Raw genomic sequence first — 144,179 nt, forward strand, 5'->3', positions numbered from 1 at the left:
GGCTTTGGCGGGATTTCAATTTTTTGGTTGATTGATGGTAGATTTGTAATTAAAGTAAAGGATAAATTTGTCATTTCAGTATGAGTTGTCCACCAAGTTGTCTACGCGTTAGTTCGTGTAGCATTATCCCTATAAAAAAGAAGATTTTTTTTTATTCTTAATTGTTTTCAATTCTTGAGATCTTATCTCTTTCGAAAGAGTTAATAAGAAAATGAAGATATGTATTAACTTAAACTATCTAAATCTAAAAATAGAATCTTATAATTTTTGGTTCGTACTTACCTAAACTCTTATAAATCTATATAATAAGGGAGGATGGTTTTTGAAATTGAGAGACAAATGTGAGGGGGACATTTTTTGATAGTTGAGATGAGTTTTAATTTTTCATCTATGGCTGAGATTAGGTATGTTTCCCCCCCAAAACTATCACATTCCATTCTCTGCCTCTTATGTCTTGCCCCTCCTATTCTCTCTCTCTCAAAGCACCAAACCCATTGCTGACCCATCTGCCTCTATCCCTCCCCCTCTCATTCTCTCTCTTTCTCTATCTCCCCCATCCCTACGGCCGCTCGGACTGCCATCGCCTCCACCCAGCCACTGTCGTCGCCCCTACAACCGCTCACACCTGTTGTTGTCGCCACCCGACCACAGTGTAGCTCGCCTCGCCGTCCTCATCACCCTTGCCAACGCCACATATATGTGTATGTATTCTTGTGTATGTATGTAATGCCAAAAATGATGGTGTTCGTTGTTTACATATATATATAAATATATATTGTGTGTTTGTTGCTCATGATTAGATTGTGAAGGAAGTAGTCAAATTTTATATGTATGTACGCTATGTATGTATGTATGCCATTTGGAATCTAATGTTTGTAAATGTTTAATGTTTTTAGTTTGGAATCTAATGTTTTCTTATTCGAGTTACGTTTGGCTATATAATGTTTGTTGTTCTTTGTTTAATGTTTAATGTTTATGTATGCACATAAGCAATATAATGTTTCCTGTTTAATGTTTAATGTTTGTTGCTCATTCGAGTTACGTTTGGAATCTAATGTTTAATATTTGTTGCTCATTCCTGTTTAATGTTTACTTCTCTCTCTTTCTTTAATGTTTAATGTTTTCTGTCAAATGGTGTTTTGTCAAATGAACATTTCTGTTATATATATATGCAAGATCTTAATGAGCATTTCTCTTAATCGTTTCTATCAAATGGAGTTCATTTTTGTGCATTTTTGTGTATGTATTTCTATCAAATGGTTTGTGTTAAGATCTTAATGAGCATTTCTATCAAATGGTGTTTGTTTGTTGCTCCATTTATGTATATATTAATCATTTCTCACTTGAATATATGTAGACAATGAGCAGCAAACAAATACATGTTTGAGTTCTTTGCATTTCTGTGTATATATTTAAGTGAGCAACAAAAGATGCTCTATTGTTAATTAAGAATATAATTTATGTAGCATATGTATGTGTATGTAGCAAAAGATGTTGTGTATGTGTATGGGCGTCAAAAGATGCTCCATGGGCGACAATTTTTTAAAATTTTTAATTTTTTTAAAAATATTTTTGTGCATTTAATTATTATTAATTGCTTCTGTGCATACATAAACATTAAATGGTTTATAAGCAAACTAATGTGTATGTGTATGCACGTAAGCAAACTTATGTGTATATACATAATGTTTAGAAGCAATTAAAATATTATGGACTACACTACATGTTTATGTATACATAGATGCTCACGATTCAAATGTTTCTTAATTTTCAGTTTGGAATTTAATATTAAGTATTCTAAATATCAATTTTTAAAAAAATTATGGACTACAACATTTGAAATTTTTTAAATAAAAAAAAACCAGTAGAGTAAATCATCTAAAAAAGAATTCATTTATTTTTATTATTATTTTATTTTATTAATTCTATTTTTTATTTTATTATAATAATTTTTTTAATTAAAATAACATAAAAAAAACGTGTTCCCCGACCAAGAGTTCCTGACCCATGGGGGTCGAGGAACACAAGGGTTCCCAACCACTTGCTGTCGGGAACCCAAGGTTCTTCGACCCTGAATCAGGGTTCCCTCCATTGATAGCCGCGACCATGGCGGCTGGCAACGGGCGATGGCCGCAACCATGAGTGTTCGTATATATATATATAAATGTGTATGAAATAATTATTCATTATTATTTATAAAATGACTTTGTTATCTGTTGAAATTTATTTTTTGTGCCTAAATTTATGTTTGGACTTTCCAAGTGATAATTATTCATACCAGATTTTTTATTTTGGTTTTAATTTCATTTATATAAAAGTGAAGTTGGTGAGAAAAGATAAGAGTTCAAATTTGGACAATTGTTGTGCTCCAATTTTAATTTTATCATTTTATTGTGATTGTTAAAATACATCTTGATTATAACTTGTTAAGTATTTTTTATCCATGACAGTTATTTATTTAAATAAAATATTAAATTTTATTATTTGATTTGGTAGCAACTGATTTGAAAATAACATGACATTGCTAATTAAATCTATGTTAACTATTTAGTATTGCTAATTTTTTGTTTTTTGGTGTCTAAAATTAAATAACCAAACATTTTTAGGTTGATGTACAACAGTTATGGACAATATCACTATTTTTTGTCAAGTTTTTTTTTTCTTCATATAATTTTAAGTACCTCTCTTATAATGTAAGGCTTATTTTAAAAAAAAAAAAAACTTATCATATCTAATTTTCTTCTAATAGAATGTTTTTTTCCTCATACTTTATAGGTGGATGGAGACTTACACCGAACTGTAATATCAATTTCGTTTACTAATTTTTTATTTATGTGTATAAAATTTTATTTATCACTCTAACGTGTTTGTATGTATAGGTTCGATTTATTCAAGAAATAAATGTTAATGTTGTTATTCGTGATGAGCATGACCTTAATACTATTTGCATTCGTGAGGTAAAGTATATATTTTCTTATCATTTTAAAAATAATTTATAAATATATTTTACTTATTTTTTATTATAGGCAAAGTCAAAGGAAAAAGAAAAGGCTATCCTTCTAGCAAAAGAAAGAAAAATGCACATCATGTGATATGGTTTCTCAACAAGTTTTAAAAGTTTCTTTTTCGAATATTATCATATAATTTTTTTTAGGAAAAATGCACATCATGTGATATGGTTTCTGTGAATGTGAAATGTTTCTTTTTCGTGAGGTAAGTTTATTTTTATTGAATGTGAAATGTTTTTCTAAAGCATGTTAAAGTAAGCATTAATCTGAATTTTTAATATGTTTGTTTATTAAAAAGGGAAGAAAATATATAAGAGAAAAACATAAAAAAAAATGAAACTACATAATATAGTTTTTTTTTATTTTTTATTTTTCTTATAAGAAGTTTTTAAGGAAAGAACAAGAAGAATAAAAAGGAAAGTAGAAAACATCACACGCTAAAGAGATCGGTAGTGTCTTTAAACCAACAAATGCATACTCCTAAAATATTCTCGTTATAGGCACATAATGATAATGTATTATCAAAAGTCATATTCTACATACCAATTGGGACAACGCCTGCGATGAGAACGAAAAAGATCAAATGAATGTATTAACCCAAGACAATCTTCTTTAACACCAATTCGTCGCGATCGCACTTGCCTGGAGTGGGAAACAATAACTGAAGATTCTTATTCGGCACAAAAATGAATAATGGTTACCCATCATTCTACATGTTCGTTTTCTATGCCAATCACATCTTTAGCTCTGCAAAGGAATCGGTAAACTACTGTGTATAATCTTGAAATACATACTTTTACTCATACCATTTTGTTTTACAAATTTTTATTTATACACAAATATTCATAGGTCTACTCCTATAAATCAATTTCTTCAAAAAGATTTATGTACTGATGATGAATTAGAAGATATGCCTATGAGTATATCAATTGACATCCGAGTACACAAAGATTCTTGCCGCCATTATCTTGGCAAGATGGATGTATTATGTCCTTATTGTTCAGCCTTACATTGGATGGATGAAAAATTGACAAAATCATCTATGAAACGTCTCTTATTCGGAACTTGTTGTTTGAAAGGAAAGGTTATGCTACCTTTACTTATTACACCCCCTCCACCACTTTAGGCGTTGTATGATGGGAATAATGATCAATCAAAATCCTTTTGAAATTATACTCGAGTGTACAATGCAGCCAATGCTTTTACGAGTCTTGGTGCTATATTAGATCCTAGAGTACTCAGTGGAATGGGCCTTACATCATTCATAATTTATGGGGAATTGCGACATCGAATAGGATCACTACAACCACAACCAGGGCAGGATGCGAGTTATGCTCAACTGTATATCTATGACCTTGATTCAGCTTTAGAAATTTGTAATCGTAGAAATCCTATCTTGAGAAGGGATGTTCTCAAAACTATTCAGGATAGTTAGTTGCAAGTCAATGCATTTGTAGATAAATTTCGCCAGACTTATGTCATTTTACATCAATTAGACTCGGCATGACACAATCTATCTGCTCATTTTCATTACAATTCAAGAACTGATCGACGTCGGTATAACCTACCAACTGCAGATGAGATTACGATTGTAATACCGGGTGATGGAACAGAGGCAAGTGGAATGAGAGATATTATCTTACATTTTCGAGGAAATAGTAAGTCGATGCAAATTAATGAATGTCACCCAGCATATTTGCCATTACATTATGTTATATTATTTCCATATGGTGAGCTTGGATGGGAACCTGAATTGAAATTATGGAATGTTCAGTATGATCGACCTTCAACTGATCGATTTACTCAAATGGATTTTTATAGTTATCGTTTGTTTGAACGACCCATAGAGTATTCAACAATTTTGAGAGGTGGAAAACTATTTCAAGAGTTTTTGGTAGGTGCTTGGGATGCAAGTGAGCAAAATCAATTAACATACTACAAGCTTAATCAAGGGAAACTTCGGGCTGAGTTTTACCAAGAGTTGTCGGATATGGATCCAGATTATATGAGATCTATTCAAATTGGTCAAAGGTTTATTTTGCCATCTTCATTTATTGGTAGTCCAAGACATATGTTTGAAAATTTTCAAAATTCAATGGCTATCATGCGAAATAATTAACACCCAGATATTTTTCTGATCATGACTGCAAATCTCAATTAAACAGAAATTACTTCAGCATTATTACCACATCAAAAACCTATTGATCATCCTGATTTAATTACCCGTGTTTTTGAGTTGAAGAGAAAATGTTTGATAAAGGCGATAGAAATAAACAAGGTGTTTGGAAATAAAGTTGCATATATTTTTACAATTGAATTTAAAAAACGAGGCCTCCCTCATATGCATGCACTTTTATTTCTTAAGGGCCCAGACAAAATTTGGACATGTGCTTAAGTAGACAAATTAGTCCGTGCAGAATTTTCAAACTCAAAAGATGATCATGTGCTTTTTGAAACTATCAAATGTTGTATGGTACATGGACCGTGTGGCGCTCGAAATCCGCAAGCACCATGTATGGAAAATGGTAGATGCCCTCGAGTTTTTACAGAAACAACAACTATGGATCAAGATTGATACCCTATCTATCGTTGTCACAATAATGGTCAAGTACATACTGTGAGGGGGCAAGAAATTGATAACAGGGATGTCGTACCATACAATGCATATCTTTCTAACTTTTCAACTATCATATAAATGTGGAAGTTTGTGCCGGGATAAGATGTGTTAAGTATATACATAAGTACATTTATAAGGGTTATGATCGTACAATGATGGTGTTAAGAATGATAAATGAGATTCAACAATATCTTGATGCAAGGTATATTGGACCTCCAGAAGCTGCTTGGCGAATATTTGGTCATCATTTCCATGCAGAGATACCAATAGTTGTATGATTGGCACTTTATTTACCTGGAATGCATCACGTTGTTTTTAACCTATAAGAGTCATTAGAAATGATTCAATCTAGAGTTGGTCAACAAATGTCAACTCTTACTGGCTTCTTTGCATATTATGCTGGCAATGAAGATGAATGTCCATTCACTTATCAAGAATTTTCATAGCATTATGTTTGGTTCAAGTCGGAAAAGAGATGGAAATCAAGAGAAAGGGGAATTGCAATTGGTAGAATGTATTTTGTTAGCCCTAATTGTGGTGAAAGATTTTATCTGAAATTGTTACTAACCGTTGTCAAATGACCAAAGTCGTTTCGGTCTTTATACACGGTCGATAATGTTATGCATGATACATTTAAATTAACATGTGTTGCAAGAGGGCTTTTAGAAGATGATGAAGAATGGATACAGTGCTTGAAAGATGCTGCAGTTATGAAAACTAGATATCAATTGAGGAGATTGTTTAGTATTATTTTCACCCAGTGCTCTCCACTAAATCTATGTGCATTATGGAATCAATTCTCAACGCATATATGTGATGATCTTGCACATAAGATTCGTACATTGTTTGTCATTTCTAACCCAACTGAGGCTCAAATTAAAGATTATGGTCTCCATTTTTTGAATTAAATGCTTCATGAATTAGGCAAAAGTTTAATTGACTTCCCACCCATGCCACAACCTACTGAAAATTAGAGTGCAGTAGTTGGTAATCGATTGATATTCGAACATCGAAAATTGCAAAGTGAGGCACAATAGGCATATCCATAAATTTCTATTGATTGTCTCAACAATGGACAATGTAATGCTTATAACACAATCACTTCTTCAGTTTTTCAAAATAAATGAATTATTTTCTTTCTGAATGGGGGTGCTGGAACAGGAAAAATATTTTTTTACAATACGATAGCATTAAAATGTCGCAACCTTGGGCATATCATTATTATTGTGGCTTCATCTAGAATTGTATCATTGTTGCTAGTCGGAGGTCGCACTGCACATTCAACATTTTTCATCCCGTTAGATGTGTTAAAAAATTCAAATTGTGAGCTTAGCAAACAATCATTACAAGTTGAGTTATTTAGAGAAACAAAATTCATAATTTTGGATGAAGTTCCGATGCAACATAGACATTGTGTTGAGGCGGTTGATCGTACATTGAGGGATATTTGTGATAGTGAAAAGCCATTTGGGGGTATTATTGTTGTTCTTGGTGGAGACTTTCGACAAATCTTACCAGTTATATCCAAAGGAATTCGTGAGCAAATTGTGAATACATCATTAAGACACTATGTTCTATGGAAGTAAATACATATCTTAACTTTGGATTTGAATATGCTCTTGAATCATGAAGGCCGTGAAAATGCTAATTTTACAAATTTCTTGATGGAGGTATAACATTTGTGCCATATTATATAGATTATTTTAAATTAAGAAATTGTGTTTTCATTCTTATTTTTTTTATTGATTTCACTTTTTTTAGATTTGGACCAATGCTCAAGAAATCGTTAACATTCCATCAACAATACACAAATGTCAAGATTTGAATGAATTACTCTCTACAGTTTACCCATGGTTGAACATTATAGAGACGTCAACCCCAACATTTTTAACTGAACGGACAATTCTGTCTGCGCGTAACGATAATGTCAATGACATCAATGCCACTGTGTTGAATATCTTTCTAGGGAAATTATATATTTATCTTGCAGCAGATAAAATGTCTGAAGATGATGAAATCGATCATACCATTATAAATAGATATCCTAATGAATATTTAAATTCATTAGATCCTCTTGGGTTGCCACCTTTTAAGTTAGAGATGAAGGTGGGTTGTTCTATAATATTATTGAGAAACATTGCACCGAAAGATGGACTATGTAATGGTACAAGATTGATGGTTACTAGGTGCGACACTTGGATAATTTAAGCTCAAATTTTAACTGGAGAAAAGTTTGACAATTTGGCATTCACACCAAGGATATGTTTGGCACCATCTTCTTTAGAAATGTCTTTCCAAATGATAAGACGTCAATTTCCAGTCCGATTAGCATATGCCTTGATCTAGAGGTGTCAAAAGGGTCGGGCGGCCCGCGGGCCGCCCGGCCCCCATTGAGGGGCTGGGCTGGGCCAAAGAAATTGGGCCCACGGCCCGACCAGTGGCCAGTTGGGCCCTTATGGGCCGGGCCCATGAGGCCCTTATGGGCCAGTAAGGCCCTTACTCATTTTTTTTTTTAATTTTGTTATTCTTTAGTAATTATTGATATTGGATACTAAAAAATTTAATTTCGCAATATATATAAATAATAACTATCAATTAATTTATTTAAAATTTTTAAGTTAATTTTTTTATATATTTAAATTATAAATAAACATTCTCCTTTTTATATGTACATTATTTTTCATATCAATTCACAAGAAAAATTATAAGGCATATAGAATTTTAAAATATAAAATAATGAAATAATATTTAAAACTTAAGAATTAAGATAGAAAATATTTTTAAAAGAAACAAATTAATTTTTATATATGTATTATTTTGATATTTATATATGTATATATTATATGTATTATTTTTAAAAAAATTATTTAAAAAAAAGAAAAAAAAGGGCCGGGCCCGGCCCGCTAGGCCCTGTGGGCTAAGGGCTCGGCCCGGCCCTCTAGCCCACGGGCTGGCCCGGCCCGACCCCTTTGTAGGGGGGCCGTGGGCCGGGCCGAGCCCTATCAATGAAAAAGGGGCCCGGGCTCGGCCCGGCTCTTTTAAAAAGCCCGTGGGCCGACTCGGGCCGGGCTGGGCCCGCCCTTTTGACACCTATACCTTGATCATTGATAAATCTCAAGGGCAATCTGTAAAATTTGTTGGGGTTGATTTGCGCATACCAGTGTTTAGCCATGGACAATTATATGTGGCATTATCCAGATGTACATCATTTGATCGTATAAGTATTCTGCTCCTTAAAAATTGTTTGGATTCTACTACAAATATTGTTTATCCTGAAGTGTTGTTATAATGTTCAGAAGGTAACCATGTAGATTTATTATTTCTATTGATTATATAACTTTTAAAAAAATTAAATTTAATAATAATTTAAAATATAAACTTCTGTAGAATTGGATCAAAAAATATATAGAGCTTAAAAGGAGAAATACAACTATCTTGCTTCGATGAGGATGTAATAAGGTAATTTTAATCTTAAAGTATATTTTGATATGTATATTTACAACAAATGTACTAATCTATATTTTTTTTGTTTAACAAATTATCAGATTATTGTGCATGTTCCTCATTAGGGATACATACAAGTTGATACGAAGACTTTTTGGAAAGTAAGGAGGAGGAAGTTCGGGCAAATACATGTTTGAAGACATGTTATTAACACATTTTTTGTAAAGCATACATATTTTGTAAAACTTTAACCCACTTTTTGTAAAATTTTAATCCACTATTTTGGTAAATAACAATATAATGTTTATTTTTCTTATGTAATTATAATTTGATTGGCAACAATAGCACTAGTTGGTGTACATTTTAATTTTAATTTCTATTTGCAGCAGTAGCAGTAATATTTGATATTTATTTTTTTTATATTTGATTGGCAACAATAGCACTAACTGGTATGTATTGTTTGATATTTAATTTTTAATTTAATTTGTTTAAATTATAGAGTACTTTTTTTAATTTATTTATTTTTTATTATATAACGTTAATTTTTATTTTTTATTATACAACGTTATACAATAACTTTAATTTTTATTTTTATTCAAAATTTAGTTTTAATATTATTTATTCTTATATTTAAAGCACAACATTCCTACTTTCAATATTGAAGCATTAAAATTCAAGAATTGTAGGGTTAATATACATTTTATTTGTATTATTTAAGGTATAAGTAAGATAAAGTTATATGAAGATAATATTATAATACTTTATAAACTAAAATATAAAATGATCAATATAAGATGGAGAAATATTTTAAAATTTTTATTTATTTAATTTTTTAAAATATATCGAATGACATATATATAATTTTTTTTATTTATAAGATTCAAAATGAATTTATTTGTATTCCTATTTAAATGATATGTAACTTATTTTTTAAAAGTCATCACAAAAATTTAATAAAAAATATTTTTTATATTTTATTTTTTTAATCTATATCTTTTATTTAACAAACACTATCTAAACAAAAACAAAAACAAAAACAAAAACAAAAGACGTAATTTATTTGTCCCCAAGTTCCTCCACAGTTCCAAATCGTTCCATTCTCGCTTCTCTTTTCCTTCTCTCAAGTCTCGAGTCTGTATATATATATATATATATATATATCCAAAATTGAAGCTATATCGGGACTTGGTGAGAGAAGAAGATGATCTCCTGGCTGTTTCTGAAACTGGTAATCGGTGAAATGCTTCTGCTATTGTGCATTCTCTACAGAACCCCTCTTCGGGAGCCCCTCATGGTTGTGTTAGATTGCCCTGTTGTGATATCAACTCTCGGCGGGATTCTACTCGCTCTGTTGCTTTCCACAATTTATACCATCGGCAAGCTCCATCTCCGTTCAACTGATTCCGATGGCTCCGTTATTCTGATGGAGGACCAGGTTCTCATGGCAAACAAGGTGCTAGAAGCGTCTCTTATTGGTAAAGTCTTAGCCTCTTAGCTTCATCTTAAAATGCCTTTTTCTAGGGTCTTTATAGGGGTTCTTTCTTCCGCTCCTTTTGGATGCTGAGGAAGTTGATGAAACGGAAACAAATTTTGTCTCTGGGATGTGTTGATTAGTAGTTAGTGATCCGAAGAAGAACCCTATTCGAAAAGCTAAATGGTTGTGTTGATTTGTAGGAGTGTCGGGTTTTTTTTCATGTTTGGTACGTATCTTCTTTTTTTCTTTTGATTTTGCCGTGTTTTCTTACCCAACAGAGCATTACAGGACGCACTTAAGATTATTATTATTTTTTCTTTCATTATTAGTATGTTTTCTATTGCACTAAGTTGAAATTTTGAATTGGGACTTTTCTTCCTACGCCGAGGTGGTCGTGTAATGGACTATCTGTATCAAATTATGTGAATCTATAGAATTAGGATTTCGGTAGTTGCAGCCAACTTTGATCAAACTATGGGTCATCATTCACATCTTTTTTGGCTTCACTGGTAGATTCGTCCAAGTCTTTGATCTCTTGTATAAAATTTCAATGATTACAGAAAGGTTTGTAGTTAGCCTGGGCAGAAACATTCATTTTCTTTCACTTTTGGGTATTTTCCATACCATGTTAGTTTCTCAACTCCACTCAACACCTATGTATGTGTATTATGTATTGACATGCTTATTTCTTTTCACGCTTCAATACTGATGTATATGCATGTTTCTGCCTATGCATGTATGTATGCACGTATCATGTATGTACATTCCCATTGCCTTTAAGACATAGTTTAACAAAAACTATTTGGTTGTTCCCTTTTCAATATATAATGTTGTTTAGGATTTACTTGATTCTTTGTAGTTTCATATTTCTCCTCCCAGTGGGATTAAGACTAGTCATTATTGTCACATTTCTGTTGAACAAAGGTTCAAACAGATTTGAACTGCCAATTGGTGGAAAATTGTTTTATGATGTATGGATTCCATGTCAAGGACTTCATCAATTTTGGCATAGTCAATACTGGGGACAAAAGCTTACAAGGAATGTCTAATATGACTCTTTAACTATTGATAGTTTTACAAGTTCTGAAGATAGATTTTAGTTTAGTTAGTAGACTTCCTAGGGTAGTGACGCAGCTTGTAGCGTGGGTGTGAAAAAAGACACACCAAAATAAACCTTTGAAAGAACAAACTTCAATGACCAAAGTTTGGTTTTTAAGAAGACGCAAAAACAAGACTGTTTTGCTAAGAAAACCCAAATAGGTTGTTGAAATTTGTATTGAGAAAACTTGATTACAAATTCTAGATTCTAGGCATATTTATAGTATTTGGCTAATCCAAATCCATATAATATTTGTAAACAAAATCCAATTAAAATCTTAATAGAAATAAATCATAAGTAAAAGACAACTAGAATGCTAATAAAAATAAAACCCTAATCAAACATGAAGTAGAATCCTAAATCAAGTAAAAATATGAAGTAGAATCCTAAATCAAGTAGAAACATGAAGTAGAATCTTAAATCAAGTAGAATTATAAAACTTAAGAAGTATTAAAATATTGTTCCAGCGTGATCGGGTCTTGATCAGTGACCGCATCATTTACCTTCACTTGAGAAGAATTCGTCCTCGAATTATGATCTAGGTATGACAACTCATCATTCGGCAAATACAAAGAAAGATTAGCAACATTGAATGTTTTGGAAATACCCATATGATTAGGAAAATCCACAACATAAGGATTATCATTGATCTTCTTTGTAATCTTGTAAGGACCATACTTCTTTGGCTTGAGCTTGTTTTGCTGTTCTGTTGGAATCCGTTCATTCTTCAAGAATATCATGATTTCATCTCCAATCTCAAATACCTTGTGCTTCTTATGCTTGTCAGCTGTCGCCTTGTACTTTTTATTTGTGCAACTTTTGCTTGACATCTTCTTGAATTGCTTGAACTTTTCTGCTAAGGGAACATGAGCACAGACATTCCTTCCCCTCTTAGCCTTATCTTCGTTGGCATGGGTCCAACCATTACCATGTTTGTTGCCCTCTGCCTTCATTGTATTATTACTGTTAGATTGAGGACGTTGAACATTTCATCTTGAGTGCTTCTCTGCTCTGGTAAATCTTATCACATGTCCTTCTCCTTTCATTAGCTTTTTTGATTTTGACTCCTCAATAGCTTCTGAATTTATCCGTAGATTTTTCTTGCTTGGAGAAGCATTCTTTTGCAATTGTTTCGAATAGATGCTTATTCCATGACTACCAGTAGTTTCTCCATCACTTAAAATATTGATGCTTGAATCCTCCTTGGGTCTAAGCACTTGATCAGTTATAGTAGCAGCTGCTACAACATTTTTAGTTTCAGAATCTAATTTTAGATTAATACCGAAAGCAGTTGCACTACCCCAGTTAACTAGCTCGGGAGATCCAACTCCCATATCCACAAAGTGACCCTTGTGACCATCTTGTTTTTGCAATCGCAAAGGTGAATATGTTCCTATTGCCTTCGATTCAACCATGCCAGAACCTGAATAAACTGTAGAAGAATTTGTTACCATGGCCTCCATCTCCTTTATAGTCGCAAGCTGATAAGAAGAAACACCACCATCTTGGATTGCGAAGCAATTCTTGAGCCCTCGGGATTGGAAAATACCCTAATATGAGTCAATAACCTTGGAGTTTCTGTCATGTTAGCAGCATAAACCGGACCTGATTTTGTAAACGTTGAGGTTGTTGGGACAACATAATCTTTGAGATCAAGCTCCAAACTCACAAAAAACCATTCTTTAGTTTATACTCATCGTTTCCCCAATGGTTGTGTTGCTGCGCATTCCTCCTAACCCCTTTACCACTAGGGTTGGCTATCATACGACCAAGATCATCCTTATCGTCGCTATCATCCATCATTGGTCTTCTAGGATTAATGAGGACAGGATTAATGGCTGGTTTTCCTGGTTTAATGCAGTCGGCTTGATTCATGCCATTAGTCTGATTCCGATTATTATCCTTAACTCGTTGTAAAACGCTCAATTGGTTGTGGATTCGCTCAAATTGTTGCTGCATTGTACGAGTTATTTCTCGTTGTTCTTCGATTGCTCTCCAAGCCGCGGGCAGCCCCCGATCACCGTCACGAGACTGGTTGCTACCGTTACCTTCAAGATTGGCCATCTGATTGGTTGATGAACCGCTCTGATACCACCCGATGCAACGTGAAGCGTGGGTGTGAAAAAAGACACACCAAAATAAACCCTTGAAAGAACAAACTTCAATTACCAAAACTTGATTTTCAAGAAGACGCAAAAACAAGACTGTTTTGCTAAGAAAACCCAAATAGGTTGCTGAAATTTGTATTGAGAAAAATTGATTATAAACTCTAGATCCTAGGCATATTTATAGTATTTGGCTAATCCAAATCCATCTAATATTTGTAAACAAAATCCAACTAAAATCTTAATAGAAATAAATCCTAAGTAAAAGTTAACTAGAAATCTAATAAAAATAAAACCCTAATCAAACATGAAGTAGAATCCTAAATCAAGTAGAAACATGAAGTAGAATTCTAAATCAAGTAGAAACATGAAGTAGAATCCTAAATCAAGTAGAATTCTAAAACTTAAAAAGTATTAAAATATTGTTCCGGCGTGGTCGGGTCAGCTTTGTGCCGGGTCTTGATCAGTGATCGCATCAGACAACATAGTATTTTTTCATATTCATTTTCTAACATTTTGATTTTTTAAATGTTAATAGTTACATCAAAGTGGTGGAGGACAATTGATGGATATATTACTTAAGGAGAATAGGTAGTTGGAGGATAAACTGGTGTCACATTCCTAGGGTTACCTAGGGTTGAGACTGGAATTAGGGGAGAAATTGGAATGAGAGAATTGAAGGGAGGGAGAGAAATTAGAAGAACGGGGGGGGGGAGAAATCAAAGAGAACCAAGAGAGGGATAGAGATAATTAGAAGGAAATGATTTCAATCTTATTTTAGATCACATCCCATCCTCGTATAAGTAGCCCTTTTATAGGCATAACTGGTTGCTAACTAAATTCATAACAACACCCATGTACTTCTAACATATTACAAAATATCTCCTAACAAACTATTGTAACCCTATTATAATGTTTTCTTTCTATTTTTTCCCAGGGTTATGACAATTCCCCCCTACTTGAGAGGTTTATTGTCCCGAAGAAACTTATTACTGCTGGGCTGTTGTTTTTTCATCCAATTCCCATTCTTACTATCTGTTTAATCTCTCTTTCTCCTTCTAAGCCCATTCCTCTTTGCTTTTATGTTCATTCTTTTTTGCTATTCCTGCACTTGTAAAGTGTTGTCTTCACAGATCTCCATGCAAAGGCTCTCTTTTCCCATTGATCTGTAAGTCCCAGCAACGTCTTGGACACGAACTATGCCAGTGCATGGTAACAATAAGTAGTTCGACAACAACCTTTTCTTTCAACATCTTCCCAACTTCATGGTATTTCCTTTGTTCAACCCTAATGTTTTGCTCCCACAACTCAATGACTAATTCCATGCATTCTTCTAGTAAGCCAACTCCTCCTATAGAACAAACTAGTACACTAGTACTTCCATCATATCTAAATGGTCTGATATCCATAGGAGAATGCTGAATCATTATCTCCAGGGTAAGACTGACCCCAACAGTACCTGGAGGAATTGATTGGTAATCACTAGTCCATATTTGGTGAAGTAGGTAGTCATAGCGACCACCAATAGCAGGCATTGTCCCTTCCACAATTGATGTAGGATTATTCTCCTTCCTTGAATATATCTGAAAAAGCAAATCACTATGATATCCCTCAGTTGGTGGCATTAGGCCATCAACAAACACATGGTTCTCACTTTTCCACACTCTTAAATAGCTAAAGAGCTCTGACAATTTATCAAGTGCCTTGCGTGTAAGCCTGTTAGCAAGAAGGGCACTTTGTAGCCTAGGAAGGTCATGGTCAGCAACTACACAAGACCTTAGTCCAATTGCCTGCTACCTATTTACAGTTGCTTTTGTAAGATTGAGTTCTTGTCGAAGTTGTTGTCTTATTACCACCCTTTTTGACTTTCTTTCAGATGATGGAAGATGCAAAGAGCCCAGCCAAGACAAAAGCTCTACCACCTTCTGCCTATTCTCTACGTTTATTCCTGCCCTATAGCAAATTGCTCTCTGATAAACATATGATATTTCATAACGTTTGGAAGATGATTTTTGGTTTGCAACAACCCAATTCACATAGGGTAATTGCTGCTCATGGCGAAGCTCAATCTTGTCTCCCCTATGAATCAAAAGTTTGACAACACTCTTATTTAGCTATGGAAAGAAGACAACCCCTAAACTGCACCTGCCAGCCTTTTCATCAATCTTTGGCCACTCTTCATCAATTTCTAGTGCAGAGAAAAAGTAGGTACCAATTTGGCCAGTATGATCTAAAGAAACTCCAGCCATTTCTGTAGGATATCCTGGTTTATTTCATCTTTGGCCTGACTATTAGCCAGCATCACCAATGAATCAATGTTTTGGTCTCATGCTGCTTCATCATGATTTATTGGCCATCCTTCGAATTTCTTGGCTATTGTTACATGATTCATTTCAACAGATTTCTCTTGCATTGGAGCCTCAATAATTCCTCCAATAGCTGCCCTTCTTCCTTTGTCATCCTGAATGGCCTGCTCCATTTCTGGTCTTTCCTCACTTCTTGCACCAACCAGTCCTATAATCTTAGGGCCTTAACAGTCTTAGGAATACCTCCAATCTGCTGGCTGCTCTTAATATAACCGTTAGGCTGCCGCCTGTGCTTTCTACAAATGGCTTCCAGTGCTGTTTCATGCAGCCTCGCCCTCTTAGTCGCTTGTTCTACTGTGATAGGACAAATAATTTTCACAATAGGTCTCAACGCATCGTTAAGACCATTAATGAATTTCAACACAAAGTAAGATTCCTTTAAGGTCGGTTGAGAATTAAGCATTAGCGCTTTCAATTTCTCAAATTTGACCTTATAATCCATTATAGACGCTTATTGCATTGGGTTATTGAATTCATCTCTAACTTGATTTAAGAAAGTAGAGTACGCCTTAGAAAAACATTCAGCTGGAACACTAACTTGAAATTTATGTGAGAATAGAATCATCAAGTCGTCCCTCTTTCTATTGACGTCCTTGATTACTTTCCTCATTGCCTCACATTCTTCCTTGAATGTTTTCCTAAATGGTTGTGCACTTTCAAGAAGTCCTTCGGTCATCTCCACCGTTTAATTCCTTGAAAACTCACTGCTATAACAACCTAACTGCTTCCAGTACTCACCTAACCCTCAATTTAACAAAGACATTTGGATCGACCTCAAACCACTACTTCAAGAAGTCGCCCAGACTTAATCCACCTCAAACGTAATCTGCTGAGATTTGGGTTTGCTTTGCCTTCAATTCTGGACTCAATTAATTGGAGTAAAAGGAGTCGACAGGCAAGGAACTACTCTGTTGTGGCCTCTTGAGGAATCAAGAGAGTCGATTTTAGTCCAACTTCCTGCAAGAGCAATTTTTGGCAATATCTTGGCTCTAATCTAGCTTGCCAGAGATCGCTCAGCGTTGTTTCAATTAATAGCATAGGAACAACCTCGCAATAATTGATAGCCTCTAAGTCGACAACCTATAATCGGCTTTTGTCGCTTACAGCTAATGATCGCCTAGGTTGAACATCTGAGAATTCCTCCAGATTGAATCTTACTCGCTGATGTTCAACAATCGTTCTAGATCTGCTTTCGACCGTTCCTTCCTTCTCGCCTAAACCTGCTAATTGTGTTCACCTGACTTTGCTTCGCTTCTTAATTTCGAATCAAGAGTTGCTTTGCTCTCTTGGTTATGACCCTTCCTTTGATTCATCAGAATCTGATCGGAAATGCTACTCGCGCTCACTTGTCAATAGCCGAGAATCACCGGTTTAGACCATCGTCAGACTTTAGACATTCAAACCATATTCCTACGAGTTCGCTAGAATCATAGCCGACATTCCTAGGGTTACCTAGGGTTGAGATTGGAATTAGGGGAGAAATCGGAATGAGAGAATTGAAGGGAGGGAGAGAAATTAACAGAAAAGGGAGGAAGAAATCAGAGAGAACTGAGAGAGGGATAGAGAGAATTGGAAAGAAAGGATTTCAATCTTATTTCACATAACATCCCATTCTCTTACAAGTAGCCATTTTATAGGCATAGTTGGCTGCTAACTGAATTCATAACAGCACCCATGTGCTCCTAACAAATTGCAAAATATCTCCTAACAAACTATTGTTTTGAAAGGAAGTGTTACTTGAAGTTGTGTCTTTACTGCTTTATGTTGTATTTTCTCCTCTTTGTAATTATATTTATATTGTTCTGCCATATGTTGGTAGTCTTAACTAGCTTTATGTCTTACAATAGTGTTCTGTTTTGCGCGCTTTGTGTTTGCACGCCTTTCATCATTGGGTATATAATCATCGGCTCTTCTATTCTTTCATTATTCTTGATCATTCTAAATTCAAGATTCTAGTTCTCGAATTCCTCTCTCTTTTTGTTTGCCCTAGTTACTGCCTCTTTGTATACATTTTACATGGTATCAGAGCTATGACCAAGGTCAATGGCTAATACTGATCATAGAGTTTCTTCCTCCTCCTTTCCACCTCACTCCTCATCGTCACTGTCTTCTGCCTTGTAGTCAGATTTTGCTGCGATGGCCAAGGCATTTAGTTATATACCGATTTGCCTTGATTCTAATAACTATATCTTCTGGAAGGCACAAATATCGGCCACAATACGTGCCTTTGATCTCCAATCGTTTCTCAATAAAGGATCGGTTCTGGCAAAATTCATACCTGATCCAAATGTCGGCGATGATGGAGCAACAATGTTGAATCCAAAATACATGAGCTAGATGCGATTAGATCAACTGCTTCTCGGATGGCTATTCTCAACCATTGACAAGGAAGTTTTGACACAGGTGATTCATTGCGAATCATCTGCCGAGGTATGAATGTCTCTCGAAAGTTTGTATTCCCGTTAAACTATTGCTAAGTTATTCCAATTGAAGCAACAACTTAGATCTGTTAAAAATAATGCATTGTCAATTAATTATTACATCTTTAAGATCAAGATAATAGGACATTCACTGGCAGCCATGGGGGAGCCTCTTAGTGATAAGGATTTGCTTCTTGCAATCCTTAATGGTTTGGACAACAATATGAGACTGTAGTAAGTCTAATTACCTATCAGATGGATGAAATTGATCTTGAGAAGGTGCAATATCTCTTATTGATGCATGAACAGAGATTACACTCCAAAAAATTAGCACATATTGCTGTTAATGTTGAATCGGTTATGACATTGTCTATGCATGTTAACATGATTGCATTTACACCGAGGGGTACTAGAAATTCAGTGAATAATAGAGTTGGAGGTTTCAATTTTAATAGAGGTGGTGGTTTTGTCAATAGAGGAGGAAGAGGTAGAGATAGACAATCTAGAAAGAGAATTTATTGTCAACTTTGGGGTAAGCTAGGGCACTTTGTTGACAAGTGCCATCATCGGTTTGATAGCAGTTTTCAAAGGAATCCTGTGTCTAATCAAAATTTTGGACGGTCTCCAATAGTTTCCCGATCAGATACTCAGACTTATTTAGCCTCCCTGAATGGTTCTAATGAGGTCTACATGAATGAGCTAAGTTCTATTTCAAGAACTCCTTACAACCAATTTTCACATCCTGTTGTTTCTTACAATCAATTTTCATAGCCTATTGATAATACTTCTCTACCAAAGTCTTCTCTCACAGATTCTGCTTGGCTTGTTGACTCTGGAGTTACGAATCACATAACTTCTAATCTTGGAAATCTTTCACTTCATTCTCCTTACAATGGCAGTGATCGCGTTTCTGTTGGCAATGGTAAGCAATTGCCAATTTCTAATATAGGTCTTGGACGTTTGTACACTCAGACTAAACCTGTTTCTTCTATTTCCTTACCTAATGTCTTACATGTTCCTAACATGAAAAAGAATTTAATCAGTGTGTCACAACTAACTAGAGGCCATGACCTTGTTTCCGAGTTTAATTCTAGTTCTTGTTTGATTAAGGACAAGAGTACCGGGGAAGTGCTACTCCAAGGACATCTTAAGGATGGACTGTATTAGTTAAGTTCAGCACTTGCTCCTACTGCTTCATCTTCTCCAGCTTAGTCTATTGACTCTCAACCTATAGCTAGCAGTACATCTTCTGTGCAATGTGCTTTTTCTTTTGCAAATAAATGTAAGAGACAACTTCCATTTTGTCATGGACTGTCTCCTAGTGTTCAGTTAGCATGTAAAGAACAATTGTATCGTAGATTGCATGCCAAATTAGGGCATCCATCTTCCAATGTACTGCACTTGATTCTTAATAAGATACATTTTCCTTCTTCTTGTTCAAGAGCTATGTTTTGTGATTCCTATAAAATCGACAAAGTCAATTGCCCTTTGCTGACTGTCCAATTACAGTTACTAAGCCTCTTGAATTAGTCTATTATGATTTGTGAGGTCCATCTCCTATTTTTGTCCATTGAAGGATATCGTTATTATATGATATTTGTGGAAGCTTATTCACGATACACATGGCTATACCCATTGAAACTTAAATCAGATGCTTTTTTCATTTTTAAAATCTTTCATAAACTTGTTAAAGTTCAATTTCAAACCAAGCTTAAGGTCTTACAAATTGACAATGGGGGAGAGTATAAGGTATTTTTACCCTATCTTCATAGCTGTGGGATCCAATCTCGATTCGCATGTCCTTACACCCATAAGCAAAATGGGGTAGTAGAACGGAAACATAGGCATATTGTGGTGTTAGGAGCCGGGCAACCGTGAAGATTTGATTTTGCCTTGTTTGATCCATAGAGTCGCAAACACGAACTCCTCCAAGTCGGTTCACACGATCGACCGTTTCCACGAACGCCTCGAGTAATGCTAGTAACCCTAGGCGCCTTTGAGAGATCCGAAATTTTTCTTATTTTTCCAGCTTCTTAAGTGGCCTATTTATAGAGTAAAAACCCTAATTATGCCTTTGGAAAAACCCCGATTTAGGTTCGGCCCATAATCATATTGGGTCGAATCTCTCTTTTAAATTGTGGAACGGGCTCGACCTAAGTGTGTGACCCCTTAGGTCCACCATTGGGCTAGATGTAGGCCAACTTTATTGGGCTATATGAAGGCCCAACTCATTAGATTAATTAAACTCTTTAATTAAACTTATGGGCTTCTTAATTAAACTCTTTGATCAATAGTTTTAGAATTAATCAAATTAATTCTAAAACCATACATATCATGGTTAACGTCTAGTAACATACCATGAATACCTAGCCAATGATGAAAAACACGGACCTTTTCAATTGCAAATACCGTGTAGTGAAATCCTTTCATCAATCTATGTCTCGATTGAATTTAGGGTATGGTTTTATGACGAAACCCTAATCATTCAATAACTATGTATCCATTCCAGATTTATGACTTAATAGGTGAAATCAAAACACGTTTTGATTTCCACCTCACCTTGGCCAAGGATTTCCTCAGTCATGAAATCATCGGAATACATAGGACATCTTCTCATCTTATCAATAAGTGATGAATCCTATCTCGACATTCATAAGCCTTCATATGTGATAAGGTTACGCCTAGTGATAATTTGTTAATGACTCCATTGGAATCCAAAAAAGAACCAAAGCGTAACCAGTCAAATATAAGACTACCATGATGTCTCAAGTCTAAGGATCAATCTACACTATTGCAACACAGAAATTCCAATTCGACATTAAAATAACTATTAGAAATTCTGTAGCGGGTCAGTTCAGTGTACTTATTCTTATAATAAACACCCACATATATGCACTAGTGTCCCCACACCAATGTCCATGAAACGAGACATTCTCCTAATTGAGCATGCATCATATGTGCTAGTCTATCCGAGTTATTAGTGTCCAATCCTAATAACTCTATGACTAGGAACATTTAAGATCAAGGCTTGTAAGGAATATGTTTCATGATTGTCATATCAATACACGACCAAATTCCATGAGCCTATTTGATTTATGGACTTTGTCAAGAATGGATTACAATAAATAACGACAACCATTAATGACAAATAAAAACATAAATGCCTTGCAATAATAATTGATTTTTCCTAAAGAATCAAAATGTAAAGTACGATCAATTACATGTAAATATAATTGGCTTGTGGGGCATAACTCTAACATGTGAAAATGGGTTAACCTTGTTATCACACTCCCATATGCCACTCAAATTTTGGGTTGAAGCTTTCTAAACATCAGTATATATTATCAATTTATTGCCTTCTTCTGCTCTTTAAGTTCCAAATTCCATTTGAGCTTCTGTTTCACAAACAACCTAATTACCTAATGTTGCAACCCTTTGGCTGTGCTTGCTTTCCTTATTTGCGCCCTTACAACAAGCACAAATTTGAGTTTCATTCTACAAAATGCATTTTCATTAGGTATAGTCATGTCCAGGCAGGGTACAAATGTTTGCATCCATCTGGTCGAATTTATGTCTCTCGTCATGTTCAGTTTAATCTTGATGATTTTCCATTCACCTCTTTGTTTTTTTCTAGTTCTATTTCTAAGCCTTGTTCTCCTAGTTTTTCAACTTCCTATTTTGAGTCTATTCCTTTGTCAACCTCTCCTGAAGTAGCACAACCTGAGTCTTCCTCCTTGTCAAACTCAGTTTCCTCTCAGTCCACTCGATCTCTTTCCAATCAGGTCTCTGATTTTTCTATTAATCCTGTATCAATTTTACCTATACCTTAGTCTTGTTCTTAACTTATATCATGTGTATCTAAATACACAGCTCCACCTCTTCCTTCTATTCATCCTATGCTTACCAAGTCTAAGGCCAAACAACTTCAATTAAATTCTCCTCATGCCCTCACCAGTTCTTTAGTTCTGTACATGAGGCCTTTTTAGACCCAAGATGGGTTAAGGCTATGAAAGATGAATTTACAGCATTGAAATAGAATGGTACTTGGGAGTTGGTTTCATATTCTGACAGTATGAACCTCATTGGGTGTAAATGGGTGTATAGGGTTAAGTATAACCTTGATGGATCAGTCCTCAAATTCAAGGCTCGGTAAACGCACCTCCCAATTTGTCCTATTTGTCTTGATCTATGTTGATGACATTTTGGTGACTGGTTCAGATTCGCAAGCTCTTTCGGCTTTTATTCATGATTTGGATAAAAATTTTGCTCTCAAGACTTTGGGTTTAGTGCATTATTTTCTTGGATTTGAAGCTCATAGAACTAATGCTGGAATTTATCTTACCTAGTTAAAATATGCACTGGATTTGTTGGGAAAGGCTGGTATGATTGACTGTAAGCCCAGTGATACTCCTATGAGTTCATCTAATTCTTTGACTGATGAGGGTGAAGTGTTTGATAATTCCTCTCTTTATCGTACTATCATTGGTTCTCTTCAATATTTAACATATACTAGACCAGATTTATCATGCTGGTTGTAAAGTCAGCTGGAGATCTACAAGTGGGGTATGTGTTGGGAAATTTTATTTGCAACCACAATTTTTGCTCTCCGCAACCAGCGTAAGTAAAATTTTTGTTTTTGCTATTTGCAACTAGATTGATTACTTTTGGAAAATTCTATTTGCAACCACACTTTTGGCTCTTTGTAACCCACTTTTAATATTCCTAAAATACCCTGAGATTAAAACTCATATTTACCCTTCATTTAAATCTTTGAAGTTCAACCATCCACCATTACTCCTTAAGCGCATGCACCTACTTTCTCACCTACCATCGCCATAACCACTTCACTCACCCACAACTGAACATCGCGCAACTACTATTATTCAACACTGAGCATTGCGCAGCCACTATTATTCAACACCGAACATTGCTCAGCCCAGTTTTCCTCGCCATAGCCAATTACTAGTTACTGTCAGCCATGAAAGATTATTATACGCAAATGTTTATGTCAGACTTTGACGAAGGAGATAATAAGTATTCTTGTTTCGGCGAGAAACAACACAAATCGATTGAAGATGAAGTCTTTGAGGTATTTGAAATTTTTTTGTATCTCTGAATTTTATTTCCTAATCACACTGAATCAACCGACGAGGTAGGTTGAGTGTCGGGGTACTTTGAGTCCCCTAATCAAAGATTCGGGAGAGTCGATGTGCCCTTAACAGAAGGATTCGGGAGCGTAAGGGTCCCCTGAATCCTTGGATTGGGAGAGTTGATATGTCTCGAATCCAACGATTCAGGGACTCCTTGAGTCTTTGAACTGAAGGATTCGGGAACTTGAGGATCCCCCAAATCCTTCGGTTTGAGGGACTCAAGTAGTGCCCGAATCTAAAGATTCGGGGCTACTTTAAATTGGTTATTTATTTACATAATTTTTTTTTCATGATAATGAAACTCCTTTGCCATTTCAACAGTTATTTGATGCTATTGAATCGTTTACTACCAATCAGGTATGATACATTTTTATTAAACTTTCATTTAATTGTTGAACTCCTCAATGATATTCGACATGCTCCTTTCTCCGGACCTCTCACACAACCCTTTAGCGAACTCTCTCTAGGTATAGTTCTCTCTTACTTGCATCCACCCTTGAAACCACCATCATCGAAGTAGGTAGCCGCCAAGGCTACCCTTCTTTCCATTGGCACATCGTACCACTCAAACAATCGCTCGCATTTTCTAATCCACCATCTGGGATTAGTCCTTTAGAACACCGGTATTTCCATTCGGGGCATGGGAAACCCCTTATGTGGTGGAATTACCCAGTCCTCATGACCCCCTCCTATCAACGTCTCCGTGTCCTCACCTTGCTCGACCACAATTTCATGAGCTCTATTTTCTTGGTTCACTCTTTCATTCTGTAAAATGGGATCATTCCTATCTCTATGAGGAAAGTCGGGAGACAACCTTACTTGATTTTGCCGGGTGAACATCAACATAAATTGTTGAAGTTGATTGTCCATCTCCTCCCTCATCTGGTTGATATCGTCTCTCATTCTATTAAGTCCTCTTTCCATATTGCGATCAACTGTCATAATTGCCTTATGGTTTTTTGGTTGCTAACTTTCAATCGGTCCACCCGATCTTGGAATTCACCCACCGCCAAACTGAGCTGCTGGAGCTGAGACTCCATGTTCTTCATGCGCGTTCCATAGGCCATCTTTTACGCCCCTCACACTCCTTGTCGGCATCGACACTCTAATACCAACTGTCACAGTTGGGCTGTGACAACTTCCGTCTTTCTAATTCGGTGTGAATTAGAAGGAGTCGCTCTAACCCGTAAGAAGAAAAGAGAGGGATTGGAGGGAAAGGGAGAGTGAGAGAATAGAGAGTAAGAAGGAAAAGAGAGAATAGGAATCTGATTTTGGATAATTTGATTGATATTGTTGCTGGAGACTTACATAGTTTATATAGGAAACCCATAGGTGCTGCCACAACATATCATCTCTCCTCTAATAGACTATTTTGTCCTATTCTAGCCCCCTTTACACCTGGCACAACAACCTAACAAACTACCAGCTGGAAATTGTAAAGACTATAATTAATATTGGAAAGAAAATAGCCAAATCTACTTAATCTCTGGAGCAAAAATTTATCAAACTTCGGTTTTCCTCTTGTTTCATGTCAGTTTGTGATGGAGTTTGTGTTGAGTTGTGATATTTGCAAAAGGTGCAAATCAGAAACGGTGGCTACTCTGGGGTTGTTACAGCCATTAAATATACCAGGAGGACTTTGGGAAAGTATCTCAATGGATTTCATTGAGGGCTTACCCAAATCGGAAGGGCGCTATTGCATTATGGTGATAGTGGATAGATTTACCAAATATGCCTACTTCATAGGGCTGACCCACCCCTACACAGCTCAAGAGATAGCTAAAGTGTTCCTAGACCAAGTGGTGAAGTTACACGAAATTCCCAAGGCTGTAGTGTCGGACAAGGATAGAATTTTTACTAGCCTATTGTGGAAGGAATTGATGGGCTTATTGGGAATTCGACTCAACATGTCGACGGCCTATCATCCGGAATCTGATGGCCAGACCGAGGGAGTAAATCAATGTTTGGAGACATACTTAAGGTGTGCTTGTTTCCTACAATCAAAGTCTTAGCATAAGTGTCTCGCGTTGGCACAGTGGTGGTATAATTCCAGCTACCAAAACTCCATCAAAAGGTCTCCTTTTGAAGCCTTGTATGGGTACAAGCCGACCTTGCTGCCAGATCTAGGAAACTCCTTTACAGTGGCAGCCTTGGATACATACCTTTAACAGAGGCAGCAGGCTTTCCAGACAATCAAAATAGAATTGGCCAACGTTAGGAATTGTATGAAATAGTTTGCTGATAGAAGGAGAAGTGAAAGGGAATTCCAAGTGGGAGAGTGGGTATATTTGAAGCTCCAGCTGGGCCATCTAAAAACCCTACTCGGGAAGGCTAGTTCAAAGCTTAGTCCGAGGTTTTATAGACCCTTTTTGGTGCTAGCTCGAGTGGGAAGTGTGGCCTATCGATTACAGCTACCAGATAACTCCAATATACATCCGGTCTTCCATGTATTATTACTTAAAAAGGCAGTGGGGCAACAGGTCGTCAGTCCAAAGTTACCTCGTTTTCTAGATTCAGATGACAGTCCAAAGGAACCTATAACTATAATTGATAGGAGGGTAATCTACAAACAAGGGGCTCCCGACAACAATACTTGGGAATTCTTTCCGGATATTCTCAAGCAATTTCCTTAGGCAGCAGGTCTTCTTAGCATTTCTTGCGGACAAGAAGATTTTGAAGGGGAGGGTAATTGTCATGTGTTGCGGATAAGGAGGGGGTGCTAATATAATTGGGCTATACTAAGGGTAGTAAGTGGTATATTAGAAAGTTTGCTTTGAGGAGCTGTAATTTGTTTGTTGCTGCATTAAGGGGCTAGTACATTCCCAACAACGGTAATCTGCTATTGCACATGGGACGAGTGGATCGGCTATGTATATCAGCTGATCATTTCTCCATTCATCATGAATGAATATTCTCAAAAGTTTCTATTCTCTCTCTCTTATTTCTTCTCTCTCATTCTCTTTATTGCTTTCTCTCCCCCTCTACTCTTCTCGGTTAACATTCTCTATCGTTCAATCGATCAAATCAATCAGTCAGATCCTCGAGAGCTAATATAAATGCAATACATAAAGTGTTTCCAAACACGACCACCTTATTGTGTATGTGGCGTATATAAAAAAAATGTACTTGTTAATTGTAAGAAGTTCTTTGATAGAAAGGAGACATGGGAGAAGTTTATATTAGGTTGACAGCTTGTTATTTTTGCCTCAACTGAGAAAACGTCAGCTTCATGACTTAACAGTTGAGTACCATGCATATGACGATGGACTTGATTATGTCAGAAAGACATGGTTAAATAATTGTAAGGAAAAATTTGTTGTAGCGTGAACAAATAGGATAATGCATTTTGACAATGTTACTACTAACATGTACTCTTTATAAAACTCATATGTCATATATCCATACATATTATTTATATTATAATATCTTCAAAAACTACAATACAATATAATATATCAATATGCTTTTGTTCAAGGGCCGAGAGTGTGCATGCGAAGCTGAAGAGACATCTTGGATCATCTCAACGTGATTTTGAGTCATCATGGATAATCATCAACTCTCTTATTGAGTTACATCATACAGAGATCAAAGGGATCATCGTTGGAGAAGACCTTAACATTAGTGTAACATAATTTCAAGCTAAAAATTTTCAGAGAATTACGACGTATTATCTCTAGAAATGCAATGAATATGGTGCTAAAGCAAACGCAACTAGCTCAAAAAGTGGGGGTGAATAAGATTGTATGTGGATGTGTGATCAGAAGCACACATGGTTTGTCTTGTGCACACGAAATTGTAGAGTTCATGATTCAAGGACGACCAATTCCTTTGTCACTTGTGCATCCTCATTGGAGAAAGTTACATTTGATGCAGACTGTTTTTGATAATGATATGTCATCCCTACTCACGATTGAGCAAGAGATAGAGACCATATATACTAAGTTTCAGTCAAAACTAGAAGTAAGTAAACTAGTATTGAAACAGAAGTTGAGAGAATTAACCGATCCTGCTACGACTTCACTGATGCCGCCAAGTGTTAAAGCTCAAACAAAGGTAAGCCATCGGTAAAGAAAAAACATCAGTTTGATACTTCTACCAAACGTGATCCATTATACTTTGAAATAGTACAATCTTACCATGATAGTACATCTCCAGCAACACAGAGTTCAACTAAGATAGCCAAAGAATGTAAACTTTCAAAATGTCGTGTCAATGTCAAACATAGATTGTGAGGTTATGATGATTCTTTCCCACTAAAGATACAATATTTTATACACAATATTGTTAATGTGGATTTCGATGGACATTGCGGGTTCTGTGCCATTGCTGCATTGCTTGGTATGAGTGAGTACAATTGGGGGGATATTCGTCTCAATTTGATTGATGAGTCACATGCTTTTCGTGCTGAGTATTCAGAGTTATATGGATGTAATATGTGTATGGATGAGTTAATGCACACACTCTTTTGCTTCGAGTTCGTTGCACCTCACCAGCACTGGATGACCTTACCTGACACGGGCCATTTGATTACTTCAAAGTACAATGTCGTCTTGATCCATTTGTCTAGGCTTCAGTGTCTTACATACCTTCCGCTGAGATCCGTGCCTTCTCCAGCACTACAACACAAAATTATTACTATCGGTTTTGTCAATGATTGTCATTTTGTGCAGGTATTCTTATTTGAGAAGTTCTTTTGTATATTTGTATAATTATATGGTTATGAGACTGTTATTAACAATATTTTTCTATTATTATTTATCAGGTGTTTTTTAAACCAAATTCACCAATTCATCTCGTTGCATGCAACTGGCATAGATATCGAGCTGATACTGCACGAGAATGTGAAACACCATATATAGCTAGAATTTAGGCTTTTTTGTCTATTATTAACAAAAATACGGTAGCCAAATATGTTATTGATTTAACTGAACCATGAACCATGATGAAGTGAAGATAATTTGAATTTTTTTTAATAAAGTTTTACGTTTTTTTAATTTTTCTAGATGTAAATCTTACATGAACAAACAAACCCTAAACCATAAATAAAGGAGGAACATGGCTTCAGGGATGCTCGAACCACAGGGCTTGGGCCTCGAATCCCGAGGTTCGGGGATTCGCTGATGCTCTGAACCCCGGGTTTCGGGGGCATTCGGCTTTCCTGAAGCCCAGGGTTTGGGAGTATTTTATTTTTTATTTATTAATTAATAATAATGTGACGAAAATGATTTTCTTTTTTTTTAAAGTTCCATCAATTTATATTTCTTTAGTTTTAATTTTTCTTGAGTTAATGTTTCTTTAATTTTAGTTTTTCTTTCAGTTAAATGTAAATAGTAATAAAATTATGTTTATTTTTATTTCATCAAAATCTATATTAAATTTGTGACATTATATCATAAATTAAATAAAATGTAACCACAGATACTAATATGAAATATTATTACAAATAACTCAATCTACGTTCGAAAGTTATAATTTTAGTAATACAACAAATAACAACTATAAGTAATTCACGATGCTCCTGGTGGTTGAACCAGTCTTGGTGGTCGAACTGAACTTGAACTTGATTATGTCGGTGGTTGAGATGTACCAGATGTCGACGCTCTAACAATATCACACGGTGGCGATGGATTAAAGCCACTAAGAGAGGATATAATAGCATTTACCGCAAAACACTTCTCTCTCCATGTATCAGGAGATACAAGCTCTGCACTTCATATTTATATGGTACGATCGAGAGTATATAATGCTAGTCGATCATGTTGAAAAAAATAATTATATCAATTTTTTTTTCAACTTAAATAAACTATATTCAATAATAACTTAAATATCAACTTGAAATCTTACTGCTTCAGCAAGACTGACTATATCTTCGCCACCTCTATCAAACCTTAATCGACGTGTAAAATTTTGTATGAATCCATGCGTAATAAGTCCATACCACAAGAAATAATCATGTGTAAGCTGCCACGAAAATGCAGAATGTCTACCACGCAGATAAGGTGACAATAAATGAATATCCCATCGATTCAAACTATCAACAATAAATGTATAAATTACCTGATATGATGCCGTGCCCGCACCCCGCTTAGCTTCAACAGGCTATAACGAGGGTGGAGGAATAGTTTGCACATACCCAAACTATCGTAACACCCTCTCAGGATTATATGGTTCGATGACACTTCCACATTTCAGACAACCTGAGAAAAATGTAATCTCCAGTAATGGGTGATGTGCACGAGTCCTCCAATACGGCATCCAAGTGTTTTTTATTTTGAAATTTAATTTCAGAATATATTAATTAACTTGCAAAATCATAATATGCAAGATAAATACTTAGTCTGGTGATAAAGTATCAATCTGTTCCCTAACAGATTGCAAAATATCACAGGCATCCAACGGAGAGCCCGTGACTGCTAGTCACTGTATAATAAGTTGTATCTATTTCTACTAAATGGAAAATGTTCGTATACCTATGCATGTATACATTTGATATAAACAATTATTAATATGTGTTAAATATATGTAAATATATAGTATATGGTTATGAAATTGAAATAATTAGCTCAAGTAATGTAAGATATCCACCGATGCCCTTCACCTCTCGTCTACTCGTAATGCCAAGTTGTTTATACAAATATGCTAGGCAAGCAGCTCCCCATGCATAACTACCAGTCATATTCAAAACATCCAATAATGTCCGATACGCCATTGGAACTAATGTACTACTCTTATTTATAAATAAGGTACAGCCTAATAAAAATAACAAATAAGCTCTACTGACATGTTGGATCTTTTCATTCGAAATTGAATCTGATATAAGCATAAATGTTCTTCTCAATCAATCTAACTTCACAAATGGTTCTCGATTTTCTGCGATCTATTGTGCTGCTGTATCTACTGAAATCCCAAGTAAACTACACAATAAGTCATGAGCTTCAGTACCTGTCAAATGATGAGGGACATATACAAGCCTTCCAGTGATTGGGATCTTCAAAATAGCAGTCACATCATATAATGTTATAGTCATATATCCGAATGATAAATGAAATGTATTCGTCTCCGGCTGCCATCTCTCTGTAAATGCTGAAACGATAGTAGGATTTGTAAATCGATAAGTGCACTCTATCAAGGGTGACAAACTAGATCCTATAACCATATTACGAACACGTTGCTGTTTATCCAATGGCTATTCAAGAATTTTAAGCCCATGAGTTCTACATTTTAATATATATCTTTCTTGTTAAAAAATTAAAACACTTAATTATTTAAATTATAATAATAAATTTACAAAAAAAAATTAATATAACTTACAACTCCCGCCCATGTGGCAAAGACAACGTGATTTTTAAAACTTTTGAAAATTGATGGATCCTCAGGGCCTCCAAGTAATGGTCCAGAAATATGCTTAGAAATATTAGGAGATTATTGCTCTTGATCACTAGCGCGGTGCTCGGGAGGAACAGTAGATGGTGAGGCGTAATCTGACCCTGAAATGGATGCATCTACTGGTTGACTAACACTCTCAAGCCTTCCCCTTCTCAAGAATACAGTGGGACGCTCTGAAATGGATGCATTTACTAGTTGACTGCGAATGTTGGCGGTCGAACGCCTTCCTCTTCGAACGTTGGCGGTCGAATGCCTCTACTATTATCAAATTAAATCTTCAAATTTACTTACCTGGCTCCTGCGATTCCGACAAGAAAGCGAGGGACTCCAGTGAACCCCGGTGAGAACGCCAGGGTTCAGGCAATTAAGGGTTCCCCGAACCTCGAGGTTCGGGACCTCTAAACCCCGGTTCGAGGCACCCTCGAAACCCATGGTTTGGGGTGTGGAGGCGGTCAACCAGTAGATACATCCATTTCAGAGCGTCCCACTGCATCCTCGAGAAGGGGAAGGCTTGAGGGTGCTAGTTAGCCAGTAGATGCATCCATTTCAGAGTCAGATTACGCCTCACCATCTACTGTTCCTCCCAAGCACCGCGCTAGTGATCAAGAGCAATAATCTCCTAATATTTCTAAGCATATTTCTGGACCATTACCTGGAGGCCCTGAGGATCCATCAATTTTCAAAAGTTTTAAAAATCACGTTGCCTTTGCCATACAGGTGGAAGTTGTAAGTTATATTAATATTTTTTTGTAAATTTATTATTATAATTTAAATAATTAAGTGTTTTAATTTTTTAACAAGAAAGAGATATATTAAAATGTAGAACTCATGGACTTAAAATTCTTGAATGGCCATTGGATAACCAGCAACATGTTCGTAATATGGTTATAGGATCTAGTTTGTCACCCTTGATAGAGTGCACTTATCGGTTTACAAATCCTACTATCGTTTCAGCATTTACAGAGAGATGGCAGCCGGAGGCGAATACATTTCATTTATTATTCGGAGATATGAGTATAACATTATATGATGTGACTGCTATTTTGAAGATCCCAATCACTGGAAGGCTTGTATTTGTCCCTCATCATTTGACAGGTACTGAAGCTCATGACTTATTATGTAGTTTACTTGGGATTTCAGTAGATACAGCAGCACAATAGATCGCAGAAAATCGAGAACCATTTGTGAAGTTAGATTAGTTGAGAAGAACATTTATGCTTATATCAGATTCAATTTCGAATGAAAAGATCCAACATGTCAGTAGAGCGTATCTGTTACTTGTATTAGGCTGTACCTTATTTGTAAATAAGAGTGGTACATTAGTTCCAATGGCGTCTCGGACATTATTGGATGTTTTGAATATGACTGGTAGTTATGCATGGGGAGCTGCTTGCCTAGCATATTTGTATAGATAACTTGGCATCGCGAGTAGACGAGAGGTGAAGGGCATTGGTGGATATCTTACATTACTTGAGGTAATTATTTCAATTTCATAACCATATACTATATATTTACATATATTTAACACATATTAATAATTATTTATATCAAATGTATACATGCATGGGTATATGAATATTTTCCATTTAGTAGAAATAGATACAACTTGTTATACAGTGACTAGCAGCCACGGGCTCTCCGTTGGATGCCTGTGATATTTTGCAATCTGTTAGGGAACAGATTGATGCTTTATCACCAGACTAAGTATTTATCTTGCATATTATGATTTTGCAAGTTAATTAATATATTCTGAAATTAAATTTCAAAATAAAAAACACTTGGATGCTGTATTGGAGGACTCGTGCACATCACCCATTACCGGAGATTACATTTTTCTCAGGTTGTCTGAAATGCGGAAGTGTCATCGAACCATATAATCCTGAGAGGGTGTTACGATAGTTTGGGTATGTGCAAATTATTCCTCCACCCCCATTATAGCTTGTTGAAGCTAAGTGGGGTGCGGGCACGGCATCATATCGGGTAATTTATACATTTATTGTTGATAGTTTGAATCGATGGGATATTCATTTATTGTCACCTTATCGACGTGGTAGACATTCTGCATTTTCATGGCAGCTTACACATGACTATTTCTTGTGGTATGGACTTATTATGCACAGTGGTCAAAAACGCGCTAGGCGCTAGTCGGGCGCCAGGCTGGGGCCTAGCGCCTAGGGCGCCTAGGCGGCGACTAGGAAAAATATTTTTTTTTTTTTTTCTAAAAACCTTTTGATGTAATTTGATATTATTTTCAGGTAAATCAAAGTTGAAAAGACAAGTGAAATAATGGAATTAAGACTCAAAAAATAAACTATTATATTAGTTATAAGTTCAAGAAGGTAGAAGTAGCAATAATACAATATAAACCATATCCGAATAATCTAAGTCTAACTATCTAATTGGTCTTCTTCCTCTCCATATTCTTCCAATACACGATCTTCATCGGACTCAAAATCAAATTCATTGATTTTTTGCTCATCTTCTTCTTCTGATTGAAAATCATTTTCATGAAGCTCTCTCATCCTAGAACTTCTTCGAGCTTGAAGCATCTCGTCTGCTCCCGATGCTTCACCAACCACTTCCCAAGTGAGCCCCGTACCAGGCTCAACTTCTTCATCATCTTCTCCATCAACGATCCATCCTTGTGCATTACTAGCATCACTAGCAAGTAGCACATCAACATTCCTTTCCTTCTCCCTTTTGTGCTTGTTCATCAATTTCGCATTAAATTGAACATAGATTAGATTGTTCAATCGATTCACGTCTAGTCTATTTCTTTTCTTCGTATATATCTACATAAATAAAATAAAAGCAATATCAATATAAATGATAACTGAATAAGGATAACTAATTGATAGTAAATAAATATAATTCATATATACACTAACCCCTTCAAAAGTGCTCCAATTTCTTTCACAACCGGATGAACTAGTGGTTAACGAGAGAATCTTTCTCGCCATTCGTTGCAAGTTTGAAGTTTGATTTTCATAAGTCATCCACCATGTAACTACATAGGTCAAACAAGTATAAAGTAAACAAATTTAATTTATACACTAATACACAATAAAAATGATTAAAAGAATTTTATACCTGGATTATAATTGTCATCATTTTTCGCACACCCTTGAGTTGCCCACAATTTTCCAAAAGCTCCATCTTTACGAGTATACTTTGGAAACTCAACATTTATAACATGGCCTTGCAATTCACCATCATAATGATAAAACATCTCCACACAGTTAAAAAGCCTATCCATCACTTCATTATCAAGTTGTATATCCATATCCTTGAAAAAGTAGTAGGGATTCAAAAGGTAAGCTGCAAAATGTAGTGGACTATCTAGCCTATCTTTTACCCTTGCTTCAATAATCTCCATAATAGGCTTATAGTTCTTTTCAAGATTATTTAAGGCCTCCTTAATATTTTCCTTTGCTTGCTTAATCTCTCCACATAAAAAGCCCATAGAAGGCTTTCTATCCGCATCAACAATTCGAAACACCTTCACCAAAGGTGCAAAAACTTTTAAGGCATGTAGTCACACCATTCCAAAAAGCAATGCTTATCACAGTAGCATAGGCTGCTTTCCCTTTAACAATCTTTGACCATTTGCACTCCTCCCATTCAGAGCTGGTAAACATTGCCCTCAGTTGGGCCTTTTTCTCCATCAAACTCTGTAAAGTCAAGAAAGCAGAAGTGAATCTAGTGACTCCTGGTCTCACTATATCCCTCTTCTTCGTAAATGACCTCATTAAGGACAAGGTCTTATGATGTGCATAAATGAAGATTGTGAAACTCTTGGCCTGATCAATGACTTTCTTATACTTCGGCAGTTTTCCAATACTTTCAAGCATCAAATTGATGGTGTGAGTAGCACATAAGGTCCAAAAGATATTTGGCCTCTTCACCTTCAATAATTTTGCCGCTCCTATATTATTGACAGCATTGTCGGTTACTACTTGGATGACGTTTTGTGGCCTAACTTGCTCAATGCATTTATCCACATACTTAAAGATAAGTTCACTTGTATGTGCTTCATCTGAAGACTCTCTAGAAGAAAGGAAAGCAGTACCTGCATTAGAATTAACATATAGGTTCATGATGTTCCTCATTTTTCTATCTGTCCAAGCATCTGTCATAATGGAGCACCCAGTTCGTGCCCACTCTTCTTCATGCTTCTTCAATAACTCTTTTATTCTGTCAACTTTCCCCTTTAATAGTGGTTCCTTCAATTGGTATTGACTGGGAGGTTTGAAATCCGGCCCAAATTGACCAATCGCCTCAACAAACAATTTGAAGCTATCATTGTCAATCGCATTGAAAGGTATACCAGCTTCATACACCCATCTAGCACAATATTCACGAACAGACTGTGTTCTCTCTTTAAATAGTGCTTCACTAATAGTTTGTTGCCTTTGGCTCATTCTCGCACTCAAACAAGTATCAGGGCTGATGGAGCTTGGAAACTTATCGATAGGGCCAAGAGTACGGGACGTTTTTCTGCTACCTAACTCTTGCAATTCATCTTCATCATCCCCTTCCACTCTTTCGGAGATATTAACAGTTGATTTTATCAAATCTTCCTCCTTCTTCTTATTTTTCCTCTTATTCTTTGCCTCGGTAATAGCATTCTTACATTTGGCTTGATCAGTTGGAGAAGATTTTGGACATGCAGAAACATTTCCAGAAATGTGGCCAATGTGTTCTTTTACTCTGTAAACACCTCCAGACATAATTTTACCACACAACTTACATTTAATTTTATCCATATTTTTCGGATCAATTAACATTCCATACTCCCATCCGACATCATTTGACTTCCTTTTAAGAATTGAGGAGGCCTCGGACGATGCTCCCGTACTTCCAGTCCTATCCGAATCATTCATTTCACTTCCTGACTCCTGTTTTTCCCTGAGTATTGAATAATTTCAATAATATACATTAAAATTTAATTAAAACTCATCTAATGAAATGAAATCAGCTACTGCTTGAAACAACAAGCTAACGCAGCAAGCTTGCTGCTTGAAGCAGCAAGCTTGCGTATTGCTTGGTTGCTGCTTCAACGAGCAGCAAGCAAGCAATACGCAAGCGAGCCACGAGCAGCTTTGCGTTGCTGCTTGCTGCAGAAAGGCAAGCTTGCGTTGGCGGAGGAAGATGGATGGTTGGATACATACTGCAGCAAGACGCGAACGGCGACGAGAGAGAACGACCAACATGCAACAGGTGAGGTTAGCAGCAAGGTCGGCAGCAACGAGAGAGCAAGACCAAGAGAAGAGATCAATGGCGATGGCGAACAACCAAGAGGAGATCGAAGGCGAGAGAGAGAGAGAGGAGCTGCGATGAACACAACCAGAGAGAGAAAGGGAAAGGGGATCGGGAAATAGAGAAAGGGAGGGGGAAAAAAGGTTGGCCCAACACGCGCATGACCTAGGTGGCCTAGGTCGTGCGCGACCTAGGCGGCCGCCCAGGCGGTTAGGCGCCGCCTGGTCCGCCTAGGCGGCGCCGCGGACCGATTAGTCGGCCATGGCGCATAGGGCTACCGAGTAGCCCTAAATCGCTGCGGCTGGTTGCCGCTCAGCGCCTAGGCGGCCGCCTAGGCCGAATTTTCGAACACTGATTACGCATGGATTCATACAAAATTTTACACGTCGATTAAGGTTTGATAGAGGTGGCGAAGATATAGTCAGTCTTGCTGAAGCAGTAAGATTTCAAGTTGATATTTAAGTTATTATTGAATATAGTTTATTTAAGTTGAAAAAAAAATTGATATAATTATTTTTTTCAACATAATCGACTAGCATTATATACTCTCGATCGTACCATATGAATATGAAGTGCAGAGCTTGTATCTCCTGATGCATGGAGAGAGAAGTGTTTTGCGATAAATGCTATTCTATCCTCTCTTAGTAGCTTCGGTCTATCGCTATCGTGTGATACTGCTGGAGCGTCGACATCTAGTACATCTCAACCCCCAACATAATCAAGTTCAAGTTCAGTTCGACCACCAAGACTAGTTCATCCACCAAGAGCATCGAGAATTACTTATAGTTGTTATTTGTTGTATTACTAGAATTATAATTTTCGAACATGGATCGAGTTATTTGTAATAATTTTTCATTTTAGTATTTGTGGTTACATTTTATTTAATTTAACCTTATTTAATTTATGATAAAATGTCACAAATTTAATATAGATTTTGAAGAAATAAAAATAAACATAATTTTATTACTATTTACTTTTAACCGAAAGAAATCCTAAAATTAAAGAAACATTAACTCAAGAAAAATTAAAACTAAAGAAATATAAATTGATGAAATTTTTTAAAAAAAAAAATCACTTTCGTCACATTATTATTAATTAAAAAATAAAAAATAAAATACTCCGGTTCGGGAAAGCTGAATGCCCCCGAACCTTGGGATTCGGGGCTTGTAGGGTGCCCTAAACCCCGGGGTTCGGAGCATCCGCGAATCCCCGAACCTAGGATTCGATGCCCAAGCCCCGTGGTTCGGGCATCCCCAAAGCCATGTTTCTCCTTTGTTTAGGGTTTGTTTGTTTATGTAAAGATTTACATCTAGAAAAATTAAAGAAACGTAAAACTTTATTAAAAAAAGTTTCAAATTATCTTCACTTCATCATGGTTCAGTTAAATCAATAACATATTTGGTTGCCCATTTTTGTTAATGATAGGCAAAAAAGCCTGAATTCTAGCTATATATGGTGTTTCGCATTCTCGTGTAGTATCAGCTCGATATCTATGCCAGTTGCATGCAACGAGAGGAATTGGTGAGTTTGGTTTAAGAAACACCTGATAAATAGTAATAGAAAAATATTGTTAATAATAATGTCATAACTATATAATTATACAAATACACAAAAGAACTTCTCAAATAAGAATACCTGCACAAAATGACGATCATTGACAAAACCGATAGTAAGAATTCTGTGTTGTAGTGCTGGAGGAGGCACTGAACTCAGCGGAAGGTATGTATGACACTGAAGCCTAGATAAATGGATCAAGACGACATTGTACTTTGAAGCAATCAAATGGCCCATGTTAGGTAAGGTCATCTAGTGCTGGTGAGGTGCAACGGACTCAAAGTAAAAGAGTGTGTGCATTAACTTATCCACACGCATATTAGATTCGTATAACTTTGAATACTCAGTATGAAAAACATGTGACTCTTTAATCAGATTGAGACAAATATCCCCCCAGTTGTGCTCGCTCATACCAAGCAATGCAGCAATGGCACGGAACCCGCAATATCCATCGGAATCCACATTAACAATATTGTGTATGAAATATTGTATCTTTGGTGGAAAAAAATCATCATAATCTCACAATCTATGTTTGACATTGGCACGATATTTTGAAAGTTTACATTCTTTGGTTATTTTAGCTGTACTCTGTTTTGCTGGAGATGTACTATCATGATAAGACTGTACTATTTCAAAGTACGATGGATCACGTCTGGTAGAAGTATCAAACTGATGTTTTTTCGTTGTCGATGGCTTACCTTTGTTTGAGCTTTAACACTTGGCGGCATCAGTGAAGTCATAGCAGGATTGACTAATTCTCTCAACTTCTGTTTCAATACTAGTTTACCTGCTTTTGGTTCTGATTGAAACTTGTTATATATGATCTTTATCTTTTGCTCAATCGTGAGTAGGGATGACATATCATCATCAGAAGCAGTCTGCATCAAATGTAACTTTCTCCAATGAGGATGCACAACTAACAAAAGAATTGGTTGTCCTTGAATCATGAACTCTGCAATTTCATGTGCACAAGGCAAACCATGTGTGCTTCTTCAATGAGGATGCCACTTTCTGAGCTAGCTCCTAGAAATGTATTAGATCTCATCAAACTCTTTAATCTTTTCATTGCCCGTGTGTAGTTATCCTCATATTCATGATCCATTAATACAAATGCAATAGGAAAATTCTGTAATACAATCTGTTGATCTCTTGCATTTATGCCACTCCACATAATTACATTCTCCTAATTTCTTCTTCAATTGTTGCATTTGTGATCGACCACCTTTCTCTATAAGTCTATATTTTTTGCGTGCATTATATAGAGTTTTGATAGTAGTGAATTTCTATCATCTTGTGCTTTTATGGCCTTCAAAATATTTCTAGGGTTCACAAGATTATTAGATATTGTATTCAATATTTCTTTCTCTTTCTCTGTAAGCCGCCCTGCATATGAATGACCCTTAAGTTGAGTTGCTGGTGCATGATTGTGCAGTCTACATGTAACCTTCAATTTCCATTGGTCATTTAAAAATTTCACGCCAAGTAGTTGAAATGGACAACCATATTTTTTTGAACCTGTAGACTTAAGTTTTAATTCTTCTCTTGATTCCTCTGTTCTTTTTTGATGGTCTATACTTCCCACCCCGTTCACAAGCAAAGCGAACTCTAAATGGCCTTCTGGGACCCCCACATTCAGAACCCTTTATTACGATAACAATTTCATTTTCTTTTCCAACTTTTCTAACCCATCCAATAAGTTCTTCTTTACTGCTAAAAGCTGATAGAAAAGAGAATTCAAACATTGTTCAAATAATAATTAAATGAAAGTTTAATAAAAATGTATCATACCTGATTGGTAGTAAACGGTTCAATAGCATCAAATGACTGTTGAAATGGCAAAGGAGTTTCATTATCGTGAAAAGAAATTATGTAAATAAAAAATTGATAAATAAATAACCAATTTTAAGTAGCCCTGAGTCTTTGGATTCGAGGACTCACGCAGTCGCCATATCCAAGGATTTGAGGACCACTTGAGTCCCCCGAATCGAAGGATTTGGGGAATCCTCGAGTTCCTGAATCCTTCGGTTCGAAGACTCAAGGAGTCCCCGAATCGTTGGATTTAGGACATATTGACTCCCCCAAATCCAAGGATTCGGGGCATGATGATTCCCCCGAACCCAAGGATTCGGGGGATCCTTGAGCTCTCGAATCCTTCGGTTTGGGGCACATCGACTCCCCCGAATCTTCGGTTAGGGACTCAAAAGTGCCCTGACACTCAACCTACCTCGCCAGCTGATTCAGTGTGATTAGATAATTTTTTTTTTTTCCAGAGATACAAAAAAATTTCAAATACCTCAGAGACTTTATCTTCAATCGATTTGTGTTGTTTCTCGTCGGAACTGGAATACTTGTTATCTTCTTCGTCAAACTCCGCCGTAAACATTTGCGTATAATAATCTTTCATGGCTGACAGTAACTGGTAATTGGCTATGACGAGGAGAACTGGGCTGGGCAATGTTCAGTGTTGAATAATAGTGGTTGCGCAATGCTCGGTGTTGAATAATAGTAGTTGTGCGATGTTCAGTTGTGGGTGAGTAAAGTGGTTGTGGCGATGGTGGGTGCACGCGCTTGAGGAGTAATGGTGGGTGGTTGAGCGTCAAAAATTTAAATGAAGGGCAAATATGAATTTTCATCTCAGGGTATTTTAGGAAAATTAAAATGGATTGCGGAGAGTAAAAAGTGTGGTTGCAAATAGAATTTCTCGTGTGTTTTTATTGGTCAAAATTTGATTGTTTGGAGCTCCTAGAAGCAAACTGTAGTGGCTCGGTTAGTTGGAGAAACCAAATATAGAGCTATAGCCCAAGGGATAACTGAAATTTTATGGCTATAGTGACCATTCTCAAAGTTGGGATACAGTTGTGGTTCTACTCCTATAGTGTGGAGTGATAATATGGCTGCAAAGAGTATTGTTGAAAACCCAGTATTCCACTCTCGCACCAAACACATTGAAATTGATGTTTACTTTGTGAGAGAGAAGATTTAAAATGGTGCTGTTGAAATTCGGTATGTGCCATCCTTACATCAGTTGGCTGAGATATTCACTAAGAGACTACCTAGTAGCAGATTCAGGTTTCTATGTGAGAGGCTCAATCTAAAGATATCACCTATACAATCAGCCTCAAGCTATAACAGCTCTCCAAGCAAGCAACCTGATGAAGGGGAGTTACAATTGAGGGGGAATGTGAAAGGAAGTGTTACTTGAAGTTGTGTCTTTACTGCTTTATGTTATATTTTCTCCTCTTTGTAATTATACTGTTCTGCTATATGTTGGTAGTCTTAACTACCTTTATGTCTTACGATAGTGTTCTGTTTTGCGCGCTTTGTGTTTGTGCGCCTTTCATCTGTTTAGTCACTGAGTACATAATCAGCGGCTCTTCTATTCTTTCATTATTCTTGGTCATTCTAAATTCAAGATTCCAATTCTCGAATTCCTCTCTCTTTTTGTTTGCCCTAGTTACTGCCCTTGTGTATACCTTTTACAATTGTAACCCTATTACAATATTGCCCCTTTGTTGCTCCTAGGGTCATGACACCCAGAGCACACTTTCATAGAAACAGATGCAGCAGAAGTGGTGGAACCTCTCACGGTGTTAGATAAGAGGGTGGTTTATCAGAACTCTCTTCCCATTACATAGGTGCTGGTGCAATGGACTCACTACCATTCTAATCACACGACTTGGGAGTACCTGTCGGATCTCCTCAAACAATTTCCCCGAGTTGCCCAGCTTTTGTAATTTCTTGAGGACAAGAAATGTTTTGAAGGGGAGGGGTATTATCACATTCCTAAGGGTAGGATGGTCCCCACAAAATTTTGTAAGCTGTTAAGGGTTGTGCCTAGGCAGTTATCAGCTAGGCTCCTCTTGGAGTACATTCTAGAGGATGCCTCTAATGGACTATATATATGTATCGAGGCCATGGCCCAAATTATCATGAATGAGAAGATTTTGATTCTCTCTTTCCAATTCTGTTTCTCTCTCTCTCTCTTCTTCCGAATTCCAGAGAATTCTCCCAACAGAATTCTACAATACCCTTGTCAGCTCTAAGGCGCTGACACTAGCTTTGAAAAAGTTCTATCACCAGTAGGCTTGTCTAAAGAAGATGATTTGAAATTGAGGTGCTCCCACAATTTGAAGGGAATGATCTATTAGATGGACACTCTTCTGAACCTCCTTTTGTTGCCTTTCTTCAATCAAAGCAATCTTGTTCACATCATTAAAGGACCAGCATGGTTGCAAGTGTACTGCTCCTCCAATCTCCATATTTAGACCTCATAAATAACTTGCAACTGTTTGTTGCTCTAATTCTAAGGTGTTGAAACTCAACTGCATACTCCTCCACGCTCATGCTGTTTTATTGCAAATTTTGAATTTCAAAAACATATCCATCTGGTAATTTTCAGGTAAGATCTTCTTTTCAATTCCTTCTTCCTATTCTCCCCAGATCTGTCTTGCTCCTTCCTTCAGGAGTCCTTTTTGCTTCTTCAATGTCCTACCATGAAGAATATTTTTTTTGGGTTTCAAGGCAACCGACTTCACCTTAGGATCCTCTGGAAAGTTCTTGATTTCGAAGACTTGTGCAATGGTGTTCAACCAATAAAAAATGCATCTCATTGCAGTTTCCCCTTGAATTTAGGAATATACATCTTCATATCAAACTCTCTATGAACAAGATGATTCCTTCTCCTTTGGTGATGCTGGGAAAAGGAACCATCACTAGGATTCTTAAATTCACTATGAAAATGATTTGCATCATCACTACTAACATTTTCATCCCCATAATCATATGAACCCTGTTAATGATTAAATCGTTGATGTAGTTTTTGATTTGTCTCATCTCTTCTATCTCTAGATCATGAATATCACTCTTCTGAACATCAATTTGACGTCCATGAGTAGTCGTAGCAGCCACTCCTCTGATACCAAACTTGATACAGGATGAAAGGAGAGGTGGAATTTGAAAAGGCAATTTGCAGGTCTGAAGCTTGCTTGGCTAATTTCAGCAATGTCTCACTGAAAACTCATGGGATTACAATGATTCCAAAACAAGAAGAAAGGCGAGGTTTTAAACTATTGAAACCACATAAGAAACTCCATGAAATGATAATGGAGAACACCTTGAACCAACCTCAAACAGATTAACGTCTAGCATTAATGAAAATTGAAAATTGGGTTGGATAAAACCACTTTAAGGAATCCAACACCATAGAGATGCAGAATAAATCACTCACCATTCCTGGAACCCACCCAATAGATGCAGGAATGTATGATTAGTTCACCAGTCTATCCACCAAAGAGATAGAGAAGGAAGAACTATGACTATTTACATTCCCATGTGTAATCAGTCCAAAACTCACTTTAGTCTTAGATGATATATGCATAAATAGATAGCCCTGGAGCATCCCTCCAGGGATAGGAAAATGCATAATTAAAAGCCTATTTTTACCTGAGCAATCTGAAAGAAGTTTGAAGAGTCATTTGACGAGGTATTAAATGCTAACTTCGAATAGAGGCTCTCTTGAAAGTCTGTGAACAAAAAATTAATTCTAGAGATATCAAATTAATAGTTTGATTCATTTACAACTAAACATCCAGAGCTTTCCAATGACAACTCTTAGTCCACCTTTGGTGCTGGGGTGGTCATCCAGATGTTCAAATGAACACGGGCTTGATTCTGGTTGCCTAATAGGAACAGAGTAGAGTCTGGACTTGGACTAAATCTTGTTCCAAGTCCTGGTTCTCTTCATGAGATGCTCCTTACTCTCGCTAGTCATGATTTATTACACTAGTCACAAGAGGAGTCTCACACATGGTACTAATCCGCACGGACCAAATCATGCTATACTCAATAAATACATGCAACATGCTCAAGATGCACATATGATGCATGGAAAATTATGCCATTATACAGAATGAGCTGCCATAAAATATTTCGTGCATATTGCCAATGTAAAAACACCACAACCATGCACTTAGTCAACTAGGCCTCAGCTTTCTAATCTTCAGTAGAACCTTCCTTCTTCCTTGGCTTTCCCTTCTTCTCCAACAATTCCCTCACTTTGTCACTCTACGCTTTAGAGCTACTCACTCTACCACATTGTGGGAGCAAATGGCCTTGGGTGCTATTCATGGGAAATCCCCAAGCAGGTGACAAGCTAGTGAAGCACCTTGCCAGGCGTTGCCTGCCCTTAGAATGGTGGCATTTTCTCTTTCTTACGGCTCAAGAGCTGTTTCAGCATTGTACACCAGCTCATAAACCTTCTAGAGTTTCTCTAGATTGCAGTTAGAAGCCTTTCATTAAATCTACAACATGCACATAATGAAGCCAATTAATTCATCGGTTGATCCTCCAATTTTGAGCAGTCAGTTCACCTACTTCAACAGTTGATCCAACAGTCAACTTCTCCGTCAACTGTTTCCTTCAGTTCACCACTCGTTATCATAGTCAATCCCTATAGTCGATGCCGAAGTTGACTTTGAGTCGGCTGTCACCTCTGTTTATTTCTGTTCTTGACTTGTGACCTCAAGCTAGCATGGGTTTTCACATCATTCACATATAACACCCCTACTATCGAGAATGATCAAGCTAGCCTACTAATTTAATCTCACTTTCAAGCTCTCGGAAAGTACAAAAAGGTATTCAGAAATATTTTAGAACCCCAAGAGGGTCCATTACATGTTCTAACATAGGAGTGCACTGACAATGTATCCCCAGCTTACTGAGGCTGACAGGTTGTCCTTGAGGAAAAAAAATTATTAGTAAAAAGTAGGACATTCTAGATAGCTTTTTGACACATGTCCAATGCATGTCCACGTTTGTAAGTGCTCACAGCATGCTTCCTATCATACATGCTTAGGAACAGTAGAACACATATTTGTCTTTTCTTTTAGTGCAGTTAAGAACAAACTGCTTCATGCTTAACTCCAGTCTGTTAGTCAAATAGAGGCCCATGACCTAGACTATTTCATCCCGTCTATCAATGCTAGTTGTGCATTTTCTGCATTCAGCTTTTGATATAAAGACTCCTTTCTAGTTCATTATGATGTTAAAGCCCCCTTCTTTGGCTATGAATTCGTTTCTCTTGCACTGTTATTTATGATTTACCATGTGACAGGATTCTTGCTATTCGTTTTACTGATGATCGGCAAACTGCACCTGCTTTTAAGGGAGCACAGTTCACTGAAGAGGATCATCATAGCTGAAGAGAAACAATTAAAAGAAAGGAAAGATTACAATGCAGGGAAGCTCAAAGACTTGAAGAAGGATGTTGCTATACTGAAGAGACTGATCAAGAAGCTAGAATGTGAATGTGAGAGAAAAGCAAACCAAGCCAAGGCTGCAAAAGCCAATGAGATAGCTGTACAAAAGCAATATGAGGAATTCCAACTAGAATATGATAGTTTGCTTGAATACAATGAAATAATTCGGAACCAGTTGCAATCAATTAACCAGAATTTATTGGACAATAGACAAGGAGGATGGTCTAGCTTGAAATCTAGCATAATACCTGATAGTCTTGTTCAATTTCCTTGTGGCAATCAAACTTCTATTGAGAGTGGGGGAGAACCAGATCAAGAAATCGGACCGCAAACTACTAATCAGAATGATTGCTGCATTTGTTCTGGCGGACTTCCAATATCCTTTCCTAGGCAGCGGAGGCCAATTTATCAGCAGCTCAGTACTCTGTTATAGACACTAGTAAGGTTGACTAGACGAGCTAATACCACACACACACTGATTATGAGTCTGTTGAAATTTGAATGTTGTTTGTAGATGCTTTTAGGTGATTTAAAGGAAATGGAAGGAGGGTACCATAGGAAGAAAGAAAGCTAGCATGGGAAAGTCTCATGTTTACTATTCATGTTGAAGCCTTTTTGAATAGTATAGCAATTACTTGACATTTATAACTTAACACCCAATCCTAAAGCAACTCAGTTTATTGAAGATATGCTTTCAGTAAAAAGAATATGCAAGATCTACTGTTTTTAACTTTTGAAGAAGGTCTCTACACATGTTGGTTAATGAGATGTTATCTGACCCTTCATAGGTTTGTTTATCATTCAGCAAAAAAATAATAAACTCTTGAAGAGGGTGATTCTCCTTTTAGCTCTAATCATTTGGAAAAAATAAAGTTATTGCTTGGATGAACACCAAAATGAAGGAAATCGTTGAGTTATATTCAATACTGAGAATGATTGAAGACATATAGTTTGAGATCCATTTTCACTCTCAAATCCCCTGCCATCATGAGTAGCCGAGGGTGATAGAAGAAACACTGCAGCTATTTTGCACAGTATTTTCAACAAAATGGGAAGTGTTTTGATCCTCCTTTTGCAGATGCCTCCCAGATGCTTATACTCTTTGACTGCCTGAAGCAAGGGATGGCTTCCCTTGGTCATGGAAACTGTTGCAGGAGTTATCTTGGTCATGACATGAGTCCTGTTTACTGCATATAAGTGAGATCAGGAGCTGTCCTATCAACAGCCTGGCTAAATGGACCAAATTCTCCTGGGTGGTCACATGCTTGAAGCTTCACTCATGGGTAAAGTTCTGATCTCTGCATGTCTGAATGTTATATATCTTATTTGAATGAGTTATAATGAAATTCTCTAGGAGTATTTTAAATCAGCTGTTTATACATAAAACCCAAATCACTTCCCTCTCATGTTTACTGTAGTGGGCCCAGGCAGTTCCACCCCCTGTCATGCCACATTTAATTTTGCACACCATATGTTTCCCACTTCTGTTCTGGTTTCACTCATTTGAATGATCCCAAGGTAACATACTTGCATGCAATCAAGCTGCATTTGGTACTTGCTCATTGAGGACCAAAATAATCATATATGAATACATCTGTGAAATCTTTTGGACTGGTGCTCATAAGAAACAATTTCAGCCAACTGCATGGCTCTCTAACATGGAAAAGGATGCCATTTTGTTCACCCATGTTTAGTTCTTTCATGTGTTATTTTACATGAATAACCTAAATAGCTTACATTCCTTATTTTATATGTTGCTTGTGATATTTTACTACCATGGAATACCAAATTTCCATGTTTTACATGCGTGCTTGCACACACATCATTTGATATGTTTCTGTTTCTTAGTTTCTCTTTTATAGAAAATGGAAGGAGCTTTATTTCCTTCAGGGTTTAGATGTAAAATAGTGGTTTGGACCATAGTCACCTAGAAACTCAACATCGGTGGGGAACTGCATTTCTTAAGAGCATATTTTCAGGACCAGCACAAAATTTATACAATTTTTTCAGATAACATTTAAGTTATGGGAACCATTTTCAATGCTTTGGAGAAAAATTTAGCAAATGTTTGAGATACCAATGAGAAACTCTTTAAATTTTAAAAACTCAAGAAAAACTTTAAAGAACTCTCTGGAAATTATTTGAAAACTCTATTGATGTTAATTTCTTTAAGTTTAAATTAAATATCACTGTGATTTATTGAAGAGTTTATTAGAGTATTATAATAAACCTTGAAATTTTTGTTTATTATTGTAAAAGTTTTCTTTTTTTGAAATTCCTCTTAAGTTTTTCATTTGATTTTGAATTTTTTTGTGCTTGGCAATTCATAATTGTTTTCTTGTTTATCATTTCTCTGTTTTTGGGTGCATTTCTCATCTTGTGGATATACATTTCATCTTCTTATTCTAGCAACTGTGGTTGGGATGGGACTTTGGACTGAAGTACTATTCTTTTTGGTCAACAGGAACCCCTTCACCTTGAATTTGTAACCTGCATAATGATTGCGTCGACATGTTTGCCCCCTTTCCAAGCCACCAATTGACAAATTCATAGATGTCAATCAATACAACCAATGACAATTATAACACCCTGCTTAGACAACTATCCAACATTTGGGAGCCTTGAATAAGAGAAGGAAGTAACGAAGTAACTCCTAGTGAATAACCTATCCATGACTACCTAACCAACTTGCAATGAAACTAATTACAGCCAAATGTGATTGAACTCTATGAGTAAATGGCCATTTTGGGTGCATATTGTATTTGTACTTAGTTTTCAATCTTCTTTTAATATGTCCATGTAACAACCTTGTGGAGAAGTGGTTCTTTATCTCCTTTCTTCTTTAGGATGTAAATATAATCTATGCTTATGGTGCAAGAATACATATATGTAGTACCAAAATGATGCCACTCCGAGAAGGTCTCTGCTATCCCAAATAAGCTAAGTACTGCTGCTGTTTCGTAGGATATATCCGTAGAGAGAGCTTCGGTTCAGAGTTGGACTTTGGTCCCAGGTTTATGATACGGACTTTGGTCCCAGGTTTATGATACGGATTTCGGTTCCAGAGTTTTAGACTTCGGTCCCATGATTATGGTTTTTAAAAGGTTGCATGTGAGCATAATGCATGTTTCATCTGGTGTCATGTCGAGTAATGTAAGAGGTCTGGCGTAATAGCCTTAAATGTCATTCATGATTCTATTTGCCTTTTGATGCCCATGATCTTATGCTCCCTTTATTTCAAGTTATACTTGCTGAGCCTTATGGCTTATTTGCTTGCATCATTCCCGGTTAAGGAAGAGAAAGTTCGAGCTCAAGTTTAGTGGTATTAGACCCTTGCCGATAGCCATGTGTATGGGGCTCTCTCCACCGAAAAGATCCTGAGGGTGTGTTGGAGATAGGGGTGCTAGTTTCATGTTTTATTATGGTTATCGATATGTTTTAGTATAGTGCCACCTTGAGGTATGTATTAACGGTTATTTACTCTTCTGTTGTCGTGAGAGGAGATTGGTATCAGAATATTGTTATGAGAAATAAAAGAATTTATTTCCGATCGTTACATGGACAGAATAGCCAGAAAAAAGGGGATGAATTCTCAAGATTCTCAAGCGAGTTTTCTTCATTTTTTTGACAGAATTAGGGCTCTGATTTACCTGTAGTAGGTCCCTAGGGCCAAGTACTAACCCTGCATGTGCTGATTGGAGTGAATATTGAGTTGGGAAGTAGTTTTGGAGCTGGTTTAATTTTTCGGAAGTCTTGTCCGAAAACAGGGGCAGTTCGGGTAAGTGGTTTCTTTCAAGGTTTTAACTCAATTTTCTTGCAATTTTTGAGTGTATTCAAATCTAATAAGGGCCCTAGACCATATTTGTGCTTGCATGTGGCAAATTTGCAAGAAATCAGGGTTAATTCAAAGTTTAATAAACATAAAACTTGGGTAAGGGGGTTGTGTGCGATTTTGTGAAACTACAAGGTCTTTTTTGCAATAAACTGAAAGCTTAAGGAAATGAAATAAAGGAAGACCCTAAGGGCCATGGTGTTGTTGCATGTGAGGATTTTGGGGCTTGGTGTGATTTCTGTGAAATCAAGGATTGAAGTATAATATGTGAAAGTTGAGGGATATTATGTTTCATGCTTTTATGAACCATGACAAGCGATAAAATGGGTGCTTGTGTGTTTACATGTGTAGGTGTGTGGCAAAGCATCACTGTGCATTTTGACTTGTGAAAAGGTGAGTAAACAAGATGCCTTGTGTGCTTGTTACATTAGCACCATGTATACAGTTAACATGTCATCTTATGGTATTTTTTGTTTTATTACCTTCCATTACTCTTGTCATTACATGAATTACCTGAGGTAAGTGCGACTCTTCTTTTATTATACCTGTGGATATCCTTGTTGCAAGGCATTGCAGGTACCCATATTTGTGTATTGGATAGTGTGGGAGTCGCTAATGGATGTTGGATCCTTACTAGCTATGAGTCTGTTGTATCTCCCCTTGCGCTTGAGATTACTCTTATTTGTGTCAAGAGTAGATATGTGATATGAATGCGCACCTATCGGCGGAGGTGACATACTTGTGGTACGGTTGTGATTACTTGGTTACCGTCTGTGATGCGGGATCCTGTGGCGGGGTTACAACTACTGCACGCTAGCAGAGGATTGATACCTACTATGTGGCAGTGAGCTAGGAGTGCCTCGGGCACCGATAGACACAGATGGTATTTCCGGCGTTGAGTATATGATACATTTGCCAGCGGAGATGTTTTCTTGTGGTAGGATTGTGGAGGATCTTATTTGCCAACGGCCAGTTAATACCCCTGGCATGTCTATGTGGATTCTTGTGGCAGATGATTTATTTACTATGTTGTATCGTTGTTGATTTACTGGTTTATTATGCATATCTTTATTGTGTGCTTGTGGATATTTTGTCTGCTCGTTGAGCTTTAGCTCACGTGTGTTTGCATGTGTGTGCAGATTTTCGTGGATTGGACGAGATCGAGCAGGCCCAAGTTAAGACCCAAACCTCGGCTAGCGGTAGGGGCCCCATGGATCCTTACCAAGCGGATCTCCCCTTGCATTTTGTATTTTTGCTTTTGTGTGTACATATGAAGTCGCTCCATGATATACAACAACTACTCGGGTAAGTTTGATGTATGACATGTTTCACATTTATATATGTTTTAATGTTCTTTTCTTTCTGCCATTCCTATATCACACATGTACTATTGACAGAGATGGACGAATGGGTGGATAATGGCTTGTTTGTCCATGGATGGGCTCCGTCCATTCAAGGGCAGGTGTTAGTCACGTCCAGAGCAGGATGTGACACTTCTGAAAGGATATTCCTGGTTGACAACGAGCAAGGGACCTATAGACTCCATTTCTAAATTGAAAATGAACTTCATAGCACTAATGTGTTTTGAGAGTGAGAAGAACCTGCATGCTCTACTTCTTGGTCTTGAAAAGTTAAGACTTCCGGGACAAACGCTCAGTTTGTTCTCCACTAAGTGGGCTAGGGGAAGGAAATCCCTTTTTCCCTTCGAACAAAGAAGAACCTCTCATTCCATCTCTTGATGAAGAAGGGGTTATCAAACTATGAATTTCGTTCAATGGTCGACCATAAAAGTGTACCATGTCATGGCTGGTCAAAGATGGTGACTCGGAACATTTTCAAGAATAACTGAGTATGGGGAGTGATAGATTTAGCTCGACAACATATATGGAAAGACACTAGGTTCCTCCATCCATTAGGAGCAACCTGGGAAAGGCTCAAATCAAGAAACTTGAAGATTGTGTAAACAAGAAAAGGAAAAGGAGACAAAAACTTGCCTCAAGAACCTGCTCGTACACCACCACCTAACTGTTTGACAGTGCTCGATTAGCAAGAAGATTGTTAGGTATGATATATTTGTAACCCTCGGTTGGAAGAAGGAATCTATGTACAAAGATCTCAATGTCCTTGTTGTCGAGCATAGAGAGATCCTTATTAAGGCCCTTGGGAAGACCTCTAGATTCGCGTCCTCGGGCTCGACTAGCATTGGCTTAATCGGTTGAGAAGAAGCCTCAACATTTTTCACTAACCTTGTGACCTAGGATGGGTCTAACTCTACTTGAATTTGAGCTATTAGAGCTGGTCCAATGTAGATGTGTTAAAAGATCTATTTTAAGAATAATTAGCAAAAGACATACCTACCAAAAGATCTATTTTAAGAATCATTAGCAAAGGACACACCCACCAATGAGTAAGACAAGCAAGGAAACAAGCGTTAACTAAGCAAGGGACTATCGGGTGAGGAGACACTGAGCATAGAATAAGGGTGAGGTGAAATTGTGAAAGTAGCGACATAAAATCGATAGAGGAATTTGAACTTATAAGATTTGAGGAATATGAACTTATAAGATTTGAGAAGGGAGGCAAACGGTCGCGATGCCTCTTCCTTCTCTTCTCCTCAGTACAATGATGTGGCATAATCTGAAATGTCCATCGAAATGCTTGAGTAAAAGGGAACGAGAAGGAAAGAAAATATCTAGAAATAGGAGGTGAAAAGTCGAACTCGCTATACTTTTACACTTGGGTAAACTCGGTTGTAGAAGTGGGGGCCAAATGATTAAGGTAATTACTCAACCTACTTGCCAACCTCGAACCACCATGTGTCAACCCAAATTGGACGTGTGGACTAATAGGTAATCAATTTGTGGCACTAAGTTGATGTGTTGACCTGAATGCCACTTGGAAAACTTATGGACCCACCACGGGACAAGATCTGATGCCTTGACCATTAATGAGCATGGTTCTACCAACATGGCTCAAGCCCTTGACACTACATCTTGACCATGTTTGAAGTCATGTCCGAAATAAGGTCTTTAGCAGAAATCATGCTCGGACCATTATTGGACAAGATATAAAAGCTCTGAATTCTCTAATGTCAAGTAAGCATTTACTCTCCTAATATTTGTTTCTCTACTCATCTTCTTACTGTAAAACACTAATTTGACCATCAAAATTTACCCTAGCGAATTAAAAGCCTTGAACTTACAAAAAAAATTAACAAGTGTTGTTGTGGGTTCCAATCTTCTAGCAACATTATCTCCAATATCCTTCTTGGCCCTTTCAAATTTTAGTCAATCCCATGTCCACGTGCTTCTACCAACCATCAAAGTAAAAGTTGTTCTCAGTTTCTCTACTTACTTCCAGTAATACAGCTAGCATTATCTTTGGTATTATTCGTATTTGTTCCAGAAGACCATGCATCTTAAAAATGCCTTTAGTAATAGAAAACCATGCATTATGCATATGCTAAAATTCATTTATTAATTTGAAAAAACTCCACTAAAATGTACCCTCTATTTGCAGTATATATATACCATTTAAAATTCCCATTGAACCCATATTTCGTTCGTCCTAGCGTCCAGTATCTAGTACCCTAGCAAGTTTGAACTTTCAAGTAATGTTGTATCAAATCAGAGAGTGCATTTTACATGCTTAAGAATTTCAAGTTCTAGCTTCACAAGTGATGCATCTACTTGCAGTTCCAATAGGTCATATATTGTAACATCTTGCATCGAGCTATAGAAATGATCGGATCAATTTACCTTGATAGACTTACACAAATTTCCTAGGGGTCACTCATTCTTGAGTTACTCTAATTCAAGCATATTTAATCCGAGAGTTTTTTATTCACATTTAGTTCAAAATATATCTAACTGGTGTTATTTTCTTGTTTACTATTCTCGATATATATACTACTTTCTCTAGAGTCTTTTTTTGGATCTGATCTTGGACCTCTGGGGTATCACATATACTTCTTGTTGAGTATGTGATTTTAGCTACTTTTGTACTTGTGATGACCACCCTTACGCTATTCTCGGTGTTCATATTCTCAATAGCTACTTTTGTACTTGTCCAATATTGAGCAAGAGAGAGACCACTAGAATCAATGAGAGAGCAAATAAGAAACCATTAGAAACGATGATTTCTTCCAAGTAAGAAGAGCAAAGCAAAGAATATACTCAAGCTTTATCCCAATTACTTCCTGCATTTCTCTAAATCCTAAACTTTAAATAGAACCAACAAGTGAACTTATTTATTCATTTTTTTAAGAGAGAGAAATTAAGAAATTTACATTAAAGTTTTCTTGGCCACTGACCTAGAAGTAAGCACAACCATAAATCTCCTCATGGGAAGGAGTTCTCAAGCTGTATCATAATAGCTAGCCTTTAAGATGGCTGTTGTGTGATTGGAGTCCATGAAGGGGTTTCGATCAATCAATAGGGGGGGTTTAAACAATCAATTTTGGATTTTTTGTCACAAATTTATTATGAAATTATTTTGATCAATTTTCGATCAATTTTATGGGTTAAGAGTTGAATGATCAATTTGATTTGAGGAGGCTATAGATTGAAGAATCAATTTTGTCAATTTGGGGATTGGGGCTTTCTAAACTAAGATTTGATTTGCAGGGTGTAGTTAAGTTTAATCCATGTGAGTTAAACTAACTCTAATTTCTATCATTTTTAATGGATGGACTAAATTGACAATTTCATGAAAATATAGGTGCTAAATTGGCAAAAACGAAGGCACAGAGGTGTGTGGGCAAATCACCAAAACGGCGTCGGATATTTATTTAAAATAATTTATTTTTAAACAAAAACGAATTTGAAAATTTATATAAAGAGAGATTAATTTTTTTTTTTTTAGATGTAAAATTATACATTACGGATTTTGGAGTGGGCTAATTTTTTTTTGATTGATTTATTATTAAAATTAATTTTTTATATAAAAAATTAATTTTTAATTGTGCTCGTGTTTTTAAAGTAACATATAGTAAAAGTACTATACTATCCCCATACTTACAATTAAGTACTATATAGTACCAAATTATTGTTTTTAATCGTTGCACTGCACTTATTACACGTGGCAGTTTCATGCTTCAGTTCGGCTGTGGCTCCCTCCAATTCTTTTTTATTTTTTGATAAAAAAATATTTTCAAATAGAAAATTCTCTATTTGTAGAATAGTTATTGACGTGTCATAAAAAAAAAAAAGTCTATGAAAAGACTAAAAAACCTCAAAAGTGTAAAATAATTAATTAAGTTTAAAAAAAAACATCTTGGATAAATAAAATACCGAAAAACCAAAATAGTCTCTCAAAAATTGGAACACTAGGAGCCTGTAATGGTCTCTCGTCGATTCAAAGGTCAAGAGACCATTCAGTCTCCCATACACCTACATCGGGAGAGTGTTATCATCCTCTAGAGGTTGCAAACAAGTCTTGACTTGGGATTTGTCTTGTAAATCTACATTTGATGGGGGTTCCCAAATAAAGTACAAATATGATGACTTTGATATTTAAAAATTCCTCTAAGCATTTTGCAAAAAGGATAAATATTATTTATAAAGAATTCTAATCTTAGTGGATCTCGAAATATCAAGATAGATATTATTTATAAGGATTCTAATTAATTCTAATAAAATTTGAAAAATCCCATACTCTTTTATAAATAGACGAGTTCTTATTCCGAAATAGGTACGTCTCTGATACCAATTTTAATGCAATCTTCAAGTCTTCAGTATCTGACTTAAGTATCGGAGTATTTGCGTGAAAACTTTTCTAGTTCATTTGATTGTTCTTTTTCTTGTAGGGTTCAACCAACTTGGTGACGACGTTTTCAATCAATAAATTTATTATTGTGTACGAGCAACAACAATTATTATTACCTTAATTATTTTCATTATTTAACAAAAATAATATTTCTTAAGTACATAATTGATAATTCTTTTAGAGTTCTTTAATATGTAAGAAGGGTATTATAATTTAAGAATAAAAAAATAGTTAAATTTAAACTTATTTTCAAATGTTAGTAACTAATTACTTCTATCCTGACAATAAATAATTATTTTTATTCTTTTATGATTAAGTTTGAGCGATTATTATTACTATTAAAATCATTCCAACGCATGTGATAAACTTTCCAAATTGGCTTCTTCCAAAATTTTTATTTAAAAAACACTCATGTCATTTATTTATTATACATTATAATAAATTTAAAATTTAAATAACAAAATAATATTTACATTTTGAAATTTAGACATTGTGGGTTTGTACAATCATCAATTAGGGTTTATTTAAAAAATAAAAATTAAATTACAACCACAAGTGAGTTTGCATTTAAAATTTTTCATTACCTTTTACTAGTTGTGTAATATCTCGTATTACATTCTATTTTAGGTCGAGGAAGGACAGAAAGTAAAAGGTAAAGGTCAAGGAACTTGATAGGGCACAAGTGGACCTTGAAGGAATGACTCAAAAATGTTTGAGGATTCTTGAGGGCTTGAGAAGGTTAAAGAGTAAAAGTTTGGGATCAAAATGAGAAATTAAGAAGTGTTGGGAAATTTAAAAGGTCATTTGTGGAATTTTTGGAAATTTAGAGGGTATAAGTGAATTAAGGAAACTTATTTAGGGTTTATGTGAGCTTTAATAAAGTGGAAGTGAAATTATATGAAGATAGGGAGTAAATGCATAATTTATGAAAGTTATATTACATATATCTGGCACATTGGGTTTGAGAAAAAGAACGAGAAACAAAAAAAAAAAAAAGAAAAAGAAGAAGAAGGAAGAAAATGACAGACTTGAGGTTTGTTGGTGACTCAAAGAAGCCATCAGAGGAAGAGATAGTTGGAGAAGTTGCTAAAAATTGTGGAAAAAGTTGTTGGAACCTACTATGACGCAAAACATGGCAACTCTAATGAAGCCCAATTTCTATAAGCTTTTTAGTTGTAGTTTGCTTGGATAGAACCTCTATTATTTGGGGAAGATCTTGCATGAGTCGATTCCGGGAAAAATAATGAACAAAAAATAGGGTTAAAGGAAGTTTAAACTGTGTTCTTTTTGTTATTTTTAAGTTATTTTTAGTTTTCGATTTTTTAAAATAATGAAAATGCGTTCTCTTTATTGTTTTTAAAAATGTATTTTTGAAAATAAAAAAAAAATTATAAAGAAAACTCAAAACAATAAAAAGTTATTTTGAATGTTTTCATCCAAAACAAACTCTAAACTCAAAACATATTTATTTATTTATTTATTCATATTTTATTATTGAAATGGGAAAAAATATTATAAAATTCATTAACTTAAAAATATATATATATTTTTAAATAATATATTAACATTAAATATTTCTAATTTATTGAATAATCAAATTTATTAAATAAAATATCATTAAAAAATTATTTTTAAAATTTCAAAGAGAACACATTTTCTAATTTTCTGTTTTGAGAAATAATTTTTCAAAATGACAAAGAGAACGCGTTTTCAATTTTCTAAAAACAGACTACCAAAACAGAAAACTGAAAACGAATTCAAAACTCAAAACTAAAAATTGAAAAATAAAGAGAACGCAGCCTTAATTTTTAACAATTTGGCAGAAAATAAAGACAATTCAAGTAAGCCATTTTCTTCAAGGGATGGCCATGGTTTTATTGCTTGAGGTCCTTGGATGTTCATAGAAGTCTTGCATATGGTTAATTTGCAAGAAATTTGGGGTTTGATTGAAGTTTAATAAGTTTAAAGTTTCAGCCATGGGCTTATATGTAGTTTTGTGAAATTTCAAGGTTTTGTGCAATAAACTGAAATATTAAAGTTTGAAAATGAGATAAAGAAAGATCCTAAAGGCCATGGTGCAATTGCATTTGAAGATGTTGCGTCTTAGTGTAATTTTTATAAATATAGGCCAAAGTATAATTTATGAAAGTTGATGGAGTTAATATAAATATTGTGTAGTCTTGGGCCCTAGAGTGAATTGGTAAAAAAGGTTAAATGTAAACCTTACGGGCTTTGATGTAATTAAGACATAGTTTTGACTCTAAATGTAATTCCTAAAAATTTGAAAGTCATAGTGGAACCTGTATTCTACTATTGACATGCATGTGTTTGTGACATGTGATTTCGCAACCACGACATGGAAACTCGTGACGACCAAGAACAGAGAAGATAAATGAGATACGATCAATCAAAGATTGGCACCATATGTGGTGTATTGCATATCTATGGAATTACTTTGATATGAACATGTGTTGTTGCATAAATAATGTTTTGAAATAGATCAATGGACATTGAGATAATGACCTAGGGTGTGTTCGTTGTGCTTATTGGATTGAGAAACTGTAAAATTGGCTTTCATAAAAAGTTTTTACTGTCGAATGAAAGGACACTAGCTTAGTTTGGCAAGATAGATGCCTATTTGAGGGAAATGTTGAAAACGGGGTAGACTGTTCCAAGTAAGGCATTTTCCAGATCAATCGAGTCTCGAAGCTAATTGAAATGTTTTGTTAGGTCATAAATGCATACATATTGCACATCTTTTGCACCTATGCACTTGTGGTATGCCTTGTTAAGCTATGCACTCATGTTTATTTCGCCTTTATCGTTTGTTATTTGTTTCGTGATCAACAAATTATTTATAGGTTTAGACTAGGAAAAAGCTCATCATAAAATAAAAGCCATGCGAAGGGAGAACTTACCAAGGAAGATATTCCATTTTGCTACATTCCTTCTTCGTCTATGAGGAAAGAGAACCAATACCACTAATCAAATTCGATTACCCCAAGTTCTCGATCAAGTTTTCTTCTTGATGGATAAGTTGTTTGCTCCCCGTGACACCGAGGTAGGGTGTTGCATGTAACACCTGAGATTTTTGTTTCTTTTCTTTCTTAGTTCAAATATGTAATATTTTAGAACTTTAAATTGTGATATATACTAGGGATCTTTAAACTCAGATATATGAAAAAATGAGACATTTTCAAGGGGTTACGAAATTTCTAAGACAAAAATTTAATTTTTGAATTAGTGGCAAAATCGTAATTACTAAGTTCAGGTAAAAATGAAATTTTTGGAAAAACTCGGGCATAAGAGTAATATTGGTAAACTAGCCAAAATATCAACCAAAAATATCAAGGATTAGCCAATCAACACCCTCCAAGTGTCTTTGTGAGGTGGAAGCATCCTATTGGGTATTTGAGGATAAGATCAACGATGACGTGGCACAAATTTATTGGTTCGGATTTCAAATAACTTTCAAATCTAACTTTGGATTTCAAATAATTCTTCAATTCTACTTTGGATTCCAAACCTTATTTAAATATAGCTTTGGATCTCAAGTAACAATCAAATATAACTATGGATTCCAAATAAAAATCACATGGAAGTAATGATTATATAGGACACATATGACACAATTTGGATGGAAACATATGGAAGTAATGATTATATGGGACATATAACATCATTTGAATGGAAACACATGGATAGAAAAGTCTTCTCCAAGTCTTTACTTAATCTCCAAGTTTGGGACACATGGCACCATTTGGATGGGAACATATGGAAGTAATGATTAAGTCCCAAATAATTACGGTGACACATGACATGCTATGATTTGTCGGGTAATTCTATAAATAAGTTTGAAATCTAACTTCCCAAAACCATTTTAAAATTTTGTGAGCCAAATCCATGCCACTTTGAGAGCACTTTTACAGAGAGATAAGATCTTGATTGTGAGGGGAAAGTTTTGTAAAAAGAAAGAGAGAAAGTCGGTGAAAAACAAGGGAGAAAGCAAAAGAGAGGCAAATGTTTGACGAAAAGCGAATAGCTGCCAAAGAACTTCTGTAACAATCAACAACTTGAAAAGGTAAGTCTGATTTCTTTCCATAATCATATAGAGAACTGAAATAGGAGTTCTTAGGTTCAAACGAAAGTCGATTCGAAATTAAAATGAGAGAGATATGGCAAAAATACGAAATGGTGTCAAATCTGCCACAAACGCATGCAAATACACGCCACTTCTTCTTGGGGCGCGTGGAAGCCCCTTTGCCCACGAAATTTTTCAGTTTTCTTCCTATTTAAATGACCTACAGCTTTATGTAAAAATAATTTAAGTTTGGCTTATGTTTTCTGTAGAGAATCAAACTCATTAAGGTGTGAAGGCCTTAAATCTTAGAAAAATCTTGACCAACCAAGTTGAAGTAAGTACACTATGAACTATTTACGATATTTAAGTATGTTCATGAATCATGTTTATATGGTTCATCATGTTATGTTTCAAGTAAGTTCATGTTCTCAAACAAGTTACGAGACTGGGATTTAGTAGCGCTACGCACGGAGTTCTTACCCTTGCAAGTTGGTAGAACCTATCATGTCCCCTCATGTTATATGTTCATTTTCAAGTTCATATCATGTCATGTTTAAATATGTTTGATAGTTCTCTTGTACTTACTGAGACTCGCATGAATCTCATCCCATATTTTTTCCCCTCAGGTAATAACGAATGAGGAGATTGGAGGACGGATCTGGAACGTGGTGGCTTCTTTAAAAAGGGATTTTCATAAATCTAAAATTAGTCTTTCTTTTCTTTATCAAAATAAGTTTTCAAAGTTAAAATCTAAATGTTATGAGAAAGCTTGTTTAAAAGACTATTTTTGTGGTTTATGTTACGTTTTCTGTCTTGACAAATTCGGATATCCTTATCGTTCATTTATGAATGAAAAACCTCGCTTCCTTTGACTCTAAATTCAAATTTTGGTAACCAATCGAAGTCATGAGACGATGAAGGTGTTTTTTGGAATTTTTCATCTAAAATCCTCAAACAAAGTTTTAAACTTCTTGTATTCCTGATATCTGAAAGTTATATATGTACCTATACCTCTTATTCTTCAAAAGTATAAGGGTATTATATTTAACACATATATATGTATATGCATATATATATATATATATAAAAATATGAAGAAATTTGACCACTTGCCCTATATTTATGTTTGCGCAAGTTAAGGGTGTCACATTGCAAGTTAGTCTTCTAGTTATTATTTGTACACTTCTTGATACACTTAAAAATTGATAGTATATTTATAAATAATTAGTAACATTTTTTTTCTCAAAATTATCAAATAATGTTGAAAAATTATATGATTTTCAAAACTCAATTGATAATGTGAAAAATTATTTATAATTATGAATACAAATAACATTATCATTATTATATCTATGCGTGTGGGAAATTCTATAGTATATTTGTGTGCTAATATCCATATTATATCTTGTGTAATATAGGGCTGTGATGTATAGGGCCGGTCCTACCTTTAAGCCATGGCATTAGGCCCCCCAAATTGTAAGGCCCAGATTTTAAAAACTTGTAATATTTATATATATTTTTTATTTTTTTAACTTCCTTCACCATTTTCCATTTTTTAATCATTGCTGTGGTGTTCCCCATAAAATCCATGATTATTTATTAGATAAACTTAATTATAGAGATTTAATCAACAATTTTGCATCTCAAAAGGGAAGAAAAAATTGATTTTATATAAAAGGTGAACATAGTCCAACACATATTTGTAGAATGAAAAATTGCTATTGGTGAATTTTATCCTTTAATACTATCAGTTTAATATTATATTTTATTTTTCTCTATAAGAGAATCATGAATGTATAGTTTCTTGCTCGCACTGATTTTCTTAGACTTTAAAAAAAAATTAGTTTTTTTTTTTTTGTTTATTGTTGTAAGTTGTTTGGCTTTTTTTTCTTATCTCTGAAATATTATATTTTAGTTGAAAATTTATTATCGTTAAGAGATTATTATATTTTGTAGTTGATTGAATTTTTAATTTTTTTTATTTAATAAAATGATGAAATATTTATGTACAAAAATGTATTATTTATTTTTTTATAAAAAAAATTAATTATGAAAGGCCTCAATAAACCTTTTCGCCTAAGACCCCCAACTCTATTGGGTTGGCTCTGTATTAAGTAGACACTTAATGTGTACAATTCATCATTTGGGTTACACAATACACCCTTTGCATTATACAATACACATTTTCTATTGTATAATATACATATTGTACTTCTTATGTGTATATATATATATATATGTATGAATATATAAATACTATTTGGGCACGGAGGTTTTTAACATTTCATTAGACACTTGGATTGGGTAACTTGTACATAGGTACTTATTATCATATTAATGTAAATGGACAACACGTTAATATTAATGTGACAACACATTATGAGAAACTCATGTACAAGTTACTCGAATGTCATATGGAGTGTCAAAATTCTCAATCCAAATAACATTTTTGATATATATATATATTCATAAATTAGAAATGTTATTTGGACATAAAATTTGAATACTTCATCTTACATTTGGGTAATCTCGCACGGGAATTATTTACATTTGTTATTGTGTAGGTACAATAATGAATTTCTTTGATTGGAAACGTCATTGTCAAGTTGTTTGAATTTGTAAAAAAAATAAAAAATAAAAAAAAATAATCAGAGGGCGGAGGGAGATCCCTGTGCAAATACTCTGATGTTTAAGTCGAATATTGAAAATAATGAAACTTGTATTAAAATCAGTATGCGAGACATACTTTTTCAAGAATGAGTGTCTGCTTATTTATAGAGGGATATAAAATAATTTTAATTAATCCAGAATTATGATTATTATAGGTAACGTTTATCTTGACTTTTTATAATTTTGTTAAAATTAGAATTCTTATATTTTAGAATATATTAGGATTAAAATTCTTATAGATGATATTTATTCTAATATTTCGAAATTCTTTTAGAATTAGAATTTTTATAAATAATTGTTTATTTTTTCAGAAAAAAATTTGAATGTAGAAATTATCTAATTTACAGGTTTGTGTGGAACCTACGCGTAGGAGAAGTTTATGCCTATTAACTCAAAAAATTATTTTGAGTTTTGAGCTTTTTTAATTGTTTAATGAGTTTTTATATATCTATGATACAAAATTAATGAGCTTTGTGCAGGTCAAGCGATTTGGATCACGATAAGTTAAGATTCGTATTAATAGATTGTGAGTTTGATTTTTTATATTAAACAATATGGCAAAATCCCTATCTATAATTTAACTTATTTATTGAAATTGAACACACGAACAAACAACAAGAGACTCCAGGATTAATGTTAATATGACTCCGTATCACCAATGAGCTTAACTCGAGTGTAAGACAAAGTGTCAAATTATCTGTTTCGAATAATATTTTATATATATATATATATATATATTGGGTCAAAATTTCCAGCAGCACATAGCGGCCACGTGTCAAAAAAAGCATCACTGCCCAATCCAATCCAATCCAGGTTCAAAAACACAAAAATGCCGGCCAGGCCAGCAAAAGCATAACAAATTAACTTAACCCAAATTCCAAAACCCTCTTTCTTCTTCAGCAATGTCCCAAAATACCCCCACCTTGCGCTTCACCTTTGAGAACATTCAACCGGCCTGCATGCCCATTTCTGTAATTTTGCACTGCTAGCAATCTCTTCTTCTCTTTAATCACATAGTCTCAACCAAACTTCATTTTCAGCTTCACCGAAAAGCCATGGACGCCGGAACTACTCCACATTCCGATCAATTATCCCCCGTAGTCAAGCCCCTCCGGCCAAAGTCCCGGCAAGTGACCTCCAGGTTTCTTTCACCACCTGCCGATCAAAGCTCTCCTCTCAAGCAAAAACCCAGATCTATTCATTCTAATGAGAGTGGCGGCGGCGGCTCAATGCGCCGACTTTGGCCATCGACAAGTTCTTCAAACAAGAAGAAGCAGCAGCAGAAGCAGCAGCTGGGCACTCTCGCTGATCATCTTGGAAACGAGAGGTTCAATGACCTGATCGTAAAGGACAAGGTTTGCAGCGAATTCAACAATTCTGAGAGTTGCTTGATGAGCACGTCTCTCAGTAGGCAAAGAAGTTGTACCGAGTTCAGCAGGTTCGAGAAGGTTGATGATCATCGCCATGAATCCAGGAGAAGCACCAAAGAAAATCACAGGCCGTTGTTCGGAGGGTCTATGAGGTACACCGGAAAGCTGCGTTTTCCGGCTGCCGGGCGAAAATCAGCATCTTCCTCCTCTTCCTCGTCGTCGGGCGCATCTAATTCGTATCTGTCTCCCGCTTCGGCCGACGATATCGTCGCTGGAAGATTTTCCGTCGACGAGAATGCGCTTCGCCAGAGATCCTTCGGACGAGGATCTGAAGATCTGGAATCTGAGTGCAGTGACGTATGCTCCGGCAACAGTTTTGGGTCTCCGGATATCGGAAAGCTTTCAACGGCCTCTTACATGGCCCCGACAGTAAGTTCCAGAAAGTCCGGCGGTGGCATACAAGTTTCTTCCAGGTACATGCAGGATTCATCTCCTAAGAAGTTTACATTAAAGAATGCAATCAATAGGAGTAATTCGATCACGACGTCCAAGTGGGCGTTGTCGCCAGGACGGTCAGCGTCGCCGCCGATGACTGTGGAGAACAAGGGCATGAAGCCAGTGTCGTTCTTGAGCATGAAGCCCCCGACAAGTCCTTCAAGGCCTAAAGGAGGCGGCGGCGGTGGCGTTGGGAATTTCCTTAGCAAGGGGCTGGATCTGTTTAGAAGTAAGAAATCTTCTCCGACCAGCTGTTCTTCACCTCTAGGGCCGGCGGGCATGGCGGAGAGCGTTCATCAACTCCGAGTACTGCACAGTAGATGGGTGCAATGGAGATACGCCAATGCTAGAGCTGATTATGTGAATGCCAGAACTGCTGATCAGGCCGAGGTTTGTCTCACCCCTTCCCGAACTTCAAAATTTATCAATTTTATATATAAATCTTCAAGGGGAGGCGTGCGTAATTTTTGGAAAATCATGGACTTTTTCAGGTGACTCTTTCTCCACAAAACTTCTGTTTTATTATATTTTTACCTAGACAGATTTGAAAATTTTCACTTATGCTCTCAAATTTTGTTTAAATTTTACTAAGACCCTGAAAGTTATTTATTGCAAATTCCACCACTTATTTGACATTTTATGCATATTTAACTTTATAAAATTGCATATTAGCCCCAAATTGTTGGAATCTTAAAACATGTGCTTAAAATTTTGTATTAAATGCATAAAGTCCTGATTTAATATCATTGAACATGCATACATGACCGTATCATTTCCTTATGACTCGATGACTTGGGAAGGGCATATTTTATTATCAATGGGTAAATAGTATTAGTTACCTTAAACCATTATGTTAAGTTCAATTGAAAAATAAATTTATGTTTTGTAGCTCCTTGTTCATGAGGCATTGATAAGTAGATTATGAGTACGTATACATATAAAAAATAATTTTGAGGGTGTCACTAAGTGCTTTCATCACTTATTGGTTATTTAATATGCTAAGTAGTCCAAATACCTTCAATAAGAAGGAGAAAATTCAAGAATAAAAGATAAGTTTGCTTATCTAATATTTGGCTCAATTTAAATATAGATGGTTTGTAATAATTATTTTTGAAATTTTTTGATATGAGATTTATGGTGATGTGAAAACCTATTTCTTAATATCTCGTCTAAGTATGTTTGTATTTTAATTATTAGGTTTAATCTTAAACCACTTGCCTTGAGAGCCTTGATGAAATAAGGGAATTTGAAAAAAAAAAAAATCCTTATTTTGTCATAATAACATATTCAAAAAAGAGAGGTGTTACATTTTCTCCTTTTACTAGAGTAACAATCTCTTGATCCCTTATTGACCTTCTTTCCATACTCTTTCATTCCTTCTAGCTTCAACAATTGGCATTATCTCTTAACTTGTTTCTAGTACTTCTCCAAGAAAGAGATCTAGTTGAATTGTAGTTAAGGTGTAAATAAGTTATCCTTGCCTGTTATCCAACTCATGAATTACAACATTGGTTGCTTGGGAGATATGGTTGATAGACTATTGATTTCGTTTACTAAGAGGTTTTAAATATCATTTACTAGCATGTGAACTTGCCAATGGAAGGAATGGTGCTCTTTTCTTGTTGTTAGCATTAAGAGTTGAGAATTTGATCTAAAAAACACTTCAATCCAACTTACTAACGTTGTTTAGCTGCTTAATTAGCTCCACCTCTTTTATATGGATAAAGGAGCCTTCTTTTTAAGTATTGTGCTTGTCCATATCACTTCTTTTTATTGATCTCTAGTAATGATTCTTGCATAGATTTTCCTATTCTTAAAACTAAAATCTAACTTGATTTTTATCCAATCGAGTTGGGGAGTCCAAGTTACATTCCTTGTGCTCTAGATAGGCTTATTGGGGTTAGTTACGGAACTTTCTTCAAACATATGCTAGTGCTCTAGCTAAGACACTTATTTCTTTGGTAAGGTCCTTCATGCTCTACTTTAATGGCTATAGCTTGAGAATGTTTCTTTTTACCCATAATTTATCAAAGCACATGTTGTTAATATTAATTAGAACATTGGTTTGATCATCTTGGTTCCTCAACTTAAGGCTGTTAAAGTATAATAGAAATCCCACATTGGATATTCAACAACCAACTATCATATTGAAATCCTAAAAATTTGAACTACGTAGCTTTGGTTGTCCCACAGTGGATGAACAAAATAAAGAGATGTTTCTAGGTATTAGTTATAGAGATAATTAACATATGTCATTTGGAATTGAAAACCTTTTTTCTTAGCACTTCTTTAGTTGGAAATAAGTTGTTTTGCTACCCTTTAGACCATCATTTAAGCCTATTGCGAATTTTGGAGGTTCACAACATTTTTCATTCTTTGGGTTCCATAATTGAATGAGCCAAGGTAGGTTAAGGCTAAATAACATAAACTGAGTTGGTAGAAAGTTCTATATTGTTCATTGGTCTACGTCCAAACATCAAGACTCTTTGTGACAGATATGGGAATATGGTGAGGAGGATGGCTTTGGCTACAACAAGAGAGCAAATTTGTTGTAGTTTTCCTTTATTCTAGGCAAGAGGCTTCTTTTTCACTATGTCGTTGATTTCAAGCGATAGTTTTTACCCTGAAATCCTACTTTGAGGCTTGAAAGAGTCCATGGAAAGGATTCACAGGTCTTCTTAAACTCTTATGGATTCACCAAATTTCCTAATAGCTTACATGCATGTACGTAGGTTGTTTTACATGCTATATCCTAAGCTTGCATGATATTCCTAAGCTTGCATGATATCCCTTTAGATTCTCAAGCATACGTGTGCTCGAGACTTCAAGAAAACCCTTTGTCATACAATATTTAGTCTAAATATCTAGTGACACATTGTTCAAATATAGAAAGCTTAATTCATAAAATAGAGTTAAAGAGTCATAAAAATTATTCATGTATTTATTATTAGAGTATGTTGTTACTTCGTTCTCTCAATTTGACTCACTCTTTTAACCACTTGTGCGTAATGGTGTTATAGGAGAATAACTTGGAAAGAAAATGAGTTTCTTGTATGTCTTCATTTTTTTTTTTTGAATGATTGAGTATAAGACCTTTTATAGGCAAAAGAGAGACACTATTGATTACAAAAAAATTAAATTCTGCATCTAGAATTCAAAAGATTCCTAGAAAATTGTAAAAGTCTTTACTTGGATATTTCTAGAGATCACTTTGAGAACCTAAGAGACCTTTTTGCGTTTTGTCTTCCATTAAATCTGTTCTTCTCCATTCTTTAACTTCTTCACTCCAGATTCTTGTCTCAGTCTTTTGAAAATTTTGTGCAAGTTTAATATACAAAATTATCCCCTCTTAAACTTACACTTTTTGTAACTTTGAGCTTATCATGAAGAAGCCAAAATGCTTCAATCTTTAGCAGCTTAGTGAATGTATCCACAACTTGATCAATCGTGTTCACACACACCAACTCAATCTCCTTAACATTGATTTATTCTCGGATAAAATGGCTATATCCTTTAAGATATGATGATAAACTGGATTTTTGGCTAAAGCAATGGATAATTTGTTATCAACATGTAACTTAGTTGGACTTTCTTACGCTAACTCCAACTCATTTAATAGTCTTTGTAGCCAAAATGCATGACATGCACATGAGGCGGTTGCAATGCATTCAGCTTCACAGGTGGACAAAGCAACTATAGACTATTTCTTCAAGGACCATGTAAAAGCAATTCCTCCAAAATAGAACATGTATATCCAGTAGTTCTCTTTTGATCCAGTAGTTCTCTTTCGATCATCAGGCCTTCCGGCCAACTTAGTCACTATCACTGTATTTGATAAGTTTTAGGTTTTGTAGGGAATAATATGATCCATATTGGGCTATTCCTTTAATGTAGAGCAGATTCTCTTTGTAGCTGTTAAATGTGAGCTTTTAGGTTCCTCCATGTATCGGCTTACTAGTCCAACCCCAAACAAAGTATCTAACCTAATACAAGTTAAGTAGCGCAAGCTCCTAATCAAACTTTTATAGTAAGTTGGATTTACAACTTTCATTTACCTCACTTGGTTAGTTTGACATCACCCTCAATCAGAGTATCAACCAGATGACAATCTTTCATGGAGCGCTTCTTCAAAATCTCTTAGGCAAATTTGGACTATGACACAAGTATCCCATTGCATTTTTTAGGAATTTTTAAGCTCATTTTTTTTCCTCTTGACTTAAAGTGACTTTGGCTTTGGTGTTGACTTGGTCGTCATAGCCATCTTGGACAAGCTCCCATGCATCAAGTGAGCCCCCAAAGTGCCTTCATTTGGATACACCAAATTTTAGAATTTTACTTGGTGAGTTTTGGAGGTTAAAACCCACTTGTTGCCATTTTTCTTCATGACTTTTACTTTTCAACACCAAATCTTCAATTGACTTTTAAAACCCCCAAGAATGAGACTTGTTTGGTTTTCAAATGAACTAATATGTGAGAAGACTTTCAAGCAATCTCCTTTTATAATACTTCTTCTTCTTAATTACTTATTTCTCCACAATTTTCTAATTTTTTTTACAACTTTTATCAGAGCACTTTTGCACTATTTAGCTTCTTTCCTTCTTTTCTCCAAAAATTTTCAATGCCCAACTTCTTCTTCTTTACATCCTCAAAACCAACAAAGTCCTCTATTTCTCTTCCTTTTTTCTGATGCCAACAATAAGCAATGGAACATATAGATGGTGACAGATGCAAACTACTTTGTTGCTACTAGTTTCGTCTTTCTTTTTTTTTTTTTTTCACACCCTTGAGCACCAAACTCTAATACCACCTATTGGAGTACGTTGTTACTCCTTTCTCTCAATCTTATTCACTCTCTTAATCGCTTGTGCATGTTGGTGTTATAGAAGAGAATAACTTGGAGAGGAAAAAGGTTTCTTGTATTTCTTCATTTTTGTTTGAATGATTGAGTACAAGGCCCTTTTGTAGGAAAAAGATAGAGACATTATTGATTACAGAAAAATAAATTATACTTCGAGAATCCAAAAGCTTCATATAAAATTGTAGTAGTCTTTATTTGGAAATTTCTAGAGATTGCTCTAAGATTCCAAGAGATTTTCTTGTTTTTTGTCTTCCAAAATCCTTTCTCCTCACTTCCTTAACTTCTTCACTCTAGATTCTTTCCTCTGTCTTTTGGAATTCTGTGCAAATTTAATATCTAGCATTTATATAACTTGTGCATGTAGGTAAATCATCAACAATGTTTGTAGGATTCCAAATACATATATGGATTATTTACATATTAGTGTCAACAACTTAATTGGTTATGATGCCTTTGTATAGATAAAAGGGAGAGATAATCCATTTATAGACTTTCAACAAATATAGAATTCTAACCTCTCATTTTATGCCTTTCAATTGTTATAGAATCCTTTATTGTAGATGAGTCATATTTTACAAAGATGAGCAGTTTTTTCTAAATTTATGAATCATTAATTTGAAAAGGAATGCCAACTTTAATTAATTGATTCCATTCTAAATACAATATTAATAAATGCATGAAACTAATGAGAAAATAAGAAGAAAAAAACTCATATTTGTGCTTTAATGCCGACCATGATCATTTTTAGAACTTTTCTTACTTGTCAACATTGGTTTAATAATTAAATCATTTCACAGAGAAATTTGATTTATGCTTGGAATTGTGTTAAAAAGTTGGAACAATCTGTGATACGAAAGAAGCTACAGCTTGAGAAAGAGAAACTTGAAATGAAGTTGAATTTTATTCTCCTTTCCCAAGTAAGTGATATAAACCTCACAAATTGATAATGAGTTCATAAAATTATAGATCTTCTATACGATTGTAAAAATCACCAATGCTACTCATATGGTACTTTATGGGGTGTCATGTAGATTAAGCTATTGGAAGCTTGGGGGGACATGGAAAGACAACACCTCTCAGCGATTTCCATGACTAAAGATTGTTTGCACTCTGTCATTTGTAGGGTACCTCTTGCGGAAGATGCCAAAGTGAGTTCCAAATCATTTTCATACCAATTAAATCATCAATGAGCATCATTAAATTGACTAAGTTTAAACTTTCAGATGGATCTACATTCAACTTCTATCACACTCAGAAATGCTTCAGATCTTTCAACATCCATCAAGTCGATGCTGTACACGTTCTCACCTACTGTATGTTTTCATTTCCATGTGTTACTAGTAGCTTCAGTCACTTGTACCTTTTTTCTTTATAAAGTAATTGCAAAATGATTATGTGTATCCATATAGGTTGAAAAGGCTGCTTCAATATTTTCGGACTTGGCAAAGGTAGTTACAGAAGAAAAGGCCCTTTTGGAAGAACTTTTTGAACTTTTTAGCATCATTTCAACATTAGAGGTAATTAACTTGAGTATTATTGCTTTATTTAGTATAGTAAAAATTGCTTTATTAATGGATATTGATTGGGATTTGATTAAATTCTATTCGTATTTTTCTCTTTTCTTCCCAAATTTCTCGTTCTTGCTATTTTCAAACTAAAAAACAATGGAAACTTGGAAGATCTATCACTAATTTTATGTATTTTCTCTTTTATTTTCTTGTTCTTGCTAGTTTTATATATGATAATGATTTTTAAAATAATGTGAACTTGATATAGTTGCTAGGTCACTATAGGGCAGTAATCACCTTTTGGAGAATATAAGGAAGGAGATTGAAATCAAGAATTCAAAGGGGAAGGAGGAATTTCATTGATAATTCTTTCATGCTCTACCCTTATTGAGAGTCTTTTTTATTAGACGCCTCAAAAGGGAGACTCAAACAACAAAATGGGCCCTAATTGACAAGAAAATTCTCTATCTCTTTCTAGTGTGAATGATTAGTGATTTAATCTATCTACCCCAAGACATTGGCTGGTACCCTTCTTACATGACTACTTCTCCTTAGGCATGTGATCACTACTTCTAAGTTGTTTTCTTTCTCCAAGTTCTTATCAAACCCTACCCCTTTAAACTCAACTTATCCCCAAATTGTATGTTAGGATAAAGGGTCACAAATTATTAATACTCCTCCCATGCAATATCATTTTAAGGTAATCCAATCCTCTAAACCAACATTTGCCTTCTCCCCTTGTCTTTAATCATCACCATTCTAGACTTAAGAATTATTAGGGACTGAATGACTAGCCTATTGCTATGATTGTCTTTTGGTAAGGGAAAATCTTGAATCTGTGACAATGGTCTCATAATTGGTTTTAAGAGAGACACGAACACTAGATGCATTTTGGAACTTGGGGGCAACTCTAGCTTGTATGCAATTGAACCAATTTTCTTCAAAATACAAAAGGTTTATAGTGTCTAGGACTCAATTTGTAATGCCTTTAGTGGGCCACATAATGTTGTTGATAAGGCTATAACTTCACTTAGACAATATCTCTAGTTGTAAATTATACTCATCATCCTATTCCTTCATCTGTTGTTGAGCTTTAAGAAAATTAACCTTGAAAATTATAATGGCATAGCTGGGCACCCCTTGGTTGGAGTGAGGGTGACATCTCAAAGCAGAATGGATGCTCAAGATCTCGATAGTGGGATTTGGGCATCCTATTAGTGACAAAGAAGAAGCGAGTAGTCAAGTTTCAAGGGTGGATTTATGGTCGGATCAGTCATATCAAGTGTAACTTCAATCGAGTGAAGCAGTTTCCAATGGTGGATCCGTGTAATGACTCGAAATCAAATAAAAAGGCTCTGTCACCAAATTGCGAGGGCCCGCCTCTGAAAGTCCCACTAGCAAAGGAATTTTAAGGAAAAGTCCACACAAGATGGGATCAAAGTGTAACTCAACTAAAGTTACTCATACCAATAACAACATATAGTAACGATTCCGCTCTTTTTCACACAGGACAAAACAAACATATCCATTTACATTCCATTAGGATATCCCAAAGGAGGTACAAAAAGCCTAAATAATAAAATGTACAACCACTAGTATGACACAACTCAACAATGTCTCCAAGACCTTTTGTTCGAGTGAGCTCTGTACACATCTAACTCAATAGATCATGCTTTGCTAGAATTCTTCTCATCCTTCGCTTTACCTGTACCTGGAATGATGCAAAAAGAAAGAATGAGCCACAAGGCTCAGCAAGTATAACACAACGAAATATAACATGAGTATAGCATAATGAAGACTTAGTAGGCAAACACAGGCAATACATGGTAGGATCATAACATAGTGTACTATTGACAGAATAGGAACAAGGAGCACCATAAGAAAGACATAACATAAATCATTGTAGTCCACCCAAACCAGCTCCTACCATAATCTAGGTACAAACTAGTGACCTTGCCACCACATAGTAGTATCCAGAACCCACAGAATGCTCTAAGCAGTACATTCACTATCTCACCGTAACATAGTATTCATGCCACAAGACACCCCATTATGGGCCCCTAAATCCCATCCATTCTGTAGCACTAGCACACATCTACGGTACCACACGCCAACTGTGCATTGTCCTCACTGTAATGGTGCCCTTAGTATGCTTATAACTCCATGGCACTAGCACTTGCCTATGATACCATACACCAAGTATGCAGTGGCCTCATCATAGCAGCGCCCTCAGTCTACTTCTCAGCCTCCTGCCATCCAGCACCTACCTATGATACCACACGCCAAATATGCAGTGGCCTTATCACAGTGGTGCCCTCAACCAGCTCAGCTCTATGGTACCGGCACACATCTATGATACCACACGCTAAGTATGCAATGGCCTTATCAAAGCAACGCACTCTTGATTCGCTCCCAACTCACTCTCAATAAGCTGACACTCGCCAATGATACCACACACCAAATATGCAGTGGCCTCACCGTCGCGGTGCTCTAGCCAAGAAGGGAAGTCAACCCATATATACACCCTTCCATAGTTGTCACATGTGCATGGACTCATATTGCACTCCATATCTCTTCCTGAAACTACAACTTGACTCATGGTGCATACTTCACCTTCACACCTACTCTCACGTTCATGAGCAACTCCCAACAAGTATTCCCACATTACCAGTACATACCCACAAGTGCTATGTCCCAACTCGTAACATTATACGACCCAATCCTACTTAGCCAGTGAATACAAAATGCATCAATAATGCTCAAGAAAACCCCTCTAACCTCTCAAGGAATTACATCTAGAAACATTATCATTTATTCTATAAATGTATCTCATCATACTCCAATCATACACTAAACTAAGTTATTTATCTCCCAAAAATCAGATCAAGGCAGATCACTCAAAATGGAAGAACTCCATATTCTAGGCCAAGATTGATAGGGTTACCAAGACTTCAAAACATAATCAAATGATCCAAGACATATACCAAAAAAAAAAAGAGAGTAAGAAGTCTAGTTTATGAGACAAAAAGATGATTCCAATTTGGATAATACCACAGGAAGTTGTGCCCCAAAAACTGGAGCGCTATCGGATTGAAACAGAAATGCCAGATTTTAAGGTGGTACTTCACATGGAATATATAGGATTCATACCTATCAAAATAACCCAAGTCCTATATTAAAACAAATCCTATTGAGTCTAGTTTACAACGCTTCAAACAATTCACAAATCCGATATTTCTATAAAAAATTATACTCAAAACAGCAGAGTATGCGCAGGCTATAAACGCAAAAAACTGTCAACCGACGAGAAGGAAACTGTCAACTGACAGTGACTTTGACACCCAAATTGTCAACCGATTAAGGTAATGATCAACGGACAGAACCTTTTACACCCAACTATTGTCCAATTATGAAAAAATGGTCTACTAACAACAAGGAAAAACCCCTAAACATACCCAAATGCAACAAAAATGGGGAAAAAACACACATAAGTCATCCCTTAACCCAAAAGCATCATTTCTTTTAGGATTGTAGGGTGAAACTAACCCTGATTTGAGGCGCAAAGAAGACCAATAAGATTAAACCAACCACAAGAGAGATTTACAAGGGTTTCTACATAACCCTCCAACACAACCATACTTTAGGAAAATATAGAATTTTCATGCTTAAATCCTCAAACATCAAAGTTAAAGCTTACAAGAGAGATAAGGGGAACTAGAACTTGCCTTAGAAACCTCTCTTAATGATCCTTCTTAAGCCAACAAGCTTCCAAGTCCTTTTACTTTGCACACCCAACAAGAAGACTAGCACAAAGAGAAAGAGAGGAAGAAGAGAAGTTAACTAACTCCCACAACCCCTTTTGAATCATTAACAAGCAAGAAAAATAGAAGAGAAGGAACCTACCTCTTGCTTCCATCCTCCCGATCGATCTTCCTCCCTCTCCTCTTTCATTTTCCTTTGAATTCCCTTTCCCTTATATATATACACACATCCCCACACACAATTACTTAAATACCCTTGGTGCCAAAACACTTAATTAAGTATTTCATATGTTTAAATAATAGCTTAAACATTAGATCAACACCATACAACGTTTCCACACATACCTTAAGCCATTGCGGGTCTCACTACCATCTAAGTCAAACCTTTGACTTTTTCCCTTCCATTGCACATCAACTAAAAATATCACATATAATTCACCGAAACATTACTTTAATAATATATGTAACCTCATTCCAATATATAAATCACTCGAACCCACTAAAGGGTCGTTATAATCCGTGTCTCAAGTTGCGGTAAGGATCTAGTGATGAAGGTGGTGGAAAGTCGAGTAAGGATCTTAGGGTGGATGTGCAACAGTCAAAGTTGGAAGATTCTCATCAGTTGGGAGAGGTTTTGCTTCTGGAGACCAAGGAGTTTGGGATTAACTATGTTCTGGATAATCTCATGCCAAAAATCCCTCTTGAAGAAAGGCATCTCATTCATTCCATTCATCATCGTTCTTGGGCCTCGGTGTTAGATAAGGGTTCTATAGGTGCTGGCGTCAGTAGTGAGGTTTTTCAGTGCGAAGATTTGAGGGTTTGAAGACTCCGGGATGAAGGAAGACTAGACAGTTGGCTTTAGTATGCGGTCATGGTTTTTGGCTCTTGATCATGCTTGGGTGATGAAGAGATGGGGCATGTTGATAGGGACAGTCCAAGCTCATGTGTAGGGGTTCAATCTTTGTCTACTGGGTTTACGGATGTAGAGGAGAGGGCCATTGGGAAGTGTGATGAGGAGAGTTCTATAAGGTTGGATTCGTCAGAGAGGAGCGATGACATCTCCAAGGAAGTTAGGGGTGAGGCTATGTGTTTCTCTCAACCTAGTTTCTGAAGATCCCAAATGTTTGGCAACAAAGGAGGAAGTTTGTCAGCTTGTTCCATCATCAGAAACTAGATCGAAAAGCTGGGTGGATATGGCATTAGAGGGTGTTTCCATAAGGGATGGCTAACTGATCCTCCAACAAAATGAGCCTTCCACAGCAATGGGCGGTCGGTGTTGGGCAGATTTGGGAGTAGAGGGGCTAATGAAAGTCATGGGCTCTTTGGTGTAGGTCTGAATCATGGTTGACGATGGGGGGAGTCTCCGACTTCCTCTCGATTCGAGAATTGAAAGGACACAGATCATAGAGGAAATTCAGGTGCCATTTCTTCCATTGATCCCTCTCTCATAGGTTGACGTGATTGATGCTTATCCATCAAGTCATAGCCATGATGGATGGGCTTTAGAGATGGGATAACCCACTTATTTTCAAATTTTAAATGGTGGGATTTTTTTTTTTTTTTTTTGAATGGGTTTCTTTAAGATGGGATGGGCCAGGGTTGTTTGTCTTTTGTTAAAGGCTTTCCAGGTCAGGCTAGTACTAGAGATGGGCATAGTGGAGGTGGCCTAATTTATGCCTCAAAGGAAATTAGGCTCGGTGCTACTAGTGGAGGGGATCACTTTAAGGGCTTGTATATGATGGTTGGCCTACGTGTTGAAGGTCTAGCTGGTGAGGCAAGATTGGGCGAAGATTATACACTAAGTGGCCAAGGTAGGAATAGGCTTGGTAGGGTCTAAATGCACACTTCTCAAAGGCATGGAGGTGTGAGCCGAAATCATTATGGGCCTAATTTGTGAAGGGATTGGAATGGGGGCTTTGGAGATCTGCATCCAAATTCTTTTAATTCTAAGGAAGTGGGGAAATTAAAAACTCATGGGCTCACGTGGTGGAGCCAAGGGGCAATGAATGCCTAATAAATTGGGTTTTATCCTCCTATGAATATTCCAGGTGATGTTCTTATGGTGCAATTTTTCGATGAGGTGATTGAAAAGGGATTAAAGCATTGGCATAACACTTTGATTGGATATTTTGTTAAAAAGCGCTTGCCGTTTCCGGTGGTACTATCCATCGCAAATCAACTGTGGCATCATTTTGGGCTTATAGAGGTAATTTCCAACAATTTTGGTTATTATTTGTTTTGTTTTGATAGTGATAAGAATATGTTGAAAGTCTTTTATGGTGGCCCTTAGTACTTTGTGCGTCGGCCCTTAATTCTAAAAATATGGGAATTGGGTATGGACTTATCTTTGGAGACTCATACGATTTTTCCATTATGGGTTAAGATATTTAGTATCCCTTTGGAATGTTGGAATGAGAAGGGAATTGCTACAATGGCTAGTGCCCTTGAGAGGCCTATTCATGCTGATGTAACTATAGAGGATAAGGTAAGAGTTGGTTTTGCCTGTGCATGTGTTGAGATTGATGTCCCATCTATTGGATTACATTGATTTGATAATACGCAGTGAAATAAAATTTAATTTTATGGGTATCATGTTTTTCAAAAAATATGGTTTACAAAAATTGAAGACTAAACATAAGACTACCTGTTGATTACATTTGATTTCATAGTTAGGTTACCCATCATAAAATCCTCTAAGTGTAGGATGTCGAGTTGGTCCACCTGAAACCACTAAATCCAAGAGTCTTAAGAGAAAAAAGAAAAATTCTCAAAATTTCTGCTTGAATCTTGATACACCTTTACTCTTCCAATCTTATAGCCAAAAAAAATAACAATATGTCATGATTACCTAATTTATTGTAAAGTGGATATTGTGCCTGATCTCGTCCTTTCCTTTGCCTGATCATCTCCTGCTCGTCTGGCATTTTCTGTTGGGAATAATCAATCGTGCTTGCACGACTGAATCCCAGCCCTTCATCCTCACTTTATGATCGTTCATCTGGGCCCTTCGTCATTGCTTTTAATCCCACCCCTTGGGATGTGAGCCGATACAGGAACTTTGAGACGAGATTGACAAAAAGAAATCGTAAAAGAGAAAGAAGCAGAAAAGGCAAGAGCCTTCGTCTTCGAGGCTGGGGTTCTGGTTTGGTTTCTCTGTTCTTCATTCCCTGTAAATCTTGTATAGCTTGATTTCATTTTATATGGTTCGATAGGGTTGCCTCTAATCTGTATTAAGTGATTATTTGGCATTTTTGTTTTCTCAAACCATTGTTTGTATCAAGGGTTTTGTGAGGGCTTATGTGGGTGTAATCTGGGCTTTCATCTCATAGTGCAGTGAGCTCTTCTCTCTCGAGCTCAACGTGGATGTAGCCTCGATTTGAGGTGAACCACGGTAAATCTCCCGTGTCTCGGTTTCTGTTTTCCGTTTCTGTTTATTGTGCTGTGTTTATTTTTCGTGCTTCCAGTTTTGTTCTTCTTTCATCAGTGTTTGAAATACAAAGAAAAACCCTAAGGTTTTCTCTTGGGTTCACAACAGACTCATAGTCCTTCCAGGCACCGAACTGCCCAAAACGTTATCACCACCAAATCTACGCTGTGAGACTGTCTAATCCGAACAGTCCGACAGCCTCTCTGTATTCCTACCCCATCCACAAAACCATCCAATCCTCCCTCCTCTTGCTGAACTTCCTGCTGTCGATCACCACACCCAGTAAAATCTCCCCGCGACACTACCGGCTACAACTGCGATATGCTTCTCCCATTCCACACAATGTCCACCCCTTTCTGAACTGATCTTGCCGGTGAAGCTGGCCGAAATCCTTTCGGACCATTCGAATGCTTTGACCTCCCCACTTTGCCGCCTCATTTTCTCTCTACTTTCTTCATCCTCTTTCTTCTTTGAGGTTAAGTATTTCCTCCTCCTTTGCTAGCATATATAGCAGCTTCTTTTTTGGTTTGGCGATGCTATGAAAAAGAGAGATGACAGAATGCTTTAATTAGCCATATAGAAAGGGGAGAGAAAAAATAAGGGGGTGGGAGGAATAAGGGCATATTTGGTACTTTAAAATATTTAATTGTAGTTAACTAACAATAAATGCAAGCATCGTAGCCTCCAAGGCATAGATTGAGTGATTGGATAACCAATATGCTGGCGTCAATACGGTAGGTCGTGAGTTCAATTCTCGTTCTGTATAGTGAGGTGAACCCTCACATCTGTGATTTATTTCCCCTGCTGTAATTGAAGACATGAGTATCGAGGACCGTACAAGAACGATCATTCCAAGACAAGCATTGTCGATCTGAATTAGTTCCTTAAAACATATTCTCTTGAATTTCTCTAGTTTTAAAACATTTTGTGAAAGCATATATAGCCAGATGCCCTAATGACATGATGTAGAAAAATTCATTAGAACAATCAATTAAGCATAGCCTCAATAGAATTCTCATAAATTTATATATCCTGTGTATCAATTAATTACTTCTGATAATGTAAATAATTCTTGATGGATATGATTTATTCATTTATTTTTTAATTTTAATTTTTGTTTGGAAGGGCATTGTTGGGGATGATTCAACTTATATTCATCAGCTTCTAATATTTATTTTGTATTTTGTTATGTAGATTGAGGAGAGGAGTCTAAAGTGTAGTATAACTCAATTGAAATTATGGCAACAAACATCAACTGGAACAGCAAGATAATATTGCTTCATGATCTGTCCTCTTTGCCGGGAAAATACTTGGGGATACCTTTGTAATAGCTCACCTATACATTGAATGAATGGTGTTGCATTTGATTTCGAGAATGTTTTGATTATGAGAATCTAAATGCATAATTTTAATGAACCTTCTTTATTATTTATTAATTAATAAGATTATACTTCAATAGGACATAGGTCTCAATAGAATTAACTTTAATATGTTACTTTGGTTTTTAAGGATAAACTTAAGTGTCAATAACATTCAAGTGAAATCAAATGACTTGTTGCACTTATAGTATATTTGCACATGCCTGAACAACTTAAGTTGATATCCTAAATGTTCAAACATGTGTTAATCGAACAACACATAGAGTATGTTTAAATTATAAACATTACTCTAGGAACTTACTCTAGGAGACAACATTAATTAAGATATGTTAAGGTTTGAAGAACCAAACAAATTTAATCAACTAACTATTGAACATAATCGAGTAATCATTTTCAATCGAGTAAAGAAATATCACAGTCGAGTAATAGGGAACTTATTCGACTAAGTTATCTTTTCAATTGAGTAAGTTCAGAATACGTAAGAGATTACTTGATTATGCACTTGTATTACTCTAATAAGTGATAGAATAATGTTAATTAACCAAGTGATATCTCAGTTAAGTAGCATGCATTTTAATCGAGTAATAAATCTTAGACAGAATGTGACGCCCCGTTCCCACTTACAGGTGCCACTCGTGAACAATTACCCGAATTGCACACCTGCCCGGCCTTTGGTGAAGGGCGGATTATGTTTCAACACGAAATGCCCTAAGTGGGAACTAGGCTCGTCCTTCCCTTCCCTCAACCTCAGGATTCACTAGCAGAATTGGGCTTTAACCACACCGTACTTGGCTAAAAAGAAACCTCAATAAGATACTCAATTGTTATTTTCTTATTTATATTAAATTCTTCTTCCATCCGAGAATTTACCGAGCTCCATAAAAATTCACCATTTCAATCAACCCATTGATTTTACCAATTTTGGAGGAAAAACTCATAATTTTTAATTTCCCCAAAAAAATCAGCATTATTCTCCAAAATGCCTGAAAAGTCCATTTATTTTGAAAACTTCTCCAGGGCCCAAAATCAATTTAGAAATGCCTCAATTTTTTAGAATTTTTTTTAAAAAATTGGCTGGCGGGGCTTGCTGGCGAGCCCAGGCGCCCTCGCACGCCTGCACAGCCTAGCGCGCCACCGCCCGCGTGCCCGCACGCCCCCAGCGCCTGCTGCTGCTCGCTGTGGCCCCCTGCGGGCCACGCACGTGCCCCGACAGCTGCTGTTGCTGCCTCTACAACTTTTTCTTTTTCTTTTTTTTTTCTCTTGGGCCTTTAAACCCATATTTTCTAGAAATTTTAGCCCTCTTACATGCATAAAAAACATCCACTTTTCACATCTCCAAGGCCTTATTTCACAACAAAAATCATTTGATTTAACTTCTTTGGGGCTTCCCACAACACACACAAAAAATAAGACTTTCACCACAACTTAGGCTTCAACATGCCATAAATCAATATCTTAAAGTTAAAATAAAATCAAACATTCCCAAATTATAAAATACAGACATGATCTTAGGCTTTAGCAAGCCATTACCAACCAAACAAATTACATCTCATAAATCAAACACAACAACATAGGCTTCCATAAGCCATAATAACTCTTGGATCTTCATTCTCATGCCTCCACTTGCCATTCCACCATTGCCTTTACTTTCTCATGCCTTGACAACCTATATGTGAGGGAAAAAACCTCATGAGCTATTAAGCTCAATAAGGGTGCAATATAAAGTAAATATGAACATAACAAGATTATATGATACCAAATGCATGCAAGTGTGGCTAGGTCTCTTTGCCCTCACAACCCATCAAGGTTAGAGGCATCAACCCACCATTTCAACCATATTCCTAAACTACCCTATGGCCATAAGTCTCATGAACACAATAGAACATGCCAAATGCAACATACACATTTATGAACCATGCTTACAACACATTGCAAGGCCACATTCCCATGGGGCCATCCCTTACCTCATTCTTTTCTTTGAAGCTTCAAACTCTCACTAGCTTCCTTCCAACACTTCTCCTAAAGAGATTCCTTGAAACAAAATATAAAGAAACTAAGTCCCCCATCAAGACAAGTAACAAGATCTTACACTACCCAAAAGAAAGAATACTTACCTTCTTGATAATCTTCTTTCCCTTTCTTTATTTTCTTCTCTTTTCTTCTCCTTGGAAGGCTTCTTCCATTCTCTTACTTTCTTTCATTCTTTCAAATGGAAAAAGGGAGATAAGTCTTCCTTACTTGCCCTTATATACTACCATTTTCCATTTTCAAGAATGGATCTCTACCATTCATTAAAAGCACAATCCATATGCTTAAGGAGAATTAAATCTCCACCTTCCATTTCAAATAAACAAATCTCTTCTCTTGGAGAAAGCACAATCCATGCCATTTCCTCTCTTTAAATCTCAACCATTGGATTACTTTGCCTTTACAAGACTTAATCTCTACCCTTAAAAGGAAGCACAATCCATGTGCCTTTTGTAACACCCCAATTCCTGGGAGCGTTAACGTAACGTAAGATTCTGGGGATAAAATTTTTTTTTTCAAACAAAAACCCATCATAAAAACCATTCCCCGAAGATCCCGTTACACCTTCTCAGTATATCAACTATGAACCATTAATAAACCAAGACAGGTTCACCAACACAAATGCGGAAGCTAGATCGAAACCTCAACAGGTCATAACCGAAACCACTTTATTTATATATAAAGTTGCACCAACGTTTACATGACGTTTTCAAAAGTAAATAACATAACTGAAAAGACATAATGTAAACTATCCGCTAATCGCTGTCACTCCTCGACGATTCCTTTCCCTTTTGCACCGCTGCCTTCACCTGGAACGTTTGAATATTCCAGGGACAAAGTCCAAATTAGATGATGAATCATCTAAGTGAGAGTTCAAAACACATTTTTCATAAATAATGCAAGACATGAAATAAACCAATACACCCGGTAAGCCCTAACTCAAGAGAATTCCCACGCGCTTAACCCTACCATGGGGAAAGAGCAATCTCTCTATAAGCTATGCCACCACACCGACTCGACGACACGACGACGCGACGCGATTCTAGCTTAAATGGGGCTGCCAACACATCTCACCAGAATACGTTCCCACCTTAAGCATCCAGGAACCACCATACAATCCCAACTCCAAAATTTCACATGGACCACCTAGTCGTCCTAGTGCAACTTCCCTGGCCAAATGGCCTGGCACGGAAATCAAGGCGGCTATCCTGACATGCACACCTAGCATCAGATACCCCTATTATTCCGTCACGCCCTTGGAGAATTACGGCTACACTATCCAGACAACATCCTAGGCTGACATCCCACATGAACAACACAGTATGGACCACCTAGTCGTCCTAGTGCAACTTCCCTGACCAAACGGTCTGGCACGGAAACCAAGGCGGCTATCTTGACATGCACACCAGCATCAGATACCCCTATTATTCCGTCACGCCCTTGGAGAATTATGGCTACACTATCCAGACAACATCCGAGGCTGACATTCCATACGTACACATAAAACTCAAGACAATGCAATAACTCACAATTCACAATTCAATGCATCGTATAAACAACATTTATAAAATGCAATGTACAGTTCAAAACGTTTAGGGACAAACCTCCCTCATAAATCCAACCGTCACCGGTTACCATTTTAATGCACAAAACCATTTTGCATGAAATCACCATATGTTCAGATAGAACAAGCCAATAAATCAAGTTTTGGAGGAAAACCACTCACAAGAAAGCCAAATTTTGGTAGCGAACAACTCACCTTGAACGAAACTCAGAACACCTCGAATCTTGTGCCCAACCTCAATTTTCGTGCAACTCCCCAAGTCTTTTAACCAAACCACCTCCTTACAGGTCCTCACGCGCTGCCTAAGTGCTCTACGCGTGTGATGCCTCGCGTATGCTTTAAAAACTCTCTATCCACTACACCCGAAGCACTCTCGTCTAGCACAAATGTATCACAACTTCGAATGAGAGAATCCTTAGCCTTGAGCCCCTATTTATATGTTTAGGAAACTTAGCCACCAAGAAATATATATTCTGCAATCATTTCAAAATCTTTTCCAATCATTCCAAATCTTTTAATATTTTCTATAATCATTCCAAATCTTTTGATATCTTTTGCAATCATTCCAAAATCTTCTAAGATTCTCTGCAATCATTGTAAATCTTCTATAATCATTCCAAATCTTCTAATGTCTTTTGTAATCATTCCAAAATCTTCTAAGATTCTCTGCAATCATTGTAAATCTTCTATAATCATTCCAAATCTTCTAATATCTTTTGTAATCATTCCAAAATCTTCTAAGATTCTCTGCAATCATTGTAAATCTTCTATAATCATTCCAAATCTTCTAATATCTTTTGTAATCATTCCAAAATCTTCTAAAATCTTCTGCAATCATTGTTATCTAAATCAAATCTTTTCTTATCCAATCAAATCTTATACAAATCTTATCCTTAAAGTCATCATGAGCCTTCATCTTATCTCTAACGTCATCATGAGACTTCATCCTTATCTCTAAAGTCATTTATGAAGCTTTTTCCTGAATCTCCCAAATGCCCCTAGTAAAAAGATTTCAAGAATTACACTTTGGCCCGAACTTTTGGATAATTGCACTTAGACCCTTTTCAACATGGTCCCCGGGCTAATTTTTAATTGCATTTTAGTCCCTGAAAAATGGACTAATTGCGCTAATGCCCCTAATTTTTCTGTAAATTACACTTTTACCCCAACCTCAAAAATTACGATTTTGCCCCCGGCTCAAAAACTAAACTTCTCTTTAAAGACCTTTATAACCCTTTGAAATATCCCAAAACACTCTCTTTAAAATTTAGAAAAAATATCGTTTCGATCTCCCTCCGTCAATTTCGAAAAAACTGTACTTAGGCCCGAATCTTCGTTTTAGCTACAAACCCTTTTGTTTCTTCCAAAAACTACTGAAGGGTTACTCTATATGCCAAACATGAACTTCCTTGGGGTTCCATTGACTTCCCGGATGCCCCGTACGACAATTCGGTATTTCAGCCTAAATCACAATTGCTTTTTTTTTTTAGCTGTACCGGGAACCGTTCCCGATCCAACTTCTTTTGATGCCTAAAATCATAACTCGTATTACTTGTCGATACTATACCATTTTCCTTGGCTATCTAGGGTCCAGGGTATTCCCTCTGACTAATTCGATCGTCCAAAGTTGCGTTAGTGTACCCTATAGTCTTATTTTCCACAAAGTCCATTTATGCCCTTCATCAAATATTATTTATGACCTCAAATCATTCTCGGGTATTACACCTTTCCAAGAATTAATCTTAGCCATCCAAAATTAGTCTTTAGATCATTTCCAATTCCAAGAATCAATCTCATCCCTCCAATTTTTCATTTCTTTCTCATTTAAATTAATTATGGGACTATTTTCACTCCATCACATGAGAGACTACCTTGAGAGACATAAAAAATTTCTTTCCCATTTAAATAAATCCCACCATTTTCAAACATTAATGGGTTACTAATTTCCCTTTTTCCTTTGGATTTATTTGATTCACCATAATCATTCTCTTCATTAAATGCTTAAAAGACTAATATCATTTCCTTTTGCATTTAATTAATTCCCTCTTTTAACTTGGACCACATTAAGCCATGTGTCACTCCAAGACACCAACTTTGGCTTCCAAGTTCTAATCTCATCCATTCATGTGGTATCACCACATTAATCCATTATTTTAGGGAAAATTAATTACTCTCTCAAATAATTGAATATTTATCATTTTCCCTATTTTCCATAATTTAATTCCTTTATGGAATTTGCTCCAAAGTTACCAAAATACCTTTTATGAATTATTAATCCCATATATCTCCACATAAATACAAAATTGTGATTTAATTCACTTGCACACCTAATTCCACATAGGAATTAATTTTAATTTACCAAAATACCCTTTATTAGATTTCACTATCCAAATTACCAAAATACTCCTCTCATAGGGTACCCTAATTCTCAAGGATCCATTACCTTCTCAAGGGTATTTTTGAAAGTTTCACACACTTCCTTTCTTATTCTCTTAACACCGGTAACACCGGGTGTTACACAGAATATCAAGTCTCTATACTTGAATTTTTAACCGACTAAGAAGTTATTTTTAATTGAGTAACATCTATATATCTTAGTCAAGTAACAAAATATTTTAATCAAGTAATAAATCCTAAACAAAATGACAAGTCTTTGTGCTTGAGCTTTCAATCAACTAAGATATTATTTTTAATCGAGTAACATCTTACTTAGTTGAGTAACATAAAAGTTTAATTGAGTAATAATTGCTAAATAGAACGTCAAGACTCTGTACTTGAATTATTAATTGATTAAAAGAAACTTTTAATTTAGTAATGATACTCTTTAATTGAATATGAAAATTATTTAATTGAGTAATATATTTAAACCAACAAGTGGTTGAAAAGTTAATCGACTAAGAAATGCTCACAATCGAGTAATATCATTTTTGGCCAGTAACAAATCCTTTTAGTCAAGTAACGACTCATACATCTAATAATCTTAATCAAGTAAGATTTATTCAATAGTTAAGTAATGTTTATCTTAATTGACTAACTATTGAGATAACTCGAGTAACGTTGTATCTCACCCCAGCAATAGTCTGTTCTACTCGACTAATGTTCTATGAAAATTTAAATTTATAGCCAATATAGATTGCATTAAATGCACACAGTTTTTCATCTCGAAAGATCAAATTTTCATTAAAAGATGTCTAAACATTCTTTCATAGAAATTGATTATGTTTGAGCTTCAAATCATAATACTAACCGTCGGCATGCAAGAAAAGAAATATTCTTTGTAGGATTATATGTTTTAAAGATTTTATCCTTTGGACAAATCAATAAGTGCATTAAAGAAGTAAAAGCAAGTTTGATGGAAAATTTTGGTTGAGGAGAATGAAAAAGAAAAAGAAAAAGCTGAGTTAAAAGCATTAATCTTGGTTATTCATTTGTCTTCGAGAATGTGAAAAGCTTTTATTGGCTTATCTTTCATACTCTTCACTGTATTCTTAAAATCTCTCTCAGTCTTTCTTTCATATTGTTTTGAGGGTTATTTGCTTTGTGAGCTTTTACTTTATATTAATTTGAGAGATGTTCATTCTTGGGAGTCTTTACTCCACGTTTTTCTCTCCACATTTTTCTCTCACAAACTGTTGTAAGGGTTAGCACTTTATTCTTGTAAAAGACTTGAAAAAGTTACAACTGAGCTATTAAAAAACTACTGCAATAGAGGATAGTGTTCGTCTCTCTAAATAGACACTCGATAAGGTTATAATTGAGTTTTTAAAACTACTATAATAGAAGATAGTGCTCGTTTCTTTAAACAAGCACTCTGTAGTGGATTCCAAAAAATCCTTGGTGATGAGCTAAAATAGTGGAGTAGTCTAGGTTGAGCCGAACCACTATAAATCATGTGTGATATCTATTTCATTTATCTTATTTTTTATTTTCACATCTCAAACACTTTCAATTTACATTTACAACATTGTTTTCAAAGCTATAAAAAGACATATAACAATTTTTGTATAAAACCTTTATCAAATAGAAAAAGTTTTGAAATAATACTCAATTCATTTCCTTTTTGGGTGCACACTCTTATTTTTCTTTACAAATAAGATTGCTCAACATAAGTCAATAATTTTAAATATAATCGATTTTTATTTTCTTGTTTTTATATTTAACTAAATCTAAAATTATTTACTAAGATGACACAATCTTGATCATTTAGTGTAAGGGTAAACGTGTAGCTATTTTCCTCTTGAACCTCTTCTTATCTCTCAAGAAGTTTTAGTGCTCGGCCTATTTGTTGACACAACCCCATAATTATTTACTAAGATGATGCAATATTAATTATGCAATATTGCTAATTTTTTAATTAACAATTATGCAATATTAATTGTTAATTTTTTAATTAGCGTTCTCGCTGAGGTCAACTATAAATACTTGGATGATGCAATATTAATTATGGGGTTAGAGAACATTCATTACAAGTGGTCAAGTGTTCTAACTTATGAGTTCTTATATTTTATCTCTATCATTTAAATTGACACAATTTTTCTCATGCTATTGTTGCATTCATTGTTATTATTTATTTTCTAAGCCTTCTATCAATTGAGAAATATTGTAACTAAGAAGTTTAATTCTCATATTATCTCTTTTGATTGAAGCAATTTTTTATGTATTACTTAGCAATAGCAAATGCTATAGGCCCTACAAGTATTGTAAGAGGTTGTATCATCTAGCATTATTGCTAGAAAGCCTATCTTATTGATATAATAAGTCTTTTAAGAGGAAAACAAAATGAATAATCATTTATTTAAAAGTGATCTCTTTGAGATAAGTTGAATATCATTTCATTGATTAAATAATAAAATTTTATATTATTGTTAAATGAGTAAAACAATATAGATATAATATAGTAGCAGAAAAGACTTTGTAGTCTTGCTTTTATATTTTCACTAAAACTACTGAAAATATTATCAAAAATTATTATTCATCTCAAGTATACAATTAAATGGAGTGTAGCATAGTCAAAAATATAGTTACCTAATTAAATATATAATTTTTAGTATATATGATATTACAATTAAAATTATGTATCCGTTAATGCGCACTTCCTACTCTACTATTAATAAAAATATGTACATACTCTCGGGAATTATTATTTTCCTAGCGAGCGAGTCATTCTTGCATTTTCCAAGGATTGAACCTTGTACTTCCAAACCTCTAAAAATTTACACGCGCATGCATGACCAACTGTAATACCCCAATAGCTTAAAGGATGGTAGTATATATCAAGAATAAGTAAGGAAGGAAACAACACCAGTTGGATACATTTTAAGTTGAATGTAGGCAAGGAACTCCGGGGTTAAGCGTGCTTAAACTAGGGAAGCTCAAGGATGGGTGACTCCTTGGGAAGTTTGCGTAGGCTCATCAGGGTAAGTTATTCCGGTCTTTCTTATCACTCGACATGGGATGTTACAGGTGGTATCAGAGCCGACCCCTGAGCCTCTAAGAATGGTGGTGGGGTAAACCTCAGCGAGGACGCTATGTCCCTGAGGGGGTGCGTGTAGGCACCTTAGGCGAATCCCACATTGGCCATGCAAAGGGGGGAGATTTGGAACCGGTTACGATGAGGGGATATTTTACTAAGGGCAAATTTACTATACTACCCTCGGAGACTACCAGCCTGGGGTCGCCACGTGCCTGTCTCAGGAAACGCCGCATGTCCTCTAGATCTTCATCCCATATTTGATTTTGAATGAGAGTGATTCGGTCAACCGAGATTCTCTCCAACGTCCTTTTCAAAGGTTATCCTATCTCTTCAGCGTAAGCTCTATGCCATCTTTAAATAGAGGTCAACTTCTACAAGTATAGGTATTTGACTACTGAGTGACTTTCCATTTCAGGTATCTTTTTCTACTGACTTGAGCGTCGGAGTCCTCTCGGGGGATTAAAGCCCCGCCCTTGCAGGTACTTACTTCGAGGCAGACCTCGGTGATCGGTCCAGTATCATCATTTGGCGCCCACCGTGGGGCCAATTGCTCTATCTACTCTTGTTCGTCGAGTACCTTAAACGAGCTCAAGTTCCCCCCATTATGGTGACAAGAAGAAATCCACCGAAAGTTACTAATACCCAACCTATCCTAGATTAGAGTTAACACCAACCACTGGAGAGTGGCCCTGTAGGGGGTCATCCCCCAAATCCCTCACCATCACAAGATTGTGTCGCCCAGTTAGAGGGATAGGTCCAACGCTTGACGGAATTACTCAACACCTTTTTGACCCAACAATAGCCTCCAGAGGTGAGACAAGGAGAGCACTCCAACCACAATAATCGACAGCCAGGAGACCGCTACAAGGTGGTGGATCCCCCTCGCACTGGGAAGGAGTCCTATCGGGATGAGAGACAGAGCGGACCCTCCAAGCGTGGTGAGTATGGGAGGTCGAGCTCAGAGGAGGAGGAGTCCTCTAGTCCCGATTATGCCCGAGCCATAGGGGCTCAGCGAGAAAGGCATTTGCGACATTTAGAGAGGGAGGTTGCAGAGTTGAGACGGAGGAAGGAAGAGCCACATGACATTGTTTCCAATCATCCATTAAGTCAGAAGATCATGGCAATTATGCCATCTAAGTGCCTCTGAATCCCAGCCATCAAGCCATATGGAGGCACAACTGACCCTGCTGACCACATGAATCTCTTCGCCTCTCACATGATGGTCTAGACGGCACTTGATGCTATGTGGGGTAGAGTCTTCCCGACCACTTTGGAAGGGCATGCACGGGCTTGGTATTCAAGCTTGGCACACCGGTATATTGCTAACTTCCTACGGCTTCAGAACAAGTTCTTGGCGCATTTCGCTCCCCTTCGAAGGCACCGAAGGTCAACTATGAGCCTTGTGAATCTCAAGCAGAACTAAGGGGAGTCATTAATAGATTTTGTGGCTAGATTTAATATGGAGGCATTGAGTATTGAGAATCTCGATCAGAGTATTGCCATGGTAGCTTTTCAGAATGCCTTGAGGGCTGGCCCTTTACCTAGTCACTGGCTAAGAGGCCTCCCCAGACGTTCACGGAGATCTTGAGCCGAGCCACCAAGTACATTAATGCCGAGGAGGTAATGCGAGCCAAGAGAATTGAATACTTGGACAAGAAAGAGAAGAAAAGTCAAAATAAGGAGTAGAAGCCTAAAGATAAATCAGGCTGACGGGGGAAAGGTCGGGCCCCCGATGGAGTCCAGTCAGGTTCACCCTGCTTAATATCCCTCAGGCTAAGATCTTGGCTGCAATTGAGAATAAGGATTACTTGAAAAAATTCAGACCTATGAAGGCCCCGGCTAACAAAAAGAGTAAAAACAAGTATTGCAGATTCCATCGAGATCATGGACATGACACGGAGGAGTGCCATTAGCTGAAAGAGGAGATTCAGGAGCTCATCAATCGGGGTTTGCTAAGGAGGTTCGTAGCTAAGGATACTGAGCCACAAAGGGGCGAACGTCGGAGATCAAGGAGCCCTCCTCGTAGACGTGGTAGATCCCGGGAAAGGCGTAGGACCAGAACTCCACCCAGGAGAGAGAATCGCCATGGGGAAGGGAGTCCCCCATAACATTTAATTTTTCACACTTTAGCGACCATGATGGTGCCAGGAAAGGAGTTGGGAGAAAGTTCTGATCTGCATCGAAACAGTGGAGTTAAGAGGGCTCGACTAGGGGATGTTATCTCCTTTACGGACAACGACTTGCCCGGATATCCGGTTTCTAATGATCCACTGGTCATCACAGCAAAGTTGGGAAAATGAGAGTTTCGGCGGATCCTTGTGGACCCGGGGAGCTCTTCTGAGGTTTTATATCGACAGGCCTTCTTAGGCATGGGATACAAGATCGAACAGGTGAATCCAGCTCGTGTCCCTTTGATTGGATTCGACGAGGAAGTGGTGTATGCAGACGGTATGTTTCAGCTCTCGTTAACTCTTGGAAAGGCTTCTCTATCTGCCCAGGTCATGTTAGACATTTTGGTAGCAGAGGTCCCCTCAGCCTATAATATGATCCTGGGGAGATCGGGGTTAAATACTCTACCGGCTGTGCCGAGTACTTACCATATGGTGCTTAAGTTCCCTATTGCTGCGGGGGTTGGAGAAGTCAGATCAGACCTAAGGTCTTCCCGGGAGTGTTACATGGCATCCATCAACACAGCTAAGGGTATCGTGCAGGAGTAGTTAGAACCCTAGGAAAATTCAGGACGAGGACAAAGCCCCAAGGTGAGGGAGGTCGGAATCTCCCCTCCCGCCACTGTCAGTTTTTTGCTGGAGGGTCTAGAGGACCCGAAGACTGCTGAGCCGGTGGATGAGGTCGTAGAGGTACCATTAGACCTGGACCGACTCGATAGATGCATGAGGGTGAGCGCCCAATTGAAAGTCCCTCTTCGGGCTCGGATTGTATCCCTTCTTCGCTAATATGAAGATATTTTCACATGGTCGGTCCACGACATTCCTAGCATAGACCCGGAAGTGATGACGCATTGTTTGGGAGTGAAGCTGGGATACCGACTTGTCATACAGAAGAAGAGGAATTTTGCCCTAGATAGGGCAAGGGCTATAGAGGCTGAGGTGGAAAAACTGATGGCAACACGATATATTCGGGAGGTCAATTATCCAGAGTGGCTCGCCAATGTAGTTCTGGTCCCCAAGGGAGAAAGTAAGTGGAGGTTATGTATTGATTTCACTGACCTTAATTAGTCCTGTCCAAAAAATAGTTACCCACTTCCCCGGATCAATGCCCTAGTTGATGGCACGGCTGGATGCCATCTTATGAGTTTTCTAGATTCTTCTCATGGATATCATCAGATCCCGTTGCATAAAGAGGATCAAGAGAAGACAGCATTCATTATGGACTAGGGCTCCTATTGTTATACTGTTATGCCTTTCGGCTTGAAGAATGCAGGAGCTACATACCAACGGCTTGTAAATAGGCTCTTTCAGGACCAGTTAGGTCGCAACATGGAGGCCTACGTGGATGACATACTAGTAAAAAGCCTACTGGCAGAGAAGCATCCGACAGATCTGGAAGAGTGTTTCAAAACCTTGCGCAGGTTCTAATTGAAACTTAATCCCCTTAAGTGCGCTTTTGGTGTCTCTGCAGGAAAGTTCCTCGGGTATATCGTGCATCATCGTGGGATCAAGGTGAATCCCAAGAAGATTAAAGAAATACTAGAAATGTCGATCCTAAGAAGCATTAAGGAGGTTCAACAGCTCACGGGAAGGATAACAGCTCTAGCGAGATTTCTCTCCCGGTCGGCAGAAAAGGGCCTCTCTTTCTTCAAAGCCCTATCTAAGACTAAGGAGTTTATCTGGGATGTCAAGTGCTAGGAGGCCTTTAATGAGCTTAAGGCATGTCTGGCCTCACCGCCAGTCCTCACCAAGCCAAAGATGGGCGGGCCACTATACCTCTACTTGGCCGTAGCAGAGGAGGCAGTGAGCTCAGTATTAGTGTGCGAAGAGAATAAGAGGCAGAGGCCAGAATACTACACGAGTAAGCGATTATCTGTGGCAGAGGCTTGGTATTCCCCCATGGAGAAATTAGCGTTTGCCCTGGTTGTCTCAGCAAGGAAGTTGCGACCCTGCTTCCAGGCGCACTCTATCATCGTGCTTACTGACCAGCCTCTAAGGTAGGTTCTGGGGAAGCCGGAGCTCTCAGGGAGGATGCTGAAGTGGTCGATGGAGTTAACAGCATTCGACATAGAGTACAAGCCTCGTTCAGCTATTAAGGCCCAGGCCTTAGCAGACTTCATCTCCAAAGGATTTGGGCTTGACGGATCACCAGAGGATAGCCTAGGACCATGGATGTTGGCAGTGGATGGTAGCTCAAACCCTGGGGGTGGAGGAGTTGGGCTGATGATTAAGAGACCCGAGGGTTAGTCTTGGTTATACGCTCTGCATTTTGAGTTTCGGGTGTCTGACAATGAGGCAGAGTATGAGGCCCTCATAGAAGGGTTGAGGCTCGCTGCGTAACTTGGGGCAAGGCATCTTAAAGTACAGTTTGATTCTAACCTTGTTGTTCAGCAGGTGAAGGGAGAATACGAGGCTAGGGAGGACCACATGTCCAAATATTTGGTTTTCATTCAGGAATTGATGAGTCATTTTCGATCTGTGAAAATAGAGCATGTGCCTTGATCCCAGAATGTGGAAGCAGACACCTTGTTCCGGATCGCGTCGGCCTCTTTCCCAACCAATTCCAGACAGATTTTTATCGAGACACTACCCTAGAGAAGCATTGATGAGATTGTGGAGCAGCTATGTCTCGACCTAGAACCAAGTTGGTTGGACCCTTTTGTTAGTTATTTGAGAGACGACAAGCTACCAGAGAGATCCATGAGCTAAAAAGAGGGCCCAGAAGTTTATACTAATCAACAAGGAGTTGTATAAAAGATCCTTCACTCAACCACTCTTGAAGTGTGTGAGGCCATGCGAAGCTGACTATATTTTAAGAGAGATCCATGAGGGAATATGTGGGAGTCACATAGGAGCCCAGACTCTTTATTAGAAAGCTCTCCGACAAGGGTATTGCTGGCCGACTATGATGTCTGATGCAGAGCAGCTGGTCAAGAAATGTGAAAGATGCCAACGGGTCTCCAACCTAATTCATGTTCCTAGTGCCATGCTCACCCACTTGGTTCAGCTGTGCCCCTTCGCCCAATGGGGGATTGATATTAAAGGTTCGTTCTCGCCTGCCGTGGGTCAAGTAAAATTCTTGATCGCAACTATAAATTACTTCACCAAGTGGATAGAGGCCGAGCCCCTGGCTTCTATCACTACTCGAAAAGTGAAAGAATTTTTATGGAAGAACGTGGTTTGTTGATTTGGGATTCCACGGGTGATTGTTTCAGATAATGGGACCTAGTTTACAAATTGGACGGTGTTTGTCGATTTTGAAGTTGGGTGGATGAGTTATCGAGCATCCTTTGGTCTTCTCGGACCACAAGGAGGGGGTTCATCGGGGAGACCCCATTCAGCTTATGTTACGGCTTAGAAGCCCTTATTCCAGTAGAGATTGGGATCCTAACTTTTAAAGTGGAGCATTTTAACCCAGAGTCCAGTGAGCAAGGCTTGAGGAATAACTTGGATACAGTGGAGGAGCTTTGGGACGAAGCAAGGGTTCGCCAGACGATTTAGAATTAGCGGATTGAGAGGTACTACAACCGAAGGGTGAAAGCTTGAAGTTTTCTACCTAGCGATCTGGTCCTTCAACGAGCAAGTGTTAGCAACCCCTGAGACTCTAACAAGTTGTTGCCGACATGGGAAGGCCCCTATCGGGTTACCGAGACCCTCAGCCCTGGGGCTTACCGACTCGAGACCATGGACGACACTCCTATAAAAAATACTTGGAATATCCAGAATTTGAGGAAATTTTATTAATAATGGGTTTACCTTAAGGAATTTGGAGCTACGTATCTTCTCAATAAAATCTCATTATGTTCTTTTTGTTACATGTGCAGATTTTTATTCTACAGAATATAAAAAAAGGAAAAAGAGGGAATGAAAGGCTAAGTGGAAGGAACGATTTTCCCCCCCGACCTCAGAAACCTCCAAAGAGATTTTTTGAGTCATTTCGTCATCAAAGATAGTGAGGATGAAGAAAAAGCAATGGGCAAGATATGGTCCCAAGGGACTACCCCTAAGATTAAAAAAAGGAAGAGCAAGGGACCAGATATGGCCCCGGGGGACCACCCCTAAAATAAAAAGGAAAGAAAGACTAAGAGGGGTGGAAACGATCCACAAAGAAGCTGACCTAAGGGGTCCCGGAGGAGATTCCAAAGGCCTCACCTCCATACCGGAGTTAAAGAGGGCTAAAAATAATAGGGACAAGAGTGACCCCAGGGGACCACCCCTAATAAATAGGAACCAAGTAGAACAGCACTCACCACCGGGTTAACATGAGAGTTATGGTGGAGGTGCAAGAAATCAGATAACAGAGACCACCTAACTCGGACTATTACAAAAAAGCATAACTTCGAGGCATTTTATTTAACAAAGGATCAAGAGTTTACTACAACTCATGCTCACTACAAGAAGATACATATGAATATAGAACTAACAACTAGGCTTCTTCTTCGGACTCCTCGTATTCAATGGCGAAGGCTTGGGAGAATGATACTCAGTTAAGCTCTGCGATCACGTCCCCTATGGACTTGACGCGGGAGAAATTGAAGTCGGGACAGGCTTTTTGCACTTCCTCATTGCAGCGAAGGAAGCCTTTCTTCCAGACACCCTACAACTCCCGTCTGACAAACCCTTTCACCTCGTGAAGTTAGGTGGGGTCTGCATATCTCTCATCTAGCTCCCGGACGCACTGTTGAGACTGCCCCAACTCTCCCTCCATTGCATGACGGCTAATCTCGAGCCCTTGGAGGAGTTCCTCTAGCTCTGCGGCTCGTTGATGTTGAGCCCTCAGATCCTCATCCCACTGCTCGATGGTTCTATGGCAGTCAGCAAGGACATTATCCAACTCAAGCATTTTTCGTGAATTCCTCGCCATTCATCTCTGGAGCTCGTTCTAAGCGACAATACTTTGTATTCAAATAGAAAAAAATTAGAATATGGGAGCTGAAAGTTCTCCGTGATAAAGGACCAAGAGACTAACCTGAACCAAGCCCTGGCAGTAGCATGACTCCAAGGTCTTCGAAGTCAGATCCGCGGCCCCCTCCATGTCGGCCTGAGTTGGTAGGCCCTGAATAAGCTGAGTCGCCACCCAAGCCTCACTGGTGTGGTCTGACTCATGGACATTCCAGTTTGGTCGGTGAAGAGCCCGGGTAGGAATGAACGCCTTCTCCTAGATCATGTCAGAAAGGTGCTCGATGCCTTGAGAGCCCCCTACCTCGGGCCAGGGCAAAGAAGAGCAGGACCCAGAGGCCTTCGATTTTTTATGCCGAGGTGGGAGCTGAGAGTCTTTGGTATGTCTCTTGGCATTCTTCTGGGCTCGTTTGGCCTCTTCAACGGCCTGCTTATTGGTCCCCCATAGCTCCGCATCGTCAATCATCTTGGCTACAAAGCATGACAAAATAAGATCGAGTGTCAGGATAAAGAAACACACATAAATTAGAGGCATGAAGCAGAACGAGAGGATTGGAAAAATCAACCGAAGGGAATGTTGGCTGCTGGGCAGGGGTATCGACACATACCCCCTAGAAATAGAGTTTGCTCATTAATCAGTCTGGCGGTATTGACGTGCTCCAGACCCATCAAAAGCTTAGCATCCCTCATCTCTAATTGGGACATTTCACATGGGAAACTTGTAAAAGGAGGTCAACGCCAGGCGGAAGGCACACCCATAGTAACGGAGGAAGATCCCATGAAGAAAAACCAATTTTTCCAACCTTTCAAAGAGGATAGGGTGTCTATGAGGAACTTACAACCAGGGTATGCCATAAAGGAATAGCAAAATTCGGACTTATCAACGCATACAAGGCCAAATAGTTTTAAGAAGAGCTCAGCTTTAGGGACGATACTTCTCCCTCGACAACATATAACAAAGGCAACTAAGCTCCTCCACCCATTGGGCATTAGTTGAGAAGAACATAACCCTACGAGACGAAAGATCTCAGCTATGTTGTCTTCGAAAGGAAATCGACACCCGACTTCAAGAGAGGCTTCATAAATGGTTAAACCACCAAGAGGGGATTGATGGGCTCTAAGATTGGAGGGTGTAGCATACCAAAATCCCTTGATGGGGAGATGATATTTTTGGACGAGTCCAGAGACCTCATCCTCGGATAAGGTAGAATAAGCAGGAGTTAGGTCATCAGGGAGACCACTACGATCGAGCTCTAACTCTATGTCAATATCGTTATCAAAAGAGAAGGCATCAGGGTAGGGCCGGGAGGTCCCAGCGTCTCTTATTTGCATACTAGACTGGGAAAAAGAGCTAGAAGAGTCTGAGCTATTCCCATCCGAGTTGCTAGAGGAGGTCATGGGGATCGACTGACTAAAATAACGTGACATGGGGAAGAGAGACAACGAAAAACCATAGAAAGTAAGAGAAGAGAGACAAAGGAATACCAGTTGATGAGAAGAATTCTAGAGATGAAGCGAAATGCATGGGAGAACCCTTAGGAAGGAGCCGGTTCGTCCCTTGTTGAACTTGAAGGCATCGCTCAGAGTGTCTCGTACCCCGTGGGAAGCTTGCATGAAAAAAAAAAAAAACCAGCCAAGAAAAACCAATTAAAGGCAGGGGCCAAGAGATCCCCCCCCCCTAAAAAAAAAGGGGGTCGGCTGGACCTTGATAGGCAGCGGCATGCGGCTAAGCCGCGGGGTCGAGGCGCGTAGCCTCAGCCAGCGGGGCCGAAGCGCGCGATCTCGGCCTGCGGGGCTGAGGCTTTCCTGCCTCAGCCTGCATAGCCAAGCCGCGCGACCTCGGCCAGTGGTGCCGAGGCCAGCACGGCCTCAGCCCGCGGCCTTCGCCAGCAAGGCCGAGACTGTTGGTCTCAGCCACACACGCAAAAAAAAAGGATGAGGGGGGAGGGGGGAGGGGCCTCTTACCTTTTACTCCACTCCAAGAATACTTTCACTCCAATAATGCTTAAGAGGAGAGGACCATGTCCATATCCCTTTTTATAGAGTTCTTTGAGAGCTATGAGAAGGATCAGAGGACTTTGAGTTGGGAAGCAAGTCAATAATTAAGATCATTAATCCTATTTTTTGCAAAAATCTTTTTTTGTAAAAGAGCAGAAAAGCTTGGAGGACTACTCCTTCAACTGCCCGAGCTCCTCACCCTCACAGCTCAAGGAGTTGGGGGGGCAAGTGGTGAGGGGATATTTTACAAAGGGCAAATTTACTATACTACCCTCGGAGACTACCAGCCTGGGGCCGCCACGTGCCTGTCTCAAGAAGCACCACGTGTCCTCCAGATCTTCATCCCATATTTGATTTTGAACAAGAGTGACTCGGTCAACCAAGATTCTCTCCAATGTCTTTTTCAAAGGTTATCATATCTCTTCAGAGTAAGTTCTACGCCATCTTTAAATAGAGGTCAACTTCTACAGGTATGGGTATCTGACTATTGAATGACTTTATATTTCGGATATCTTCTTCTACTGACTTGAGCGTCGGAGTCCTCCTAGGCAATTAAAACCCCACCCTTGCAGGTACTTTCTTCGAGGCAGACCTTGGTGATCGGTCTAGTATCATCAAGTTGTAAGGTCACATAACGAGGACGTCATGTGCTCAAGGAGGGAGAATGTAATACCCCAAGAGCCCAAAGGATGGTAGTATATATCGAGAATAAGTAAGAAAACAAACAACACTAGCTGGATACATTTTGGGTTGAATGTAGGCAATGAACTCTGGGGTTAAGCGTGCTTGAGCTGGGGAAGATCAATGATGGTGACTCCTTGGAAAGTTTGCATAGCCTCATCAAGGTAAATTGTTCCGGTCTTTCTTATCACTCGATATGGGATGTTACACCAACTGATCTGAATGTCTCCTTTATTTAATGCGCATAAAATATTTTTATTGTATTTTTATTTAAAATTTTCATAATTACATTTACACCCTAATATTTTTCAAACTTATTTTCAAAATATGTTTGAAAACTCATTCTGAATTTAATTTGTAATTTCATATTTTATTAATTTACAACTTAAGAACGAAATATTCTCTCACTAATTTTGAATTTAATTAAAATTTTTATAAATTATATATTTTACTATGAAAATTTTTATTTTCAAATTATTTTTTAAATTTAATTTAAATATTTTATGAATTTCACATTAAATTTTTATTAATGTTTTGTTAAAGGTTAATTTCAATAACATTACTAACTTCTTGAATTATATAGCGTGACATCATATAATTAATGATGAAATTTAAAACAAGTAAAACGTATCATCTGAACATCATGGATATTATTTTTATTCTATCTGCATATTATTCATTTAAAAAGATGGGTATCTGTTAAAGAATAACATATTACTCAATAATGAAGATCAATATCTTTAAGAAATATATGAGTATATGGGGCACATCTAGATTTTTATTTATATACTATTATGTTTTTTTTTTTGTACAATCATTTGAATTTTTTGTTTTTTAATTACACTTATTTATTTATATTTTTAAGTTAAATTTATTTTTATATATGTATTTTTAATTTAATTTAACCACTTTACTTTAATGTGTAAGAAAAAAGAAGATAAATATATATAAGTACATAGATGTAATCAAAATAACGAAAAGTTTCAATTATCACAATTAAAAAAAAAAATATTCGATTAAATTGAGTAAAAAATATAAATTTAATTACTAAAATGTGAAATTAACGTTTGAATTTCACATTTTATAATTTTTTTCCAAATTTTTACACATTATTTAAAGTGTAAAAATTAAGGTTTGAAAATACAATTTTTTTAATTTATTTTTCCTTTTTTGTTGCCATAGATTAATTCCATTACTAAAGTTCTTAATTTTTATATTTTTTAGGTGAATTTATTCCGTCACTAAAGTTTTTTTTACTTTTTTTTCTTTCTATTTTCTAGCCACGAAATTCATCGCTAAATTTAGTGTATGCCCCAAAATTAAACGCGTGCTAGCCCCTACCCTCCCCTCATGCGTGCGTCTCTGGCAGCACTGGGATATTAATCCCAGCAATAATTCCAAGTGTTGCATCTTGGAATCGAATCGCCAACCTCAAAGCACCAAGAACCTTTATACGAGCACTCAAATTTGTCGATCTGGATGCCTCTTTGGTTATTAAAGTGCATAAATTATATTTATAACATTTTCTTCCAAACTTTCAAGAATTATATTTACACTTCAAAATTTACAAAACTTATTTAATGAATATTAATTTTAATATTAATGTTAGTTGAGGGAAATAAATATTAATATTAATTTTAATTTTAATATTTATTAATTTTATTTCATTACTAATTTAAATAGAAATTTATAAATTATTATATTAGTAGCAAAAAATTTTGTTCTTATTTTGATTTTAATTTGTAATGTCATATTTTATTAATTTTTGTGAAAGATGAATATTAATTTTAATTTTATATTAAATTTTTAATTTAATTTTTTTATCTTTAGCGACGGGCATATTCCATCGCTAAATTTTAAATTTAATTATTTTGAATTTTAAGTATAATATTTTTTCCTTTTTAGCGACGGGTATGCACCCGTTGCTAAAATTATAATTTTAAATTTATTTATTTTTCTTTTTTTGGAGACAGGTGCACCTCGTCCCTAAATTTTTAATTTTATAATTATTTTTTTCCATTTTTTTAGCGACGGGGAAACCCATCACTAAATTTTTAATTCTAAAATTATTTTTTTCTTCTTTTAGTGACGGGTGAGCCCTCGTCGCTAAATTTTGTATTTTATATATATATATTTTTTCTTTTTTAGCTAAAGGAATGCACCTGTCGCTAAAATTTGTATTTTACATTTCTTTTCTTTTTTTGCGACGGGGAACCCTATCATTAAATTTTTAATTTCAAAATTATTTTTTTTCCATATTTTTGCGACGGGTGAACCTCGTTTCTAAAGTTTTTTATTTTTTATTTATTTTATTTCTTTTTTTAGCGACTTTTATATTTTAAATTTATATTTTTTTCTTTTTTATCTACGGGTAGCCCGATTGCTAAATTTTTAATTTCTACATTATTTTTCCTCCGTGTTTTAGTGACGGGTGAACCCCCATTGCTGAATTTTGTATTTTAAATTTATTTCTGTTTTCTTTTTTTTGCGACGGATGCATTCTTGTCGCTAAAGTTTTTTATTTTTTATTTATTCCTTTTCGTTTTTTAGCAACAGATTTTTCTGTATCTAAAATTTTAAATTTATTAAAAATATAAAAAATTATTTAGTGACGGGTATTTTCGTTGCTAATTCCGTCGATAAGCGACGGATATTTATGTCGCTAATTCTGTCACTAAATTAAAAGATGTTTTAAAAAATTAGTGACGAAAATCTATCGCTAATGCGACATCACTAATTAGTGACGGATTTTGTCATGTCACTAAATAGTGTATTTCTTTTAGTGTAATGGCAGATTCTATACACATTAATGAGGGTTTCGTCGCCACCATGTTACCACCTGGGAATCTTCACTGGTGCTGGATAGTCAGTTCCATCACCTACAAACGCACGACAAATGTATGCAAGAGAATGTTTTATCCTCTTATATTAGCCAGCTCTTCTCAGAGTCAAGATATGTTCTGACCTCTGACCTACTGGTACGTTGCTTTTTCCTTACCTTCTTATTCACTAGAGTGTCGGAGTGCTTGTTGGTACTAACCATCCCCCGGACGGATCCATCGCCGGAGCCCGCGCCCTGCCTTAACGACCCCGCCTCCGACCATTCTCTTTTGGTTTGGAAGGAATAGTATATATGGCAGATATGCTTTCCCAAAGTGTCAATTTACTATGATTTAGGAAAGTATATATAGTTTTTTAATATAAAATGCATTTAAATTAATTCTTGAATAGAGATCTAATGAAATTTGAAACTATAAATAATAAAATAGAATTTGAACCTAAAACTCTAGATTTCTAAGGTCTCTTGCTCTTTTCATTTATTATACTAGGAGAGAGAAGGCTTTTGGGTTTTATATATATTGAGGGGTCAAAACTATCACAATTAAGTTAATCCTGTCAAAATAGACAAATTGGATATATAGATTTGTTCATGGAATGTCGACTTATCTCTTTGACACAGGATCCTTATCAAACATGGCAATGCCATGTCAGAAGGGTATTGATTTGGCAGCTTTGCTCTCTGTTAGAGGCATGCATTTGTGTGATAAACAATTGAAATGAAAATAGGACCAAGTCATAGGGGAAGGGAAAGCAACGCTTATGCATGTAAGGGTGATCAGTAGCCATGTCAGGTCCACTCCCTTCTCCTGTTTTAACGAGGGGCCACATGATAGTTTTGGTTGGCCCCAACAATATATTCACTACAACCCTCTAAAAACAAATGCCCACATTTCCAAATATGTACTGTCTCAGGTTCAATTCTTGACGGGTGAAGGCTTTGCTTTGTTCATCTTCCCCTTCTTCTTCTTCTTCCTCGTTCCGCATGCCATGCGAAACCCTGCCCCAGGGAGAGGAAGAGGAAGCTCTGAACAAAGCGAAGCCCTCCGGCGGCTTCTTTCTTTCCCTTCTTAAGAAGCCCAACCAAAAACACCCAAAAAAGTAAAATAATAATAATAATAATAGAAAAAGAAAACAGAAACCCACAATCTGATCATACCCAATTTTGAGTTTTAGGGTACCTAAGGAAGAATCTCGATCGCCAAGATGAATGATCTTTTCTCGGGTTCCTTCAAGAAGTACCAGGACCTGAAGCGGCAGATTCACATTGATGATGTCGAAAGGGGTGACGGTGACGGCGACGGCGCCGGCGGTGTTGGCGGCATGGGGAACGAGACTGTGGATCTGGACAAGTTTTTTGAAGATGTGGAGAAGGTGAAGGAGGACATGAAGGATGTGGAGAAGCTGTACAAGAGGCTACAGGAATCAAACGAGGAGAGCAAGACAGTGCACAATGCCAAGACCATGAAGGATCTCCGCTCCCGGATGGATTCGGACGTCACCCAAGTGCTGAAAAAGGTGAAGATCATCAAGGGCAAGATCGAGGCCCTTGATCGTTCCAACGCCGCCCATCGGAGCATTCCAGGTTGCGGTCCGGGCTCGTCGGCCGACCGAACAAGGACCTCGGTAGTTAGTGGATTAGGGAAGAAACTCAAGGTGATGATGGACGAATTCCAGTCGCTGAGGGCTAGGATGACGGCCGAGTACAAGGAGACAGTGGAGAGGAGGTACTTCACCATCACCGGGGAGAAGGCGAACGAGGACCTGATCGAGAACCTGATATCGAGCGGCGAGAGCGAGACGTTCCTCCAAAAGGCCATCCAGGAGCAGGGCCGCGGGCAAATTCTTGACACCATTTCTGAGATCCAGGAACGGCACGACGCGGTGAAGGAGATCGAGAAGAACCTGGTGGAGCTGCACCAGGTGTTCTTGGACATGGCGGCGCTGGTGGAGGCGCAGGGGCAGCAGCTGAATGACATAGAGAGCCATGTGGCCCATGCCAGTTCCTTCGTTAGGCGGGGGACTGAGCACCTACAGGAAGCCAGAGAGTACCAGAAGGAGTCCAGGAAATGGACTTGCATCGCCATCGCGCTCGGTGCTTGTGTGCTCATCCTCATTCTGCTCCCAGTTTTATCCTCGGTTTTGGTCCATGTACTGTAGAGATTAACCCTAAAAAATCTTCCACATCCATCCATCGCTACCTACCTGCGTCGCCACAAACTCGTTCTTCTTTCCTGCAACAATTTTCCCTTTTTGTCTCTTTCGTCAAAGTGTAGGGATTGTTAGAAATGTGTCCGAGCTATATATGCATCAACTACAGAAATATTTAAGTTTACCCATGATGATGATTAACTATGATTCTGTATCTCTATGATCAGAGTACTAATTTCTTCTTCAGACTTATGTGTAGAAATACACACACACACATATATATATAGCATTTTTAGAATATATATAGTTTATACAGTTTAACTATATTTAAATATTTAAAAAGATAAATTGTCTTGATCCTTTTGCCCCATGACTTATTTTTTGTCATAGAAGTTCATGTACTTTCAATTTATAGCCAAAAAAAATTGCTCTCTATTTGGTTTTGCACAAACTACAAGAAATTTTTTCCCTGTAAATGAAAATTTATTAACAAAAAAAAGCACACAAATGATTACAAAAGACAAATGTGGCAAACCCAGCAAACACATAAAGACAGAACAACACTCACACTGGAAATGGAAAAACAAAACTCAACCACCTCGATAAAGAAATTAGATTAACTAATATTTTATTAATTTACCTCCACAATTAAAAAGAAATATAAAATAAATAAAACATGGGTTACGACGACTTGACTACTAGAACCCATAGGCTAGACCCAAATGGGTTCTAGCGAGGTAAGCTATCTTGGTTTTAGCTTATGTTGAATCCAAGAAAATGGGCCCAATCTCAAAGAAGGAAACCTAAAAGGAATAAACCCAAAGGGTCATGGAGGGGCCTTCCTATGAAGGTAATCAGTGGGAGACCTTCCAAAGGGCTCCTAGGTGACTTTGGGTGACCATTTAGGGGTATTTTTCTAGTGTAATTCCTCCAAAGATCTCATCCGACTCACCTTGAGGAAAATCCTTTGAAGCCCAAGTGACCCTTCTCGGAAACCTTTCTCGATACCATCAAGAAACCCTTTTGAGAGCTTCTCTTAGGTCACTCGGAACTAGAAGTCTTTCTCGGTAGCGAGAGACCCTTCTAGAAGCCCCTTTAAGCCCTCAAACATGGTCTCTGGAAGACTATCCAACTCACAACTCACGAGACTACGAGAATGTGTCAAACTTACCTTTGATACCTTTGCCTGGAAATCTGGGATAGACGATCTTGAGAGATGTGGACACTCCTCCACCTATCAATCCCTCTATAAATAGGGAGTAATCCTTCCAGTTGAGGTATGCTTAGAACTCTATTCAAGCTACACTTCTCTTGTTCCTACATTTTTATCCATAGAAACTAATTTAAGCATTGAAGGGCCCATGCGAGAGAGACCTTACAGCCTTAATTGTTTCTATTTTGCAGTCTTTCGGAGACTAGAAGCTCAAGACGAGTACTCTCTCACAACTACAAATTTATTGTTGTTTGTGGAAATAGATTGGAAAGTCAAAATAGATAAACAATGGCTCGAACAAGGAATATTTCTAGTTGACAGAGTCAGGAGAGACTGGAAGTCTAGTCTCCCATAAATCAACTGAGATCGCAAAAGATCCTCACAACTGGTCTCCTGGGGACAGTCTTCTAGGCCTTCTCAACGACCTTAGGAGACCCTTACAACTAGTTTCTTGGGGACCTCCGAGGCAGCTCCTCCGACCATCCCTCCCACTAATTACAAAGCCCTATATAAACAACACGAGAATAGCCTACAAGCTCTCCGGGAGATGGCTGGACTATTACAGAAAATCATATCTTGTGACGTTTTACCACAAACTCTAAAAACTTGGTCCCATCCCCATGGCTCTCCTAGGGATAAGGGAAGAAACATTGCTCTTGGAGGCTCCACATTCAGAAGAACATCGGGAGACTTTCCAGCACACACAACTAGCTCATCCCTGAGAATCAAAAAAACATCAAGAGGTTCTCCCGCATACATGACTGACTCACCTATAGGAGTTGGAGGAACATCAAGAGACTATCTCGTGATTGGCTTACCCATGAGAGACTCTTCGGATATAGTCCTACCTCAAGAGATATATGAACCTCGTTGTAGATTCCAAGTTAACAAAGAACAATTTGAAATGAAAAATATTTGGAAATTGTGGAAAGTACAACTTTAGGAGGAGGTTAACTTCATCTCAGAATTCCACCAAGGAAGGTATAAGAAATTGATAATCCCTTAGCATTCAACTCAAGAAAAACAATTAATATGAAAAAGATGATAGAAGATATTCTAGAACAGAAGCGGTTGATGCCTTTATAGGAAAACCAAGAAGAAAAATTTCTTTTTCTTCGTAAATAATGGAGAAATCCCTGCCCAGGAAGTTTAAGATGTCTCAATTAGCCACATATTCAAGGAAAGGAGATCTGTGTGATAATATTCAAAGTTATTAATCCCTAATGTTGTTACATGGATGAGAGGATGCAATAATGTGTTGAGCTTTTCCTTTAACTTTGACAGATCTTGCTCGCGCCTCATTCAATGGCCTTGCTAAAGGATCTATCTCCTCCTTTGAACAATTAAAGGCCAAGTTTATCAAGGCCTTTATCATCAACATTCAAAGGAAAAAGGATGTTGCTTATCTCCTTAGTATCAAACAAAGTACTAAAGAGACACTTTGGTAATATATGATTTGAAAGTAGGGGTGGCAATTGATGTTATGATGAAAGGTACCCGATCAATTCCTCTATAAGAATTACTAGCCCTTGATCAACCAATGACCTTGATAGACTTATTTGTTTGAGCAAATAAATACATCTTTCAGGTTGAAGTAATGTGAATGGTTGGAGAAAATGAAGAAAAAGAAAATATTAGGAGAGAAAAAGAGTCAGATGAATGGACAAGTTGGAGATACAAGAAGGTTAAAAAACCATATGGCTTTTCTAGGTCACAATTCCATCATTACACCCAACTCACAGAGCTTCGATCAACCGTCTTAGCAATTATTGAGGGATCTGGCCTGATCCACCTCCCAAAAAAGATTGGTCAGTCCCTTGGAAAGAATAAAGAGTCATAATGTAGATATTATGGGACTCACGGTCACTCTATAGACTAATGTCATGAGTTGAAGAATTAGATTGAAGCCCTTATTAAAGAGGGGAGGTTGAGAAGATATGTGCACACAAAAGGAAAGGAAGAAAGAAATGATTAAGGAAGAGAAGAAAGGCTCGAGAGACAAGAAGGGCCAAATCTATGACAAAATGAAAGAAGGGAAGAAAGAATAACTGCGTTTTTGGATAACAAGTTTACCCATCTAGCCATCTATGTCATCACTAGAGGAAAGACCTTACCAAGAGACGTGTCATATGCCTAAAAACATATACTCGACATGCTTATTAGGTGAATTCAGTAATGGAGGTTCAAGAAAATGAGGAGGCAATTATATTCACTCCTAAATATTAGGGAGATGTCATCTTCCCACACGATAACCCTATGGTATCTTGGTGGTTATCACCAAACATTCGATGAGGCAAATTTTGGTGGATAGTGAAAGCTCCATTAACCTCATATATTAGAATTGTTTTGAACAAATGGATATCTCTCGTGAAAGACTAAAGAAAGTATCCTCTCTAGTATACAGTTTTACCGAGGAGGTAGTACTTGTGGTTAGAGCAATACAATTGCCTGTTAGTTTAGTGATAGATCCCTAAAGCGTGACTTGCCAAGCGAACTTCATGGTGGTAAAAACTTCTTCAACTACCTATAACATTATAATAGGTCATCCATTCTTGAATGACATGAAGGAAGTTGTTTCTTCATGTTATCTTTTGATGAAATTCCCTACACCATATGAAGTAGGACAAGTTCATGAAGATCTAAAGAAAGAAAGAAATTGTTATATTTCCTTCACTAAGGGGAAGAAGAAGAAAGAGATGTTAACCGTCACTGAATAGGCCACACATAATCCTCAATTTGTGGAAAAATTAGATGCAGTCCAACTAAAAGAAGATAATCCGAAAAAGCTCATTTACATAGGAACCCAACTTTCAGAAAGGATTAAGAAAGAAATTGTAGAATGTTTGAGAGTTAATGCAAATATATTTGCATAGACACCAGTAGATATGCCAAGAATAAGCTTGGATGTGATTTCTCACCACTTGAATGTGGACTTATGAATAAAGCCTATGAAGTAGAAAAAGAGGCATATAACTCCTAAAATGCAACGAGCATTAGAGGAGGAAATTGATAAATTGACTGAAGTTGGCTTTATTTGGGAAGTATATTACCTCGAGTAGTTGAAAAATGTGGTGATGGTCAAGAAAGTCAATGGAAAATGGAGAGTCTATGTAGATTTTATCAATCTAAATAAAGCCTGCCCAAAGGATTCATATCTTCTTCCTCGTATTGACAAGCTGGTGGATGAAACATCTAGATTCATCTTCTGAGCTTACTAAATGCATTCTTGAGGTACTATCAAATTATGATGCATCCACTTGACCATGAAAAAATGTCTTTCATAAAAAAAAGGGACATATTGCTATCGAGTCATGCTATTCAAACTTAAGAATGTAAGGGCAACATATCAACAAATGGTAAATACAGTTTTGAAAGATTTGTTTAGGAATACAATGAAGGCTTATGTAGACGATATGATTGTTAAGAGTAAAAAAACCCGAGTCTCATGTTGATAAGGTTACTTAAGTATTCAAGGTACTCAGGTAGTATATTATCCCTCAAAATGTTCATTTGGAGTATATTCTAGGAAATTTTTGGGATTTATGACAACTCCAAGGGGAATTGAGGCTAATTTGGAGAAGATTTAAGCTATATTTGATATGACACCCCTAACTTCGATAAAAGATGTTCAACACTTGACTGGAAAGATAGTAGCCCTAAGTTGTTTTTTATCAAATTCAACAAAATAGAGCTTTCCATTCTTCCAAACTTTAAAGGAAAGTAAAGGTTTTGAATGGACTAATCAATACCAAAAAGACTTTGAGGCATTGAACAAGTATTTAAAAGAGGTTCCACTCCTAACTAGGCCTAAAACTAGGGAGCCTCTATGTTAGTTATGTATGCCCTAATGTTGGATTTTTTATAACATCTAGTAAGTAATAGGGATACATGTATTATATTCTTGCAATTAATAAAATTGTCATTTCTTCATTCATTGCTCTCCAAATGTATATGAATGAGTCTCTAGATTTCTTGATGGTCCTAGTCTTAAGTTGTTTAAAATATGTGATAAAGATCTATGACACAAGATTTCTTAAAGGTATTCCTAGTCCTTAAATTCATCAGATGGGGAATATGATAAATCAATTATGGACTAGCACATAGGCTATTACTTTTGATTAGTATGAGATACTAATGATAAAAGATGGTGAGTCACATGGCACACTGCATGAGATGCGACTAGTGGACATGTGGGTGGATGTTGATTGAACATTTGCCGAATGTGACATGTTGAGTTTTATGTTTTGAATGTTTTGATGATGACTGTATTATGCCAAAACTTTAATGTCCTCTTATGATATGTTCTTATAGGCTTATTAATATGTTTTGAATTTGTACAAATTATTTTATCCTTCTTTATATTACTTAAGCCTATCTTGATAGAATATATATAAGGTCAAGAAACCTTGATAGGTTTATCTTTTAATATAATTTATCTATTAATGATTTCATGTGTTAAACTTACTTTAGCCATATACTTTATAAATATATCTTTTATTATGCCATCTTTTGGGGTTATCCTAAAGATAATGCATGAGTTGTTAGTAGAGCTCATGATATGCTAAGTGTTTCATGTGGCAACATTACTTAAAGGTTAAGAGTAATGTGTTTTATATTTCTCATCCAATGTTTAAGTGTTAATCATCAAGATTTTTGTGTAAATGATCATATACTCAAAGTAATGGTATTTGAGTTTTGATTTGTAAAATCTAAATTATCTTATCCTTCACGTTAAGGTTGTGCTTAGTATATTTTGTTTGTGATCAAGCTTGTTTTGTTTCTTATGTGTCAATATATATGTTTGTTTTGTCAAGAGGTTGCTTTAGGATTTCATGGGATATGTTAGGTATCCATATTACATGAGTATCATATTGATCTCATGGTGATGAGAGTAAGCTTAAAGTCAGGGAACATCTTAAGTACTCAAAACATGTGGAAGCATTTTCTCAAATCTAGGAGCAACATATATCATTTGATTTCAATCATCTTTTCTCTTGAGTACATGTATATATATACTTAGGAAAGTGATCCTACGTTGTACAACATAAATTCCTAAAGTTCTCAAAATCTTATAATGATCTATTGAAGAATTTTTCATGTTGAATGTGTGTTGCTTGATAAGTAAAATCATTCAAGTATCTTGAAAGAATTTAAATGCTATATGTTTTCCAAGCAATACTTCCTTGTGTTGTTCTTTTTTAGGTTCAATGCATTTAAGTAATAGAATTCTAAAGTTTCTATCTTGCAAGAATTATTCAAAGTATGCATTAGTAGTATAAGTATATGATGACTTAAAGCTTATAGAATATATATCATAGATATGATTTATTTGTCTTATGTGTGCTCTTGTCTTGATAAATATAAATGAGATATCATGATGATCAAGCTAAGGCATCTTTGTGATATATGTTGTATTTTGAGTAACATATTTTGTGCTCAACATATTCACAATATTCTATATGTTCTATTTCAATCAAGTAAAAGTAAGTTATTTGATTTATGTGTGTTTTAAGAGTGTGTATTTGATAGTATGAATGAATAAGATATTTGAGTAATTGTATTTCTATGAAATATGCTATGTGCTAAGTAGAATGAATCTTATTTGAATCTAGAAAAGAGAATCTTTTAGTTGAGTGACATATATTGTTCTCAACTTGTTGTCAAATCCACGTGCTTTAAAAATATTTATTCTAAGGCTTTCCATGTAACAAAGTGAATGTGATTGGAAAGTTAGTTTTAATCAACTTTCACATACAACACTTGTGTTGTAAATGTTTTGACTTAATGTGTTATGTTAAGTCTTATATTAGATGTTGATGAGAACATTGTGTTTTATATTTGAACTTAATGTTTATGTTATTTAGATATTATTGTTGATAAGAAAAGTGTTTTAATGATATTCAAAACAATATAGGTTGATTGAATGATAGTCGAGTAAGGAATGGAATAAATTGAGTGTGTTTGAATATTAGTCTAGTAAATGCTCTCATTAATCAAGTAGTTATTGGAAGTTTTGGCTATATCGAAAGTAATCAAGTGATCAAAGTTATAGTCAAGTATTATTCCTTATTAATCTAGTAAAATCTTGTATTAGTCGAGTATTTCGATTTCATAGTTGAGTGAGTTTTCTTGAACAAAGATTATGAAGTTTTGTTCTCTTTTAATTGAGTATCTTTCATGTGTAATGGAGTAAAAGTTGATATATAATCGATTATTTGTGAGTGTTAATCAAGTATCTTATGCATGTCTTTGTATAATCGAGTATCTATCAAGTATAGTCGAGTGCAGCTAAAGCTTACTCGAGTATAGGCCAAATATTCTTGATTATTATCTATGTTTACTCGAGTAAAGACCAATGATAGTTGATTATTTTTGTGCTAAAGCTGAAATTTATAACTGTTGAACTAGTCGTTAAACAAGCAGTTACAAGTGCTTTTAATGCATAGTTTTGACCGTTCAAAACACTTTGACTCTAAAAATAGCTCTAAATTTTACCTCATTCATTTATCTTGATTTTTGAATATTTTAATAATTATTTTATGAAAAAAGAAGGTTGTATTTACAAATTTCATTCTCTTAACAGCAAATATAAAGTGAGATGAAGATAAAGAACAAGACTACTGTTCTTGAATTTTTTCTACTACAACCTTTAGCCTAAAAGTAAATTCAAGCTTTCATCTTCAATCAAAAAAAGAGAGGAGTTTTTATATATATTCTTTTTATCTCTCTTTTCTTTGTGAGAAACTACTTTCACTCTTTGAATTTTATCTTTTAAAAGTTTTTCAAAGTGTTTATATTGAAAACTTCACTTCTATTTTTGTGGTTAGTGCTTGAGCCCATAAAAAACACAATGTAAGAGGTTCCAGCCACTCCTTATAAAAGTTGTTTGTTATTGGTTACTACTGAGCCATTGAAAAATGGAGGTTACAATTGCACCTGTCAAAAGCTAAGCTTATAGCTAAGCCTGCAAAAGCTATAGTGGATTGCTGAAATCTTTTGGTAAGTAGCCAAGGGAGTGGAGTAGACTGCTTGAGCCAAATCACTATAAAATTCTTTGTATACTATGTTTATTTTATTTTATTTCAGCACTTTCATTCTATTATAAGCAAGTGTCATTTTTCTTAACAAATTTGTTTTTAGTTTCAACACTCAACAACAGCTTTTTAAAACTTTAAGATGACCCAGCTTCTTGCATAAAATTTATTTAACACTCATTACATATCATTTTCTTTCAAGGCCATATTTAAAGCATTAGTGTCCTAATTTGAACACCCAATTTGCCCCCCTCTTAGGTGCTTATTATGTCTCACATGATGCTCGAGATAGATCACATGGTTGAGAGGATTAATGATTTATTGTTGGTTTTCGATTGTGTATCTGATACTCAGACCAAAGATGACAGAGTTCTCTTGTGCACTAATGTTAGAGATTTATCGTTGAGCAGAACCATTTGGTGTAAGAGGTGGGAATTCTCTTTGTGTGGTCTTTGTGCAATTGTGTATGGAGACAGATGCTCACCGATGGGATCCATTGACCTCTATTGTGGGGTGAACATCCAATGTAGTAGTAATTGGTTGTGGTTGTAAAATCCCTAGCTAGGGTGCACATGATCGAAAGAGTTTTCGATGTCGAAAGGAGTTTCAATGTGTCATCACGACCACACCATACTACTCTCACTCGGTTGAGATGTTAGTTAATAGAGGGATTATAGTGCATGGTAATCGAGATCCCTAATAGATTCATTGAAGTACTAACTTCATTGCCATTAGATTATCCTAATATTATGCTAGAGGTTATTTTGGACCTTTCGAGGTGCTGTGAGAAAATAAAGAGTTTCTCATAGTAAACTAAAGTGTTTGGTAGGTGCCAAAGATTGTGTTGTTTCCTAATTGCTACATGGTGGTGAACTTAGAAGGTCACACACATACTAGGTAATGCATTGGATTAATGAATCCTTGTTGTCATGTGTTTTCAATCATTATTAAGAGTTAATGATGATGATGGATGTGTTGTTAAGAGTTAACAAATGGATCAACAATCTGTTAAGAGTTAATAGAGAGAGATTGTTAAGAGTTAACAGGACCTTGGTTCCATTAAGAGTTAGTGGAAAGGCCATTAAGTGTTAATGGCGAGTCTAAATGCAATTTGACAAAAATTGGAAAGAAAAGCCAGAAATGGTCGATAGTGGTTCTTGAGCGGTCAATAGTTTGCTTGAAATTGTTGATCAATTATATTGAATGATCGACTATTTCGTGCTATGGTATTAATTCTTACGTGTTTTCCTTTAGGCATTTTAGTCGATAGAGTATTAAATGCTCTATCAAACCTATCTTGTGTCGAAGAGACACTAATCAAAAGATAGATAGATAGATAGATAGATAGATAGAGAGAGAGAGAGAGAGAGAGAGAGAGAGAGAGAGAGAGAGAGATAAGAAAAAGAAGAAGAAGAAGAAATTAAGAGAAGAAAAAAAGAAAAGGAGAGGCGTATGAGAAATGCTAACATCCACTGTCATTCTCTCTTCTTCTCCTTCCTTCTACTTCGTCTTTCTCTTCTCTTTTAGCTCCCTATTTTCTGTTGGTCCAGAGGTAGTGATGTTAGTTCCAAATGATAGCAAATATATCCTAAGAAGGGGTGAATTGGGATTTTTATAAATTTTTTGATAAATTAAGCACCGAATTATGGTAGAGAACCATGTTTCGAAATATAAGGTAGTAACCATGTAGAGAACCATGTTCCAAATGATAGCAAATGTGCCACACCTCGAAAGTCATGCAATCCTTCATTCTAACAGTCAAATCGTCTCTTGTTTGTCATTTATGTCTACAGAAATCAGTATTCCTATTTTCCCCATAATTTTCTCTATTTTTAAATGCCTAACACCTAGTTTCACCAAATATTTTTGCACCAACATTCCCCAAATAATTTTAGAAAAATTATAAAATTAATTTTGGAAGAAAACATTACCTCATGCGCCCTTATGCGCCACCTTTAGCCTCGGCGAGTGAAGTCCACGCGTAACCTGTTCCGGTTGTCTTCTCCAGCGATAGAAAGCTGCGACGGTCTCCAATGGGCGATTTGATTGCAGGGGCTTGAAGCTGTCCTTGAGGCGACCTCGATGGAACATTCAAATGGCCAAAATAGTCATCGGAAAAGGCTTTAAAAGCCAGTTGTAAGTCGCGGCCCGACAGGCCCTCGATTTTCTAGCTAACTTCTTAAACCCTTCAAAAAGCACACAAAACCCCTCGAAACTCTCCAGAAATGATCCCTACAACTCAAAGAACAAAAGCCCCTTATCCCTAAGGCTTGATTCAAACAAAAAACGAGATGAATTTGGCCCGATTTTCTTTTGAAACCCTCAGCCTTCAATCTCTATTTATACCCATTTTTTACGCCAATTTCCACCAAATCTCGATTGTTCTTATCCCTTAACCCTCAAATCTAGCCTTTAAACCAATCAACTGGCCCTAAATCATGAGGAAATCCCTTTGAAAAATTTGGCCAAACCACTGATCACATTCGCCATTAAAACCGATCACTTCATCGCCGTGCTTGGCAAATGGCCACCTCTAGACGCTTCATTATCACCTAGAGGCTATCCCCAAGCCTCTAGGCGACCTTCACGATGCCTCAGGGTGTTGGCCAGCAATCACAAGCGGCCAGTCGGTTTCCCATTGTTTTTTCTATTTTTTTGCACTTTTGCCCCCCAAATATTTTCCAATTACATTTCTCCCCTAAACTTTCCATGTAACACCCCCTCTTCTAGAACTGCCCGAGAAGAGGTGTTACGGGGAAAATAAAATAAAATGTCTGATAAACTGCAATCTGATACCATGACTGAACATCTCAATCAACTGGGATAAAAATTTTGAGTCAATACAGACTGAAAAGCATAAACTCTGTCCAAGGGACAATCCCTCAACTGAAATGTAAAATAGATCTAAACTGAGAAAACACTATAAACTCAATAGACTCCCAGACATCTTTTATCTTGAGCGGCTCTACGTACACACACTATAAACCATTGTTGCTAGGCCCCACATCTGGTACTCCCCTGCTAGAACCTGGAGGGGTGAAGAGTACAAGGTGAGCTACAAAAGCTCAGCAAGTAATAAGATGGAAAGAATACTGAAACTGAATCGAAGAATATCGATACTGATAAATAACTGATTGAACTTGTACTGTATAATCACTGTCTGATTGCATTCACAGAAATGTAATGCACATAAATTGTAATCTAAATGCAGGTATGCAACTTTGGCTCATAGGTCCACATAATCTGATAAAACATACCTGACTAATCTGAAACCTGCATACATAAAAACTGTAAGCACATACTGTGGGCAAAGCCCCTAGCCCCCTGGTTGCCACCAGGCGAACAATTCATAAACTGAGCTGAAACTGAAACTGATGGGATCCCTGGGGACAAAGCCGCCTGACGCGTATAATGCAATGCAATGCTCACATAAATGCTAGCACACGATATGTAGTGCTCCATATAAAGTCATGCTCAAGGCTCATACCAAAATGTATGCACATAATCTCACAAAATAATGCTGATCATGTTATAATAATGCTAAACATGATATGATCTTCATCTATATATTAGAATACAAAGATTCGATGAACTATGATTTAGGGTATGGGTATGATTAACTTGTCATGTTCTGGCTTATGAATTCAATATTGGAAGGTATTGAATACATTAATTGAATTAAACTTGAATTAGGGCTCATGGGAAGCTAAATTGGATTTCTGGAAAAGTCATCCGGATATCAAGAAGGATATCCGGATATGATGAAAGACATCCAGATATGAAGAAGGCTCATCCGGATACACTGACATTCAAAGCAGAAGCTATTCGGATATGTTGGGATGTATTCGGATATGAACTAGGACATCCGGATATGATTCTGGTCATCCAGATATCTCACTGATGCATTCGGATATAACTGGAGACTATTCGAATGAAAAATTCAACTTTTGAGGGAGGCATCCGGATATCAGGCGAGACATTCGGATATTATCTTGACCTTTTCGGATGTATAAACAAACCATCCGGATATCATACTCGAAGAACTTTAGATACATCCGGATACGATACAAGGTATCCGGATATTAGAACTTAGAGTAATAGAACTTGCAATCCAAAATGGATAAGGATTAATGGAACTTGCAATCCAAAATGGATAAGGATTAATGGAACTTTGAATCCAAAATGGATGAGGATTAATAGAACTTACAATCCAAAATGGATAAGGATTAATAGAACTTGCAATCCAAAATGGATAAGGATTAATAGAACTTGCAATCCAAAATGGATCAGGATTAATGGAACTTGCAATCCAAAATGGATGAGGATTAATGGAACTTGCAATCCAAAATGGATCAGGATTAATGGAACTTGCAATCCAAAATGGATGAGGATTAATAGAACTTGCAATCCAAAATGGATAAGGATTAATGGAACTTGCAATCCAAAATGGATAAGGAGTAATAGAACTTACTCATAACCTCACTGTTGTACGCATATATATATATATGTCTCTACTTACTGATATAAATCTGAAAACTATAACGAAGAACTGGAATAATTTGAAATCAAAATTGATATGAACCTGTAATGGAAGGGATTACAGGAAGAATACTTGCTTGATAGAACTCTTTGATCAAACCCTGGAGCGATCCTGAAGACTCTAGCAAGCCTCTGCTATCTCTTGGCCTTTCTGTTCTTCACACGACGTGAAGAAAATCTAAGCTAATGGGCTCTATATATAGACATAAAGTCCTAGATCTCTTTCCTTTTATAACTTGGAATCCCTCTCCCAATTGAACTTGGAGACTCTCAAAACCTTCTCCTATTGGGGCTAGAAGACTCTTAATCCAATTCCATCTCATACATAGATTCTCATTCTTCTTTAAATACATAGTCCCACTTAATTAATAATAATACAAAAATTATTATTAAAACTTTCAAATAATAATAAAACTTCAAAATTACCTTCATGCCCTTGCATTTAATCCAAAAAATAAATACCATTTAAATGCTATTTAAATACTATTATCTCAATTAAAAATCACTAGTTTGCCACCTTGGCAAATTCTTTAACTCCAAAATTAGAAAGAAATAAATGCTATTCTTTTCCTTCAAAATCTCTAAATTGCCACATTAAATAATTAATTGACAAAATCTCTTAATCAAATATTTCAACAATTAATTAAATAATTCTTGAATAAATACTAGGTCCTCTAATGTGTCGTTACATTCCAACAATTTTATCACTGCCTATAAGTTCCAAGTTATTCATTTCTTTCAAGAATTTCTAAAAAAATATCGATTCGACCTCTGTAATACCCAAGAACTTTGGGTCATTGTTTTAGAGAAAAAATAGAGATTCGTGAAAATTAGGTATCTGAAAAGCCTGAAAAATTTACCGAATTGACCGAAGGGAGTACCCTAAAGCTTAAATGTCTAAGGAAATAGGAATGCCTCTAATGAGCATCTCGAGGCATGATTTTTAGGACCGAAAGAAATGCAATCGGGAATGATTTTCGGTACAGCAAAAATGCAACCGCCATTTAAGTCGAAAAACAGAATTCTCGTAGAAGACTCCCGAAATGATAACGGAAGCTATGGAAAGCTTCAATTTTTGAGTAGAGCAACCCTTCAGAGGTTTCAGGACGAAACGAGTAGGTTTAAAGCCTAAACGGAGAAACGGGCCTAAGTGCAATTTTCTAAAGTTGCCCGAGGGGGGTCAAAATGTCATTTTTTGCAAAAGTGAAAAAGAGGAAATTGAAAGATTGGAACTTAAGGGGCTCAATGGAAATTGAGAAAAGTGTAGGGGTTGTGAGAAAATGGGCCAAAATGGAAAAACTGAATCTGAGGGGGGCAAAACTGTAATTTCAAAAACTCCATAGCCATGGCTTCTGACAGTGGCACACCAGCTTTGGTCGGCCCTTTCAGGAAATGGGCTAGCACGAGGGATGGTCGGGGATCTCGTAGGAACCATCATGAGCCGACAATAGCCATCAAAGTGGCCAGAATTTTGAGAAATTCGGCCATGAAAGCTGGCCGAAAATGGCAACCTGCAACTCACTTTTTTTCAGTCAGGGAGGGTGTTTCTAGGTCCATCCAGGGGAGGGCAATACGCTTAAGGTGTTGGGTAAGAGGGCCAAGGCCATTTCAAGCTCCGTGTTTGCCTATAAATAGAGCCCTTTGTAGCCGAAAATTGTCAAACTTGGAGCTTCAAATCGAGGGTGAAAATGAACAAATTGGGAGTTTAAATCATAGGGATTTTGTTTCCCATGGCCTAAACGTCATTTCTGGAGAATTTAAATCATTTTGGTGGTGATTTGAAAGAGAAATCGAAGCTCGCCGGAAACCTAGGCGGTCCGCCTGGCCGAGACTTCAAGGCCTCCGTTGGCCGGCTTTCCGACCTCATTTGGAGCCCATTCAGGTACCCCTATGATCGACTAGACATAATCTTTCATTTGGTATAGCTTGGTATAGCTTTTGAAATTTTCCGGCTAGCCGTTGCCAGAGAAGATGACCGGCGCGTGGGCCCCACGCGCTAGTCTCACTCGCCCTAGCACGCGCCAGCGCATGTGGGCTTGGTTTTTCGTGCAATTTTTTTTAAATAACTTAGAAAAATATTTTAGAATTTTCTATGTAAAAATATTTGGAGAAAAATAGGTGTAGGTATTTATTTTGAAATATTAGTGAAGAAAAATTGAAGAAAATAGAGAAAAAGGCAAGAAAATAGAGGAAAAATAGTGTTTATTGATTTTTTGAGTAAACATCTTGCCTAGGGTGCTTTTGGACTTGAGTTGAACCATTTAGTGCAAATTTCAAAATTTGGCACGCAAATCGAGGCAATTTGCATGTTTTTTGAGGCATCCCAATTTTTTGTGAAAGGTGAGTGGTTTTATCCCTATAACTCATATATGATATGATTTCCTTGCTATACTTAATATTTTCACATGTTATGATCATTTTCGTTCATGTACTGTTGCATGGGAAAACGTGATATATGCACGACACGATATTTTTGTCATATTGAAACTCGTGCATGAGGTTGGGATGTTACCCTAAGAGTGTATCCGAAATTCTCCTAGGGCAATTAATGGAACAACGTTAGGCTTATCCTGCAAGAGGTTCGGGATTCTGCCTAGGGTTCCGTGCCGGGCTGGTGGGCCTGGGAAGTTACATTGTGGGTATATGTTTATAATTGTCCATGCATCATGCATCATGCATCATTCATTCATATTTATCTAACCCTCACTTAGAAGATTTCATCTTCTGATATTGGATTATGTCCCTGGAATATTCCACGTTCCAAGGGAGCCAAACAGTCGGAAGGGCAAGGAAGTGATTGAGGCATGATCGTGATGGAAATTTTGTGGGTCCCATGTCGGACTAGAACTGTCTAATTTATTCGGATGTATCGTTTAGATTTTATTTTCGTCTGTAATGTTATGTTGGGTGAACGATATGTATGTACCCACATATGCTATGTTTTCGAGGTTCCTTACAGGTTCTGATCTTGCTTCCGCTATGCTTAAAGTGTATCATTCCCTTACTATATTTGGGAGTATTATTAAATAAAAGTCATGTTGAGGATTTATTTCCAGTTTATGTTTGATGAAAAAAAAAAAAAATCCTAGCATAATTTAATGCCCTGGAAGGCGAGGTGTTACAACCTCCCTCGGGCAGTTTACACAATCTGCAGTTTTGCCCGAATGCCCTTAATCGCGTGTTTTCGACCTCAAACCTTCGCAAATCTCTTGGTTTTGTCAAATATCACTTATTTGGGAAATTTTTCCTTCATTGACTTGCTTTGGCATTGACTCTTTCCTTTCGTTCATGTTTTGAATATTGCACGTTGGACCGAAACTTTGATAAATTCCATTTTGACCCCTCAATTCCAAAAATACCTTTGATATTAAATACTGTGTATTACAACACCGCATTACAATCCTTAGATAAATTCAGCGGAAGCCAACATAAAGGTTTACAACATCTTGGCACCATGGCCTGCACAAATGAAATATACGGGCACTAACAAATTTTATAATATAAAATTTCCTCACACGTGCCCTCATCACAAACACTAACATAGACTGTCTAGTTTGGGAGGTCTCTGTACACTTCTAACCTTGGGCTCTAGTCCCACTGGACTCGCCCTCAACCACTGCTTTACCTTTACCTAGAATGAAATAAGAGTAAACAAGGTGACCCATAATGCTCAACAAGTATATTTATAAAGCATGGAGATATAAAATCAAAGGCATGGATAATCAAGATAGAGTAAACAACTCTATGAGAAGATATCAATATAACACAACTCATAAGTTTTTCATTTACGTCAATTTCCCATCCTATGATTATTATACATATCATGTAGTCATTTCCATGCTCATGTACATGCACATGCACTAATAGTAAGGAATTTTCTACATAATTCCCAAGGCTCCCACAACTAATATATCCATACATGAATATATATATATATATATATGCATCATGAAAATACATTGACAAGCAATAACAATTTGAGCCTCGCCTATCGAGTTGATGACCACCTCACCCCTGTCAGGCGCTCATAGGATATCCTTGTAACGACCCGTTAGTAGGTCCGGGTGTTAACTGTGGGAATAAAATATGTGCTTTGTTGAGCCATTATTTTTAAAGGATTACGTGTGATATTTTTATTTGGTTTAACTCATAAAGTAAAATGGTGGAAAAGTCAGGGATTTGACTTTGGCAAAAATGGGACCCACAATTATTCAAGGTATGTGTGTAGAATATTATATGAGAAATGGAAAAGAAGAGAACGGTGTATTTACATAAACAGGATTTATTTAAATGAATTATATGATATTTGCATTTATTTAAATGGTCAAGGGATAAGGTGGAGATTAAAAGGAAAGAAGAAGGGAAATATGGGAAATATGGCATGGTATATAAAGAGAGAAATCTCTCATTCTTCTCTTCCATTCTCATTCTTTTCCTTCTTCAAACCTTCTAATTTTCTTCTTCCATCCAATTCTTCTCTTCTCCCATTTTCTTTTATTCTCTCTTTGAAACTGAAGTTGGAGATTCAAATTCATAGGATTAGCAGTTGGAATCTTCGGTGGATTCATCCAAATAGAGGCAAGTTCTTGCTTGGACTTATTTTTCATCTTTGAGGTGCAAGTTCCTTCTTGTTCTTCTTCCTTTCCTTCCTTATTGGATGCAAGTTTTTGGTTCCTCCCTTTGCTTCTTTATTCCTTGATGATGTTGGGTTGAGGGTTAAAGTTGGGAAGATTTTACAATTTTTGGAGAAAAAGTCATGTGGTGCCTATGCAGAAAGCAATGTAAATCTCCCTCCTCTTTGGGTTATTTTCATTGGTTTCAATTGGATTGTGGGAATGAGGTTGTTTTACTTCATAACATGTAAAGATTTGATGTATTTAGACTTGGGATGAGGTATTGGATGATTTCGAAAGGATTTGGGCGATTCTTGGGTGTTCTACTTCGTTAGTTCGAGTTTCTGGGTTTTCGAGTTGACTCGGTGGCATTCCAAGTCGACTCAACACTTTTAGCTCTTGGCCAAGTTGACTTGAGGGTGATTCGAGTTGACTCAAAGCAAGTTGACTCAAACTGCGCATGCTTCACTATTTTCACGATAACGTTTTGTATAGATATTCAATTGCTAAACCGTTTGAAGTGTTGTAAACTAGACTCGATAAAATTTGATTTGGTATATAATTTGGGGTATTTGGACAAAAATTGGATGAGTTGAAGCCCTATGAACTAACATCTAGAAATTTAAATCTTTAGTTCCAATCCAATAATGTTTTGGTGCTTGGGGCATAACTACCTATGGTGATATTCAAATTGAAATCCATATTTTGTGCCATATTCTAGATGTTTTAGACTTTATTTTGATAAACTAATTGAGTAATTTGGGTATGAGTTGAGTCCTTAGTAGCCTTATCAAATTCTATCTAGATATTGGAATTCTTCTGCCACGGGAGATTTGCCTTGCCCCGATTTTATGGAATAAATATATTTATTTGGGGTATGATGAGAACCATTGGGGGGTTAAGAGGTGATGCTTCTAGCTATGATTCTCTAGTCGGTTGGGAGGGTCTTATTTGGCATTTCTTAACGTGTCTTGTTTTTAATGGCTGAGTGGGCTTGATCTCCCTACGTTTCTTTGCAGAATGATGCTGAACCTTGATGGGGTACGTTCCAGATGGTTCCTATTTGGGGTTGTGTGGTATTTTAATTTATTTACTATTACACATTGCATGGTGATGCATTAGGACATTGGGCTATGAGTTTGCATACATCTGGAATCATGCTTTGTATTCAGTGGAGGTGTGAGCATTGGCATGCCACGGATGGCTTGTGAGTACCGACTTGTGTATTGTAGATGAGCATACACACATGGAGAATTTGTATGTGTGAGTTCTTATGTGGGCATAGCATGGCCTGATGCTTGGCTTATGGAGGCCTTGACATCACGTTTATGCTGCATAAGCTATTGCATTTATTTATTTGTTGCATTGCATGATGAGGATGTGGGACTTTGGGGAATGATTTGGTGTATACCTCAGAGGTCTCTAGATATGGAAGTTGTTTAGGTCCGGTGGGGAATGATTTGGTGTATACTCCATGAGTGTACTTTGAGACTTCGAGGAATGATCTAGTGTATATATACCTCGAAAGTCTATGGTAGCCTACATTAGGCTACAACAAGTTTGTATGCCGGACTTAGGCGCCAGTGTGTGTTAGACCGAGAGGTGCTATGGCACACACCAAGAGGGGGGTGAATTGGTTATTTTAAAAACTTGATAGAAATTTGAAATCCTTTTGATGAAAAATTTGATGCAAGTGAGGATTATTGAAATGTTTGAAATAATAAATGAAATAAAAGCACAAGCAAGAGAGAAGAACACAAAAGATTTATAGTGGTTCGGCTTAACTCAAGCCTAATCCACTACCTTAACTCCTCACTAAGGATTTTTCAAACCATCCACTAAAAACCCCCTACTTAAACCAACTAGGTCCTCTAGTCCGAGACTAAGAATTACAACCTCCCACTCAAATGGGCCCTCTAGCTACACAAGCTAGGAAATACAAGAAATGTATAATTGGAGAGAATATAAGAGATGAATCTCTTAGTTACAATGTCTCTTAAAAATGATACAAGGCTTAAATGAATGTAAACAGATTAAGATCACAGCCTTGAAGAGAGAAAATAGAAGCACAGTGAATGTAAATAGAAATGAGTATAAAATGTAAGCTCAATTCAATTCGTTCCCGTCCATTAGCCGTCTCTTGATCCTCATTGAGTTGTATATATAGGCTTCCTAAAAGATTGAAGAGAAATGTAGTCGTTTGTGACCGTTGGGATTTGAAAAACTAGCCATTGGAAGCTTTCTGCAAAAGAGATAGTTGACAGAATATAATGTATAGTCAACTATATTTTCAAATAAAACAAGGCATAGTCGACAGACAAGAAAGCATAGTCGACTATCTTCTAACACAAAATACCTATAGTCGACAGACACATACATATAGTTGACAGATACAAAATTGTAAAGAAGATTTTGAAAATCTTGAACAAACATAGTCGACAGAAGAAAAACCATAGTCGACTATCTTTACTTGATAGTCGACAGAGTAAAAAATAGTCGACAGAAGTCTTAAATAGTCGACAGATCAAACCAGCATAGTCGACTATCCTTATGCATAGTCGACAGCACAGAACCACATAGTCGACTATCCATTATGAAAAATTGAAAACTCAACTGATAACATGTAGAAGCACACTTGATTGATACAAAACATTACAACATATTTACATTTTTTTAGTTTAAGTAAATGTCCTCATTTTGTTTAATTTATATTTTACCTTCCATTTACTTTAATATATAAATGTAAATAAGAAAGTACCCCCCATTTGGATTTAATAAAAATATCTAAAAAATCAAAATTCATAAGAATAAGAAAGTAGAATTTGGGTTTTAGTACAAATTTAGGATTTTGCAATTTTACCACCTTTAAGATATACACTTTCTATTTATTGAAAAATTCGTTAAAAATCATTTTATCACTAATGAATGTTAGCTATTACCGGGAGTTAGTTTTCTAAAAAGAAAACATTTTCATATATGTCTCCTTATAAGGTGTTAACCTTCCAAACTTAGAAAAATATGACCTTGAAATCTCGATACTTGAAATTCATTTGGTTTTCATTCTCACAAAGTAATACTTGATATTGAAATTGATTTATGTTGAAAATCACAATCTTGTTTCATGACTTAGGGATTAAATAAAATATTATTTTTCATCATCAGAACAAAGTATACAAAAGTAAAACAACAGTGTGTGTCTTGTGTGGGCCCCAAGGACCATTTGTGTTCATTGGTGCATTTACGTTATGATTTGGCATCGTGGTACATGGCATAACTTGGTATGCGAAACATGGCATGATTTGGGGAATGATTATGGGCGAGATAGTTATTAGCCCTGTTAACTTTTTCTTTCTATATACTTGCGAAGTCTTGTGACTCACTCTTGCTTTACATCATTCTAGGTAAGCGTGGAAATGTAGTCGAGGGCGGGTTCAACCAAGCTTAGTTTTTCCCTATGATAGATGTCGTGTACAAAGGCACCCTGACTGGAAGATTCTTGGGCGTTTTGTCTTGTTTTGAGTCTACGAAGGATATGGGCGTTTTGTCTTGTTTTGAGTCTAGGAAGGATATTGTCTTGCTATGCTAGGCATGGTGTTTCTTATGGGATATGCGGGAATGTAGGCTTTGATGTGGTCATCAAAAAATGTATTCTATATGACTTTTGCTTCTGTTGTATACATTAATGAAAAGCTCTTTAGAGATGTTTTTAAGTATGTATCTATATCCATTTTTGTGAGGGCTTTCTCTCAAAACTCTTGTGTTTACGGGACTTTTGGGAGCAGGTCCTTACAATCCTTTTCTCACCCACAAACATAGTCACTGTGCAAACTAATAGGTGCGCAAAGATAATAATCATGCATCACACATACATATCCCAATTTCATGTCAATCCTCAATGATTAAAAAAAATCCCATATCATGCTTATTATGCACAATTACATAAATTAATGTGTGCACTATCTCATGATCACATGGTAAATTTTTACCCTAACAACAACTATAATGAACCAAAATTTTATACATGCAACAAACACTAAATCTTGCATGACTCTAGACCCTAATCATTAAATGTGTCATTCCTTAAGAAATATAAGGTAATATAAAACCCTATTGAGGCTTCCTACAAGACTCCACAAAATACAAGAAAATTTCAAAACTTAGCAACATAAGGGAGATACAACCCATTTAGAAAAATGGGGGTTTTTCATGGACAAAAACTATGATATTAACATAGGAAGTGTATCAACACAACAAATTCTCAAAATTTTCATATTTCAACTACAATTTTGAAAACTTATTTTGGGATCATAACTTAGTCAAATATTATGAATAATATAACCAAATCGAAGCCCTGCACCTCTAGTTTCTAAAACAATAAACGGATTTGGAATCAAAAATAATCACAATGAGTTATAGGCCAAAAAACAGAGCAATGACAGATTACATGAAAACATAATTTTCAGATTTGAGTAAATATTTTGCAAGGCACTTACAGGCTCAATACTTGGCCAAAAACTCCAAGTAATATATCAAAATGAAGCTAAAGAAGTCTAGTTTACATCACAACAAAAATATATTGATTTGGATGTAAGAACACAAAGTTATAAGCCAAAAATTGGAACAATGATAGATTATATGAAAACAAAATTTCCAGATTCAAATAGATATTTCATAGGGCACTTACAGTCTCAATACTTGGCAAAAAATTCCAAGTAATATATCAAAACTAAGATCAAGAAGTCTATTTTACATCACAATAAATGGATATTGATTTGGATGTAAACACATAAAGTTATAGGCCAAAAACCAGAGCAATGACAGATTATACAAAAACAGAATTTTTAGATTCGTGTAGATATTTCACAGGGCACTTACAAGCTCAATACTTGTCCACTAATTCCATGTAATATACTAAAATGAATCTCAAGAAGTTTAGTTTATAACGCAACAAACGAATCTTGATTTGGATATAAATATAGAAAGTTATAGCTTGAAATGTACAACATGCGCAAGTTGGCCGAAAATTTAATAATTTCGAAATGAAGAACACAGAAGGAATGGAACTTAACTTAAATGGAGAAACCGAATTTAGAGAAGAAGAAGTCTACTAAATGTTGCAAATCCACATTTAGAGAAGAAGAAGCCTGCTAAATGCTACAAAGCCACATCTCTTGAAGCTCCAAATCAGCAAAAGAAGAAAAAGAGAAGAAGATAGAAAGTTGGAGGTGGAGAAAAAGAAGAAATGCTAACGGGAGAGAGAGAAGGGAGTAAGAAAGTAAGGAGGGGGAAAAGAAGGAAGGAAATGGGGGAATGTCTGCCACCCCATCCCCCATTTATGCTTTCTCAAATTTGCCCCTCCCACTTGCACACACACACATATATTTTCATGCCCTTTTATGTCATTTTTCGCTCATTTAATTTTCCTTTTAAATTTAAATCATCCTTTTATAAATGGGATCAAGCCCAAATCCATTCATCCTTCACATATAATTTAAGCCCAACTCATTTAATTAGGCCCAACATCTCATAAAATCCAAAAGGCTTATTTTCAACTTAGCCCAACACTTAAGGCCCAAAAGATCTATTTTTCACTTGGTCCAACTCACTTCATTTAAAATCAACTATGGACTCAATCTATACATAGTTAGGCCCAATCCATTAAACATGATTTCATTTAAATTCTAACTACCATATTTTGCCATGGGCTTTCTCACATTGACCCAAATCCATCTTCATTAAACCCTCAATCTATTTTATTTAATTTTAAAATAATACCCTTATATATACGCCATAATGAAATAAATATCAATAATGACATGGACACAATAACGAGTCATACATTACCACGGTTCACCCTAAAACCTTGTACACAATAAGTTTTGTGGCTCAACTCAAACCTTACAACAATCAACAAGATAAATAAAATTTATCTTTACAACCCGATGAATTTATAGCAATGAAATGCCTTGCCAATGGTTGTACACCACGATGTATGTTGATCTTCTTTGAAAGCTTAATCAAAATCTTGTGTTCACCATTTGTGTATTGTGTTGCTTGTATCTTGAGTGTGTATATTTTGATGTGTATCTTACTTGTCTTTAAGCACCTACTATTTATAGATGTTTGACTATTTTATAGTCATTAAAGACAAGATTTAAAAGAAGGATTTGAAACATACATCACATGTTTCAAAACATTCAACCTTTATAGTTGGACTTGCATTTAGAGACAGCATGAGTAGGAGACAAGGTCTTATGCTCACTATGATTTTGTTTTGTTCTCCACTTTCAAATTTGAATTTGAAATCTCAAAACATGGAGATTAAATTAAAAAGAAGCTTTTGGATGTAAAGAAGCATCTCATTTTTTTTTTTTAATATTTTGCTGACAGAGTCAGAGGTTTGGAAACATACTATTTAGGTTTCGAAACATATGCTTAAATCTCATAGATGTTTTGAAATAAAGCATGCATACTTAGAGAAACATTTTAAACCTATTCAAAGGAGTTTCGAAACAAGAACAAAAACACAATTTAACAATGTTTTGAAACATAGACATAGGTTTCGAAACATGATGCATGAACTTTAGATTTTTCAAACATTTGAATATTTACGCCAAAACTTTTTGTACATGTTTGGAAATATAAAATGTTGATTTCAAAATATGAGATTAACCAAAATGATTTTTCATTCTAAGATAGGTTTTTCATCAAACCCTTTTTCTCATATATCAAAAAATTATTGGTTTGAGAGTGCAAACAAGAAGACAAGATAAAACAAACTTTTATCTGAATTTTGTTACCACATAAATCATGTTCTTTCTTATTCTTAACAGCTTACACACATAACCTATATATAGGAATTACATGATGATTATTCGAATAACATAACAAACAAGATTTCAAATCAACTAAATTCCTAAAAGCTTGCATAAATCCTAGCTCCACTACTGAAGACTAGTTCTCCTTCACTGCTGAAGACCCGGCACATCCTTTAGTGCTTCCTATTGACTTGGTCTCATGATGACCTGGTTTGTTATCCACAACACTCTTATCCAAACTAGGTCTGCTTGAACTGTCTTCCTTTCGCTTCATTCCAAGCATTTCCCTTAACTTTGTGAAGCTTTTAAAAGGTAATGGTTTAGTGAATATATCAGCCACCTACTCAAGTGTATGGTAATATTCCAACTTGATCATTCCTTACTTGACATGGTCCCTGATGAAATGAAATCTTGTATCTATGTGCTTACTCCTTTCGTGTTGAACTGGATTTTTAGCCAACTTAATTGCAGACATGTTGTCTACATAAATGGCTATTGACTCCTATGAGTGCTTTAGAGAAGTGAGTAAATTTTTAAGCCAAATTGTTTCACACACCGTAGATGCTACTACTACATATTCAGCTTCACATGAAGATAGAGCTACAATATTTTGCTTCTTTGATGACCAAGAGAAAGCTGTTGATGCACAAAAAAAATACATACCCAGTGGTTTTTTTTCTCTCAGATGGATCTCTGCCCCAGTCACTATCTGAGTATCCAACCAACTCAAAATTTTCACCATAAGTATAATGTGGGCCAAAATTCAAGGTTCCTTTGACATACCTTAGAATTCTCTTGGCTGCCTGCCAATGTGACTCTCTTGGTGTCTCTATGTAGCGACTTAGCAGGCTCACTCCATACACTATATCCGGTCTTGTTACAGTGAGATACCTTAAGCTTCTAATCAAAATTTTGTATTGTAAAGAGTTGACTTCTTATCCCTCTCATTCCTTGGATAACTTGTGATTTGTTATCACTGGAGTCTTAACAATGCCATAATTACTCGTATTAAATTTATAAAGCAACTCCCTTATGTACTTTTCTTGAAATAAGAAGATCCCATTAGTTCTTTGTTGGACTTGAATGCCCAGAAAATAAGACATGAGTCCATTGTCTATCATCTCAAACTCTTGAAACATGTCTTGCTTGAATTGTGCAAATAACTTTTCACTATTTCCTATGTAGAGAAGATCATCAACATATACACATAATATCAAAAATTCTCCATTACCTCCTTCTTTGATGTACATTGAATGCTCATATGGACACTTCTCAAATCCTTTTGCAAGCAAATAGTTGTCCAATCGTGAATTCCAGGCTCTTGGTGCTTGTTTAAGCCCGTACAATGCCCTTTTCAAGTGATAAACCTTGTATTCTTCTCCAGAAATAGAAAATCCCTCAGGTTGTTGGACATATACCTCATCTTCAAGAACTCCATTTAAAAAAGCTAATTTTATGTCAAGTTGAAATACACTCCATTTGTGTGCAACTGCCAAAGAAAAAATCAACCTTACTGTGTCGAATCTGACCACTGGTGCAAATACTTCCTCATAATCAATCCCCTATTTCTATCCATTCCCCTTTGCTACAAGTCTTTCTTTATAGCAGTCTATGCTCCCATCTGCTGCTCTTTTGATTTTGAAAATCCATTTGACACCAATGGCTTTCTGATGTGCTGGAAGTGAGGTTAAAGTCCATGTATCATTCTTCTCAAGTGCCCTTATTTCTTCCTTTATAGCTATCCTCCAACATTCATTGTTGTTGGCTTCCTTGAAACTTAAGGGTTCGTGACCAGTATATAAACATAAGAGATTCACCTCTAATTCATCATCATACTCTATCGCTATTGTTTCTGCATATATATCACCCAAACTTCTCATACGTGGGGTGGTGATGAAATTGAAGAAGTAAGACTTACAGTATTTGTTTGTGTTGGAGTTAAAGATGTCTCTGCCTCTTGTTGTTGCATTGTTTGAGTAAAATTTGGTTGTGGTGTCATATCCAACTCCTCTTCTTGCACTAGAGTATCTCGTTTTTCACTTGAGTCCCAATTCCATGCAGTATCCTTATTGAACACCATGTCTCTGCTAATCACAACTCTTCTTTCAACTGGATCATACAACTGTATACCTTGGACTCTTGGTGGGACTCTTGTTAAGCAAATAGACAGAACATGCTACTGCTTATGACCAAAACTTTTTGGCATGACCTTTTCTTTGAGAAATGTTCTGGTCATATCCATGATGGTGCAATTTTTCCTCTCTGCTATCCTATTTTGCTGAGGAGTGTAAGCGGTGGTGAGTTGATGTTGAACTCCATTTTCTCTACAAAAATTCTGAAATTCATTGGAGGTATACTCTCCTCCACGATCAGATCTTATAATCACAAGTTTGCATCCATTTTTAGTTTCACTTTGAGCCTTGAATCTTTTGAAAACTTCAAATGCAGCAGACTTTACTTTGAGAAAATATACCCATATTTTCCTACTGGAAGCATCAATAAACTTGATGAAATATTTGTTACCTCTAATTGACTCTGGCTCAAGAGGTCCACAAATGTTCGTGTGTACCAATTGCAATGGTGTGGTTACTCTTCTAGTTGTTGTAGTAGGAAACGATTGTTGCACTTGTTTTCCAAGTACACATGTGACACATAGTCGATTGAGCTCATGAATATTAGGCAGTCCCTCCACCATTTCATTCTTGGATAATAACTTGAGACCATGAACATACAGATGTCCATAATGAAGGTGCCACTTTTCTGTTTCATTCTCAATATGGCTAGTCAAACATTGCTCAGATTGTGTGTTCAATGTTAAAGGAAACATTCGATTTCACATCTTCTGTACTCATGCAATTAACAAACCTTTTGATTTTCTTAATTCAAGAGGGTTTCCTTCCATATATACCACATGCCCTTTCTCTAGTAGTTGTCCAAGACTTAAGATATTGCTTCTCATGGTTGGAATATAGTAGACATCTAAAATCAGTGTAGTGCCTCCATTCTTTTGAACAACAACAACATTCCCTTTTCCTGTGACAGCTAATTTGGTACCATCTCCTAGACTAATAGTGAGAACCTTCAAGAAGTTCCACAAAAAACTCTTTCCTTCCACTCATGTGATTACTAGCCCCAATATCCAAATACCAGACCCTTCCATTTTTTAGCGGCTCATTTCCAGCCACTAACAACGTTGGTTCTTCGTTCAAATGGTCAGAACTTTCAGCAAGGTTTGCTAATTTGTCGCCTTTATTTGGACAATCATAGAAGAAATGTCCAAATTGATTGCAGTTCTAGCATTGTACTTGTGTTCTCCCCTTACCATACTGTGAGTTTCTTCCATGATATCCATGTCCTCGTCCTCTTCCTCAACCACCATTACAATTATCAAGCAAAAGTTTTGTTTTTAATGCTTGCTCCATAGCTACTGCTTCAATTTTCTTGTGAATATGAGTTTCATGTACTCGAAGGGACCCTAAGAGCTCCTCAATACTCATGGTGTCTAAATCTTTGGATTCTTCAATTGTCATAACCACATGCTAAAAAACTATGAGACAATGATCGTAATATCTTTTCAACCACACGAACATCATCAAGCTTCTCCCCATTTCTATTCATCTAATGCACAATTCCAATCACCTTGGAATGATAATCAGTCATAGTCTCACCTTCATTCATGTGAGTTGCTTCGAACTCTCCCCTTAGCATTTGTAGACGTACCTTCTTGACACGTTCTACACCTTTGTAGATAACTCCCAGCTTGTTCCATACTTCTTTGCTCGTGGTAGCCTCTAAATTTTCTTAAATGTATCATCTTGCTCAAGTCCTTGGTAGAGGAAGAATAGAGCCTTCTTGTCTTTCTTTCATTATTCTTTGAGTGTGCTATTTTGCTTAGCCATATATGTAGCCTTTTCCTCAGCAGTTGGTTTTGTATAGCTAGTGGTAACTATATCCCACAAATCCTGTGACCCAAATAAGGCCTTGAATTGAATACACCACTTTCCATACTTATCTTTCTTTAATACTGGAACATTGAAGTTGAACAAGATTGGATGCCATGACCTTGCTTTGATACCAGTTTGTTGCTTTGAGAGTGCAAATAAGAAGATAAGATGAAACAAACTTTTATGTGAATTTTGCTACCACATAAATCCTGTTCTTTCTTATTCTTAACAGATTACACACATAACCTATATATAGGAATTACATGCTGATTATTTGGATAAGATAACAAACAAGATTTCAAAGCAACTAAATTCCTAAAAGCTTGCATAAATCCTAGCTCCACTACTGAAGACTAGTTCACCTTCACTACTGAAGACCAGGCACATGGGTGAGACGAAGGGTTCAGGTATAGCTTAGGTGTGGATTGACTTGGTCCCCTACATCTATGGGGGTGGCTTGGTCAACTAAGGAAGCAGGTATCGGAGCAGATCGACTTGGCAGAAGCTGTTTGTAACCAAAGGAGCTCAGGTCCATGTGCATCACAAAAGCAACTGGCGGCAGCATCTCAATTGAATAAGGTAAAGGTTACCTCAATACTTCATTTTAATGCGTGTCATATGGATGTCTATATCTAGTTTTGCAAAGGTTATTTTGTATCATTTTCGTTGCGTGTGTGTGTTTTTGAAAAAGTTTTGAAAACTACTATGTTTTCCTTGCACGATACACTAGATATACTACGTGGTAGATAGTTTTGAGAAATAGTTGATCGTTTCCTTATTTTTTTCCCATAGCCTTCGACACTTATGAAAACTATTGGGTAGCCAGTTGCAATGTATGGTGGACATCCAAATGCAATGAAATTGCATTGTGTGATAGAACCAAAATATGTAACATGAGATATTATTAGTCCGAAAAGTGACATACATTACATAAATATAGTTTTATTATTTTGATGCGCCATTGTTCAATATGATTGAATGGATAATGATGGACTAGATTCAATGTGATTAAATGGATGGATGAATGAATGGATGGATGACCACCATGATCAAGGCCTACTTTCTACAAGTAGATTTAGTGTTTAAGAAAATTTGATTCAATGACCTAGAGGCAAAGGCAAACATAGAGAAGGGCAACCCCTTGCTTAGAATTTCTTTAGTGTAAATATATATAATTATGTATATGTAATGATAATTGTTTAAATATTGTATTTGACCATCTCTTTTATTTTTCAAATGAGTAAAAGTATGAAAATAGAGAAATATTTTTTTTTTCTTTTTTGTAAGTATTTCATTGAAAAAAATCATAAAACATCTATGGGTTAATGTTAGAGATCAAATCATAAATCAGGATGACCGAATGCTTGGTGATCAGATGCCTGATGAGCGAATGTCTAGTGATCAGGTGCATTGCTGGTATTTACCATTAATAGCGATCTTTGTTTGGCTTTTTGTTTTGTTTTTTACAGACGATACCAATTGTTGTATTGAGACAACAACAAATATAATAAAAATTATTTAATTTCTCTCAACAAAAAAATATTTTATTTATTATAAAAAATATTAATAAATTCCATATTGTTGATGTTACCTATGAACCAATCACACAAGCACACGGCCAAAACCAAGAGAAGTACCAAGATCGAATATGAAATTGGAAATACAAAACATCCACAATGCACACAAGAACAAAAGATATACGTGTTCGGATCCAAATTGAATCCTACTCACGGCAAGGGCTTCGCCCCTAGCTAATCCACTAATATATACAATGGGTTTACAGAGACTACAAGCAATCAATAAGAAATGAAGAAACCACTTATAGTATCTACAATCCGTGAAAAATCAAGTACAAAAACTTCAAGGAAACAAGCCATTCACAGCACTCACTTTCACCATTTTCTCTCACTATCACAACACTTTGATTTCAAGTTGAAAGAGAAGATACAAAGCTATGGTTTCTCTCTTGCACGATTACTTTCTCCCTTGCGTTATGTTTGCTACTTGCACATTGGAATTAAAATAACTATTCAGTTGCCCATATGAAGGTTATATACACGGGCCAACAAATATGGTAAGAGCCAGACTTGGGCTTGGGTCAGTTTGGCTATAAAACACCAATGACCCATGGGCAATTTTATATTATATTATAAGACCCAAATCCATATTACCATAATATAAAGTGGGAAATGCACACACAGATGAAATGCAACCCAAATGTAAAATACATTAATTTATTTAATATCAAAATATAACACTATATCCATATGACAATTACATGAATTTATTAATTAAACATATAACATATCAATATATTTTGAATCACAAATATTAACACATATAACAACGTAAGAATCACCATTTAGTTACAGATCAAATGAATTCAGACAATGTAGTTTTAAGCAGACGTTGGGCAATTATGAGATTAGTCTTCTCTGTAGGGTGGAATGAATCCCAAAACACATACTTGTTTGCATCTGTGCAGGTGAAGGGATTGTATCGACCACAAGCATACCCCATCTCAAACATACCCGTGGCGCAACAAGCAATTGCTGTTTCTTCAAAGCCTGTCAATCGAGAGCAAACAAAAGCAGAAGACGCTTGTGATCACTCATCTATTATCGAATCAAAAAGACAAAAGGAGATTCGTGATCGCTTATCTATCACAAATACTCTCTCTACTTAAGGTAATTGAGGTGTTAGATAACATCAACTTGAGGATACCACTTATAAGAAGTACTAACTAGAGAGAAAACTCGTGGCAACTTATGTACCACACTTACGTCGTCCCCTTACCCAAGGCAAGGTGGGATAGCCAACACTGATTTTTTGATTTGTTGAAGGTAAATCATGAACCCTTAAATGATCAGATAACATCTGCTTGGAACACAATCAACTAGCTAGATAAAAACCATGAGGTTACCACTTAGTGTGTTACTTGTACGTACGTGCATGCATATGAGTTTCTAATGTTTTAAAACAGTTGATCGAGAAGAAGTTGGTCTACCAAATTGCACCCAAAAAAAATAGAGAAATAAGTTACCATATAGAGAAGGATTTCGGACAATCTGCATCATGATTGGATAGGGGTTTGAGAGCACCAATCTTATCCCAGGCAACTCCTTGTTCAATTCTTCCACCACACCCTTCAACTTATCATTAAAAGCCAAGGCCACAATATTGTAACTCTGCACACATTCATGATCACCTGCGAAATTTGTTGTCCTCTCCAGTGGCAAACACCCCATCGGAGGAAGCGCGCCGAGAGATATTTTCCGAGCTCCCAAGCTGTACAGGGTCTTGGTAAAGTTTCTGGCGATACCAATCAAGAAGTGTTGGTACTGATCGACGTTGTATTGGGACCGCCTGTCTGGAAGCGTGTAGTAGTTCTCCATGAAGTCATTTGTCCCCAAACTGGTCATGTAAAGCGCCTCGCTTAATGTCTTGCTGGCCTTCTCTTCGCCAACGTAGGCTCCAAGTTTCTTTCGATAGTCTTTGTAGTATTCTAGTTGCTTCCATAAGGATATAACAGACTGCATGCATGCCAAGGAAGTACATTAATTAATTACAAAAACAGTGATTGTCGATGCAAGGGCGAAATGGGGAAGACAATATGTTACCAACACATCAGAAGTCGCATTGTCGTAGCCACTCCCAGCCGAGGCAAAGGTGACTCCCTGAGCAAAATCCGAAATACGATAGGAGGGATCCAAGTAGGCCGGCACAAACGGCTGAAGACCGGCAGCCTGAGAGATGAAGTCGGTTGGAATCCGACCGTTGGAGAAGCGGCCGGTGGGGCGGCCGCCATCAAAGTCCCGGCCGTAAGGCTCGAAATTGCTCCTGGCAACAGTCGGAATCTGGTTGTTGTTGCCTGCATCAACAGAGGAGTCCCCGAAAACAATAACGGCCGGGACTTTGGCTTCAACCACAATGGATGATAAAACTAGGAATTGGGTTAAGATTAGAAGCCATCCTTTGAACATTTCTGTTCCCATCCTCCCCAAATCAAAGCCTCAATACAACACTTTGGAAGTGCCTATATATATATATATATTATATGAGTATGTATATGTCCGCAATTTTGGGTAGCCATGACAATGACAGCCAACTACAAAAGGAATGCATGCATGGGATAGAGGCAGCCTCATTAAATTAGCAGTGAAAGGGCCATCGAGTTAATTCATTCACATGTTCAAACTGCTTGTGTTTGGGAATCCATATTCTTAATGTAATTAAACATCTTCATTGTCAAATGCAATGATGCACCCAAAAGTTTAGGGAATGGTGGAGTTTTCGAGATATTTAGATTACGTTCTTTTTGTTATTTTTAAGTTATTTTTAATTTTTAATTTTATAAAATAATGAGAACACACTCTTGTTTTTAAAAATAAAAAAAATCATAAAGAAAAATTAAAATAATAAAAAATTATTTTAAGTATTTCCATCCAAAACAAACTTTAAACTCAAAAACACATTTCAAAATATTATAGGATCATTTCAAAATATTAAAAAAATATCAAAAAAAAATTAGAAATGCACTTCCATCCACAAAGAGGTTAGAGATAGAAAAAATTCCATCTCTTTTCTATCTCTAACTTGAAATTTTTATTTTTTTTAGAATTTATTTGAATGCATTATAGAATTTATATTTATTTTTAGATTGAATAACTATTTTTTATAATTTTCTATATTAAAAATTATATTTACAAAAAGCTCCCTATATTTTTTATTTACCCATTTTTCCCTCGTTTCCATTTCTTTCTTTTCTTTTTAAGAAAAATGCTATTGGTACAAAGAGGCTTACAAAAAGGGCCACTGAAACACACGCAAACGATCAAAATACCCCTCACCCAATTGCAAATTTACTCCCCTTCCCTTTGGCCGTCTTCTTTTTCCTCTCTCTCCCCTTCTTATGGCCACCTTTAGTAACCACCTATCGCTTTTTTCCTGTCGCACGGAGGATGCAACTGCAGTTGGCCCACGAAAGGCAAAAGCGAAGACAGACGGTTGTTGGAGACAGCCATGGGAAGAGAGGAGAGATGAGGCATCCATGGGGCATCGTTGGGTAAAGAGAGAGAGAGATAAGATGGAAGGGTAAAAAGTGTGGGGTATTTTCATCATTTGCTTATTTTTCTATAGCCCTCTTTGTAGCTAGTGATGCACCTATAGCGAAGTCCCTTTTTCTTAAATGTTATTTTCTCATTTTTATATCGTATTGTATCCATTTTTCATTTTCATTTATGTACAATCTAGGTTAAATGTTCCTTTAATAAACATCTTAATTAATATAAATTAATATTATTTGTACACAAATTTATACATAGAATTTGAACATTTAATGAATTAGTAGTACATTAATCCCTATGGTCCTAGTTTCTCACTTTGTACACATTGTCAGTTTTGTGGCTCTATCTATGGTTGCCTACATGTTCGCTACATGATCATGATCTTCGCAGAGTTTCACTGATTCAGATGACGTGTTTAAAGTGTCGATGATTCTGGAGCTACAATTTTGACGATTCTGGAGCTACAGTTTTGATCTGGTGCTATAACTTAGCATTTCTTTCATGTTGCTTCTTTGTTTCCCTATGTTGTTTTGATCCCATTTGTTTGGGGATCTTGAGTGTTTTCTTTATTTCTTTTGTTTTGTCATTGTGCGTTGGGGTATACTCTAATTTGGGTTATGTACAAAAGTTTTCTCTATTTATACATATTTTCTTATTTAATAAAATAAAAAATAAATAAAATATCAAAGCATGTTTAGTTGTAAAATTAAAATTAAAATTAAAAATTAAAAATATTATAACTTTTCAAGTGTACTAACTATGTTAAATATATGGTGAATGATAGATTATTTGAAAATTAGGACTGAATTAATCCATCAAATGAGAAATCTCCCTTCCACCTTTGGATTACAATACTTGCCAAGGTAAAAAAAAAAAAAAGAAAAAAAAAGTTTTATTTGTTTATTTAAAATTAAAATGATTATAAAATATTTATATTTTGAGTTATAGAGATAAAATTTGTTTAGACATTTATTAAAATAAATATTAATTATCCATTTAAAATTAAAATAAATATAAAAATTCATATTTAAATGATATTGTTATCGCTCGAACACAATAATTAATTTATTAACTAGAAACATCGTCATTAAATCATTTGAACTTTGCAAGAAAAAGAATGATCAGAAGATGTATGACAATGCCCGTGCAAACATTTCGATACTTAAATTAAATATTAAATATTCGAATACTGTATTGAAATTAATATCAGAGACATACATCTTTTAGAAGCATAGAGTTTTCTAAGATTCACTAGAATCAGAATTCTTTCAAATATTATCTATCATAATATTTTAAAATTTATTTAGATTTTTATAGATAATAATATATATCCTTTTAGCAGAACTCTCATATGAAGTTTTGAGTGTCAATCATAGTTATCCTGTTTGCACTTTGTTCAAAAACCTCTCAATCAAGAGAAAATTTACATAACAGTTTACGGTCTCCATGGGACAAACGTAGTCCCCTAGTATAGTTCCTCAAGACACCTATTGGTTTCTCGGCTTCATAGTCTCCAAGAAACCAATCAATCTCTTGACTTTTCGACCACTTATTTTTATGAGAATCTCGGAGAGATTGTCTCTTGAAAACTTATTTATTCTCTAAGAGACATGGTAAAGTGTATTCTTAATCTTTGGGAGACTATTTTCTCTTGAAGTCCGATAATTTCAGATTTTATTTTTAGTCTTAAAAATTATTTTAGACTTTTTTTTTTTGTGTCTTTTCCTATGACAATTAGATATAGACATGTATGAGTATGTATGTCTGTTAAGAGTGAATGGGCACCTTGAATGGGTACCAAAAGTAGGTCCGGTACCTACCCGCCGAAAGATAACAAAAAGAGCAGGAAGGGCGAGTGAGTGATATAATATTAATTAATACGCAGCAGAAATGGAGGCGCCCGCTTTGGTTTGCTAGCTCTTTAAATCTTTCCACGTGTTCTTAGGTAATTTTTTATTTTTTTAATATTTATTTAATCATATTACATAAATAAAAAAAGAAATTTAAAAAAATATTTATATTGTGGTACATGATAATTATAATTTAATTTTTATTTTAATAAGCTAAATTTTAAATAAAATTACTTTTAATATAGTGATAGAATTATCATTAAATTCGTTAATAATTTGAACATATTATAAGTTTAAATTTTGTTAATATAATTAATTTTTATTTATTAAATAAGATATTTTTATTATTCATTTTTTTATAATTTGAACATATTATAAGTTCAAATTTTGTTAATATAATTAATTTTTATTTATTAAATAAGATAAAGGTTGACAAAGCTTCACACACAAGTTTCAAGATATTGTTGTTTGAATACAATAATGAAATTTATAATTGAAAAATTATTTTTCAAGTTTTCGAGAGGTTATAAGACAAAAGCAAGTTAGAGGGTGTAGCATATTTTTTCTCCTATGTAAACACTTTGATACTTAATTAATTCAATCAGAAGAGAACTCAAAGAGCTATTATAGTGTTTTTGACATATTTAAAGAAGAGGAGGCACCACCTATTTATAGAAGTGAGAGTTAATAGATGACAAAGTCCTAATTTTTTTTCAAGATTAAGGTGACCATCATCTATTCTGATATTCAAGACAAAAATTTCAAAGACAAGTTAAACGTATTTATGGTGAGTGTATGATTCGAAGAGGTCACTAGGAGATTGGAGAGTCCTTTCTTTTAGCCCGAGAAGCAAGCTCGCCAAATGATCTCGTGGGGATCTCTCCTATCAAGAAAGTCTTTGGTGTCAATTTTTTTTTTTTTTTTTGGATTTTGTATAGTCTCTTGGCCTTTTGGACTTGTATTGGACATGCTCTCTTGCGGCCATTCTGTATGGCGCATGGCAAGGGTTGTTTTGATTTTGTTTTTGGATTTTAATATGCAATTTTCATTTTATGTTAGAAAATTCAAATTTGAACTTAATGTTTTTTTTTGTTTTGGCTATAATTTGATAAAATAAATAGAAATATGAAATATCATTTAACTTTTGTATGTAAGTTCAATTTGCAAGCATATAATATGGATTTTATTTGCAATATTTTATCAATTAATAAAATTATTTTTGAACTAAAAACAATGCACCATATTTAAAAATAATATGCATTTACTAAAATTTAACCATTATTTTTAAGATAATAACAATGGCTAAAATTACCCAATATATATATTAATAAGGCTAATGTTAACTATTGAGCTTAGGGCAATGGCTAAAGTGCAATAAATGTACCTTATTATAAAATACTCATTAATCGATCAAATGTTGTAAAATACAATGTATATGCTAGCGACTAATGGTAGTGTTTTATAATTAAATTTAAGGTGTAATATTAAAATGTACATTATTTGAAAATAAGGTACATTTATTACATATTAAGGATTGCTCTTAAAACGATGATTAGCATTATCTTATTAATTTATAATCTAACAATTATTATATTAATTCTACTTTAACATAATATATTAACCAATTTTTAATGTAATTATACTTATTAATTTTTAAAACCATTATATCATTTTTTTCTGTAAATAAGATATATTAACAGAAATATATTATATCATTAATGAGTATATTAATATATTAATTTCTCGTATAATTATTATGCTATTGCTTTCTCTTTCGAAGAGTAATTTTATATACATTTGTTGAATTAATAGATAAACACCATTATTTCATACTCTAAATTTGATAACACTTTAACATAAAGACAAAAATGTTGGTAAAATCCTTAGCTAAAAAAGAAAAGTGTAGGTAAAGCAACAATAGGTTTCGATATTAAAAATTCAACTATAATTGTAAAAATTAAAGTTGCGTTCTCTTTGGGTTTCAATTTTTATTTTTTACTTTTGAGTTTTAAATTTATTTTTAATTTTTTATTTTGATAGTTTATTTTTAGAAAATAAAAAAGCGTTTTGTTTAATAAATTAGAACTATTTAATGCTAATATATTATTAAGAAATATATACATTTTAAAGTTGGTGAATCTTGCAACATTTTTTTCTTATTATAAAAATAAAATACGAATAAATAAATAAATTATCTCATCTTTTTTGTGTTTTGGTTGTTTTGGCTGAAAACAGTCAAAACAACATTTTGTTGTTTTATATTTTCTTTATAAAAATTGTTCTTATTTTTAAAAATACATTTATGAAAATGACAAAGTAAACGCATTTTCATTGTTTTAGAAAATTAAAAACTAAAAATGGTCTGAAAATAACAAAGAGAACGTGATCTAATATTTTGTTAATGGCATATTTAAATTATGCTTCAAAATTACATAAAAAATAATAATATTATTATATAAAAAGAGACCACACAGTAAGTAGAATTATTAACTAATTATTATATATATAAAAAGATAATAGCTAGCCAAAATCAGCCTAGACTTGAAAAAAAAAAAAATTGTAGTTTAGACTTATCAAGACGACATTGTTTTTTTATCTTTCTCCTCCTCCTTTTCTCTTTTCTTCTCTGCTCTTCTTTTTTTCTTTTTGACGCTTGGAAACGAAAAGATGAAGCATTGGAGACGCCGAAGATGATAGGGTGCACATCGGGAAGAAGCAACATATATAAGGTATGGCGGAATAGCCAATGGGAAGAAGTAATTCAGAAGATGAAAACATAGGCTACAAAAAGAAGAGACGGAGGTGACAACACTGGTGCAGTTTGCAAATCTGGGTTCTATGACAACCCTTGTCCATTGTCCATCGTTGGTGTTTCATCTTCCTCACTTTGTTTGTAGATCTATAGACTATGCTTGCACCTGTTGGAGACTTTAAACTTTTGTGAAAACTATCACCTAAATTTTAAGAATATTCATGTCAAACCATCAAGAATAAATAAACAATAAATGGAAGTGTACTTGAATCCATAACGATTATCTCTCTTTAGATCCGTGCGATGAACCTTCTAGATCAACACGAATTTCTGAGAGAATCATTTAAGTTTCTCTTTATAACTTATCTCTGATGATGGGATACAAAAAAACAAAACTGATTCGTATGATCTGGGAACCATAATTATTGTGTTTATAGAGGTAATTGCTCATTATCCTATTGATAATTTTGTTTCATCCTATCAAGAAAACAAAATTATCCTTTAGACGTCTACACATTAAAGACCCACACTCTATTGGATACATTAAACCTCAAATGGCCCAAAACTTAACATATCACTTTTAATTGGGCTTAAGATTATTTAACAGCTTGCAATGCATAATTATTCACATACAAGCCCAATGTTGAATTAAAGATCCAACCTCACCATCGGTTGTGTTGCTTTTTTTTGTCACCTGTGTTGCTTTTTCTCATTACCTATCCCATATTGTTGTGTTGCTTCTTCCTGTCTAGTCACTAGTGCTTCATCTTCCTCTGTCCATTTGCCATGTTATCTCTTGCATCACAATGTCTTATCATGTTTTTCTTCTTTGTCACTTAAACCCCAAATGGACCAAAATTTAACATATAATTTTTAATTGGACTTAAGATTATTTAACAGTCCGCAATGCATAATTATTCACATACAAGCTCAACGTTGGATTAAAGATCCAACATCACCATCGGTTGTGTTGCTTTTTCTTGTCACTTATGTCGCTTCTTCCCGTTACCTATCCCATATTGTTGTGTTGCTTCTTCCTATCTAGTCACCAATGCTTCATCTTCCTCTATCCATTTGCCCTGTTATCTCTAGCATCACAATGTCTTATCATGTTTTTCTTCTTTGTCACTGCTTGTTAGCATCGTCAGTGCTTCATTTTCCCGTTGGCAAATTGTAAAAAAAGAAGAAGAGTAAAAAAAGAGAAGATGAGAGGAGAAGGATCAAAATGATGTCAGTTTGATAAGTTCGGATTGTAATTTTTTTTTCTTTTGTAATTTGGACCGATTTTAACTATTCTTATATAAAAAATAGAAACAATGAGAAGATTCTTTTTTATTGTTTTAACGTGTCAAATTAAATGACTTGATTTTGATGATGTATATTTTAAACACAAAACTTTAATAAAATGTTGATGACATTAGTCTTAAAAGTTTTAATCTCAAGTGTTTGATCTTAAACATCTCTTGAAATGTTTTTAAACTTATCTTTTAAATTAATAAAATCTTATAGATTCTAAAATATTGTTAAAGTTTTTTTAAAAAAATAAAGTAGCTTGAAAATGCAAGAAAAATCAATTAAACATTAAATCTAGTGAAAAATTGTCAACCCATTCTTCATGTTTGTCAACTGGTTTTCTAAATTGTCAATTTCTTCTTAGAAAGTGTCGACTGATCCTTAAAACAAATCAATCGATTTAATGCATACATTTTGGATCAATGTTCTAAGTTTAAATAGTTGACTGAATTTTATTCTTGGAAAAATTGTAGACTAGTTTGTTAATATTTTGAAATAAATTGTTGACTACATTCCAAAACTATCGACTATTTCTATTGGAAAATTACTATGGCTAGTTTTCTATAGATTGATTCTTTAACATTTCGATCTCCAATGGCTATAATTTTACAAGGGACATTAAAAAAAAAAATTCTATAAGGGATATTCAATGCTATAAATACCAGTCATTTTGAAGATCATACAAGTTGTTTATTGGGCTTTCTCATCTAAGAGATCAAATCTTCAAACTTCTTTTGAAGTTAATTCTTTTACTCTTTTCTTATTCAAGACTTATTCTTATTTTGTAAAATTTATTTTATCCTTGTTGTAACAAGATCTCATGTTGAGATTCTTGCCTTTAGTTGTATATTTTGCCATTCTTCTTTGTAAGAAGTTTTCCTAGATGGAAGGGTTAGAAGACTAGCAAGATAGCTAGCGGTTATATTGAGTTGTTTGTAATCCTGTTTTTGATTTAGTAAATTTAAAAATATCTAGTGGGGAGCTAGAGTAATGGACGCACTACAAGAAAAATAGTTTTTAGCCACGGAATTTAACGACAAAATTTTTCTGTCACTAATTAGCAATGGAATAGCTATCGCTAAATTTTTGCGATGGATTCGCGACAGTTTATTCCGTCTCTAATTTTTTTTAATTTAGCAACGAAAAGACCCGTCGCTAAATAATTTTTAATATTTTTAAAATTTAGCGACAAATACGCCCGTCACTAAATAATTTTTGTGATTTTATTTTTAAAATATAAATTTTAATTTGAAATTTTATTTAATTTTTTTAATTTAGCGATGGATAATTCCATCGTTAAAAGAAAATAAAATTTAAACCTAATTTAAAACTTTTTTGTGAATGAATAATTCTGTCACCAAAAGAAAATAAAATTAGAACTTAATTTAAAATTTTTTAGAGATGGAACAATTTCGTCCCTAAATGGGAAAAAATTTAAATTTAAATTAAAATCTTTTAGCCACTAAAAGAAAATTAAAGTAAAACTTAATTTAAAATCTTTTAGCGATGGAATAATTCCGTTGCTAAAAAAATCAAATTAAAACTTAATTTAACACTTTTTTAGTGACAGAATAATTCTGTCGCTAAAAGAAAATAAAATTAAAATTTAATTTAAAATTTTTCTTTGTTAAATGGAAGAAAATTTAAATTAAAATTTAAATCTTCTAGCGACGGAATTTATCAGGGCTCGCTCCCGGATTACCCGCTAGCATAGAAAGTCTGAGAGAAAGTTCGTTCAAAATGGATACAGATACAAATACTACTCAAAATTCACAAAGAATTTTCTTTTCATTTTCATATTTGCTCACTAACAATATGAGCCATAACGAAAAATATTACACATCATCCTTTACATTATAAGTTTGGGTTTACAACCTATACATTTTAAAATATACAAGGGCACGAACTTTAGATACATCATGAGGTCCTTTACTCATACCCTCAAAACTACACCATGAATTTTTGAGGCTGGGATATCTCTATACACATCTATCCAGAACTCGCTCCAATAATTATTTTTCTTTTCTCTAAAATGACAAAAGAAGCAAGGGTAAACCACAAGGCTCAGCAAGCATATAACAAAAGGAAATTACAATAAAATCAATATACGAAGGTATGAATAACAAAGAGCCAAGGGAAACTCACTACCCGACCACTAAATCTCAATTGAGTTCATGTCTTCCACACTTGACAACATCATTTCTCAAGAAATTATAATTCATTATATTTCATTAAAACTCATTTTTCAAAGTGAGCCTTATAAAAACAACAAAAACTAGATAAGACCAGACTTCCCTAAACATCATTCATATCATACCACATATGGAAACACATGTCAACCTCATATACATAAATGACACACAATTCTATGCCATGTGCTTATATAAATCTCCAGCCATAACATGAATGCATAGATGTACACATATGGTCCTTGGGGCCCATATAAAATGTATACACTGGTGCGTAAGACCCTGAATACAAATCTGTCAGTAGCCCAGAGCAGACTACAAAAACAATACATGAGCCCAAGACTCTCGTATCACATCCATCACCATCGTTCGTCCAGTAGCCCTGGTCCATTACCCCCAGCCCTTGGCTAGTACACAATTCCCGGTCCAGTACCCCTAGCCCTTGGCTAGTACACGATTCTTGGTCCAGTACCCCCACATGCAATGCAGCACATAAAAAATACAATGGCTCTTGCAGCATTAACGTGATGGCAAGGCCCCAATAAGCCAAGCATCAAGCCATGCTACGCCCACGTAAGAATTCACATACACAAATGCTCTAATGCATATGCTAGCCTAACATACACAAGTTAGCACTCACAGGCCAACTATGTCATGTCAATGCTCACGCTCCCATCACATACAAAGCATGACCCCCCAATGAATACAACCCATGACCCATCATCATAATACAAGATAAAATACACTACAAAAAATCTGTAATTTAGTGACAGGAGAATCCGT

General features: G+C 36.1%; 4 protein-coding genes across 7 annotated transcripts; 3 read left to right on the top strand and 1 right to left on the bottom strand.

Annotated features, from left to right (window-relative positions):
• Window positions 1-10,199: 10,199 nt before the first annotated feature.
• Window positions 10,200-50,333, top strand: LOC127812029 (uncharacterized). Of its 4 annotated transcripts, none has more exons than XM_052352290.1 (4): window positions 10,200-10,544; window positions 44,994-46,421; window positions 49,322-49,363; window positions 49,547-50,333. In XM_052352290.1, exons 1-2 carry the CDS (start codon window positions 10,271-10,273, stop codon window positions 45,569-45,571), a joined length of 852 nt encoding a protein of 283 aa, XP_052208250.1. In that variant the 5' UTR covers window positions 10,200-10,270; the 3' UTR covers window positions 45,572-46,421; window positions 49,322-49,363; window positions 49,547-50,333. The 4 variants fall into 4 exon arrangements, with proteins under 4 accessions (XP_052208250.1, XP_052208248.1, XP_052208247.1 ...); XM_052352288.1 differs by having other exon boundaries at window positions 50,110-50,333; XM_052352287.1 differs by having other exon boundaries at window positions 49,322-50,333.
• Window positions 50,334-62,542: 12,209 nt separating this feature from the next.
• On the top strand, window positions 62,543-78,237 carry LOC127811059 (QWRF motif-containing protein 3-like). The gene is made up of 6 exons (XM_052350775.1): window positions 62,543-63,742; window positions 69,008-69,127; window positions 69,242-69,358; window positions 69,434-69,523; window positions 69,620-69,727; window positions 78,101-78,237. The coding sequence occupies exons 1-6, from the start codon at window positions 62,543-62,545 to the stop codon at window positions 78,176-78,178; spliced, it is 1,713 nt and encodes a 570-aa protein (XP_052206735.1). The 3' UTR covers window positions 78,179-78,237.
• A 22,903-nt stretch (window positions 78,238-101,140) lies between these two features.
• Window positions 101,141-102,094, top strand: LOC127812134 (syntaxin-124-like). The gene has a single exon (XM_052352463.1). It carries the CDS (start codon window positions 101,141-101,143, stop codon window positions 102,092-102,094), a length of 954 nt encoding a protein of 317 aa, XP_052208423.1.
• A 30,365-nt stretch (window positions 102,095-132,459) lies between these two features.
• Window positions 132,460-134,262, bottom strand: LOC127811889 (GDSL esterase/lipase At2g04570-like). The gene is made up of 3 exons (XM_052352083.1): window positions 133,867-134,262; window positions 133,290-133,779; window positions 132,460-132,813 (listed from the first exon to the last, which is right to left on the bottom strand). The coding sequence occupies exons 1-3, from the start codon at window positions 134,239-134,241 to the stop codon at window positions 132,620-132,622; spliced, it is 1,059 nt and encodes a 352-aa protein (XP_052208043.1). The 5' UTR covers window positions 134,242-134,262; the 3' UTR covers window positions 132,460-132,619.
• Between the last annotated feature and the right edge of the window lie 9,917 nt (window positions 134,263-144,179).

Source organism: Diospyros lotus, chromosome 10 (assembly GCF_014633365.1).
Source record: "Diospyros lotus cultivar Yz01 chromosome 10, ASM1463336v1, whole genome shotgun sequence".
In the NCBI taxonomy this organism is placed as follows: domain Eukaryota; kingdom Viridiplantae; phylum Streptophyta; class Magnoliopsida; order Ericales; family Ebenaceae; genus Diospyros; species Diospyros lotus.

What these genes read in the sequence shown, in the direction of transcription:
- LOC127812029 (XM_052352287.1), top strand. Translation starts at nt 10,271, where the DNA reads ATGATCTCCTGGCTGTTTCTGAAACTGGTAATCGGTGAAATGCTTCTG. An exon ending in GCTAGAAGCGTCTCTTATTG is followed by an intron (nt 10,545 to 44,993) that starts GTAAAGTCTTAG and finishes ACCATGTGACAG; the next exon opens with GATTCTTGCTATTCGTTTTA.
- LOC127811059 (XM_052350775.1), top strand. Translation starts at nt 62,543, where the DNA reads ATGGACGCCGGAACTACTCCACATTCCGATCAATTATCCCCCGTAGTC. An exon ending in ATTTTATTCTCCTTTCCCAA is followed by an intron (nt 69,128 to 69,241) that starts GTAAGTGATATA and finishes GGTGTCATGTAG; the next exon opens with ATTAAGCTATTGGAAGCTTG. An exon ending in CTCTTGCGGAAGATGCCAAA is followed by an intron (nt 69,359 to 69,433) that starts GTGAGTTCCAAA and finishes TTAAACTTTCAG; the next exon opens with ATGGATCTACATTCAACTTC.
- LOC127812134 (XM_052352463.1), top strand. Translation starts at nt 101,141, where the DNA reads ATGAATGATCTTTTCTCGGGTTCCTTCAAGAAGTACCAGGACCTGAAG.
- LOC127811889 (XM_052352083.1), bottom strand. Translation starts at nt 134,241, where the DNA reads ATGGGAACAGAAATGTTCAAAGGATGGCTTCTAATCTTAACCCAATTC. An exon ending in ATGCGACTTCTGATGTGTTG is followed by an intron (nt 133,780 to 133,866) that starts GTAACATATTGT and finishes GCATGCATGCAG; the next exon opens with TCTGTTATATCCTTATGGAA. An exon ending in CCGAAATCCTTCTCTATATG is followed by an intron (nt 132,814 to 133,289) that starts GTAACTTATTTC and finishes CTCGATTGACAG; the next exon opens with GCTTTGAAGAAACAGCAATT.